This window comes from Phyllobates terribilis, unplaced genomic scaffold (genome assembly GCF_046119375.1).
Source record: "Phyllobates terribilis strain yellow unplaced genomic scaffold, ASM4611937v1 Scaffold_11__3_contigs__length_659146591, whole genome shotgun sequence".
Lineage (NCBI taxonomy): Eukaryota > Metazoa > Chordata > Amphibia > Anura > Dendrobatidae > Phyllobates > Phyllobates terribilis.
Window position 1 is genome coordinate 478,806,962 of NW_027362771.1, and position 121,896 is coordinate 478,928,857.

Below are 121,896 nucleotides of genomic sequence, written 5' to 3' on the forward strand. Positions count from 1 at the left end.
TGTCCTGTGTCTACCTCCGGAGAGCCGAGTAAGTTGCTTTACCACGAGTGTATAAGATATGTTCAGACTTTGCTCACAATTTTTAATTGTGTGCTCAACATAGGAAATTATAATGAAGTGAAAATAACAGTTATGTTTTATTACATTAAAGTTTGTTGTGGAAAATAGTGACTGGGACTCACTCAGCATTGCATTGTCGCAGGGTTTGACTGGCTGCCATTGAGGATGTAACTGGACGTTGGACCACGGCAGAGCAAATCTTTTTCTCAATTCTACAATAGACAGATCTGCTTTAAACCAAGCTCCTGTCAATACCCCCTTATTTCACAGGGACAGCAGGCTTTATATGCATCAGCTCATAAACTCAGCACTATATCATTAATATTATAAATTAAGCTCTTCCTAATTGATAAAGCTATAATGTGGAATATTTGGTCACTCAGCCCATAACTCGTCTCATGTTCATTACTCCTATATACATACCCCTTGTATTTTCCACAATGATTATTCAGACTTAAACCTCTTTGCAGTGATCTCATTCATTTTATTTTCCCTGCATTGTATAATAAAGATTATAAACAATATTCAGGTAAATTGATAAAAATGATTGTTAAACATCACTAAGTCCCTGCTCACATCAGGTTAAGAGCCTACAATTTGTGTATAGGAGAAATATCCTTAGGGCTCCATCCTTTAGACAGAGGTCAGATGAGTGTCCTTTTGGCCTATGTGTACCTTTAATTTGCAATATTCAATATATAGATATAGCAAAAAATAACTTATAAAAGGAGCCTATTAGTGACAAATCCCACTGAATGCCTATACAATGGTGATAAGTCACAGCCTAAAGAGTATCTATCACCAATCTAGGGCTCCCCTTTTTTATTTGATGATCGAGGGGGCAGCCCCAGACCGGTGAATTTACTGAATATCAATTACTTACAAAAGTGCACAAAAGGATCCCACAACCCAGATGTCGAACCCTTTTGGGGAATATTAGAGAGTGTTTTGAAAGTATCTTATATTTAGAAAAATTAATAGTCTGGGACTGCCCACTCTTTTATTAAATACAAAGAGCAGCCCTAGGTTGGTGGTAGACACGATTTAAGTCCATGGTTTACATCAGGAGATCCTCCAGATCTTCCTACCTTCAATATAAACTCTTGAAGTGGTGTGAGCAGAGCCTAATGACTTAAACATGGTTTTATTTAATGACCTTTGGTGGATCTAGGCCACAGTACATGACATGATGGTGGCCATTCTCCTGTTGTAGGCATGTTCTGCCAAGTCTGGCTGCATCTCTCTTGACATTCAGATGGACCTAGCGATGGATGTATACAACTGCAGTCCAGAAGGCTTATAGCAAAAATCAACAATTAACACTTGTACTGAGAACTCAACAGATACGGGGCTGTAATGGCATACACATATGTCAAATAAAAAAATACAGGTGAGTGCCAAAGACCTACAAGTTTAGAAAAGAGTCCTGGAGGTGTTGGTGGGGCACTCACAGAGTGCATACGAAAGGGGCCAAAGTCACAGAAGGGTAAGGTTTAGCACCGTCCATAAGTCCTCAATTTCTCATGCAATAATGTGTGGGGGTACCAAGCTGCAGTGCAAGCCTGTGATCAATGTGACGGATAGAGGTATACATCTTGGTTCATGGTCGTCCAGCAATATTTGCTATAAGTTATAGAAACAAAAAGTGGTGAATTACAGTAATAATCCATATCGGATGGCATTAGGAATGTGAACAAGCCTTGGGCAGTAAATGGGCATAAGGCTGTCTGGAAATTATATAACACAGACATCGGATGTAATAAAATACATCAGACAAGAAATACAGTATGTGTAAGGGTTAATGAGACCAGGGAGGCACTGATCTTCATAGTGGTGGGATGAGGCTCCTGGGTGACAATGCAAACTCTATAGCAATGCAAACTCTATAGCAGAGCGCCCACCTACAATGTGCCATTTATAATACTAGCGCCTCATGTGGCAGAGGGATTATTGGACACCAACAGGAATGGGGGTCCAGTTCAGACCGCTACCTGTATGCACCCTCTATAGCTACGCCTCTGCGGGCTCCATCTAAGATGGCATTTACCATTTTCAGAAAGCACTGTCAGTGCAAAGGCAGTACACATGACGCAAACGTATTGTTTCATTGGTTTTGCACTACAAGTACAAGAAGGCAACTTATTTGGTGGTTTCAGCCTGACCCATAAAGCGACAGCACACGGTGCACAACACAGATTCCTATGTAATAGCCTTTACTTTTATCTCCAGGGGAATTTGGTTTTGTAGGAACAGTTTTCTGCTACAGCCTTTAGGTTCTTCTCCATAGAGGACACACTGCCACAGACTATTTTATAGTAAGTGCCCAGGTATGCAATTCACTGCTACCTATAGCCCTTCTCCATCTTATGAAGTGCCTGCGTACTGCAACAAGACTGCCAGAAAATTAATCAAAGTCAAAACAGGCTTTAGTTGCACAACATGGCGGAATATTCTCATGGTTTGTGATCTGTGATATCATGACTATTGTACCCAAATCAGTAAATCCTTTCTTTTGTAGGTTCATTTAGGCCCAAGATCATAATTCAGTGTACAATCTCCTCTGGGTTAAGTGGTTGTAGAGAGTCTGGGGTATTGCTTAGAGGCAGTTCTTGTTGTGCCTTAGAAGTTAAAGTCACATCTTCTGGACATGGATCGCCACTGTCCACAGTGAAAGGTAAGCCCATAACGGCCTGATTCTCCTGAAAGTCCACACTCCTGGCACACTGGATGCCATTGGCAATGTGCTGGCTTTTTGCCGCCATTGAATTTAAACTTTGTTCTGTACTTATGGCCATTAATGACTGGCTGCTCCAGTCTTGGCTTCCATTTTCAGTCACCATGGACTGAGTTTGAGGGTTAGAGACCAGAGTCAAACAAGTTTCAGCCTGGACTTTGTCTGGATCCAAACTAAGTTCTTCCTCTTCTTCGGAGTCCAGCCCAGCACAATGCCCGCTGCGCTCTGAAGCCGAGAAATCAGAGTGTACAATGACGTCAGCCTCCACTTGATTCTGAGATGGATGCCTGTGATTTCTTCCAATATCAACCTAATGAGAAACAAATTAGGATTCAGTATGGCGTATATCAGCCCAAAACAAAATATTTATGCCAACACATCAAAATGACAATTTTACCTTATGTGGCTCATAGGAAATGTCATGTAAGACCATCCTTAGACCGCCAGAGGTCATATGATTCGCCGATCCATTGGCAGCACAAGTCAGGTCTCCAGTGATGGTATCAGCATAGCTGGTGATGTGATTAGCCCAGTTCTGAGTGACTGATCCATTCCATGAAGGCTGAAGGAAGCAGAATATGGAGATAATGGTGTCAATACCTTATTCTTGAGAGCATTAAAGGAGTTCTCCACTACTCGGACAACCTCTTATCAATCCCTATGTTCCCCCTTGAAGAATGATAACAGCTATACTCACCTCTGGTGTCGGAGCCGTTCCAGCGGTGTCGGCACTGGCTCTCCTGGGGATTGCGTGACACTGTTATGTCGTGCAATCTCTGCTGCCAATAAGCACCCGCTTCACTCTCCCCGTCTTTGTACAAACCTGTTGTCTTGTTTCGCAGCTGCAGTTTTTTTTCATTAAAACAAACCATGCTTCACTCATTCTCTGCAGCGCTGACATCACGTCAATAACAACAGCCAATAACTGAGCTCAGCGGCTCTGCCCGAGTTGATGGCACAAGCTGCTCAGAGCCACTGATTGTCTGCAAAACTGTCCATGTAATGTCAGCGCTGCAGACAACAGTAGATAATGGGAGGAGCGGCCGAAACTCTCCACTGGATCCAGGGAGGATGAGTAAAGCATGATTGACATCAGCATTTAAGGGGTTGAAATGCTGAGATCAAAGGTAGTTCCGAATGCAGAAGGGTGCTGTCTCTATAAGGCCAGATTCACATGTCCGGATATTTCAGGTACTGGAAAAACCAGTACCGGAGATATCCGTGTCCATGTGCACCTGTGTGGCAACCGTGTGCCGCCTGTGTGCCGCATCAGGATCACACGTACCGGCGTTTGGGAATCAGAGTACAGTTAGCGCTGTTCCCAATCGCCGAGTGCTGAAAGCTGCCCTCATCATAGTCCCCTGCCGGCGCTGCAATCAGCACCAGCAGGGGATAATGATGAGAGTAATAGTTTGCTCCCGATGTCTCCACCTGTAAAAATAAGAATAAAATAAAAATATCCATATACTCACCAGTCCTAAGTGTTTCCCACTGTAATCCGTGCGACCGCTCACACCGAGGAGCCGGGGAGAATGTCTCCTTCAGTGAGCGGGCTCCAGACCTCCACTGCGCTCAGTAAGTGTCAAGACACCGCTCGCTGAGCGCAGCTCCAGATCACTCGCTGCAGGAGTCATTCTTCCTGGCTCCTCTGCTGAGCAGTGGCATGGATTACAGTGGGGGACACTTAGGACAGGTGAGTAAACGGATTTTTTATTTTATTCTTATTTTTACATGTGGAGACATCGGGAGCAGACTACTACTCTCATCATTATCCCCTGCTGCTGCTGATCACAGCGCCAGCAGGGGACTATGATGAGGGCAGCGTTCAGCACCCGGAGCTTGGGAACAGCGCTAACTGTACCGCCGAAACTCTGGTACGTGTCACACAGATGGCATCCGTGTGCAGTACGTGTTTACACGGACCCACTGACTTCAAAGGGTCCATGTGATCCATGCTGCCGACCAAAACCAGACATGTCTACGTGTGGATCACATGGACACACGGTCTGTGGAAACACACTGACATGTGAGCAGACCCATTCATTTGAATGGGTCTGCATGTGTCAGTGTCTCCGGTGCGTGTGGAAACTGTCACCGCACGTACTGGAGACACCGACGTGTGAAAGAGGCCTAACATAGCACCTTAGTCCGCTCCATAAACGCAGCGCACACATCCGCCATAAATGTATGATGGATGTTGCTGTTGAAAATCTGGCCGAGAGGACCACTCCATGCGCAGTAGACCCAGATATTTGACTGTGTTTGTTGGTTGAAGGCACCAGACCTCGTCCCAGTATAGGAAAGTGCAGCACATTAGCTTTATAACAAAAAACAGAGATTGGCGATGTATACCTGCCCAGCAAATGCCAAAGAACTGCATGGATGTTTTCAGCCTACTAGTTGGGGAAATCTCCAGGCAAACACAGTTATGAGAAAAACGAAACACATCCTCTTTGAATTCTATGGTTTTATGTATCAGGACATAATAAAAAATATCTGGTCTTCAGAAAGTCTTAACATAGTCTTACTACAACCTTAGACGAACAACAACACAGGAACAATTACAGTGCAATTAATTATTTACTCCCTTACTGCTTCCATAGGAATTAAAAGGTTATGTGGCAGCCTGGTGGTGCTAATTAAATGCCCTTGATTAATTGTTCATCAGAAAGTGTGACCACCTCTTTAAAGGCAGAAGCTCGGGCAGTTTGCTGGTCTGCAGCATTCAGGCATGTGCTAACACAGTGCCAAGAAGGAAAGTCATCAGCATTGATACTACATAAGCAATCAATCTGGAAAGGGTTATAACTTAATTTCCAAGCAATTTGTAGTCCATCACTATACAAAAGAAAGGTTATCCCAAGTGGAAAACATTCAAGACAATGAATGTCTCAGAAAATTTACCCCAAGTTCAGACCATGCAATCCTCAGAGAATTAGAAAAAAACTCAAGAGCTACAGCTCAGACTCTAAAGGCCTGAGTTACCATGTTAAATGTTCAAGTTCATGCAGTACAATTAGGAAAAGACTGAAAGTGAATGGCAATAAAATTACTACTTTTTAATAATTGTTGAATGAATCTCTTCATATCCTGGATCCCTTTTTCCCAGGTTGTGGGTACTATACATGTGGTTCTAGTCATTAATTTTTCACACACTGCTTCTGCATTTTGGTCTAGGTTTTGGTAAATACATAATGACACAGTGTCATTTGTCACGGGCTCATCTGAGGTTGTATTTACCTAATTTTAAGATCTTGTAAAGACCAGAATTATTTTATCAGGTCCTGATATGTAAAACCATACAATTTGAATTAGTTTCTTTTATTTTTATATACATACAGTATATAAAGAGGGATGCACATGTATACATTTCAGGTTCATTGAGGTTATTTGTTTTTCTTGCTTATATAGCATCATTCATTTCCACAGCTTAGTCATGACCATCACTGTCCCCATTGGGGCTCAAAATCTACATTACCTATCAGTATGTCTTTTGGTTTAAGGGAAGAAACCGGAGAACACCAAACGCAAAAGGGGTGAACATACAAACTCCTTTCAGATATAGTCCTGTGTGGGATTTGAACCGAGGACCCTAGTACTGCAAAGAAACAGTACTACCCACTGACCACCTTGCTGCCTTACTTAAGATGACTTTGTGCAAGCTTGTTCATTAGTGGATTGCCTCCTCTAGTTGGAGGCTTTATTCCCATATACTACTGTGCTCCATAATGAAGGTGTTTCAAATCCTTTATATCATGATCAATTTTTTTTTCTTGCACTCTTCTATAGTCGTTTATGAGTATGTACCACATATATATACAGATATATACCTACCTTCACCTTCACTTGATTTTTGTCCTCTGTTGGTGGGTTTAAAACAAGGCTATGGCTTCCTAACCCATCAGTAACTGGAAGGGAAGAAGTATCTTCTTGTGCAGGAGGCATCAATGTCTCCAACTCATGGGAGTCTTGGCAGTGAGTTTGGGAACATGACCCCTGTCTTGCCCTTTGATAGGATGATGGGCCCCGTGTAGATCTGGATCCCAGATCGGATCCCACTTCCCTAAATAATAGAAAGAGTGAAACAGATGACAAATACAATGCTTACATAAGATTAGCAACATAAAAGCAGAGTGAATCTGGTTACCTAGTAAAATCACTGCTACATGCGCTGTAAATACACTGGGCAGATAGTCAATGTGTGTTACATATAGAAGAACTTGTAAGCGCAGCGCACCTTACCTATTAGACCAGCCACCGCTGATAGGATGCAGATGTGGCCGGTAAGCTAGACAACGGGCAGCAAACAATAAAAATAAAAATCCCTTTGTTCTTGAGAATGGAGAGGGTATTTAATAACAAGTAAAAAGCAAAGTTGCTCATTTTAACAAGCACTTTTGAAGTTTTAAAAATTTAAGATAATATGAAAAGTAGTCATATCTGCAACAATGTCAGGATTTTATAGAAAGCTGTTATATCTCCACTTGAGTGGCCATGTGTACAAGAGACTGAATAGCCATTAAGCCAAATGCTCGCTTGTCATAATTCTCAATACTTTTCTAAATCAACTCAATAAGTTTCTTCTTTAAAAATCTTTTTGCAGGATACTTGCAAGTACACACAATTTAACGATAAAGGCAAAAGAAGAAATGCTCACATCTGACAGCGCCATACGTACAACTCAACAAGTCTGAGTGCTGATAGACCCTACTAGACACATGCAGAGTATAAGGAGTAGCATTACTTACCTCTGCTTGCCCTGCTGGAAGCTAGCACACATACAGAGAAGTAGGCACAGGAGGCTCAGGCAGACACCCACAATGATACCAGTAACAGAATTCATATCCAGGACATCTGAGAAAACAAAAACTGTACAATGAGCCGGATGTGGATCGTCAAGCATGGAGATACTTTTCATTGCATATGGAGCATTTCATTTTTAGATGACCTTCTCCAGATTATCTATTCTTATTCATTTACTAGATGGTGGCCCGATTCTAACGCATCGGGTATTCTAGAATATGTATGCGGCCGACCGGGCGCGACTAATCAGCGAAGAAGTGTTTAAATGGGTTGTGCACTACTTTAAATTAACCCCCCAATGTATCCCCCCCAGGGCCCCTAATGAATTTTGTAATTACGTCATGTTGTCAATACTGCTTGTGACAACATCGCTGACCACGCACAGCCAGCACGTAATTCCCCCGGCTGCAGCCGGCTCTTACTTCCGCTTACATCACGACTATTTGCGTCTGCAGCCGGGGTCTCCTGTTCCGCGTACCACGGTGAATGACGGGCTGTGAGCGGGGTTATCCCCCATCGTGTCACACCCAGCATCCACCGCAAGCTCTGTCAATGAATGCGCGTGCGGTGGATACCGGGTGTGACGGGATGGGGGATAACCCCGCCCACAGCTCATCACTCACCGTGGAACGCGAAACAGGAGACCCCTTGTCTGCAGCCGCAAATAGTGGTGACATAAGCGGAAGCAAGAGCCAGCTGGGGGTCACATGCTGCCTGTGCACGGTGACCCGAGTATAAGCCAAGACCCCTAATTTTACAACAAAAAAATGGGAAAATGTATTGACTTGAGTATAAGCCTAGGGTGGGAAATGCAGCAGCTACTGTTAAATTTCCATATCCTGGTATGTATGGCTCCCTCATCCCCTAATTGTGGTTTGTAAGGCTCCGTCATTCCTCTAATCCTGGTTTGTATGGCCCCCGTTATCTTGGCTTGTACGGCCCCCTCATCCTGGCTTGTATGGCCTCCTCATCCTGGCTTGTATTGCCCCCTCATCCTAGTTTTGTATGACCTCCTCATTCCCCCATCCCCACAGCACAGTTAAAAAAATAAACACATACTCACCTTCTTTCCTTACCTCTGCTCATGACCACATGGGCGGAGTCAGCCCTGCTATCTCCCGACGGTGGCGTACTTATTTTAAATCCGGCGCCAATTGGCCGGAGAGCGTGTTTAAATTTGGCGTCAAAATCGATTGGCCGCCGGCCGCGACCAATCAGCGAACCGTGTTAGTCAGGACCGGGGAACGGCGCTGCCTGTGCGGATACTTCCGCTGCGAGCAGCCGGGAGATGACCGGCTAGCGCCGGTCGTCTCCCAGCTGCATCGCCACTGACCTCCATGCCGCTACCGTCGGGAGATCAGCGGCTAGGGCCGCTGATCTCCCGACGGCAAGTGTGAAGGGAGGACCGGGGAGCGGCGCCGCATAGGCCGCCGGTCGGGGTACTTCTGCTGCGAGCAGCCGGGAGATGACCGGCTAGCACCGGTCATCTCCTGGCTGCGTCGCCGCTGATCTCCCGACGGTGGCCTGCGTGTTTCAAATCCGGCGCGAATTCGCGGCCGGGCTGCGCCAGTCGCTGATTGGTCGCGGCCGTCTGGCCGCGGCCGGACCAATCAGCGACGCGGGATTTCCTGGACGGACAGACAGACGGGATAAGCCGATTATATAGTAGATTTTACTCACCTATATAGCGATATTATATTCCACAGAACTTTACAGACATTATCATCACCAGGGCTGTGGAGTCGGTAAACCAAACCTCTGACTCCTCAATTTCCATGACACCGACTCCACGACTCCGACTCCCTCATACATGGCTCATGTTTAAGTGATAAATTTACTGTAGCACAGATTCATCTCAGCTAAAAGTCTAGACCCTTAGATCAGGGATAGGACAGACATTTATAGGACATTTCATAACTTTCCCAAATTCTTATGAAAAAATATTCCCCACAAACTGCATTGGACTACTGTACCCAATTTATTATATATTTTAGGAGTCTGAGTCAGTCCATTTTATACCAACTCCACCAAAATGGGCTCCAACTCCACAGCCCTGATCATCACTGTCCCCATTGGAGCTCACAACCTACATTCCCTTTGGTTTTTACCAAAGGGGCATGGCTAAAAAGACTCACTGGCTCGTGTCTATAGACTGCTCTGCATTACTACCCTCTGAGCCACACCCCGTTGGTATAACAAGCACTAAATAAAAAAGTCCATATCTTTAGAAACGTATGGCGGATTTAAGAAAGGAAAAAAATTAATACTCAGGGGAGCAATGGGGATAAAATAAGAGCAAAAAGTGGTCACTTCTGACCTGGTGACAGGTCCTCTTTAAATACTGTTATGTGACCATCTAATAATTCAGCGTAATTGATAACCTGTCACCAATAGGTCCCATTAATGTCAGGATAAGAAATTCTGTATTGATTTTAAATTTATATGTTATTAGCTTTTGTGGTGAAATAATAGAAGTAATAAAACCTTTCACGTGTAGACTGCGACCGATTCGTAGCCGTTACCTCCAGGCAATGTGATACGGAGAGTAGACACCAAATTACAGTGTAATAAGGAGTTTGTATGCTCTCCCCGTGTTTGTGTGGGTTTCCTCCGGGTCCTCCGGTTTCCTCCCACACTCCAAAGACATACTGATAGGGAATGTAGATTGTAAGCCCCAATGGGGACAGCGATAGTAATGTCTGTAAAGTGCTGTGGAATATGTTGGCGCTATATAAATGAGTAAAATAAATAGTAAAACTCAGAAGTGTCTGAGCCAGTAGTCGATAGCTTAAGTGGATCTTGGGTCCCAGATTTTTAGTGGAGAGGTATGCAGTCATAGATGGGAAGGGTGATACAGAACAAAAGCAGCCTGAGATTTATGACATTTCTGACCGACACTCTCATTGAAGGGAATCTGTCAGTAGGATCAACCCTCCTAAGCCGCCTGTATGGGAATGTAGGTCATAGGAAGCAGAATAACATGATACCTTGATATTTGCGATCTGATGTCTTATTCCAGAGAAATCCATGTTTTTTTAAAATATGTAAATGAGCTGTTAAGATCTATGGGCCGGACATAGATCTCCCTAAGAATCTGCCTCCAGAGCTTATTATAAATGAAAGGCGGCGTTACCAGTGTGAGACATGTAGATCAGGAGAGCAGACTGTCAGTCATTACATGTCTCGCACTGGTTACATGTCTCACCCTTTCATTTAAAATAAGTTCTGGAAGCAGATTCTGACGGAGATCTATGACCATACCCATAGATCTTAACAGCTCATTTACATATTGCAGCCACTATTAAAACATGTGTGATTTGGTGAAGGGTCCTCTTTAAGAGTATGAGATATGTTTTAAAGCAGCCACATGGACATAGGAAACAACGGCTGGGATGTTCATTGACCTCTACAAGGGAGTGTTATAGATATGTTCTGTGACCTGTCCAGAGGTCATTGTGCAGGGAGGAGGGAGGAGGAGGAGGTGACCTGTGACGTCACCTATTGTGATTAGTAGATCATGTGTTATCTACTGTAATCCTGTCTGTAATATAAAGACTGCTAAAACGTCATCATTACAAATAAAAAAGTCTTAGACTAATATTAGACCTAGTAGCTAGTGATTAAAATGCTACATTTTAGGAGTTTTTTCCTAGTAATATGGAAAATTAAAGGGTTTTTTTCTGGTTTGGGGAAATTTCAGTTTGTTTTAAAAAAGAACATGCCTTACTCACCCTCCTGCATCCAGTCCACAGTCTTCGCCGCTGTCTGTTTTTGTCTATAGGGCTGACATCACATCAACAGCGCTACCTACAGCCAAAACCTGAGCTGGGCAGCTCTGCCCGAGCTGCCAGCACAAGCTGCTCAGAGCTGCTGGGCTCCATCACTGGCTACAACGCTGTCAATGTGACATCAGCACTGCAGGCAATAACAAACTAGGAACTGCGGCAAAGGGTTTGTATCGGACCCGGGAAGGGGGAGAAAAGCATAGTTTGTTTTTAAATTCTTAAAAATAGGTTTACTATAAAAACATAATTTAAACGTTATGTTATTTTTCTACTATTTGCCATTATAAAAATGTGGTGTACTGAGGGGTAATTTAAAGTGATCCTTCATAGTGAGACGTACAGGTGAATCTCACTAAATTAGAATATCATCAAAAAGTGAACTTATTTCAGTTCTTCAATACAAAAAGTGAAACTCATATATTATATAAAGTCATTAGAAACAGAGTGATCTATTTCAAGTGTTTATTTCTGTTAATGTTGATGATTATGGCTTACAGCCAATGAAAACACAAAAGTCATTATCTCAGTAAATTAGAATAATTAATAAAAAAGACCTGCAAAGGCTTCCTACGGGTTTAAAAGGGTCCCTTAGTCTGTTTCAGTAGGCTCCACAATCATGGGGAAGACTGCTGACTTGACAGATGTCCAGAATGCAGTCATTGACACTAAGTAAATGGAAAGTAAATTTTGCATTTCATTTGGAAATCAAGGACCCAGCGTCTGGAGGAAGAGTGGAGAGGCCACAATCCAAGCTGCTTGAGGTCTAGTGTGAAGTTTCCACAATCAGTGATGGTTTGGGGAGCCATGTCATCTGCTGGTGTAGGTCCACTGTGTTTTATCAAGACCAAAGTCAGTGCAGCCGTCTACCAGGAAATTGTAGAGCACTTCATGCTTCCCTTTGCCGACAAGCTTTTTGGAGATGGAAATTTCATTCTCCAGCAGGACTTGGCCCCTGTCCACACTGCTAAAAGTACCAATATCTGGTTAAAAAACAACAGTATCACTGTGCTTGATTGGCCAGCAAACTCGCCTGACCTTCACCCCATAGAGAATCTATGGGCTATTTTCAAGAGGAAGATGAGGGACACCAGACCCAACAATGCAGATGAGCTGAAGGCTGCTATCAAAGCAACCTGGGCTTCCATAACACCTCAGCAGTGCCACAGGCTGATCGTCTCCATGCCACGCCGCATTGATGCAGTAATTGATGCAAAAGGAGCCCCGACCAAGTATTGAGGGCATTTACTGAACATACATTTCAGTAGGACAACATTTCGGATTTTAAAATAATTTTTCAAGCTGTTGTTATAAAATATTCTAATTTACTGAGATAATGACTTTTGTGTTTTCATTGGCTGTAAGCCATAATCTTCAACATTAACAGAAATAAACACTTGAAATAGATCACTCTGTGTGTAATGACTCTATATAATATATGAGTTTCACTTTTTGTATTGAAGAACTGAAATAAATTAACTTTTTGATGATATTCTAATTTAGTGAGAAGCACCTGTATGTGGGGCTTTACTTGTCATAGCAAACACACCATAGTGATATTTAGTCGTGTACAGGAAGGTGTAATGTCTTCTAGTTGTGTAATATTTTTAGACAAGTGAATGTATACAGACAGTAGAACGCACAAAACAAGATATTATATACCTGGAGGTCTTGGCTGCAAGGTCTCGACTCCTACTACACTGGAATATGGCCCCCAGCCTGACACTGTCTTGGCTCCCATCTTGAAGTAATATTTGGTCCCACTTTGTAAGCCATCCACTTCTGCACTGAATATGTTTCCTGTGTAAAATAAAACATATTGTCTTAACACCAAAAATGGATTGAGACCCCTACAATACATTCACCCAATACGGCCTACAGAAACGCAAGGGTTTATATATTGTATACATGAAACTAAAATGTCTGTGTCACAAATTGACACTGCTAGATCACAGAAAACACTGAGGGTCTGACTGGTGGGATCACCAGCATTCCCAAAAATGGGGTCTGAAACAGATCTGTAGGGCCCAGTCTTGAATGGAGCAGTCCATGGGGTTGCCAGAGAAAGCGAAGTACAAGTGCTTGTATATATATGGCAGATCCATAGACAATGAATGGAGCGGAGGTCGAGTATATGCACCTCTGCTCCATTCACGACTGGGCTTCAGACCTATTTTGGACACCCAAAGGTCCCAGCGGTAAAACCATGAGCGATCAATAGGTTATTCCCTATCCAATGACTAGGGGATAACTTGCAATTCTGTGAATAACCCTTCAAGGATTGCAGGGTCAGGTCACCAATCGAGAGTAAAATAACTAAATAAATAAATGAAAGAATGAATAAAAATATGTTTTATTCTATAAAAAAAAACATTATGGTTATCACTGTATACATAATGACCCATACTATAACATTATCCAAATATTTATCACACATGTCTAAAACCTAGAACCCAATTCCTTTACATTATGGATATTAAAGGGAATCTGTCACCAGGTTTTTGTTATGTAATGTGAGAGCAGCATAATGTAGGGGCAGAGACCCTGATTCCAGTGATGTATCACTTACTGAGCTGCATGCTGCAGTTTTGATAAAATCACAGTTTTCTCTGCTGCAGATCTACGAGTTCTCTAAATATCAACTTTCAGTGTACACTGTGCATACGCCGCCATCAGTGGTAGGGGCGAGGTTATACAGAGCAGGACTACATGGCACCAGACACCTAGTCCTCTAAGGATAATCTCCTGCTCAAAAAAACACTGATTTTATTGAAATAACAAACAGCCCAGTGGCATATCACTGGAATCAGGATCTCTGTCCCTGCATTATGCTGCTTTCAGATTACAAAGCAAAAACCTGCTGACAGATTCCCTGTTAAGAAGAATGTAAAACATGGAGAGGTCAAGTCCACTAGAAAGTGAAAGTAAAGAAGGGGGTCTATCGAGGAGCGTCATAATGCCGTAATGACGCTAAGTTCCCACGATGAGTTTTCGATGGATATCTCAGATAAAACACATACATGACTCACAGATGTCTAAATGAGGCCTTATACACATATCTAATGGAATGGTTCTCCAACCGCTAGAAAAAATGCCGGCTATACAAAGGCAGTATAGCCATATAGAGGATATTCCTTAGGCCACGGCCCCACTATCAGTATTTGGTCAGTATTTTTTCTCAGGAGTGGGAGCCAAAACCAGGAGTGGGTGATAAATGCAGAATTGGTGACTTGTTTCTATTACACCTTTTCTCTGATTGTTCCTCACCTGGTTTTGTCTCCCACTCCTGAGAAAAAATACTGACCGAATACTGACCAAATACTGATAGTGGGGCCGTGGCCTAATAAACACTATTGTTAAGTCTGCAAAGTCCCTCAAAAAAGGGATCTATGAGAAGAGATCTTCACAAATGACATACGCACTCAAGGTGTCACATCAACGTATCCACGTACTCATTCGTGCGGAGTGGAGCAGGGGTGGTCCTGTGTAAGTTGCAGTTTTGGTCTGACGCTAATATGATGATATGAAGAACAGCATCAACAGCATAGAAATGAAAAGATAAGACAGAGAAAGCAGGCCGTGTTATCATGTGCAGTGAACACTCACCTTCCCTGGTTAAAACAGTCCACATTTCATCAGGGTGGCTTTTATTGGCAGTGTACAGTATAAGATACTGCACGATTATTCCATTTGATTCCACTGGGGGGCGCCAGTGCACCTGAATGGAAAACTGTGACAGGGGCTGCAGGACCAGGTCAGCGGGAGCCGAGGAGGGTCCTTAAGTAAGAATCACAGGGGAAGAGGCAAGAAAGATAGCAATGATATCATAAATGGCATTTCAGTATCAGACACGCAGAATTGTGAGTGGATGTATTAAAATCACAGATTATTTAAAAGGGTTTTCTAGTTTCGGAAAATCCCTCTTCCACAGATGCAGTAAAAAAACAAACTGTACTTTAATCACCCTCCCGGGGTCTAACACTGAATCTCTGCAGCTTCTATTGGTGTCTGTAATTGAATGCAGCGATGGTGTCAAGTCGACAGCGCTGCAGTCAATCACTGAGCCCAGAAGCTCTGGCAGAGTTGACAGCACAAGCCTCTCAGAGCAACAAAGCACACTGATTAATTGCAGCACTGGACCCAGGGAGGGTGAGTAAAGCATAGAGGACAGTAAAACTACTTTCATAATTGCCAGATTGTTTCAAGGAACGAGGATGACGAATATTGTGCATGACCAGGCTATGGGTTTAAAAATAGCGGTATAGAAAATATCGGCTACAATTAAGTCAAGATTAAGGAAATGCTCTTAAAGTCAAAAAGTGTAAGACAGAGCAGCAGCAGTGTGCTAGACATAGGGACTAGGCCTCAATCTACAGCACCCTATATACAGTATTCCTCATCCATGATCATGCTCAGTGCCATCACTACTGACACAATGAGGATCACTACAAGTCTCAGCATGCCAATCCTCACACGACAAAACACGGCGTACATTGTAGCTGGAAACTAGGCCAGCTCATGGCTAGTGGAGATATACATACAGTTATATGAAAAACTTTGGGCACCCCTATTAATCTTAAGCTTAATGTTTTGTAAAAATTGGTGTTTTTGCAACAGCTATTTCAGTTTGATATATGTAATAACTGTTGGACACAGTAATTTTTCTGCCTTGAAATGAGGTTTATTGTACGAACAGAAAATGTGCAATCTGCATTCAAACAAAATTTGACAGGTGCATAAGTATGAGCACCCTTATCATTTTCTTGTTTTAAATACTCCTACCTACTTTTTACTGACTTACTAAAGCACTTTTTTTGGTTTTGTAACCTCATTGAGCTTTGAACTTCATAGCCAGGTGTAGCAATCATGAGAAAAGCTACTTAAAGTGGCCACTTGCAAGTTGTTCTCCTGTTTGAATCTCCTCTGAAGAGTGACATCATGGGCTCCTCAAAACAACTGTCAAATGATCTGAAAACAAAGATTATTCAACATAGTTGTTCAGGGGAAGGATACAAAAAGCTGTCTCAGAGATTTAACTTGTCAGTTTCCATAGTAAGGAAATGGAAGAACACAGGGACAGTTCTTGTTAAGGCCAGAAGTGGCAGGCCAAGAAAAACATCAGAAAGGCAGAGAAGAAGAATGGTGAGATCAGTCAAGGACAATCCTCAGACCACCTCCAGAGAGCTGCAGCATCAACTTGCTGCAGATGGTGTCACTGTGCATCGGTCAACTATACAACGCACTTTGCACAAGGAGAAGCTGTATGGGAGAGTGATGCGAAAGAAGCCGTTTCTGCAAGCACGCCACAGAGTCGGCTGAGGTATGCAAAAGCACATTTGGAGAAGCCAATTTCTTTTTGGAAGAAGGTCCTGTGGACTGATAAAACCAAGATTGAGTTGTTTGGTCATACAAAAAGGCGTTATGCATGGCGCCAAAAAAACACAGCATTCCAAGAAAAACACTTGCTAGCCACAGTAAAATTTGGTGGAGGTTCCATCATGCTTTGGGGCTGTGTGGCCAATGCCGGCACCGGGAATCTTGTTAAAGTTGATGGACGCATGGATTCCACTCAGTATCAGCAGATTCTTGACAATAATGTTCAAGAATCAGTGATAAAGTTGAAGTTACGCAGGGGATGGATCTTTCAGCAAGACAATGATCCAAAACACCGCTCCAAATCTACTCAGGCATTCATGCAGAGGAACAATTACAATGTTCTGGAATGGCCATCCCAGTCCCCAGACCTGAATATCATTGAACATCTGTGGGATCATTTGAAGAGGGCTGTCCATGCTCGGCGACCATCAAACTTAACTGAACTTGAATTGTTTTGTAAAGAGGAATGGTCAAAAATACCTTCATCCAGGATCCAGGAACTCATTAAAAGCTACAGGAAGTGACGAGAGGCTGTTATTTTTGCAAAATGAGGATCTACTAAATATTAATGTCACTTTTCTGGTGAGGTGCCCATACTTATGCACCTGTCAAATTTTGTTTGAATGCAGATTGCACATTTTCTGTTAGTACAATAAACCTCATTTCAAGGCAGAAACATTACTGTGTCCAACAGTTATTAAATATATCAAACTGAAATAATTGTTGCAAAAACACCAATTTTTATAAAACATTAAGCTTAAGATTATTAGGGGTGCCCAAACTTTTTCATATAACTGTACATCTCTGGCACATAAACAGTCCAAAGATGCACCAAATTCATTAAAGGACACACACATGGATGAGCAGGCATAGGTTAATGGAAAGATTTGTAACATTTTCTGGCTTTAAAAGGGTTTTCTCACAAACAAATTACATTTTAATTAATAGATCTTGGAATAAAAATATCTTCCACAATTGGATGTTTAAATAAAATGTTCCTGTGCTGAGATAATCTTATAAATGTGCCCCTGCTGTGTACTGTGTAATGGCTGTGTCTGTGCAGGAACATGGTCTGATCATACCACAGCTCCTGAGCAGGGGAGGAAGCAAAAGAGAGGATACAGACAGGACACCCGGGATCACAGCTGATTCTTTCGGTGAGGTAAAACATGTTTAAAAACAGACAGCAACAGCTTTTTCTCACAGAAAGAATCAGCTGTGATCCCAAGTTGTCCTTTCAGTATCATATGTTGCTTCCCCCTTGGCCAGAAGCTGTGGTATAATCAGACCAAGAACTGGAGCAATTCTGAACGGTCAGACACAGCCATTACACAGTGCACAGCAGGGGAACATTTATAAGATTATCTCAGCACAGGAACATTTTTTAACACATCCAATTGTGGAAAAGGAGATTTTTGTGTACTCACCGTAAAATCTCTTTCTCTTAGCCTCTAATTGGGGGACACAGGACCATGGGTGTTATGCTGCTGTCCACTAGGAGGCGACACTATGCTTAATCTGAAAAAGATTAACTGTGGCTCCTCCTCTGCAGTATACACCCCGGGACGGCGTCAGCCTTCTCCAGTTTTGTGCAAAAGCAGTAGGAGGAACGTAACATGGATAACATACCATGCCTATAAGAAGGCAACTATGTACGAGCTCAAGAAAACAATATGAGAACTCAACATAACAACGGAACAGGGTGGGAGCTGTGTCCTACAATTAGAGGATAAGAGAAAGAGATTTTACGGTGAGTACACAAAAATCTCCTTTACTCTGTCGCCTCATTGGGGGACACAGGACCATGGGACGTCCTAAAGCAGTCCCTGGGTGGGAAGCAACGGACGAATATTGTGTAGACAGGCCCCTATAATTGGGGTACCGCCGCCTGCAGGATAAGTCTACCCAGGCTCGCGTCTGCTGAGGATTGGGTATGAACTCTGTAGTGCTTGGTAAACGTGTGTAGGCAAGTCCAGGTGGCTGCCTTACACACTTGCTGCGCCGAGGCCTGGTGCTGAATGGCCCAGGAGGCCCCTACCGCACGTGTAGAGTGTGCCGTAATACCTGCTGGAAGAGGAGAATTTTTGAGGCGGTAGGCCTCTTGTATGGTGGATATGATCCACCAGGCAAGGGTAGCTTTGGAAGCTGGCAGACCCTTGCGGCCGCCTTCCAGTAGAAGGAAAAGAGAATCAGACTTCCGGAAGGACGCAGTCCTAGACACATAGACACGTTATGCCCTGACAAGGTCAAGCGTATGCAGAGCCTTCTCAACTCTATGAACCGGGACCGGACAGAGGGATGGCAGTGAGATTTCCTCACTGAGGTGGAGGTTGGACACAACCTTCGGAAGGAAGGATGGAACCGTATGGAGAACTACCTTGTCCTGGTAAAAAGCCAGGAAGAGGCGTCTGCAGGAGAGTGCTGTGAGTTCAGGTTATTGCCACTAGGAAAACCACTTTCTGGGATACAAGGCGGAGAGAGACTTCCCTAAGGGGTTCAAAAGGTGTTTCCTGCAATGCTGTCAGCACCAGGTTGAGATCCCACGTTTCTAGTGGTCGTCTGTAGGGGGGAACCAATCGGGAAACCCCCTGAAGAAATGTCCTTACTTGCGGCCTGTTAGCAATGCGCCTCTGAAAAAGCACTGAGAGAGCTGACACCTGGCTCTTAAGGGAGGCCAGGGACAGTCTGGTCTCCAGACCCGATTGGAGAAAACCAAGTACTCTGGGGAGGGAATAAGGGAATGGGGTCTGGCCACGAGATTCGCACCAGGTAAAGAAGGCTTTCCAGGTACGGTAATAAATCTTTGCAGACGTTGGCTTCCGTGCCCTGATCATGGTTCCAATGACATCAGGCGAGAACCCTGACTGGGTTAAAACCCAGGGCTCAATGGCCATGCCGTCTGGTGGTAGAACGGACCTTGTGACAGAAGATCAGGAAGACGCCAGGGGACATCTGCTGTGAGCTGCACGATGTCGGCGTACCACGTACGTCTAGGCCAGTCTGGTGCGATTAAGATGGTTGGAACTCCCTCTTGCTTGATCTTCCTCACAACTCTGGATATCAGGGGCAGAGGTGGAAAAATGTACAGGAGCTTGAACTGGGTCCAGTCCTGGACCAGGGCGTCCGCTCCCAGCACCCGCGGGTCGTGTGTCCTGGCCATGAAGTTGGAGACCTTGGTATTGAAGTGGGATGCCATTAGGTCCATGTCCGGAGTCCCCCAGCGATGGCAGATCTGGCGAAAAACTTCGGGATGGAGAGAGCACTCTCCCGAGTCCATTCCTTGCCGGCTGAGGAAGTCTGCTTCCCAGTTGTCCACACCCGAAATGTGGACCGCCAAGAGAACCGAACCTGTGTCTTCCGCCCAGTGGAAAATGTGTGTCACTTCTCGCATCGCCTGGGCACTGCGGGTCCCCCCTTGGTGATTCACATATGCCACAGCCGTGGCATTGTCCGACTGTACTCTGATGTGAGAGGCTGCCAGTAAGTGATGGAAGGCTCCCAACACCAGAAGAATGGCACGAATTTCCAAGATGTTGATGGGCATGGTCGCTTCTGCTGGGGACCACTTGCCCTGTGCTCTGTGGTGTAGGTGTACCGCACCCCAACCCGTCAGGCTCGCGTCGGTGGTCAGAACTTTCCATTTCCCCTTTGTTAGTGAGGTTGGCTTGAGCCACCAGTGCAGGGACCTCCTGGTTGACGACGTCAACTGGAACTCCCTGTCGAGAGAAAAAGGGTTCCGGTCCTATGACTTGAGGATGTTTAGTTGGAGAGGCCTGAGGTGAAGCTGGGTAAATGGGACCGCTTCTATTGCCGCCACCATCCTGCCAAGGACTCTCATGGCAAACCGGAGAGAACGAGGGGGTTTGCGAAGTAGGGTGCGGACTCCTAAACGGAGAGGCAGTGCCTTGTCCTTGGGAAGGAGTACTAGACCCTTGAGGGTGTTGAATAACATTCCCAGGAAGGTCAGAGACTGACTCGGGGTTGGTGATGACTTTTGTAGGTTGACTAACCAGCCCAGGCGACTCAGAATGTCTATTGTGATTGAGACGCTGAGTTCGCAGTCCTTGAAGGTGGAAGCCTTGATGAGGAGATCGTCCAGATATGGAACGACTATTATGCCTCTGGAGTGCAGGACGTCCATGGTGACTGCCATGACTTTGGTAAACACTCTGGGAGCCGTGGCGAGTCCGAACGGGAGAGCCACGAACTGGTAGTGTTTCTGGTTGATTGCGAACCTGAGAAATCTCTGATGGGCGGGCGCAATTGGTATATGCAGGTATGCGTCTTGAATGTCTTTGGAGGCGAGAAATTCTCCTTTCTCCATGGACGCAATGATGGACTGAAGGGACTCCATGCGAAAATGACGTACTCGTACATATTTGTTGAGCTGTTTTAGGTCCAGTATGGGCCGTACGCTGCCTCCTGTTTTGGGGACTACAAATAAATGTGAGTAGAACCCTTGGAAGTGCTCGGCTGTGGGGACCGGTACTATGACTCCTGCTTGAAGAAGCGAGGAGACGGCGTGGTGGAAGGCAAGAGCCTTGGCTGGCGGTTTTGGGGGAACAGACAGAAAAAATCTGTTTGGCGGGTTGGACGTGAACTCTATTTTGTATCCTGAAGACACTAGTTCCCTGACCCACCTGTCTTCTGTAATAGGCAGCCAGACTTGGTGAAAGAGCGAAAGACGGCCGCCTACAGGTGGGGTGTCTTCCGGAGTCCGTGAGTGATGATGAGGAGGAAATGCGAGATTTTCCCCCTTTAAATTTTGACTGGCCTGCCCTTGAATGCCAGGTCTTGTCCGACTTTTGCGTCGACCGCGAGTTGTCCCTGCGTGGAGCGCGGTTGTTATTTTGTGCTGGTCTCGAGACGGACCAGCCGGAAGAGTTCCGAAAGGATCGGAATCGTGCTTGATTGCGCTTTTGGTAAGTGAGTTTGGGCTTCAGTTGGGGGAGAGAGGTACTCTTACCCCCGGTGGCGTTGGATATCATGGTGTCCAACTGTTCACCGAAAAGCTGAACACTGAGGTATGGGAGGTGTGTGAGGGACTTCTTTGAGGCTGCATCTGCTTTCCATTCCCGCAGCCAGAGGATACGCCAAATCGTGATGGCGTTTGATGCTATCCACGCTGCACCCCTTGCAGAATCCAGAGCTGCATGGAGCATGTAATCTGCTACAACTGCTATTTGGGCTGCTTGGTCTGACAGTTCAGGGGTAGATGCTTGTAGGCCAGTTTCTAAATTTTGGGCCCAGGCCAAGATGGCCTTGGCAGCCCAAACTGAGGCGAACGCGGGAGCCAGGGAGGCCCCTGCGGCCTCGAAAATTGAACGAGCAATGCGTTCCACCTGCCGGTCTGCAGTGTCCCTGAGGGTTGAGCTATCTGGCAATGAAAGGAGTGTCTGTGCTATTAGTCTGGAGACTGGGGGATCCACCTCAGGTGGATTTGTCCACTGTTTGGTGACCTCCTGTGGAAAGGGGTACCGCGCCTCCAGATATTTGCGATTAGTAAACTTTTTCTTAGGTTGTGAGAACTGCTTTTTAAGGATCGCTTTAAACTCTGGGTGGTCAAAGAAGACCTTAGGCGGTTTCAGGACTCCTTCAAAGGAAATCTTATGTCCTTGTGTCTCCAGGGGTGGGTAGGAGATGTCCAGCACCCGATGGATGGATGAGATTAGATCATCAACTAGCACTGTATTGCCAGGGGGGATAGGGATTAGGGACCCTTCGGTTTCCTTGTCTGAGTCGGAATCACAGATGTCTTCCGAATCCTGTATATCACTAAGGCGTCTCCTGCTGGGAGAACCGGAGTGGAGGCCTTCTCTGGTCAGGGATGGCTGTGGGGATCTGCATTGTCTGTCCCTGTCAGGGACGGTCTAGATAAGCTGGGAGTACGGTGTCTCTCATTGGAAGGGGACGACCGTGTGGTATGGGATGACGCAGACTAATGTGACCTGTGGGTCCGCTTGCGTCCTGACCTAGACGTGGATGTGTCCGTGCCATCATGTCCCCGAGTGGAACTCTCCCTTTGCTGAGTAGTGTTCATAGCCGAGGCATGACTCGGCAGAGCCTGAAGCAATGAGGATGTGAGGTTATCTATAGACTGCGTCATAGATTGCGACATCTGAGTGACCCATTCCGGTATGGTATTAGGCACCGAAGTATTGGCAAGGGCTTCATGGGGCTCTGGCACAGCAGTCTGCATGCAGTCCTGGCAATGTGGATACGTGCTGCCACTGGGGAGAGTATTACTGCAGGCTGTACAGAGTGCATAATAGCAGTCCTGCCTGATTCTCTTGGACCTCGAGCCCGGCATAGTATACAGGGATAGCTATGCAGAGGGGGCCAGCAATGCAGAGAAGCTTATAGGATTCACAGCCGAGTGAGAGACTCCAGCTGTGATCTTACCCCACCAGTGTGCCTCTTGAGTGCAGCGCCGCAGATCCACAATCCTGTGCCCCCCGGAGACTGGCAGGCCTGGTCTGTATGTGCCGACCGGTAGCTGCAGGGTTAAGGTTCCTGTAGTAGATAATGGCCGCCGGAGTGTGGAGAAGAAGGTGGGCGGAGAGCTGAAAAGGGCAGCATTATTGCTGAAAAATGTGCCCTTTCATTCTGGTTCTGCCCCTTCTATGACACTGTAGAGTGCCATCTTCGTCATCTGGGGGGCGGGCCGGGGGGCGGAGAATGGGCAGCGGCTTCGGCTAGGCCGGAGCTGCGGTGTAAATTTATAGCCGATGCCCTAAAGGGCTCCAGGCCGGCGCGGAAGTCGGGGGGGTTCCGGATCTGAACCGGACCCCCCCGGATTTAACGGCAGTAATGGCGGTGGGGGTATTAGTGTAAGGGGGGGGCCCTTGAAGGGTCCCCCTGAGGCACCATAGCACTGGTGCCAGCAAAGAGACAGGGCTGGGAAGGCCTGTGTCTATGTATGCCATGTCTTCCTTGAACTCTCCCCCGGCCCCAACAGGAGTCCGCAGCAGGGCTGGATTCCTGGACTCGGTGCAGAGTGTCAGCTACTGGGAGCTGCGGATGCCTTGCACAGGCCCTACCTGAGGCGTCTCAACCTAATACCCCCCAGAGGGGGATTAGGGAGGGTGCTGCTGTCACCATCAGGGGGCTATTATCCTTGCCTCGACCTCAACCCAGAGACTAAAAGGAATTGGGGAAGGATAGGGGTCTCGACTTCGAACCAGCACCCAAGGGGCTGGGGAAGGAGCGACATGGTAAGTAGACATCTTGACTTCAACTGTGCACACCATAAAAGGGGGCAGAGGAAGGAGCCATGCTGGGAGTCTCGCAGGAGATCTGTAATTCCGTCGGAAAAAAATAAAAAAATCGGAGTAAAAATCTTTAGGTGTGCCTCCTAAGCGACACTAAGCAAAAACTGGAGAAGGCTGACGCCATCCAGGGGTGTATACTGCAGATGAGGAGCCACGGTTAATCTTTTTCAGATTAAGCCTAGTGTTGCCTCCTAGTGGACAGCAGCATAACACCCATGGTCCTGTGTCCCCCAATGAGGCGACAGAGTAATTATTATTAAGATCTGTTAATTAGAATATACTTTGTTAGCTTAAAGGGATTTTCAACCCCTTTCTTTAACTTTACATATATAATAAATAGTATACATTCATCTCTGATCACCTGCCACTCCTCCGACCCCTTGGTGGTGTCTCCTGCCTGTCTCCTCTCCTTCTGCTTGTACAATTAACGCATGACAACGGCAGCCAATCACTGGGCCTACTGATTGACCATACTGGAAGACAAGGAGAAGAGACCAACAGTGGACAAGACAAATGGGATGAAAGGTTGTCAGGGTATTGGAAGGTGACTATATACAATTTCTTGTATTGTTACCAATCTTGGGCCATACGTAAAGTTAAAGAAAGGGGTAAATTTGTATTAGAGTTGTTGACCCCTTTTGGTGCGCACACCCATTTTGTAAAATTTTAGAAACATGGTGCAAAAAGTTTTTTTTGCATGGTTTACAGCAATAACTAGTGCAAATCAATTGATAAATGCAGCCCACTGTGTCTTAGTCCCATAAAACCCTTATGTTCATAATGGCTGTTGCCATCCTGTCTCTTACTCACGATCTGGAAGGGTCATCTTCTCCACAATGTTACTATAAGGCCCATCAACTCCGGCTCCACTGGACTGAACCGCAAACTCGTACCTGGTGTATGGTTTCAATCCGTTGATTAGAATCTCCTCTAAAGCACTGTGAACAGACAGTATGCAGGTTACAGTCCTCTAGGGCCTGACATGTACAGGGCACATTACAGGGAGCACGAGCTCCAGGTTACCTGTGATGATAGCTGAACATAGACGCATTCTTAGCCCCCGAAGGTCCGCATCGTACAGTATATTTCACAATTTTGCTACTTATTATGGGTTTCCTCCATCTCATCAACATAGCTGTGGAGCTGTTTGGCGTCACTTGAATATGGCTGGGAGGCAAGGGTGGGATCTTCTGGTCTATGAGATCTTCAGAATAAATGAGAAATTTTGTTTAGGAGCAAGGTGCATACTGATTTCTTATACTCAATGTAATTAACCAAAGAACACTGGAAATAAAATTCCCCAGTTACTAATACCTGGAGCAAGGAGGAGTGCGATGTCTGACTAAGGAAGGTCTATGAACGTCCAACCCTTGTCATCTCTGATGAGGTGCCAGCCAGCCACCACATCCAAGCAGAGAAGTAATGCAAAGTTGAATATGTAAGAAATGTCTTGTAAAATCCCCCGATTCTGACACTTTTTTCTGTTTTCTGCTGCATCACTCCATTGCAAAGATATTCACATTTGCAGACCAATTGGGTGTTTCTTCAGTTTTCTCTGGTTGCGTGAGCTTTCAACCCTCCTAGACTCTGCCATTCGGTAGCGTCAGAGACTCGTAATGTCTGAGACGGATAGATCAGATGCTGAACTGTGATTGACAGCGTCTGGGAGGGATTAAAGCACGCTCTCCCCAAAAAGAACTCTAAAGAAACGCCAAGTTGGACAGTAAAGCAGAGATTTCACATAGTGCGCTCCAAAAGCAACAAATGTGAATATCTCTGCAATGGAATGACGCAGCACAAAACGGAAAAAAGCAACAAAATCAGGGGAACTCAGTGATTTTTACAAGACATTTAACTTTTTTCAGCAGATCCTCTTTAAAACTGTCATGATTTTTTCACTCAAGCCATACTCCTTTCTTACCCTTAAATGAGTACTCAGTGTACATTTTTTATGTATAATAAAATGTTATAAGTCTGCTGATATATTTTCTAAATTAATTCCTCAACACTACTTGCTGTCCCTACTTACTTCCAGTGAATAGACATTTGTCCTGGTCGCGTGATGGACACACAGGTGCACAGCGGGTATCAGTAGAGTTATCAGAGCTGAGTCTTATAACGAGTTGTGCACCCTTGTGTCCATCCCATGTCCAGGACAGACTTGTATCCAATGGAAGAACACAATGAAGGTTCCCACTGAATGACAGCAAGCAGAGATCCTGAAAATGAACTTGTGGTTGGAAGAAACAAGACTTGGGATGCCTTGGACTGTCTGCATTGTGCTTCTAAGACGCGACTGCAGTACAGCTGGAATCCTATCCCATAGACTTTTTCCAATTATATGTACAGTAATGGAATAAAGAGGCAGATATCGGCCTGACAACAGTCCTTACCTGGTGGTGCCGACAAGATCTGTCTGGTTCTTCCCTCCCACATGGCTGTCTGCACCTCCTGCTTCTTATTGTACGTCACCAGTTTGACTTGATATAGCTGTCCAGGTACTGATAGAAAAATGAAGGCAGAAGATACTTATAAAACATAGGAAACATAGAAGTTTGTTGCGTGCAGGACACACCATAAAATTATGGCTGGCTGGGGTGCAACCTCTGGGGCCCTTGCTGTTCCCAAAATTGAAAAGACTGAGATGCCTTTGGCTTTTTTCCTGTACAACGATGCTCATGACCCACAGTGGAAGGGGCTGAGTTTTAGATACTTGCCCAATGGGGACAAGAGCATTGTCGTGTAGGGGTCCATTGTGAGGGAGCCAGCAGTAGGACCCCCACTGGTCGATAAGGAATGCTATACATTAGCGATATACTATAGTGGGAGGACCCATTTGACAAAGCTGAAGCTTGGGGCATAGAGTGTGTGAGAATGTAGGTTTAGCTCTGCCTTTATAATCATAGAGTTAAAAAAGCAGGAAACATGAAGGTAAATTGTAGATTACCAGACAGTAGGAAACATGATGGTAAATTGTAGATTACCAGACAGCAGGAAACATGATGGTAAATTGTAGATTACCAGACAGTAGGAAACATGATGGTAAATTGTAGATTACCAGACAGTAGGAAACATGAAGGTAAATTGTAGATTACCAGACAGTAGGAAACATGATGGTAAATTGTAGATTACCAGACAGCAGGAAACATGATGGTAAATTGTAGATTACCAGACAGTAGGAAACATGATGGTAAATTGTAGATTACCAGACAGCAGGAAACATGATGGTAAATTGTAGATTACCAGACAGTAGGAAACATGATGGTAAATTGTAGATTACCAGACAGTAGGAAACATGATGGTAAATTGTAGATTACCAGACAGTAGGAAACATGATGGTAAATTGTAGATTACAAGACAGTAGGAAACATGATGGTAAATTGTAGATTACAAGACAGTAGGAAACATGATGGTAAATTGTAGATTACCAGACAGTAGGAAACATGATGGTAAATTGTAGATTACCAGACAGCAGGAAACATGATGGTAAATTGTAGATTACCAGACAGCAGGAAACATGATGGTAAATTGTAGATTACAAGACAGTAGGAAACATGATGGTAAATTGTAGATTACAAGACAGTAGGAAACATGATGGTAAATTGTAGATTACCAGACAGCAGGAAACATGATGGTAAATTGTAGATTACCAGACAGTAGGAAACATGATGGTAAATTGTAGATTACCAGACAGTAGGAAACATGATGGTAAATTGTAGATTACAAGACAGTAGGAAACATGATGGTAAATTGTAGATTACAAGACAGTAGGAAACACGATGGTAAATTGTGGATTACCAGACAGTAGGAAACATGATGGTAAATTGTAGATTACCAGACAGCAGGAAACATGATGGTAAATTGTAGATTACCAGACAGCAGGAAACATGATGGTAAATTGTAGATTACCAGACAGTAGGAAACATGATGGTAAATTGTAGATTACCAGACAGTAGGAAACATGAAGGTAAATTGTAGATTACCAGACAGCAGGAAACATGATGGTAAATTGTAGATTACCAGACAGTAGGAAACATGATGGTAAATTGTAGATTACCAGACAGCAGGAAACATGATGGTAAATTGTAGATTACCAGACAGCAGGAAACATGATGGTAAATTGTAGATTACCAGACAGCAGGAAACATGATGGTAAATTGTAGATTACCAGACAGCAGGAAACATGATGGTAAATTGTAGATTACCAGACAGCAGGAAACATGATGGTAAATTGTAGATTACCAGACAGTAGGAAACATGATGGTAAATTGTAGATTACCAGACAGTAGGAAACATGATGGTAAATTGTAGATTACCAGACAGCAGGAAACATGATGGTAAATTGTAGATTACCAGACAGCAGGAAACATGATGGTAAATTGTAGATTACCAGACAGTAGGAAACATGAAGGTAAATTGTAGATTACCAGACAGTAGGAAACATGAAGGTAAATTGTAGATTACAAGACAGCAGGAAACATGATGGTAAATTGTAGATTACAAGACAGTAGGAAACATGATGGTAAATTGTAGATTACAAGACAGTAGGAAACATGATGGTAAATTGTAGATTACCAGACAGTAGGAAACATGATGGTAAATTGTAGATTACCAGACAGTAGGAAACATGATGGTAAATTGTAGATTACAAGACAGTAGGAAACATGAAGGTAAATTGTAGATTACCAGACAGTAGGAAACATGATGGTAAATTCTAAATTACTGAATTTATTATGCTGGATATTAAATGACAGCCAGTCAGCTACATTGAAGCTAATAAGCAGTCATTTAATGGCCTTTTTAGATGGCCGACTACACTTCTAGAAGCACAGAACGATTGTTAGTATGATTTTTCATACGTACTGTAAGCTGTTTACACAAGACTATGTGCTGCCGAGAATAATGATTTTTACACTTCTACACGCACAGGACGATTGCGAATATGATCTTTCTGTGCACATAGAATATCTGTGTTCTCGGCAGCACATAAGCTAATTACACAAGACTATGTGCTGCCGAGAATGATTTTGACACTTCTACACGCACAGAACGATTGCGAATATGATCTTTCTGTGCACATAGAATATCTGTGTTCTCGGCAGCACATAAGCTGTTTACACAAGACTATGTGCTGCCGAGAGAAATGATTTTGACACTTCTACATGCACAGAACGATTGCGAATATGATCTTTCTGTGCACATAGAATATCTGTGTTCTCAGCAGTACATAAGCTGTTTAGACAAGACTATGTGCTGCCGAGAATAATGATTTTTACACTTCTACACGCACAGAAGGATTGCGAATATGATCTTTCTGTGCACATAGAATATCTGTGTTCTCGGCAGCACATAAGCTGTTTACACAAGACTATGAGCTGCTGAGAATAATGATTTTTAAGCAAGCCAAAAATCATCATATCTGACGAATTAGTGTTTTGCTCATTCGTCGGGTTATTGTTGGGCTGTTTACACTGCATGAGTCAGGAATGAGCGTTTCTAGGAATGAGTGGTCCATCTAGAAGCCGCATAATACACTGTCCATTGATCTGTGGCAGGGAACTTACTTAAATGAGTTAAGTCATATTGTTTCCTTTTCTTCTTCAGTTTAATCGGCCCCACGTCCCAGTCATTCTGTCCTTGTCGAGGGCAGGAAATGCTATGATTCAATAAAGGGCACACCATGCGGTAATACAGCCTGTAACCCGTGACTTGGAAATCAGAGTGGGGCAGCTGCCAGCTCACAAGCAGGGAGTCTGTGTGGGCCATGACTAACATCTGTATTGGGGCCTGGTCCACTGTAGAGAAAATGAAGTACGAAATAAATTGTAAGGCCGATGATACCATACAAAGCACAATAAATGGACGCAAACATCTAAGGCACGATAAAATAATCAGTTCTTAATGACATAAAGTTACACACCATATGTCTGATTCACTCTGTCTAAAGTACGGTGCAGCACCCAGTTTGAGGGCACTCCATATCCAGCCATGGTGGCGGCAGAAATCCGGACTTTATATACACTATTGGGCTGCAATGAGGATAACGTGATCTGGGTCTCATTTCCACCAACTTCCAGCATGCTGACCACACCTGAAATGTTAGAAAAGCCATTAAATGTAGAAACCCAGCCACATATGAGACATCATAGACACCACTCACAAAGCCCTGGAGCTTGGACCTCCTCCTATTTCCTAAACTCTAGTGCTCAGAATGGACATCAGTAGAAACCTGGCACATTAAAATAAAAGATCACATTAATAAAAAGCTTTTTATAGGATGTTTTGTCAGAAATTTTACAGTAATTGAAATTTCTGAGCAATGCCAAGAATTGTGGGTGCCTCTATAAACTGCTGAGCCAGAGACTCCGGACACAGGTCATGGTCCAAAGATTCACAGATTCCACCACAAGCATTTATAACAAAGCCTGAGGGTGATTTTTGGCTCTATCAATATCTTCAACCCTGTATTTTCCCATATACTTTCCAAGATTCCCTTAATTAATATATCCTCCTCTTCCTTAATAATTTTGTGAACTCCAAGCTGGGGACAGAATAAAACAGCTTTGAGGGATTTCATCATGTTTGGAATTTTTTAAGTTAGTTTTGCTTGTGGTTGCATGGTCGTCCCGTGTTAAAAATTTATCAAAATGTCATATGACATGAGTTGGCAACTCATTTTTCCAACTTTTTAAAAAGTTACAATTCATTATAAATCTACCTTTGAAATTAGTTTCTTCATTACAGAATTCATTCATATTTCGTTGGTCATCTCAGTCCCTGAAGTATTTAGGCATTCTCCTTTCCGCTGATATTAATTCTATTTTCAAACTTAATTTTTTACCATTGCTCCAGAATATTAAAGTGGATTGTTCAAAATGGTCTAAACTTTACTTGGTTTGGCAAATGTGAAATTCTTAAAATGGATGTCCTCCCTCGCATATTATATCTCTTTCAAACCCTCCCAATTAAATTCCCTAGCTCCTTTTTTAAATTCATCGTGTCCATGCAAATAAATTTCATATGGGCTAACAAACCAGCTAGGCTCCAGAGATCACTCCTTTGTAGACCAAAAAGTCGTGGTGCTTTGGGCCTTCCGGATGTAAAAACTTACTCATATGTCTAGAGTTATAGATTGGTGCAGACATACCTCGGCGAAGCCATGGGTACAAATAGAGCAAAACTTTTCAGAGGCCACTTTAGCTGCTCTCTCCTGGGTACCCTTCATTTTCCAATCTTCGTTGAAATCTCACCCCACAATTAGTGCTACACTCTACTGCTGCTCCAGACCAGAGATACGTAAACTTCTCCTTCCCATACCATCTCCTTTATCGCCTATCGGTTCTCCGGACTTCTTCTCTGGTTTGTAAGATCCTGTTTTCAAACCTTGGATCTCTCAGGGAAAGTTTAGGCCTTTTCAGATTGGAGTAGATAATGATTGACCTTCATTAGAGGCTCTTCAAGCTATCGTTGATCCCTTACCACTGGGCACATGGCGTTCTCTCCAACTCCGTCACTTTGTTTGCTCCCTTCCAAATTACGCACAATATACACGAACCCCTTCTGCGTTTGAAAATCTTTGTATGGGTAAGGGGGTGATTCAACAAGCATTCCTCCGTACACTCAATGCTATCTAACCCAATAGATCAGCCTCCCCCCAGATTTTTAACACAATGGGAAGAGGACTTGGGTATCACTCTCTCCATGGAACAAAAGGAAAAGGTGCTGTCCCTAGTGCATAAATCTTCCATACCTTCTCAGCTTCAGGAAGCAAATTTCAAACTCCTTTCAAGGTGGTACAGGGTCCCGGTTAAGTTAAACAAAATGTTCCCCTATATTGACCTTAAGTGTTGGAGATGTGGATCAGACGAGGGAGATTTCCTTCATATCTTCTGGTCCTGTCCGGTTTTATAACCGTTCTGGACTAAAGTGAAAAGCATTATCAGGTCGATTACAGGCATTTCATCTGAAATGGGTCCTGAACTATTCCCTCTGCAGCTCTGTGAAAACAATATTTCCTTATACAAACGTTTGTTACTAAGATTTTTGGTGATGGCTGTCAGAGCTTGTATTCCGGTAGAAAGCTAATCCCATCTAGCCAGTCCCTCTGGATTTCTAAGGTCAATGATTTAATGTACATTAATGTACATGAAGGACTTCACAGTAGATATGAGGTCTTCTATAAGAGTTGGTTCTATTGGATGGAATTCTGTTTGCCTTAATTGGGGTGCCCCCCACGTTTTTTTTTCTTCTTCCCGTTTACTTTTCTCTTTTGGTCTTTTCCTTTTTGTCTGAGATTCTACTCTTTTCTATCCGGTCTTTTCTCCTCTAAATATAAAAACTGGACGAAACTAAGGTCACAATATGGATTCTTGCTCACGTTACAGATGTTTTTTTGTTATATATTTTGACAGTTCTATGATACGTTTGTATTCTACAGTATTACTCTGTAAAAAATATGCCTACTGTATGGCTTCATCTATATACTTGCTGTGCTTTTGTTTCGTTACTAAATAAAACATTTGTTTTTTTTAAAAAAGTTCATTCATAAATCTTTTTTTTTTTTTTTTTTTGTAAGATGCCCAGATACTACCGACTCTTTTAAAGCGTTGAGAGCGGCATAAAATACCAAAAAGTTGCACATTTGTGACCTAAAATAGGGTGCAACAGGTTTTTTACGACAAAAAAATGGCATAAAACTAGATAGTATTGTATAGACTGAGATTATATTGTGAAGAAGCATTACCTACCATCCCTGTTATATCTTTAAAACTTGAGAAATGGAGTCTGTCAGCACAAAATGACTGTTCAAACCAAGCACATGGACTCGTTGCACCCCAGGTATGGCTCAGCAGTTCAATGCAAATTCTCACTTTTCTTTTTTCATCTATCTCTGTCTTTTTCTTCTTACTTGAATAATAGGAGCTTTACAGGAGCCAGAGAAAGGAAGAGATAGATGGGAAATAAGCAGGTGGGAAGGTGCACAGAACTGTTCGGCATCGAGTGCCTGTGCTTGGTTTGAACAGTCATGTTGTGCTGACAGACTTATTTTAATGCTTTTGATCAATATTTATTGTGTTTTTAACTTGACCAAACATAAAGAGGCAGATTCATCAAGGCTTTTACGCCAGAAAGTAGCGTAAAAGCTTTTGAAAGCAGCAAATTTTTTGACCAATGAGCAAAAAGTGTTGCGACTTTTCACGCCAGTTTGAATCAGCTCCGCCCAAATGGGAGGAGCAGGAAAGGGGGTGTGGCAACGCCCACCCATCAGATTCATCAAATCTGGCCCATTTTGTACGCCAAAAATGCTTCTATTTCTCCTTCTATTTCGACTCCTTCTATTCCAGGAAGACTGGCGTAGCGCGAGTGTGCATTAAACCAGTCTTGTTGAATCGACCCCAAAGAGTTTCCCACACTATCTCTGTGTTAACTAAAGTGGAGAGCTGCTAGGAAGAGCAGCTCTGGTACCGGTGGACTTGATGGAACCATGTATTACCTCGATATCTATGAATCTGTAGGGCCACCATGTGATACTACATTATTTTTTCGAATGTAAAATAACATTCCAAGATTCTGAACAAAATAAAAAAGGGGTTCACATAACTCGGCACTGGAAAGCTCTTCTTTTGACAATATTTTTTGCACATATGTGATCTCTGAGGAGCGTTGAGGAATCGCAACTATTTATGCTTTTATTCTGTGCCTCTTATTCCATGTTTCAGAATCACTCAGGTTCATATAATTTAAGAATAAATTCTGAACACATACAAGTGCTTCTCACTAAATTAGAATATCATCAAAAAGTTTATTTATTTCAGTTCTTCAATACAAAAAGTGAAACTCATATATTATATAGAGTCATTACAAACAGAGTGATCTATTTCAAGTGTTTATTTCTGTTAATGTTGATGATTATGGCTTACAGGCAATGAAAACACAAAAGTCATTATATTAGTAAATTAGAATACTTTATACCAACAGCTTGAAAAATGTTTTTAACATTTGAAATATTGGCCTACTGAAATGTATGTTCAGTAAATGCACTCAATACTTGGTCGGGGCTCCTTTTGCTTCAATTACTGCATCAATGTGGCGTGGCATGGAGGCGATCAGCCTGTGGCACTGCTGAGGTGTTATGGAAGCCCAGGTTGCTTTGATAGCAGCCTTCAGCTCGTCTGCATTGTTGGGTCTGGTGTCTCTCATCTTCCTCTTGACACTACCCCATAGATTCTCTATGGGGTTAAGGTCAGGTGAGTTTGCTGGCCAATCAAGCACAGTGATACTGTTGTTTTTAAACCAGGTATTGGTACTTTTGGCAGTGTGGACAGGGGCCAAGTCCTGCTGGAGAATGAAATTTCCATCTCCAAAAAGCTTGTCGGCAGAGGGAAGCATGAAGTGCTCTAAAATTTCCTGGTAGACGGCCGCGCTGACTTTGGTCTTGATAAAACACAGTGGACCTACACCAGCAGATGACATGGCTCCCCAAACCATCACTGATTGTGGAAACTTCACACTAGACCTCAAGCAGCTTGGATTGTGGCCTCTCCACTCTTCCTCCAGACGCTGGGACCTTGATTTCCAAATGAAATGCAAAATTTACTTTCATCTGAAAACAACACCTTGGCCCACTGAGCAACAGTCCAGGTCTTTTCTCCTTGGCCCAGGTAAGACGCTTCTGGCGTTGTCTATTGGTCATGAGTGGCTTGACACAAGGAATAAGACACTTGTAGCCCATGTCCTGTATACGTCTGTGTGTGGTGGCTCTTGAAGCAATGACTCCAGCAGCAGTCCACTCCTTCTGAATCTCCCCCAAATTTTTGAATGGCCTTTTTTTAACAATCCTTTCAAGGCTACGGTTATCCCTGTTGCTTGTGCACCTTTTTCTACCACACTTTTTCATTCCACTCAACTTTCCACGAATATGCTGGGATACAGCACTCTGTGAACAGCCAGCTTCTTTACCAATGACCTTTTGTGGCTTACCCTCCTTGTGGAGTGTGTCAATGACTGCCTTCTGGACATCTGTCAAGTCAGCAGTCTTCCCCATGATTGTGGAGACTACTGAAACAGACTAAGGGACCTTTTGAAATGCATTGCAGGCCTTTGCAGGTGTTTTTTGTTAACTATTCTAATTTACTGGGATAATGACTTTTGTGTTTTCATTGGCTGTAAGCCATAATCATCGGCATTAACAGAAATAAACACTTGAAATAGATCACTCTGTTTGTAATGACTCTATATAATATATGAGTTTCACTTTTTGTATTGAAGAACTGAAATAAATTAACTTTTTGATGATATTCTAATTTAGTCAGAAGCACTTGTATAAGTTAGGAAACATACCGTCTCTCTGGGTGCAATATTCAATGCGATACTTTGTGATTTGGCCATTGCGCATCTCGAGCAGTAGGGGGAGCCACTTGATATGGAGATCCTCTGGAGCATGGCTACTCAGGGCCAGCATGGGAGCAGCTCCAGGAACTGTAGTGATAAACACAGATTCATGAGATTCAGAAAGAAAAACAATAATGACCCCTATTAAATTAGTAATTTATGGTTTATTTGCACATGCCGTTATACAAAGCGTTTTTACTGGGACGCTTTAATTTCTGGGTTTTACGGTCTTGTGTAAATAAAACTCAATCATTGTAAAATGAAAAATTGTACGACTCCCTAACTTTTGTTTCAGTTTTATTGTCAGTGAATGAGAACCCCCCGAGGCTGAATCCCACCCATATCTAGTCCTGCGCAGAGCTGAGATCTGGATATAATTGTATCCAGACTCGTGTCAATGATCTTCGCACTGAAAAACTGATACATTTTACCAACAATCTATCACAGCAGAAGAGAGATTTGTGCAGTTTTTATTTAGCATTGCGTCTATTTCTCAGCTCAGAGCGTGCCTAGAATTTCAGCTACTAGAAGTGAGATAGAACGTCTCCATTCAGTGACAGCAAACACCGAAATAAAAAACGGTGAGAAAATTAAATACAGATTGCCCGATCCTTTACATTATATCTGTGTCTATAGTGTTTAGTTTTTGGTGGTTTTTTTGCTTGTTTTTCATTTAAGCCAAATTCTTGTTTTAATGTGCGCCTTTTTTAAATCTATTTTATATGAGTTTACTTGTATGTTTGTTTTTTATGTTCGTCATTGTTGGAGGTGTTTGGTGTTTCCAGGTATTTTTTGGCCGATTCACCAACTGTAACTCTTTCTAAAGTAACATAAAAAATAAAATAAATAAAAAATAGCACAAATTTTGCAACATTTTAGCAGAACGTAATTTTTTTTTCGAAAAATTTTCCATTTGGTTTTTGTGCAAAATTCATGAACCATGTGTGCCATTTTTAATAATTTGCGCCAAAAAAAATCAATGAACACCAGAAGACAAAAAAGAAAAGAGACTTAAAAACACTATAAATGATAAGTTGAGCCCAAAGTACATCAGAAGGTTTTATACATTTTCATTATACAGTGATGAATGGGTTCTTCAGGACTAGATGATAGACTAGTGGAAGGGACGAGCTGCAGTACTAGGCCCAGTCACTTATATGTATGCGTCACTGTACGTACGTATGCGAGCCCAAGATGTGAGGCTTGCGGCTCTCTATCAGCTGCTAGGATGGTGGTTATACCTAGATGTAAGTATACTGAATGTAGGAGAGGACAGCACAAGGTCTCAATGTGATTTCTTCATGAAAGCTTTGGCTGTCATTATACCAGTAATGGGGGCTCTAGGTGTCACTACTGTGGTGGGCATTAAATTTCACTACTCAGGGGGCTCTGGATGTGGCTCGTGACCACCATCTCTTAGAGCTGAATGTGAATCTCGGGCTACAGTGACACAAGAGTACATTCTCTAATGTCGGATCGGATCAATTATGTAAATGACACTCGGAACAAACTCTGATCAGTTTCAGCTTAGAGTGATTCGATTCTATCTGATGAGAGAATCGTATCACAGGTGAGAAGATGGAGAACAAGATTTCTCCATCTTCTCCATTGTGTGAGTCCGTAGTTTCCATGCACCAATAGGCTTGCATGGGTGAGTGCGATCAAATTTGTGGAGCCACTCACAGCATACCGAATCGGCATGAGAAAAAAAAACGCTGATCAGCACTGCCCCATAGAATAACATTGGTCGGAGTGCTATCTGATAAAACATCGAGTAGCACTCGTCCGATGTATACGAACCCTTAAAGTCACACACAAATTAGCCTGGAAATGTATTAGTCGCGTGGCAATGTACTCTTCAACCCCCCACGCTCTTCCAGGCTAATTTGCATGGGGCTTCAAAACTCAATTTCTCAGCACTGTCGCATCAGATTACTACAAGACAGGTATCATTTTTATTGTAGTACTAGGACCTTCACAGCCATACCACTAGTCCAGCAGTAAAATTGTCCTGACATGTAAATGTGTTTCGAGGATAAGAAATGGATCATGAGTTACTTTTCTCTTGTCTGTTTTTGTACTCATAAATTGGTCAGGCTTCACCAAACTGAACAATAAAATGTTTAACAAACGTCATACAGCAGTCAGATACAATAGTAAAGGCTTGTTCACATTTGTGCTGGACGCTCCGCCCTGTCTATTCTGATCAATAAATGTCTCCATACCATCATCCAACGTCTGCACTAGCAGAGGTTCTGAAGCACGACTGGCTCCTTGCTGGGAATATGCTACAACGTAGAAGGTGTAGCCGGTCCCGGGTTCCAGGTATCTTACGGTGAAGTCTGTGGTGTTGCTATTAACTGCAAACTGGTATTCTTCATTATTGGAACCTGAAAGGTGTGAAAAGGAGGTTTAATGGTGCTAGACAAGCGCCCGTCTGCATTATGTGTAACATACAGAGGGCTACAATGCAAAACACACGTACCATCCGTCTTGGCGTAATGCAGAGAGAAGCCCACAACCCGTTCCCAGTTGTTCTCTGGTTTATCCCATGCCACAGATATTGTCTTGCTGGTTACAGCCTGGGATTTCAAGGCTTGTGGTGGACCAGGCAAGCCTTCCTGGACTGTAACATGGAGCTTTGCAACAGCGCAGATGCTTCCCATAATATTCTTAGCCACACACTGGTAATAGCCAGTATCCTCCAGAGCGACCTGGGTGATGACCAGGCTGCCTCTTGGCTGTATCCTGACTCTGCCATTGGAGAAAAGCACCTCTCCGTTTTTTAACCAAGAGATGGTGGGTTCTGGATCACCTTCAGCTCTGCACACAAAGCGGGCTGTCCCTGCTCGTGCCCGTGTGATGGTCTCTGGGAGTTGAGTTATAACTGGAGGCACTAAAACCCACAAAAACAAATAAAAGAGAAAAGAATATTTTATGACAAACCTATATATCTTTGTACAGTGTTAGCCAGTAGATAGAAAAATATTAAGATTCGAGAGTCCTCAGTGGTTGATACCTTTTAATGGCTAACTGAAAAGATGGTAACAAATTGCAAGCTTTCGAGACTCATGCATGCGGAGCAGCATGCTGTGTGTGGCTCCGCAAATCAGATGTCACGCACCCAATCAGGCCTATGGGTGTGTGGAAAACATCCAAGTGCAGTGCGATTTCTGCGGACTTAAACAATGGAGAAGATGGAGAAATCGTGTTCTCCATCTTCTCACCTGTAAACTGACACTGATTAAACTTGCATCAGAGTGTGATAGGAGTGTCGTTACCATAATCGATCCGATAGTCTCGGAAGAGAGAATATATGATCGTGTCACCCTGGCCTCTGTTGTAGTACCATCCTTACGTCATCATCATCATCAAACTTATTTAGTTCTTACATTGAGGAGGTACAGGGGTCTCAGAAGCCCATTCTAGTGATCAGAAATTTAAGCTCCGATTCATGAAGCAATTTTTGTCAGTTTTCTGGTGTAAAATTGCTTGAAATGTCGCAACATTTTTACGCAATTAATTATTCACAAATTTTACAACTTTTGGTGCTTTTATACCAGTCCTGGCTAACTTGCCAAGAAAAGTTGTGACGGAGTACAAACAGAAAATTCATCATAACTTACGCCGCAGAAATGTTCTCCAGTCTGAGGCACACTCCTTGTAATGAATTTGGCGCATCTTACTCCAGCGCAATGTTCATCAAGACTGATGTGCGCAACGACAGTCTTGATGAATCAGGGCCTTTATACCTAGTTGGTGGATGGTTGATAAATACACCACTTTGACAACACTATAATTAAGGTTAGATGCTTCGGGCCCGTAAAGTTCTGCCAGGATATAATGGATCGGGATCGCAACACTCAGTTATGCTATTAGTGTCTGTCTTAGGATCCATTTGGTAACCAGTTGATGTTTTCTGATAAGTGTTTAAGATGCATTTTTCCATTACCAAGGACGTGGAGATGGGCTGAAATGGTGACAAAGTGCTGACTTTGTGGATTCTTAGCTCTGCACACGTAAACTCCAGCATGATGGGCCTGAACCTGCTGAATCAGAAGACTGCCCTCTCCGAGAAGGATGATATCAAAGGAGATTGGTTTTCCATCTACACAACAGACAACAAAATAGATTACTTCTCATAAGACGTGCTTCAAAATTCACAATACAAAAGTAATGCTGTAGAGCAATTTTGGGATTCGATGCTTGACTCTAAGACACTGTTCACACCTGTATCATAAACAGTAAGTATACCACATTGCTGGATCTCCAACAGTGACCAACATACACCTATAAAGGTGTCCGTCTAGTTCTACCACGTTCTCCATCGTTTTGACAGGAAGAATAGTGCTGAGTGTTGTGCAATTTTTCCTGTCAAATATGTTCAATGGAGGTACAAAACCTGCATGACAGTAAGTAGATGGAGGCATAGACATCATGTGCGGAAGGCTAGGTCCACACTGCATTTGTGCTCTTAGTCAGGAACTTTTCCAAACAAACAGTACAGACCAAAAGTTTGGACACACCTTCTCATTTAAAGATTTTTCTGTAATTTCATGACTTTGAAAATTGTACATTCACACTGAAGGCATCAAAACTATGAATTAACACATGTGGAATTATATACTTAACAAAAAAGTGTGAAACAACTGAAAATATGTCTTATATTCTAGGTTCTTCAAAGTAGCCACCTTTTGCTTTGATGACAGCTTTGCACACTCTTGGCATTCTCTTGATGAGCTTCAAGAGGTAGTCACCGGAAATGGTTTTCACTTCACAGGTCTGCCCTGTCAGGTTTAATAAGTGGGATTTCTTGCCTTATAAATGGGGTTGGGACCATCAGTTGTGTTGTGCAGAAGTCAGGTGGATACACAGCTGATAATCCTACTGAATAGACTGTTAGAATTTGTATTATGGCAAGAAAAAAGCAGCTAAGTAAAGAAAAACGAGTGGCCATCATTACTTTAAGAAATGAAGGTCAGTCAGTCCGAAAAAATTGGGCAAACTTTGAATGTGTCCCCAAGTGCAGTTGCAAAAACCATCAAGTGCTACAAAGAAACTGGCTCACATGAGGACCGCCCCAGGAAAGGAAGACCAAGAGTCAACTCTGCTTCTGAGGATAAGTTTATCCGAGTCACCAGCCTCAGAAATCGCAGGTTAACAGCAGCTCAGATTAGAGACCAGGTAAATGCCACACAGAGTTCTAGCAGCAGACACATCTCTACAACAACTGTTAAGAGGAGACTTTGTGCAGCAGGCCTCCATGGTAAAATAGCTGCTAGGAAACCACTGCTAAGGACAGGCAACAAGCAGAAGAGACTTGTTTGGGCTAAAGAACACAAGGAATGGACATTAGACCAGTGGAAATCTGTGCTTTGGTCTGATGAGTCCAAATTTGAGATCTTTGGTTCCAACCACCGTGTCTTTGTGCGACGCAGAAAAGGTGAACAGATGGACTCTACATGCCTAGTTCCCACCGTGAAGCATGGAGGTGTGATGGTGTGGGGGTGCTTTGCTGGTGACACTGTTGGGGATTTATTCAAAATTGAAGGCATACTGAACCAGCATGGCTACCACAGCATCTTGCAGCGGCATGCTATTCCATCCGGTTTGCGTTTAGTTGGACCATCATTTATTTTTCAATAGGACAATGACCCTAAACACACCTCCAGGCTGTGTAAGGGCTATTTGACCAAGAAGGAGAGTGATGGGGACACCGCCAGATGACCTGACCTCCACAGTCACCAGACCTGAACCCAATCGAGATGGTTTGGGGTGAGCTAGACCGCAGAGTGAAGGCAAAAGGGCCAACAAGTGCTAAGCATCTCTGGGAACTCCTTCAAGATTGTTGGAAGACCATTTCCGGTGACTACCTCTTGAAGCTCATCAAGAGAATGCCAAGAGTGTGCAAAGCTGTCATCAAAGCAAAAGGTGGCTACTTTGAAGAACCTAGAATATAAGACATATTTTCAGTTGTTTCACACTTTTTTGTTAAGTATATAATTCCACATGTGTTAATTCATAGTTTTGATGCCTTCAATGTGAATGTACAATTTTCATAGTCATGAAAATACAGAAAAATCTTTAAATGAGAAGGTGTGTCCAAACTTTTGGTCTGTACTGTATACTGTAATGTTGCCAAAGGTCCCGATCCACCAGATGGAGGCCAAAAGTATGTTCTTTCAGCCTCCGTCTGGCAGGTATATGTCTGCATACAGTTTGATTTACTGTATAGGAAAGCGCAGCAGACAGAATTTTCCTATACAGAGTGCCACTGCAAAGAAATGTATACATTATAAATAATCAACCCACAAAGCATAGAATCAGGAGCTAGGCACATCTTAGATTATACAAAAAGCTTTTCTGATATTCATAAAGTCATCATTAGCAACTTCAAATCAATATTTCAACAAAAAAAACAAAGGGGGTCTTTAAAGCTAAATATATTTTCTATTTTATTATCCATATTAAAATAGCCATAAAGAAAGGACATTAAAGATGACAAATCAGATCATAAGTAACAGTGCAAGTGCATATTACAAGTAACAAAGACATTAAGTCTCCTAAATAGAAAATCACAATAATAATATATAGACGTAATACACATGTAGGTAATAGACACAATCTTACCCATGATAGGGTGCATTATGCAAAGTGACCACCAATTGCGCCCCCATGCGCATTTCACTCAATCCCTCTTGCTTCCTCAGGGGGTGATGCTCCCTCTCTCATCATTCCCCCTCTACGTCTGACGTCTCAGCGCAGCATGCGAGCTGACATCATTACAACGCACCCGCTGTACCGAGATGTGCAGAAGATCTAAAGACACCATGAAGAGACTGGAGCAGCGGGGGAAAGAGCAGAGGTGAGCATTTTTTTGAAAGTCTGAGGAAGGAGTGGGATTTGACTCTGAAATGTGTTGACGAATAAACCACCTTTAACCAATTTGTTCTATGATTAGTTCCTGAAACAGCAGCGCACTTGACGTTCACTTACTCTGGCTTTCTATTATATACAAATCTGTGGACGTTGCAGGTGAGCAGCTGTCAACTAAATCTCCAACCTTAATACCCAGATGAGACCCTATTGCGCTTTTTAGTATTTTTTTACATCCTTGGCATAGAGGTATTACAGCATGTAAAGAGATAGTTCAGGAATTATTGGTACATGTCAGAATGTTGAAAATTTTCTCAGCTACCACTGGTGCAAGTCGAGAAACTCCGGTCAGTGAAAGAGTTAAAAATGTAGTGTTTCTGTCTAAAGATCAATGCTTACCTTGACGAGACCAGGAGATGACCGGTGTCACATCCCCTTCAGCTATACACTCCATTACTGCACTCTGACCCACTGCCACCGTCAGGTTCTGCGGGGCTCTGACAATTGTAAGCTCATCAGGTAATGGTTTCCAATCTAGACAAGGCAGTAAGCAAAATAAGGGGGTTATCCAAAATTATGCACAAATTCATACCCTCACATGTGCAATCCAACAATGGAGAGTCTATAAAACAGTTTTCTAGCACAAAAAATAGCAAATTTTGCATCAGCAATTTTGCTCTACAATTTTGATTTTTGCCCTTCTGGTCACTTTTCAAAAGTGACAATAAAAGTGCATGGCTTAAGTAGCAGGGGTATAGCCAGAACAAATTTTCACAAATGTATTAATAAATGAAGAAAATTATATCAAAAGCAGGACAAATTTACACCTGCTCATAACATGCATAGACTTCATTGTATGACTTTAGGAGAACCCAAACTGCTTCATAATGAATTTACTCCAATAGACTTTTGTTTAAGACTGTCTCCGGAAGTTATTTCCAAGAGTAGAGCAGTGTATATGTCATGTAATGTGTATATGTGTAATACAAATAATCCTGGACAGCTGTACAAATCTCAGGGCCAGTTTTCTACAATGTATCCGTCTGGAATGCGGCTATTTAGATCACTGGATATAATTATATCAACTTCTCAGCTGGGAGCAGGACTAGTCATCTACTGGTTTAGAAAGTTGGATAACTTTTCATTGAAAGATAAACTATCAGCATGATTTTGTAATGTAAAGTAAAGACATGGCTGTAATACTGATTACATTGATACGTCTGGTGAACAAATCCTCTTTGTGGTTCTTCTTTAATCAGCATTTGAAGTTTCCTGCTAATAAGCTTTCGGTGCACAGGGGCCGGACTGTGCACTGGGTCTTCTCCTCCCTCTCTGTAATTCCTCAGCCTCGCTGCCTGCCTCTGGTCTTTGAATAACCGGTCACAGCTGAGATTTCAATCCGAGGAGGCCAGTCATTGACAGACCGGAGGAGCCAAGGGATCACAGACAGACAGGGAGGAGATGACCACGTGTACAGTCCGGCCCCTGTGCACCGAAATCTAATTAGCAGGAAACTTCCAATCTTGATTAATCAAGAACCACAAAGCGGATTTCTTCACCAAAGGTATCAATGCAATCGGTATTACAGCCATGACTTTACATTACATTACAAAATCATGCTCACAGGTTCTCTTTAAATAGGGATTAAAGAAGTTTTCCCAAAATTGTAAATTATCGCCTATCTTATATTAATCCTTGGGATAGGGGATAACTTGCTGAGAACTGCTGGGAAATCCAGCAATCCTGACAATTGGACTCCGGAAGCAAATCTTGAATGGAGCTGAATGGAGTTTCCAGTAGTCCCATTCTCAGGATCGTTAAGGGTCCCAGTGGTTGAACCCCAATTGATCAGTAAATTACTGTCTATGCTATGGATGGTGAATAACTTGTGAATCTGGTGGAAACCCATTTAAGCTTTACAATCATAAAATTGGAAACCATATATAAAGCCAATTATGTACAAAATTAGAACACAAGTATTTTATTCCCATTTTCACTTCCTCAGAGCATGCTTTTATCCTGAAGTAACCATCTTCTCATGCCTTATGTTGCCTGGGTCTTAAAAACGGGTTGTGTTGCATGTAAAGGCAGACTACTGTATAGCAGAAAAAATAATCAGTGACTACTTCTTTGCTTGTAACTCAACCTGGTCAAATTATGTCATCAAATAAGAATTCAACTGATTGGTAGGCAACCTAAGTAAAAGTAGATACAGTGTAGTACAGTGGGTACGGAAAGTATTCAGACCCCTTTAAATTTTTCACTCTTTGTGTCATTGCAGCCATTTGGTAAATTCTAAAAAATTCTAAAAAAAATTTCTCATTAAAGTGCACTCTGTACCCCATCTTGACTGAAAAAAAACACAGAAATGTAGACATTTTTGCAAATTTATTAAATAGAAAAACTGAAATATCACATGGTCATAAATATTCACCCTTTGCTCAGACACTCATATTTAAGTCACATGCTGTCCATTTCCTTGAGATCCTCCTTGAGATGGTTCTACTCCTTCATTGGAGTCCAGCTGTGTTTAATTAAACTGATAGGGCTTGATTTGGAAAGGCACACACCTGTCTATATAAGACCTTACAGCTCACAGTGCATGTCAGACCAAATGAGAATCACGAGCTCAAAGGAACTGCCCAAGGAGCTCAGAGACAGAATTGTGGCAAGGCACAGATCTGGCCAAGGTTACAAAAGAATTTCTGCATTACTCAAGGTTTCTAAGAGCACAGTGACCTCCATAATCCTTAAATGGAAGAAGTTTGGGACCACTCGAAGTCTTCATAGACCTGGCCGTCCAGCCAAACTGAGCAATCGTGGGAGAAGAGCCTTGGTGACAGAGGTAAAGAAGAACCCCAAGATCACTGTGGCTGAGCTCCAGAGATGCAGTAGGGAGATGGGAGAACGTTCCACAAAGTCAACTATCACTGCAGCCCTCCACCAGTCGGGCCTTTATGGCAGAGTGGCCCGACAGAAGCCTCTCCTCAGTGCAAGACAAATGAAAGCCCGCATAGAGTTTGCTCAAAAACACATGAAGGACTCCCAGACTATGAGAAATAAGATTCTCTGGTCTGATGAGACGAAGATAAAACTTTTTGGTGATAATTCTAAGCGGTATGTGTGGAGAAAACCTGACACTGCTCATCACCTGCCCAATACAATCCCAACAGTGAAACATGGTGGTGGCAGCATCATGCTATGGGGGTGTTTTTCAGCTGCAGGGACAGGACGACTGGTTGCAATTGAAGGAAACATGAATGCAGCCAAGTACAGAGATATCCTGGATGAAAACCTCTTCCAGAGTGCTCTGGACCTCAGACTTGGCCGAAGGTTCACCTTCCAACAAGACAATGACCCTAAGCACACAGCTAAAATAACAAAGGAGTGGCTTCAGAACAACTCTGTGATCATTCTTAACTGGCCCAGCCAGAGCCCTGACCTAAACCCAATTGAGCATCTCTGGAGAGACCTGAAAATGGCTGTCCACCAACGTTCACCATCCAACCTGATGGAACTGAAGAGGATCTGCAAGGAAGAATGGCAGAGGATCCCCAAATCCAGGTGTGAAAAGTTGTTGCATCTTTCCCAAGAAGACTCATGGCTGTACTAGAGCAAAAGGGTGCTTCTACTCAATACTGAGCAAAGGGTCTGAATACTTATGACCATGTGATATTTCAGTTTTTCTTTTTTAATAAATTTGCAAAAATTTCTACATTTCTGTTTTTTTTCAGTCAAGATGGGGTGCAGAGAGTACTTTAATGAGAAAAAAAATGAACTTTTTAGAATTTACCAAATGGCTGCAATGAAACAAAGAGTGAAAAATTTAAAGGGGTCTGAATACTTTCCGTACCCACTGTATATGTGTAATTCTGCATACTGTATATACTGTGTGTGTTCAGTTATTGGAATAAATTTAAGACGTTCAGTAGGACTTTAAGGGGTTGTCCCCTACTGGGACAGCCCCTTCTCAATCCCTATGTTTGCCCCTAGTAAAATAATAACACTTGTACTCAGCTCCAGTGGCGGCGCTGTTCCAGCAGCGTTGGCAATAGCTCTCCTGGGGATCGCATGACATTGTTATGTCACGCAATCACAGCGGCCAATCAGCGGCTGTTTCACTCCCCCCCCCTTCAGTCAAAATACATACATCTGGAGAAAGTGAGAGCTGCTGCTGCTCTCTCACATTCTCTCACATTGTTATGTCACACAATACCCGGGAGAGTCAGTGCCGACATCTCTGGAACAGCGCCGCCACCGGAGGTGAGTATAAGTGTTATTATTTTACTGGGGCAATTATACGAATTTAGACAGGGGTTGTCCAAGCAGTGGACAACTCCTTTAAACACTGGTCGTGTATACTTAGGATAGGCCAGTATGTTTAATCTATACGTGTCTGACCCCCAGAGGGACGTGACGCTTGCTAGAACATGGTTGTCACTTCATTTTCCTAATCATGGTCATCAGTGAACATCCCTTTAAGTCTTTAACAATTATTTCCCAGATATTTCAAAATGCACACAACTCTGAATTTTTCTTACAGTAGTAAAAGAAGCATGAAATTACCTTTTTGTACAGAAAGTTGAGCTTCGTTGCTATATCTAATGGTCAGTGAGTTGGCAGCCACGCAGCGATATAACCCCTCATCTTCCTGCTGGACGCCAATGATCTGCAGTACACCAGAAGGAAGGATGATGATCCTGAAATATAACACAGAACTTCTGAGCAGAGGTCTCCAGAATCAGGGATGCCCTCCATATGTGGAGAACTTCTAGCTTAATTCCAGCTCATACTATTTATGCCAAATTCTTCATAATGGTGCACGTGGTTCATGAATGTTGTGTCAAAATGGTCTTTACTTTCGTCTGTAACCATTTTTTGTGACCATTTTTTTTTTGCAAAACTGCCCCAAAACACTCTGGTGTCCTTAAAATGTCTTTGGGGGGGACTAAAGTACATTTGTAATACATTTTGCGATTTTTCAAAATGTCGCAAAAGACAAATCAAGAGAAAACATTGGAAAACAATCAACTCTGTACACAATGGCATTTGGGGATCATTAAAAAGAAAAATCACACAGCGTTTGAACACATATAAAATGGTGCAAAATAAAAGAAGAATTAGACCCAGATGAAAAATTTGCCAAAAAAGGCGCAAATGCAATAATGAATCAGCCCAAAAGACTGCAACATCAAAACAATTAGGGACAAGCCACGCTTACAGTAATTCGCTTGGCTATCCAGCTGATAATTAACTGTGCCAACGTGCAAGTCATCAAGCCAGTAATACAATGTGTCATCATTCCAAACGAGCATTGTGCCATCCTTCCAGGAAAGCATTATGACAATCGCCGGTAATATACTGTGCCAGTCGTCCAATAGTAATACATGCCATCCAAGCGGTAATACATTATACACCTCTTCAAGTAATGTACACCCCTCCGGTCAAGCATTCTGCACCATCCCCGCTCCTCAGATAGTTTAATTCCATACTATTTTATTAGGGGCTGAAGGTCTGCTACACTCATCCAGTGCCCCATTCCCTCCATATATAACTAAGAGAATTTTGGCAGCCATGCTCAGGCTCTTATCCAACTCCTGAATTACAGCAATCGGAAGAAGGCACCAATAAAAGGGAAGCGCTAATGTAACATATACCAAAGTGCCCTAGAATTAAATAATATGTAGAATAAAAAATATGTAAGGAGTAGGAGGGGGGAGGGGATTTTTATTCAGCATGAACCATCCAGGTAATAAAAAAACATTACTTTATTAAAAAATCATTAAAAATGGTTAAATGCCACACCTGACGCGCTTCTACATTGTAGCGCACTATACAGTGGCATGTAAAAGTTTGGGCACCCCTGGTCAAAATTACTGTTATTGTGAACAGTTAAGCAAGTTGAAAATAAAATGATCTCTAAAAGGCCTGAAGTTAAAGATGACACATTTCCTGTGTATTGTAGGCAAAAAATATATGTATATTTCTATCTTTTACATTTTATAAATTACAAAAAGGAAAATGGGCCGAAGCAAAAGTTTGGGCACCCTGCATGGTTAGTACCTAGTAGCACCCCCTTTTGCAAGTATCACAGCTTGTAAACGCTTTTTGTAGCCAGCCAAGAGTCTTTCAATTTTTGTTTGAGGGATTTTCATCCATTCTTCCTTGGAAAATTCTTCCAGTTCTGTGAGATTACTGGGTCGCCTTGCATACACTGCTATTTTGAGGTTGAGCCACAGATTTTCAGTGCTGTTTAGATCAGAGGACTGTGAGGGCCATTGTAAAACCTTCAGGTTGCGCCTTTTGAGGTAGTCTATTGTGGATTTTGACGTGTGTTTAGGATCATTATCCATTTGTAAAACTTCAGCTTTTTACAGATGGTGCTATGTTTGCATCAAGAACTTGTGGAAATTTCATTGAATCCATTGTTCCCTCTACCCGTGAAATGTTCCCCGTGCCATTGGTTGCAACACAACCCAAAAGAATTATTGATCCACCCCCATGCTTAATGGTTGGATAGATGTTCTTTCCTGAAATTCTGTGCCCTTTTTTCTCCACACATACCTTTGATCATTGTGGCCAAAGAGTTCTATTTTAATCTCATTGGTCCACAAGACTTGTTTCCAAAATGTATCAGGCTTGTTTCGATGTTCTTTTGCAAACTTCTTATGCTCAATTTTATTGTGAGGAAGCAGGAGAGGTTCTCTTCTGATAACTCTTCCATCAAGGCCATATTTGTGCAGGTGTCTCTGAACAGTAGAACAATGTACCACAACTCCAGAGTCTGCTAAATCTTTCTGAAGGTCTTTTGCAGTCAAGCGGAGGTTATGATTTGCCTCTCTAGTAATCCTACGAGCAGCTCTCACTGACATTTTTCCTGGTCTTCAAGAAGTTATCTTGACCTCCACTGTTCCTGTGAGCTGCCATTTCTAAATTACATTTAGAACTGAGGAAAGGGCAACTTGAAAACGCTTTGCTATCTTCTTATAGCCTTCTCCTGCTTTGAGGGCCTCCACCATTTTCATTTTCAGAGTGCTAGGCAGCTGCTTAGAGGAACCTATGGCTTCTGTGGCTTCTGTTCTTTGGCACAAGGTTAGAGGAGGCTGTGTTTTTTGCATCACCTGGCCTTTCCTAACGATGATATTGATAGTGATGAAGTCATAACCCTAAAAGGCTAATTAAGGTCTGGAACCTTGGTCAAAGATATCTGAGCACATAAATCTGCAAGGGTGCCCAAACTTTTGCATTGGCCGATTTACCTTTTTGTAATTTATAAAATGTAAAAAATGACAATATAAATATATTTTTGCCTAAAATACAAAGGAAATGTGTCATATTTCATTTTAGGCCTTTTAGAGATCACTTAATCTAAAACTTGCTTAACTGTTCACAATAACAGTAATTTTGACCAGGGGTGCCCAAACTTTTACATGCCACTGTAAGTGATTGGGATCACATTGAGACCCCGAGGGTACAGCGACCACGACAGACAAGTCGCAAAACGTCCAGGCACATTGGGCTTTTTTCCGACTTTTGTGGTCGTAGTACCCTTGGGCTTGCAATGTGATACCAATCACTTGTATTGAGCTTCTAAGTACAAGCAAAACCCAGAAATCTTTGGCCCCGCAACAGGCGTTGTGACCAAAGTCACCATGTAGCCATAGTCTTTTATTTATGGCGCTGTTCACATGTCTGAGTCTTTTGTGGACCAAGTGTCTACAAATAAAAAACAGAGATGTCCATTTTTTTATCAAATTCATCCATTCAAGTTTATAGGTGCGTGAATAACTCAGCAGACCGAAGGAATCCTGGATACATCCTAGTGCTGTCAACTTTTTACTGTTTCCATCAGATTTTTTTGCATATAAGACGTTAAAAACGGACTAAACCCTGATGAAGAGCTGATCCAGAAGAATGATGAAAATGGGTTAGTTATGGGTTGGAGAAGTAAATGGAGATATGAATGAGATCTTATGCACACAGCAGACAGCTCGATGAATGCACATTACACAACAGAGGACACAGCATCATCCTTCTAGTGATGTAATGTGCAAAACCCTTCCAGTAAGAGATGACCGGGTTCTCCCAGGGGTCTGCACGCTCCTCACCTTGTGCATACTGCAAACCCCTACAGTACGATACATAGAACCACACGATGCACATTTCTATCCTTAGTACTACACCGGCCCCCAGTAATGCACATTGCACGGTCCTTCTAGCATTCCAGGAAAATCTATCCACCTCTAGAAACAGCAAGTACGTCTTATAATAAACACTGAAGAGCCCTGGAAGGTATACCCGATGTGCTGCCTAGAAAAGACTCTTTCCATATTATTCACCGTACTATGGTTATGATGATATAGAGAACACAGACCTTTCAGAACAATGGCATAATCCTTCCAGCCACACACAGCCCAAAACACACCCATTATACAAGCTGTGACGATACAGCTTATAATCTTAATCAACCAGACGTTTAGATTTGTTAATCCAAGAGAAATACACTATTATCTTTGTGTTGACTTGTAAATGTATGTGTACTTCTGTGACTGAGGAAGGTCTTACCAGTATTTGGATAACCCTGAATGTTGTCACCTCTTTGATTCTGAAACAATGATGTTGATTTAAAGAGCCCCCTCCTATTCCAAATAAGTAAAAATATTAGCTCAAATAATGATACCTGAGCCCTGTGAGTAATGCCCTCCCTAACCTCTTACCTGTGAATGTGTACTTGAAGGATGACTGTAACTATTTTAAGGGACATGTGCTTCTGTAGCAGTGAGACTTGAAACAGAAATTGGAAAGAGACTTTAAAAGGAGAAGCAAAAGATCACACAGACTCTCTCAGACAATCAGCTAGCTTGGTAACATGGCTTTACCCAAAGAGACACAGATTTGGATTTTATATTATTCCAGCCTATGGATATATGGCCCTGACTGGAAAGATACGGATCTGCTCCACTGACCATCAGAGAGCCGATGGATACATTTAGGGAGACCAGGTTGGAACGATGAAGTCACCTGGCCCCATGATTATGTAGTTTGTGGTTGCCAGGTGGGACTCTCTGGTCGCCTGGAACCCATGGAGACATTCGGAGAAGCCACATTGGGACCAGCCGGTCATCTGGCCCCATGGAAACTCTTGGAGAAGCCATGGTGGGACCCTCGGGTCTCCTGGCCTTCTACCTCGATGGACTGCGAGCTTCCTAAGCTTGCCGCTACCTTCTCTCTGTAGGGGCCCGCCAGAAGCGGGGGGCCACAGGTTGAGGTAGTTGGCCCTGGAAGTCCCAAAGTCGCAGCTATTCTATCTCAGGCCGGCCAGCGGAAGGGTGAGACTGTGTAATCTGTACCATCTTGGGTATTTGCTGGGACTGTTCTATGTGTTTATTGTCTGCTTTGTGGTTCAATAAAGTATTGCCACATTGTTTTACCCTCACCCTGTGTTGTCTGAGTGGTATTACACCCACGGAAGACTCCGTGTCTTCACACAAGCACAGTCCAGTAATAAGCACTGCACAGTCCTCGGTGCTGCACACGCTGCACAGTCCTCAGTGCTGCACACGCTGCACAGTCCTCAGTGCTACACTGTCCTCGGTGCTGCACAGTCCTCGGTGATGCACACATTGCACAGTTCTCTTTGCTGCACACACTGCACAGCCCTCGGTGCTGCACACACTGCAAAGACCGGTGCTGCACAGTTCTTGATGCTGCACACCTTACACAGTCAACAGTACTGCACACACTAAACAGTTCTCGGTGCTGCAAATGCTGCACAGTTCTCGGTGCTGCAAATGCTGCACAGTCCTCGGTGCGGCACACGCTGCACAGTCCTCGGTGCGGCACACGCAGCACAGTCCTCGGTGCGGCACAGTCCTCGGTGCTGCACACGCTGCACAGTCCTCGGTGCTGCAAAAGCAGCACAGTCCTCGGTGCTGCAAACGCTGCACGGTCCTCGGTGCTGCAAACGCTGCACAGTCATCAGTGCTGCACACGCTGCACAGTCCTCGGTGCTGCGCACGCTGCACAGTTCTCGGTGCTGCAAACGCTGCACAGTCCCCGGTGCTGCAAACGCTGCACAGTCCTCGGTGCTGCAAACGCTGCACAGTCCCCGGTGCTGCACACATTGCATAGTCATCGGTGCTTCACACACTGCAGAATCCTCGGTGCTGCACACACTGCACAGTTCTTGTGCTGCAGTTCTCGGTGCTGAACACCTTGCACAGTCCTCGGTGCTGCATACACTGCATAATCCTCGGTGCTGCACACACTGCACAGTCCTCAGTGCTGCACACGCTGCACAGTCCTCAGTGCTACACTGTTCTCGGTGCTGCACAGTCCTCGGTGCTTCACAGTCCTCGGTGATGCACACATTGCACAGTTCTCTTTGCTGCACACACTGCACAGCCCTCGGTGCTGCACACACTGCAAAGACCGGTGCTGCACAGTTCTTGATGCTGCACACCTTACACAGTCAACAGTACTGCACACACTAAACAGTTCTCGGTGCTGCAAATGCTGCACAGTCCTCGGTGCTGCACACGCTGCACAGTCCTCGGTGCGGCACACGCTGCACAGTCCTCGGTGCGGCACACGCTGCACAGTCCTCGGTGCGGCACACGCTGCACAGTTCTCGGTGCTGCACACGCTGCACAGTCCCCGGTGCTGCAAACGCTGCACAGTCCTCGGTGCTGCAAAAGCTGCACAGTCCTCGGTGCTGCAAACATTGCATAGTCCTCGGTGCTTCACACACTGCACAATCCTTGGTGCTGCAGACACTGCACAGTTCTCGTGCTGCAGTTCTCGGTGCTAAACACCTTGCACAGTCCTCGGTGCTGCACACACTGCACAGTCCTCGGTGCTGCACAAACTGCACAGTTCTTCCATTGATCTACACTGCACGATCCAAAGATATTCAGTGCACAGTGCTTTTACATCATTGATTACGCTACCCCCAAGTTTTATACTGTACTCTCCCTCCAAAGTGATATAGTCCTTCCAGGACTACACTATTCTTTCAGCATTTACCATTTTTGTTTTATACACTGCACTACATTTTCAGAGCTACAATGCACAGTCCTTCCCATATCACATGCTGCACCATCATTACAGTATATTACATACACCACTTTATAGTCATATGCACCCTGTATCCTTACCCACTGTACCATCAGGTAGAACAAGCAGATCTGTCCCTATAATGCAGTCTACAACCCTTCTTCACCTGACATCCTAACAGTTACACTATGTACCACGGTCACTATAATTAATTATGCCATCCATTCAGAGTATCTGGCAGTCCATTGTAACAAGACAATGTGCCACGCTTACTGCAAAATACTGTCTTCTATCAAGTCACAGCTGAAAAATAATGTGAACCATCACTGTAGCCTAAGGAATACTGCAATTGTTTTTTCCATTCATTCATCAATCCATCATCAGCATTAGGAATAACTTTAAAGGGGCTGTCCACTTCTTTTATACTCTTTAGATAGTCAGCATCAGCCCGATGAAGGTTCGACACCCAGCACTGCCACCGATCAGCTGTTATGAGCTGCAGCAGAGACCAGAAGTAAACTGTGTACAAAGCTGGAACAGCTCAGCTCCATACAATGTATAGTTGCGGCTGCCGGGTGCTGGAGATCAGCTCTTATTCTCTTCAATAGCAGCTGATCTTCAGGACTTAGCAGGGGCCACTATATGGAGATGAGCTGAGCCTTTCTGCTCTGAACACGGTTTACATACAGCCGCCATCAGAGTTTATACCAGCTGATCGGCGGAGGTGCAAATGTTATTTTGATCACCTATTCTAGGAGTAGGTCATCAATATAAAAGTAGTGGGCAAGCCTTTTAAACTTCCAAGCCCCAAGGCAAAATTTGGAACATGTTCCTAGATAATGGACCATGTGCCATGTATAATACTGGATAATCCTATCTCCAGCCACCAAGGCCCACTCATGGTTACTCCTTCTGTAACCCACTATATCTATGCCCTACATACAGAAATATACATTGTACCAAATCTCCCGTCATAAACTGTGCCACCTCTCCAAAAATTAAAGAGGTTGTCCACTACTTTATCATTGATGACTATCCTTAGGATAGGTCATCAATGTCTGATTGGTCGGCATCCGACACTCGGCTGATGAGCTGCCCTCGGTGGTGGCGGCCGCCAGTGTTCAATTGTATAGCTGCTCCGTCTTCTGATAGTGGCTGGGTACTGCACATCCACCTCCTATTCACAGAAAACAGCTGATCGGTGGGGGCGCCGGGTATCAGACCCCAACCAATCACACATTGATGACCTATCATGAGGATAGGTCATCAATGGTCAACCTCTTTAATTGTGCTTCCCATAAAAAATGTGATCTGAATACAGTAGTGAAACATCAATGTTCTGGAATGTGACATGTAATTGATATGATAACCACAACAAAACATAGCGCTCATAAGGCTGTCCTTCTAAGCGCTATCTTTTGTTGTGGTTATATTATCATTGGGAAGTGGCCATTGTTTTGTGACATATGAGTATATTAATGTAATTGATATGGTAGATGAGAATACTTTTAGAAGAACATACTACTATTAATCAGTTTTTTCCCCATTGATTTCCATCATTGGCAAGTATTAATACTGATTACTTACCTGTTGCTAGAAGGTATAGGAACCCGGTCTTTTTGCCACGTGATTTGCGGTGTTGGGGACCCGTTGATGCCACACTCAAATCTTGCCAGACTGTTCTCTAACACATCCTGAGGTTCAGGGTGCAGGTGGAAAGGAGGCAGCCCTTCATAGACACAGAATAATACAACTAAATGTATGTATTATGGCATGTGAGGCTTAAAAATATCATCAAATATCTAAAAAAAACTCCTCAGGTAATAAATTGGAGTCCGTCAATTCTATCTGTTTCTGGGAATGACGGTGTGGCCGACAGCTCTGACTTGGGTGACACACAGGTTGGGGGGTAACAGACAGACTTAGGGGCTGTCAAGGAAGAAGGTTGGCATACATTTATAACTTCTGAAGAAGGCAACTCCAGGACTTATATCTTCATGTGATTATTTAGATTTTACTGGGATCACTGGTATATTTTCATTTGTCTACTGATTTATTTAAGAAACCAGACAATGTGAACTGAGGTCTAAGATGGCAGACATACAAGAAACAGAGGCATGTTCACACTAGCAAAAATGAAGCAAGACAAAAATATATCTCATACCCTACCATAATTATATATAAATGTAAAGCAAAGTTGCATAATAAATATAGGGTACTTAGTGAACTATTTTTGATCAAAAAAAGTATACAAGCCGTCCCACCAGCGGCAAGGTGACCCTAAATTGGGACGGTACCTATACTGCCTATATTAAAAACCTTACTGTATATCAAAGTTGAAGTAATGCATATAAAAGGGTAGACAAATAGGACCGGGTCCCAACTCCAGACCACCTAGGCCCGTGGTAAGCTACATATATACCAATCAGCTCAACAAAGGGCATGCCACACCCTTAAATTGCACAGAATGCAAACAAGTCAAAAAACCAGACAATGTGAACTGAGGTCTAAGATGGCAGACATACAAGAAACAGAGGCATGTTCACACTAGCAAAAAAGAAGCAAGACAAAAATATATCTCATACCCTACCATAATTATATATAAATGTAAAGCAAAGTTGCATAATAAATATAGGGTACTTAGTGAACTATTTTTGATCAAAAAAAGTATACAAGCCGTCCCACCAGCGGCAAGGTGACCCTAAATTGGGACGGTACCTATACTGCCTATATTAAAAACCTTACTGTATATCAAAGTTGAAGTAATGCATATAAAAGGGTAGACAAATAGGACCGGGTCCCAACTCCAGACCACCTAGGCCCGTGGTAAGCTACATATATACCAATCAGCTCAACAAAGGGCATGCCACACCCTTAAATTGCACAGAATGCAAACAAGTCAAAAAACCAGACAATGTGAACTGAGGTCTAAGATGGCAGACATACAAGAAACAGAGGCATGTTCACACTAGCAAAAAAGAAGCAAGACAAAAATATATCTCATACCCTACCATAATTATATATAAATGTAAAGCAAAGTTGCATAATAAATATAGGGTACTTAGTGAACTATTTTTGATCAAAAAAAGTATACAAGCCGTCCCACCAGCGGCAAGGTGACCCTAAATTGGGACGGTACCTATACTGCCTATATTAAAAACCTTACTGTATATCAAAGTTGAAGTAATGCATATAAAAGGGTAGACAAATAGGACCGGGTCCCAACTCCAGACCACCTAGGCCCGTGGTAAGCTACATATATACCAATCAGCTCAACAAAGGGCATGCCACACCCTTAAATTGCACAGAATGCAAACAAGTCAAAAAACCAGACAATGTGAACTGAGGTCTAAGATGGCAGACATACAAGAAACAGAGGCATGTTCACACTAGCAAAAAAGAAGCAAGACAAAAATATATCTCATACCCTACCATAATTATATATAAATGTAAAGCAAAGTTGCATAATAAATATAGGGTACTTAGTGAACTATTTTTGATCAAAAAAAGTATACAAGCCGTCCCACCAGCGGAAAGGTAGGGTATGAGATATATTTTTGTCTTGCTTCTTTTTTGCTAGTGTGAACATGCCTCTGTTTCTTGTATGTCTGCCATCTTAGACCTCAGTTCACATTGTCTGGTTTTTTGACTTGTTTGCATTCTGTGCAATTTAAGGGTGTGGCATGCCCTTTGTTGAGCTGATTGGTATATATGTAGCTTACCACGGGCCTAGGTGGTCTGGAGTTGGGACCCGGTCCTATTTGTCTACCCTTTTATATGCATTACTTCAACTTTGATATACAGTAAGGTTTTTAATATAGGCAGTATAGGTACCGTCCCAATTTAGGGTCACCTTGCCGCTGGTGGGACGGCTTGTATACTTTTTTTGATCAAAAATAGTTCACTAAGTACCCTATATTTATTATGCAACTTTGCTTTACATTTATATATAATTATGGTAGGGTATGAGATATATTTTTGTCTTGCTTCTTTTTTGCTGATTTATTTAAGAGTAAAGAATATAAAATCCATAAACATTATCATAATATAATATTTGTATTTATGGAGCGCTAACATTCTCCATCGCACTTTACAATTCAGAGAGTAAATGTACAAACAATATCAGACATTACAAAGTAGTAGACAGTTCATCAATTCAAACAAGAGCAGTGAGGGTCCTGCTCCCAAGAGCTGACAATCTTTAAGGAAATAGTAAAAAGAGCTAGTAGCATTTGGGCCAGCCATTGTTCTAATAAATAAGGGTATTCCTGTAAAGCTGCATGAACTGGTCATCAACCAATATATGTATATGTACCAATATGAAGTGATAGTCTCAGGAAAGATCTAGGAAGGAGAACTGAGGAAAGTTTGATTAGGGAGGTACCAAAGAAATATGTTTTTAGGGCATGGCTGAAACTGTGGATACTGGGAATTAACCTAATTTTCTGGGATAATGCATTCCAGAGAACTGGTGCAGCACAAGAAAAGTCTTGGCGTTGGGAACCGAAGGTTTGGATCATGCGTGATCTTAGTCAGAGAACATTAGCAGAACGGAGAGCATGGGTAGGTTGGTAGATGGAGATGAGGGAAGAGATATAGGACAGTAGAGCACTTTGGAGATCTTTGTGGGTAAGAGAAATAAGGTTATACAGTATTCTACAGTGGACGGACAACCACTGCAATGTATGGCACAGGGTGGAGGCATTTATGTAACGGCTGGACAGAAATATGACCCTGGCTACTGAATTCCAGATAGATTGGAGAGGGGAGAGTTTAGTGAGAGGAAGTTTGTGCCTAGGAAACCGTCCACTCTGAGACTGCGTAATGGTTGGTAACCTTGGCTTTTACAAGCGCTTTGCAATTTTAACCATTTAAGAATTTGAGATAACTCCCTTAAGGTGTCAAGTTGCAAAATTATTGGTACCCACCTGCCCATCTGACTGTGCCTGTCCTGCCCTGCAAAACTCCAAAAGAGTTCCTGATGGTGCAGAAGTAGCTTCCTTCAATGCTTGCTCCTTCTCCTTGCGATATTACAAGTGATCCATCAAGAAGCACAGTGAAGTCTTCTGTGGTCAGTTGCTCACTGTCTTTCCACCAGGTGACATTATTGGACACCTCTGTGTCATCTAGGTCACAATGCAAGATGGCTTCTTGACCAGGCAGAAGAGTTGTATCGATGGGGCCAGGACGGCAGCTAAGGTCTAGCCAGGTGCTGTCTCCTACAATAAAGACCCAAGAGATAGCAATTACGATAATTGTTCAGATACACCATGCCACACTAATGAGAACACTTTAATATATGGGGTTAGCTTATTTGGCCTAACTTATCTAGCAGCAAGTTTACATTCTGGGTGACCATTACGAGGCACAACAATGTATATCCAACAAGTAAGACAAAAGTAACAAATTATGTGATATGATAAGATATAGGAAATGAGAATACACACTTATATATTTTCAGAGGTCCTAACAGATCACAAGCTGCAAATTTGTCTTTAAAAAATTGTAATGTGGACTCTGAAGAACTGGAGAATTGCTGTGATACAATTTTTCATAGTAATCTTAAAGTGTCCAACCCACTCAAGAAATGATACTATATTCACAGTGTATGTTCTAAATACCTAACTGATGGGGGACCTCTGTCTGCAAAACAGGGGTCTCATCATCAATTCCCTGCTCCCTCACTCCGCCATACAGTTCAGAGGAGAAATGACAACTCCTTCTGTAACTATCATACACATGAATGCTCGGCTCAGCTAAACTTGCATGTGTTCCAATATGGGAAATGGGAGTAAGTCACTGCCAGACAACTCTGGCGACAGCCCCCAACATCTGCTACTGGTGGGTAGTCAGACATTCAACACGCATTAGATGGATGGTTGGGCTAGGCTCAAATTACGTTAAAGTGGATCTGTCACCAAATTTCAATATACAAATTGTATACGTTATTAGACGGGATGATGCTGATGTACTTACTTTGATAATCAACCTGATAAATCTGGTGTACTTATTTTGATAATCAATGTCATAATGGCTGTATCATCCTCTCTGAAAGCTTAATCTAAATTGCTACACAACTAGCTCCTCAGTGTCCCTCCTCCCTGCAGAGATCTCACACTGTTTAGTACAAGATGTATCCGTCTGTCTACGCAGGCAGAGACTGAATATACTTGGACTGATGACCATTCTCACTCCTTAGCTGGACTCATAAAATGCTCATTTTAATATAAAGATTATACATCAATTCTGGCATGAATATTCAAAGAAAGTGCACCAGTCCCATATGGTTTAGGAGATCTATTTAGTAATGCATGCTGTTCGTTTTGTGTAATCGGATGACAGATCTTCGCTAATCAAATGAGTATGATCATATTTAAAACCCTGCTCTCCTCATTTTGTAGGCATTGGTAGTGATAGATCTAACATTATCTTTATGGGACTTTCAGAGTAGTTTTTTTCCCTAGAAAATGGACTAGTACTTTATGGTCTTTCAGGATTAAGTGAATAGAATATGGGCATTTCCTAACCCTTAATGTCCGTCAATCTAGGTGATTGTTTGAAATCCTTCCCTCTTGTATATAAAGACTTCAAGAGCCCTTCAACCTATTTTTGGAGAATCCATGGTTACTGTGGACAAAAAATATTCTTCCAACCCCTCACTTCTGTATTGAAAGTAGCCTTATTTCCAATAGTGAACGTCTTATACTTTAGTGACTATTTTTTCTGTTTTGTTTTACTTACACGATTGTAAAATCCCAGAAAACCACTGTTTAAAATTGTAGGGGGAATAAAAAAGTACACACACATCACTATTCCCCCTACAATTTTAAAAAGTGGTTTTCTGGGATTTTAGAATCAACATTAGAGAAGGGAATGATATAAAATAAAGGAATAAATAGTGACCTTCTGAATAGCGCACTGCTCTAGTGCCACCACACCCCATCCATAACTCAGCTGGCTGCAGACAATCACTGGCCGCAGAGGTCACATGCTATACAGGTGAGTTATGGATGGACTCCAAGTACTGCAGGACCAGTGGGGACCACCTAAAAACTCAATTTTCAGTACTATTATAAAGTCCTAACAAGAACATTACAACAAATGGTAAAGCTGTAATGTGTATGGATAACAAACCTAGAAAACAGAGAACAACCTCCTGATTTCGTTGGGGTTGTTTTGCCTTGGTGAATAATATGGATGGAAGATTTTCCAACTTTTTTTGTAATAAACTCTGAAGTAATTCTAACACTTTTGCATGAGGGACCTCACCCACCAACTACCCAGTCCCACCAGTCATCAGGTTGTCTGATTTTTTGCCTTGCATGTTTTTTTTGGAAAATAGAGCATGTCACTTCTTTCAATGTTTTTCAGAGTTTTTTCACCCATAGGAAGTAATGGGTGGTGAAAAAAATACAGAAAAAACGCATCAAAAACGCATCAAAATTTGTATCAGCGTTTTTGCTGGCAAAATAGAATGGGGTTCTTTTTTTTCACAAAACTTTGTGTACATGCATAAACGCTGAAAAAAACGATGAAAAAAAAGCATAAAAAAATCACTAAAATTACAAGTAAAATCCTGAACAAAATGCACTTGAAGATCAGGTTTTGCTGCAGAAAATTGACACAAAAAAAAAACATGATGTGTGAACATAGCCTTAAGTAGCTTTTCTGGTGTAAAAAGCGCCAGCCCTTTTGATGAATTTGATAGATGGAAGTGGCACAGTTGATACAAAATGGCATGAAAACGCCAAAAGTAGCAAGATTTTTGCGCAACTTGCCTTTGCTCAAAAATGTTCTTAATTTTCAAAGCTTTAACAACAGTTCTCTGATGTAAAAGCGTTGATGAATAGTATCCCCATAGGCCCCATAGTATTGTACTCGCCGAGAATAAAAGGATCAACAGCCAGAAATCGGACACGCTGGATCCTTTTCTCCCCTGACATAGTAACATAGTAACATAGTTTTTAAGGTTGAAGAAAGACTAAGTCCATCTAGTCCAACCCATAGCCTAACATGTTGATCCAGAGGAAGGCAAAAAAAAACATGTGACAAACACTAAGCTCCATATCGGGGAAAAAAATTCCTTCCCGACTCCATACGGCAATCAGACTAGTTCCCTGGATCAACGCCCTATCAAGAAATCTAGTATTTATAACCTGTAATATTATACTTTTCATGCCCTTCTTAAATTTTAATAGTGAATCACTCATTACAACATCATGCGGCAGAGAGTTCCATAGTCTCACTGCTCTTACAGTAAGGCTGAGTTCACACGATGCGTTTTTCATGCGTTTCCGCGGCGTTTTTGCAGTTGCGTAAACGCCGCGGAAACGCATGAAAAACGCATGGTAGAAGGGCAGCAATGTTCCCCAATGGAAATCCGCATGTGCTGTGCCCATGATGCGGATTTTTCCGCAGCGTAAACGCTGCGGTCAAAAATCCGCATCATGTCAATTAATTTTGCGGAAACGCTGCTCTTTTGCCGCTATTGACTTGCATTAGACCGCATGGATTACGCATCACTGTATATGTTGATGCGCTTTTCATGCGGTCTAATGTGCGGATGGTACCCGGGTGTGGATGAGAGGACTCTCATCCAGACCCAGGTACCATTAAAAAAAAAAGAATAAAATAAAAAATATATATATTCTCACCTTCTGACGGCCCGCGCTGCGTCCTGCCGGCTTCCCGGGCACTTCACGGTTGAATGAAGGACCTTCGCTGACGTCAGAGTCATGTGACGGGTCACGTGACGCTGACGTCGGAAGGTCCTAAAGTCTTCACTGCCGGCAGCCGGGACCGATGAAGCAGGACACCGGGGGCCATCGGAGGGTAAAGTATAGATTTATTTTTTATTTTTTGACATACACACTATATAAATCCATGCCGGTTGAATGGATTTATATAGTGTAAAGTTGACAAGCACTTTCCAAGTGATGCTAAAATCGCTTGGGAAGCGCTTGTCAACCCGCATGCGGAAATCAAAGTGAAGACCGCTTCATTTCCGCATGTCCCTGGCAGGAAACCGCATGTACAATCCGCATGCGTTTTTTCCTGCCAGAGAGATGCAGAAACGCTCAGGAAAAAATCCTGAGCATTTCTGCATCGTGTGCACATACCCTAAAGAATCCGCGTCTGTGATTATGATTAAACCTTCTTTCCTCCAGACGTAGAAGATGCCCCCTTGTCCCCGTCTCTGGCCTCAGAGTAAAAAGATCAGTAGAAAGGTCTTTGTACTGTCCCCTCATATACTTGTACATAGTAATAAGATCACCCCTAAGCCTTCTTTTTTCCACAGTAAATAACCCCAAGTGTAATAACCTGTCTTGGTATTGCAGACCCCCCAGTACTCTAATAACCTTGGTCGCTCTTCTTTGCACCCGCTCTAGTTCAGCTATGTCTTTCTTATACACCGGAGACCAGAACTGTACACAGTATTCTAAGTGTGGTCGCACTAGTGACTTGTATAGAGGTAAAATTATGTTCTCCTCATGAGCATCTATGCCTCTCTTAATGCATCCCATTATTTTATTTGCCTTTGCAGCAGCTGCCTGACACTGGCCACTAAACGTGAGCTTGTTGTCCACCAATACACCCAGGTCTTTTTCAGTTACAGTTTTGCCCAGTGTTTTACAATTAAGCATATAATTATACATTTTATTTCCTCTGCCCAAGTGCATTACCTTACATTTATCCTCATTAAAGCTCATTTGCCATTTATCAGCCCAAGCTTCTAGTTTACATAGATCCTCCTGTAATATAAAATTGTCCTCCTCTGTATTGATTACCCTGCAGAGTTTAGTGTCATCTGCAAATATTGAAATACTACTCTGTATGCCCCCTACAAGGTCATTAATAAATATGTTAAAAAGAAGGGGGCCCAATACTGACCCCTGTGGTACCCCACTGTTAACTGTGACCCAGACTGAGTGTGTTCCATTAATAACCACCCTTTGTTTCCCATCACTGAGCCAGTTCTTATCCCATTTACATATATTTTCCCCTATCCCCATTGTCCTCATTTCATGTATCAACCTTTTGAGTGGAACCGTATCAAAAGCTTTTGAAAAGTCCATATACACAACATCCATTGCATTTCCTTGGTCCAGTCCGGAACTTACCTCTTCATAAAAGCTGATCAGATTAGTTTGACAGGAACGGTCCCTCGTAAACCCATGTTGATATTGGGTCATGAGGTTATTCTTCTTCAGATACTCTAGTATAGCATCTCTTAGGAAACCCTCCAGGATTTTACCCACAGTAGAGGTTAAGCTTACTGACCTATAATTTCCAAGTTCGATTTTTGTCCCCTTTTTGAATATTGGCACCACATTTGCTATACGCCAGTCCTGTGGTACAGACCCTGTTATTATGGAATCTTTAAAGATTAAAAATAATGGTCTATCTATGACGTTACTTAATTCCTGAAGTACTCGCGGGTGTATCCCATCAGGGCCCGGGGATTTGTCAACTTTAGTGATTTTTAGACACCACCGTACTTCCTGCTGGGTTAAGCAAGTGACATTTAATGGAGAATTTTTGTCATCACTAATCATGTTTTCTGTCATGCGATTTTCTTGTGTAAATACTGTTGAAAAAAAATCGTTTAGCATATTGGATTTTTCCTCATCCACCATTTCACCCAGACTATTTTTAAGGGGGCAAACACTATCATTTTTTAGTTTTTTACTACTTATGTAGTTAAAGAATATTTTGGGATTATTTTTACTTTCTCTGGCGATGAGTCTCTCTGCCTCAATCTTTGCTGCCTTGATTTGATTTTTACAGAATTTATTTAATTTTATGTATTTATTTAATGCCTCATCACTACCTACTTGCTTTAATTCTCTAAATGCTTTCCTTCTGTCACTTATTGCGCCCCTTACAGCTCTATTTAGCCATAGTGGTTTCCTCCTATTTCTAGCATGTTTATTCCCACAGGGTATATATTGTGCACAGGTCCTATTCAGGATGCTAATAAATGTCTCCCATTTGCTTTGTGTAGTTTTATGTCTCAGGATATCGTCCTAGTTTATTGCACTAAGATCATCTCTCAACCGTTGGAAATTTGCCTTCCTGAAGTTTAGTGTCCTTGTAAACCCTATACTACACATCTTATTAAAGGATACATGAAAGCGTATTATTTTGTGATCACTATTACCCAAGTGACCCCCAACTCGTATATTTGATATGCGGTCTGGCCTGTTGGTTAATATTAGGTCTAGAAGTGCCCCCCTTCTTGTTGGGTCCTGAACTAGTTGTGAAAGGTAATTGTCTTTCATAGTTGTCAAAAACCTATTACCTTTGCTGGAACTACAGATTTCTGTTCACCAATGTATTTCAGGGTAGTTGAAGTCCCCCATAATAATGACTTCAGCTTGAGTCGCTGCTTCATCTATTTGCTTTACGAGGATATTCTCCACTGCTTCCATTATTTTTGGAGACTTATAAACCCCTATCAGTAATTTATTACTTTTTCCCCCTCCCCTTATCTCCACCCACAGGGACTCTACATTTTCATTAGATTCACATACCGTACAGACCAAAAGTTTGGACACACCTTCTCATTTAAAGATTTTTCTGTATTGTCATGACTATGAAAATTGTACATTCACACTGAAGGCATCAAAACTATGAATTAACACACGTGGAATTATATACTTAACAAAAAAGTGTGAAACAACTGAAAATATGTCTAGGTTCTTCAAAGTAGCCACCTTTTGCTTTGATGACTGCTTTGCACACTCTTGGCATTCTCTTGATGAGCTTCAAGAGGTAGTCACCAGAAATGGTCTTCACTTCACAGGTGTGCCCTGTCAGGTTTAATAAGTGGGATTTCTTGCCTTATAAATGGGGTTGGGACCATAAGTTGTGTTGTGCAGAAGTCTGGTGGATACACAGCTGATAGTCCTACTGAATAGACTGTTAGAATTTGTATTATGGCAACAAAAAAGCATATAAGTAAAGAAAAACGAGTGGCCATCATTACTTTAAGAAATGAAGGTCAGTCAGTGCGAAAAATTGGGAAAACTTTGAAAGTGTCCCCAAGTGCAGTTGCAAAAACCATCAAGTGCTACAAAGAAACTGGCTCACATGAGGACCGCCCCAGGAAAGGAAGACCAAGAGTCACCTCTGCTTCTGAGGATAAGTTTATCCGAGTCACCAGCCTCAGAAATCGTAGGTTAACAGCAGCTCAGATTAGAGACCAGGTCAATGCTATACAGAGTTCTAGCAGCAGACACATCTCTTCAACAACTGTTAAGAGGAGACTTTGTGCAGTAGGCCTTCATGGTAAAATAGCTGCTAGGAAACCACTGCTAAGTACAGGCAACAAGCAGAAGAGACTTGTTTGGGCTAAAGAACACAAGGAATGGACATTAGACCAGTGGAAATCTGTGCTTTGGTCTGATGAGTCCAAATTTGAGATCTTTGGTTCCAACCACCGTGTAGCATGAAGGAGGAGGTGTGATGGTGTGGGGGTGCTTTGCTGGTGACACTGTTGGGGATTTATTCAAAATTGAAGGCATACTGAACCAGCATGGCTACCACAGCATCTTGCAGCAGCATGCTATTCCATCCGATTTGCGTTTAGTTGGACCATCATTTATTTTTCAACAGGACAATGACCCAAACACACCTCCAGGCTGTGTAAGGGCTATTTGACCAAGAAGGAGAGTGATGGGGTGCTACTCCAGATGACCTGGCCTCCACAGTCACCAGACCTGAACCCAATCGAGATGGTTTGGGGTGAGCTGGACCGCAGAGTTAACGCAAAAGGGCCAACAAGTACTAAGCATCTCTGGGAACTCCTTCAAGATTGTTGGAAGACCATTTCCGGTGACTACCTCTTGAAGCTCATCAAGAGAATGCCAAGAGTGTGCAAAGCAGTCATCAAAGCAAAAGGTGGCTACTTTGAAGAACCTTGAATATAAGACATATTTTCTGTTGTTTCACACTTTTTTGTTAAGTATATAATTCCACATGTGTTAATTCATAGTTTTGATGCCTTCAGTGTGAATGTACAATTTTCATAGTCATGAAAATACAGAAAAATCTTTAAATGAGGTGTGTCCAAACTTTTGGTCTGTACTGTATATTCTCACGCAAGATTGGTTTTAAGGATGATTTTACATGTAAATACACACCCCCCCTCGCTTGTTTGTACGGTCATTTCTGAACAGACTGTAGCCCTGTAAATTAACTGCCCAGTCATGGCTCTCGTCCAGCCATGTCTCAGATATCCTCACCATGTCATAATTATTTTCTAACAAAATGAATTATAATTCCTCCATTTTGTTGGTGAAGCTTCTGACATTAGTGTACATGCATTTTATGTATCTCTCTGTACCTCTATTCCTTCTTACTATATTGACTGTTCTAACCCCACCCACAATTTCTTTATTTGTGCTCAGGTCACTATCTGCACTATCTTCCCCACGTATAAAATGAATACCCTCCCCCGCAATCCCTAGTTTAAACACTCCTCCATCCTTCTAGCTATTTTCTCCCCCAGCACAGCTGCACCCTCCCCATTGAGGTGCAGCCTGTCCCTAGTGTAAAACCTGTAGCCAACTGAGAAGTCGGCCCAGTTCTCCAGGAACCCAAACCCCTCCTTCCTACACCAATTTCTGAGCCACTTATTTATCTCCCTAATCTCCCGTTGCCTCTCTGGTGTGGCAAGTGGTACAGGCAGTATTTCAGAGAATACCACCTTGGAGGTCCTTGCTTTAAACTTGCAGCCTAATTCCATGAAATCATCTTTAAGGACCTTCCACCTACCTCTAACTTTGTCATTTGTGCCAATGTGCACCATGACCGCTGGGTCCTCACCAGCCCCTCCCAGTAATCTGTCAACCCGATTAGTGATGTGCCGGACTCGAGCGCCAGGTAGGCAGCACACTGTTCGACGATCCCTGTCTTTGTGACAGATTGCCCTATCTGTTCCCCTAATAATTGAGTCCCCCACTACCAGCACCTGCCTGGCCTGCCCTGCTCTCCTATTTCCCCTCTTACTGGAGCTGACACTCCTCCGACTTTCAGAGGACATGCCTTGCTGCAGCAGTGCTACCCCTGTACCGACACCCCCCTCATCTGCCAACTTTGCAAACTTATTGGGGTGTGCCAATCAGGACTAGTCTCCCTGGCACTCTTCCCTCTACCCCCCCCCTTCTGTCACCCAGCTAGATGCCTCACTGTCCTGCAGCTCCCTACTACCACCCTCCCCCACATCTACCCCAGTGAGCAGCTGCTCAGTGAGCAGCAGACTCCTTTCTATATTGTCAATGGATCTCAGTGTTGCCAGCTGCTCATTTAGATCCAGTACCTGGGCTTCCAAACACTCACATCTCGCACAGCAGTATGAACCCACGACCGGCTGTTCCAAGGATTGCATACATGTGGCAAGATGTAAACTGGATAACATTGTCAATAATGGAGCACATTTCCTAATGGAGACTGCACTTGACAGAAATGTTAAGTAAAAAGAAATGTAAAAAATTAATAAAATACAGACAGCAATTCAGTCCAAATTCCTCCCTTCCAAACTCCCTGAATCCAAGTCACTGAAAACCAAGTCACACACTTGCTTCCGTTTGCACTTACGCTCCGGTCACACTCAGCTCGTTCACACTCGCTAAGGAAGAAGATTTAAAGAGTTTTTTGTTTTTGTTTCCCTTTAGCAGCAATGCACCCTACAGCGCAATACACTTCAAAAGGGACATTATGTGTTCGGGGAGAGTACGAAGCCCCCATACACATTAGACTATCGGCTGAGCTCGTCGATATCGGCAGGTTTGGCTAATAGGTTATTAGACTAGTAGGTTACTGTTTATGGAGGATTTAGGTAGCAAAAGAGTGCGCCATTGTCAAACAAAAGTTGTGATAAATTTTTAGAATTTCACAGGAAGGACAATGAAGAGAAGACTAAATTTAATTTTGTTTGTCAGATTAAGGCCACGGCCCCACTATCAGTATTTGGTCAGTATTTGGTCAGTATTTTTTCTCAGGAGTGGGAGCCAAAACCAGGAGTGGAACAATCAGAGAAAAGGTATAATAGAAACAAGTCACCAATTCTGCATTTATCACCCACTCCTGGTTTTGGCTCCCACTCCTGAGAAAAAATACTGACCGAATACTGATAGTGGGGCCGTGGCCAAAAAGTCGTATAGGCGGAGGCCCAGGAGACAGCACCTTGAGGACTTACATTTGAAAAAGTTGATTTATTTCCCATTTGTTCTCAGCCCTGCTATACTTTTCAGAGGCCCTCAGAACACAGGTCTATTGATCAAATGAGCTTTGGATCATCAGTAATGACAGGATGCTGAACAGAATAAAAATAGTTTCAGTTGCATTTATAGTCTATGTCCTATAAGTACATACGAAACTCCATCATCATCATCATCATCATCATCATTATCGTAGCTGCCGGATCCAATATTACTGAATTTACCTAGTAATAGCCCAGTGTCAACAACCAACACATGGCAAATGTGTGTGTAACCTCTGTAAGTCCATCCTATAGAATTCCGATATGGGAACATTTCTGATTTTGTTTTTTGTTCATTTATTTTTACTGTTTTAATTTGCTATAATTATTCCATCAGAGCTGGAGAGGGGTCAACTTAACGTTAGTGTTTATCATCTGATTACAATTCCATTAGTTAAAGGGCTTGTCCCACAATGAAAAAACCCTTTACAAATTCTCTATTAGGTCCTACTGACAACATGGAGGGATTCTCGGCAGAAAACCTCCAATCTATGTGAAATAGCCAAAACCAGATCTGTCAAAGTGACATCAATTTATTTAAAGCTACTGCAATGAAATTAAAGTTTTTTTCTAACCCCATCTGAGAGTAGCATAATATAGGGGGAGAGACCCTGATTCCCGTGATCTCTCACTTACTGAGCTGTCTGTTGTCAGGTTCTCTGTCTCTATGTCATGCTGCTCTCAGATTAGATGGAAAAACCTGGTGACAGATTTAATGGCCAAATATGACTCCTCAGAGTGATAATCTGATGGCTAGTCTGTTTTTTTTTTAGTTTGCTTTTCCTTTTGATGAATTTAAATACAGGTTTACAAATAAAGTAAAAAAAAGACAAGAATCACGTTGGATAGCCAGGCAAGAGCAAACAATCAGGTAATAGGTGGCACAAGATATAGACTGATAAGGCAACTGACCCAGGTGTCATATAAGCCAGGATCGAGGAAATTAGATTAAAAAAAAACAAAAACTAAAATAATCACTACATGAGTCAATCACATATGATGCCAGTATTTAAAGGGAACCTGTCATGTGTAAAAATGCTATTTACCAGCAGATATAGGGTTAATTTGCAGGTAAGTAGCATTAAAATTAAAATGCTGTACAGCCGCCTTACTGAAAGCACGGCTACTGGGAGAAAATTATCTCCTCCCTGTAGCCGCTCGCTTTCAGTCAAAGGGGCATACATGGAGCGTATACAGCCATCGCTCACTAAACAGTGAGCAGCGACTGTAGTCACTCCCCAGAAGATTGATTGACAGCTCGCTCTGCAGAGCATCTGTGGAGAGCGATATGTCAATCCAATCTGCTGGGGTTACAATGTAGCGATTACTACCCCACACCACTATTACAGAAAATGAGTGGTTCCTGGGAAGAAATAACTTAATTTCCTCCAGGTAGCCATGCTTTCATTAAAAGGGTTGTCCATTACTTGGACAACCCCTTCTCAATCACTATTCTTCCCCCAATTAAAATAATAACACTTATACTCCTTTTCGGTGAGGGCGCCATTTCAGCACTGGTTCTCCCAGGACTTGTGTGACATAACAATATCCCTGCGACCGATCAGCACTGGCTTCATTCAAACAAAAGGAGAAAGTTAGAGAGCAGCCGTAGCTCAGAATTCCTCCGGGTGTCAATTACGTCAGAAGGTGGGGAGAGTGAAGTAGCCGCTGATTGGCCGCAGGGATTGCTATGTTAGGCGAGCCCCGGGAGAGCTAGTGCAAATAATGCTGGAATGGCGCCAGTGCTGGAGGCAAGTATAGCTGTTATTATTTTACTTGGTGGATATATGATTGAGAAGGGGTTATCTGCGTGGTGGACAATCCCTTTAAAATGGTCATAGTGTTTTTGTACATTACAGGTTCCCTTTAAAAGAATGAGCAGAAGAAGAACTGGAAAGGTAGTGACTAAATGCTGGAAGACACACTATAATGTACAATTGTGTAATTGTAAAACTCACTGCCAATAACTATTGATTACACCTTCAATACAATACTCCAAATGCAGTTGTTGTATTTTTCAATGGGACACAATTAGGCAAGTTTACTAACAATGTGTTACATACAGACATTGCATACATAGATGAGACAATCAGAAAATGCCAGAACTAGAACTATTGCTGGAATTAAAATGGTCACTATTGTCTCAAAAACTTTAAATAAATTAATAGTGCAAGCGAATTTACGAAACTTTGTAAAATATATTATCAGATAATTCTTCTTCCCTCTCCACATATGAGCCATTTCTTGCCTCCACCCAAATCGTCTGCCTCCTGAACTTACCATGAAATCTGGAAAAAGAAAAATCAGCTCAAATACTTCTTGGTCAATGCAAGACGGACTGCTAGTACAGTGAGGAGTCAGGTTACACAGCCTATGATACTTTATAGAGAAGAAAAGGTGAAGGCGGAGAGAGGGGCAGCGGGAGAAAACAAGCACAGTGAACAATTCAGGCATATCTCGCTAAAGTAAGTGACTTAGAATATTCAAGAACTGGATTCACAGCTACACAGTTTAGTACTGCTATGTAATCTCCTCCATGCTGCTACTGCTTCTGAAGATGTCTTAAAGAGAGAGAGAAGTTGGGTCCCTCCATATACTAGCTCAGCGAAATCTGAAAATTAGCCTGCAAAGGGGAAAAATAATGAAAATACAGGCTAAAAAATTAGATATTGGTTAGGAATAGTATTATTCCATATGAAAACACGACAGTTTATTCTGAACAGTTAGTTGAAATGACAGGTATGCTTTAAGCTGAACTAAAACTAGGCTGAGTGAAGAGGTAATTCTAAAATAAAGAAAGAAGTATTGCCGCTGTGGTGGTCTCCACCTGGACTAGATTGGCTGCAGGGTCAGTTGTCATATAGATCACCTGTCATGATATCCTGTTCCAGCCGACCCGTCCAGAGTTCAAGTGGCAGAGGTTTTGAGTAATTATTAATTATTTTTCCCTTTAGCCAATTTAGAAAAAGGTGAGTAATTCTAGTACTCGGGTCTTGGGTTTAAAGGGGTTGTCCAGTCTTAGGCTACAATTCTGCAGTCACTATGTGATTGCAGACTTCTGAATCCTCACAGTACATGCACTTCTCCAGCGACGGGGGAATGACCGAAAGTATGCGGCTTGCATTCATGCAATGCCATGCCAACTAGACGTGAGCGACCTCTTTCAATGCAAGTGTATTGAGTAAGGCCAGACACGTCTAGTCAGAATGTGGCCGAAAGTATGGTAATCGCTAGCACCGAATAATCCTCACAATGCACGCTATGAGGATTCACAAGTCTGCAGTCATATAGACTTGTACCCCAAGGCCAGACAACCCCTTTAAATACAGCCAGAAATAACTTAACATATGTTCTCCAGTGGTTGCATGAGTTTCTTCATGGTACTCTGATTTCAGGCCAGTCACGAGAGCCAATATATAGAAGTCAGTTTGGCGTTTGTTTACTGGCTGGTTTACAAAGGCCGATGAGCAATGATGGGGACAGACCGATCATCCCCATATACAGAACATGTTATTGGCACCTGTTCACATTGGGTGATGTGCTGAGGATATCAATGATTTTTATGCATGCATAAAAATGCAATCACCCAAAAAATGAGTGTATTGCTGGCTAGTCGGGCGATTGCCTGCCTAAATAACTGGAAACAAGTCAACTGCTGTCTCCGATTATTGGCTGGTGTAAAAGGGTCTTTACTGAAAGGTTAACTGTCCACCTAATAAGTATGTAAAGTATGTATAGGTGTCAGATAGATTGTGACCCCACTGGTGACAGGGACTGAAGTGTGTAATGACAGCGCTGAGTAATATGTGACTAATGTATATACAGTGCATATATATATATATATATATATATATATATATATATATACACATATGTTTATGCACATATACAGTACAGACCAAAAGTTTGGACACACCTTCTCATTTAAAGATTTTTCTGTATTTTCATGACTATAAAAATTGTACATTCACACTGAAGGCATCAAAACTATAAATTAACACATGTGGAATTATATAGTTAACAAAAAAGTGTGAAACAACTGAAAATATATCTTATATTCTAGGTTCTTCAAAGTAGCCACCTTTAGCTTTGATGACGGCTTTGCACACTCTTGGCATTCTCTTGATGAGCTTCAAGAGGTAGTCACCGGAAATGGTTTTCACTTCACAGGTGTGCCCTGTCAGGTTTAATAAGTGGGATTTCTTGCCTTATAAATGGGGTTGGGACCATCAGTTGTGTTGTGCAGAAGTCAGGTGGATACACAGCTGATAGTCCTACTGAATAGACTGTTAGAATTTGTATTATGGCAAGAAAAATGCAGCTAAGTAAAGAAAAACGAGTGGCCATCATTACTTTAAGAAATGAAGATCAGTCAGTGCGAAAAATTGGGAAAACTTTGAAAGTGTCCCCAAGTGTAGTTGCAAAAACCATCAAGCGCTACAAAGAAACTGGCTCACATGAGGACCGCCCCAGGAAAGGAAGACCAAGAGTCACCTCTGCCTCTGAGGATAAGTTTATCTGAGTCACCAGCCTCAGAAATCGCAGGTTAACAGCAGCTCAGATTAGAGACCAGGTCAATGCCACACAGAGTTCTAGCGGCAGACACATCTCTACAACAACTATTAAGAGAAGACTTTGCGCAGCAGGCCTTCATGGTAAAATAGCTGCTAGGAAACCACTGCTAAGGACAGGCAACAAGCAGAAGAGACTTGTTTGGGCTAAAGAACACAAGGAATGGACATTAGACCAGTGGAAATCTGTGCTTTGGTCTGATGAGTCCAAATTTGAGATCTTTGGTTCCAACCACCGTGTCTTTGTGCGATGCAGAAAAGGTGAACAGATGGACTCTACATGCCTGGTTCCCACCATGAAGCATGGAGGAGGAGGTGTGGTGATGTGGGGGTGCTTTGCTGGTGACACTGTTGGGGATTTATTCAAAATTGAAGGTATACTGAACCAGCATGGCTACCACAGCATCTTGCAGCGGCATGCTATTCAATCCGGTTTGCGTTTAGTTGGACCATAATTTATTTTTTAACAGGACAATGACCCCAAACACACTTCCAGGCTGTGTAAGGGCTATTTGACCAAGAAGGAGAGTGATGGGGTGCTATGCCAGATGACCTGGTCTCCACAGTCACCAGACCTGAACCCAATCGAGATGGTTTGGGGTGAGCTGGACCGCAGAGTGAAGGCAAAAGGGCCAACAAGTGCTAAGCATCTCTGGGAACTCCTTCAAGATTGTTGGAAGACCATTTCCGGTGACTACCTCTTGAAGCTCATCAAGAGAATGCCAAGAGTGAGCAAAGCAGTCATCAAAGCAAAAGGTGGCTACTTTGAAGAACCTAGAATATAAGACATATTTTCAGTTGTTTCACACTTTTTTGTTAAGTATATAATTCCACATGTGTTAATTCATAGTTTTGATGCCTTCAGTGTGAATGTACAATTTTCATAGTCATGAAAATACAGAAAAATCTTTAAATGAGAAGGTGTGTCCAAACTTTTGGTCTGTACTGTATATATACATATATATAATACCCTATTTCAAATTGAAAAATCTCTTTGTGTATGTCTAGCTCTAGTCTTCACGCAGTCAATAATCCATCAACCACACTGCCAAATTATGTGATTAAACTGCATACCTGCAACTGCGCCTTTGTCAGTAAGTAGGTCGATACCGAATCTGTACAGTATCTGATTTTCTACAAGATGAGCAGCAACAATCTCAGGATTTTCTGTAACACTATAGACATCTTTTTAGCAGCGGATAAGAAAAAATAATAACAATAGTAATTATAATAAGAGCAGAATGAAATATTAATGCTTGTTCCAGACACTTTACCTTATTCATATACAGTTCTCCTATTTTTAAACCCCCTCATGCAGTTGCTAGGAGACAGTGATGTCCGGCACTCCGCGCCTCGCTTTTTCCCATCCGCACCGGAGAGATTCACTGCCTATCGGCTTTCTGATCCTGAGTCATAATTAAGCATCAAGATTTATTCACCTTACTAAGTTACTTAGAGAAAAGCGGACCTCTGAATAATTTTATTTGGTCACTGCAAAAGTGTGGGATACACTCATTTCATTAAGTTTTGGTTTGTTATGTAGGAATTACCCTGTTATAAAGAAATATATATCTATGGCTTACAGGCGCCTGCGCAGGTAGTATTTAGATCTTCTGAAAACTGTATGCTCTATATATACACATAGATATACAAATATATACACACATATACTGTATATATCTATATATAGATATATACAGTACAGACCAAAAGTTTGGACACACCTTCTCATTTAAAGATTTTTCTGTATTTTCATGACTTTGAAAATTGTACATTCACACTGAAGGCATCAAAACTATGAATTAACACATGTGGAATTATATACTTAACAAAAAAGTGTGAAACAACTGAAAATATGTCTTATATTCTAGGTTCTTCAAAGTAGCCACCTTTTGCTTTGATGACTGCTTTGCACACTCTTGGCATTCTCTTGATGAGCTTCAAGAGGTAGTCACCGGAAATGGTTTTCACTTCACAGGTGTGCCCTGTCAGGTTTAATAAGTGGGATTTCTTGCCTTATAAATGGGGTTGGGACCATCAGTTGTGTTGTGCAGAAGTCAGGTGGATGCACAGCTGATAGTCCTACTGAATAGGCTGTTAGAATTTGTATTATGGCAAGAAAAAAGCAGCTAAGTAAAGAAAAACGAGTGGCCATCATTACTTTAAGAAATGAAGGTCAGTCAGTTCGAAAAATTGGGAAAACTTTGAACGTGTCCCCAAGTGCAGTTGCAAAAACCATCAAGTTTTACAAAGAAACTGGCTCACATGAGGACCGCCCCAGGAAAGGAAGACCAAGAGTCACCTCTGCTTCTGAGGATAAGTTTATTTGAGTCACCAGTCTCAGAAATCGCAGGTTAACAGCAGCTCAGATTAGAGACCAGGTCAATGCCACACAAAGTTCTAGCAGCAGACACATCTCTTCAACAACTGTTAAGAGGAGACTTTGTGCAGCAGACCTTCATGGTAAAATAGCTGCTAGGAAACCACTGCTAAGGACAGGCAACAAGCAGAAGAGACTTGTTTGGGCTAAAGAACACAAGGAATGGACATTAGACCAGTGGAAATCTGTGCTTTGGTCTGATGAGTCCAAATTTGAGATCTTTGGTTCCAACCACCGTGTCTTTGTGCGACGCAGAAAAGGTGAACGGATGGACTCTGCATGCCTGGTTCCCACCATGAAGCATGGAGGAGGAGGTGTGATGGTGTGGGGGTGCTTTGCTGGTGACACTGTTGGGGATTTATTCAAAATTGAAGGTATACTGAACCAGCATGGCTACCACAGCATCTTGCAGCGGCATGCTATTCAATCAGGTTTGCGTTTAGTTGGACTACCATTTATTTTTCAACAGGACAATGACCCCAAACACACCTCCAGGCTGTGTAAGGGCTATTTGACCAAGAAGGAGAGTGATGGGGTGCTATGCCAGATGACCTGGTCTCCACAGTCACCAGACCTGAACCCAATCGAGATGGTTTGGGGTGAGCTGGACCGCAGAGTGAAGCCAAAAGGGCCAACAAGTGCTAAGCATCTCTGGGAACTCCTTCAAGATTGTTGGAAGACCATTTCCGGTGACTACCTCTTGAAGCTCATCAAGAGAATGCCAAGAGTGTGCAAAGCAGTCATCAAAGCAAAAGGTGGCTAGTTTGAAGAACCTAGAATATAAGGCATATTTTCAGTTGTTTCACACTTTTTTGTTAAGTATATAATTCCACATGTGATAATTCATAGTTTTGATGCCTTCAGTGTGAATGTACAATTTTCAAAGTCATGAAAATACAGAAAAATCATTAAATGAGAAGGTGTGTCCAAACTTTTGGTCTGTACTATATATACAGTGGGGAAAATAAGTATTTAATACGCTGCCGATTTTGCAAGTTTTCCCACCTACAAAGAATGGAGAGGTCTGTAATTTTTATTTAATTAATTTTTATTTATTATAGTAGGTGAAGTTGCTAAAAAGTTGCTACACCTTTTAGCTGCACCAGCTAATTCTAGAATTCTTGGTTGTCATGTTATTTGGCAGGCGTGCAGTTACACTCAGGAACAAATGAGAAGAGACCAGCATTAGGTGGTAGCTGGGGGGTATTGTTACAACCCTTGCACTGTGTCCCATTGACTTCAAATCTGGCATGTGTTATTGAGTGCAACCTAATAACCCAAAGCGGATGACAACTAATTTTGTAAAAATAGCTAGCACAGTGAGATGACCAACACATGTTCAGCTCCTTTAAGGGACTATTCACACTGTGTTTTGCAGTGCTGTCATGTCTACGTCTGGAGACGTGCCCCTGACAAAGCGATTGATTCAATGGGTTGTCCACCTCTGTTGACAGGTTTTGGCGCTAAAAATAAATTTTTGCAATTTGTTTTCATTAAAATTTTTGTGCCTTTTAGCTTTTACAAGCATATGTTCTCATGCCCATGTGAAAAGAGGGAGGAAGAGGAAGGATCGCAAACGGAGCCCAAGGTTTCACACTTTTGAATCTGTTTACTGCAGTTAACGCAATGACTCTGTAAGGCTATGTCCACACATCATGTTTTTTTCAGCGTTTTTTGATGCAGGTTTTTATGCAAATTTTCATCTGCGTCTAGCAGTACAAGCAAAGTCTATGAGAAACCAGAATTCTCGGTTCACATATCATGGGTTTTTTTTTGTTCAGGATTTTGTGCCTTGCATGTTTTTTTTGGAAAATAGAGCATGCCACTTCTTTCAGCGTTTTTTCACCCATAGGAAGTAATGGGTGGTGGAAAAAAAGCAGCAAAAAAATTTTTCAGCGTTTTTGATGCCAAAATAGAATGGGTTGTTTTTTTTTCACAGAACTTTATGTACAAGCATAAAAAGAAACAGAAGGACAGTGAAAAAAATGCTGAAAAAACACACCAAAAACACATAAAAAAGCACCAAAACTGCAAGTAAAATCCAGATCAGGTTTTGCTGCAGAAAACTGATGCCAAAAAAACCATGATGTGTGAACATAGCCTTAGGGTCATATCGGAATCCCTTTTTCTCTGGGAGTCAGCAGAAAGGCCCAGACTGAGACTGCAAAACACTGTGTGAACTGCGTCTAACACACGCCAGGAGGGGGAAGCAGCATCCAAAGATAAGATTCTCCTGTAGCGCTAGTAAAATGGATGACTGTGTCTATGTAATGAATGGACATGACTGGATCACCAGAACAACTTACCTTTCTGGAACATGAAAGAAAGTACCGGACAGGGGGCTCCCTCTGTATGAAGTTATTATGCCTCAAAGCGAAGCTTCACTCGGGCACTGAAATGTGACAAAACATTACGTATAGTCACCCTATCTGGTGACCTCTATTTTCGTCCCACCCGATTCTCCACTGAGACCAATATTTCGCTCTTATAGCCTATATCGCCATTGCAGTGACATGGGGAGCCCAGTGGTAAATCTGAGCCACATCCCCTGTCATACCTGTGCTATGGAGGCACGGTTCAGACTTTCCACTGTTCCCTATACCTCTGTGGCGGAGATCTTGGAAGAATGGGGACCAGAATACCAGTCTCAGGGAAGACAGTGGTGGCAAATGGTAGGATGACTGTACCTGAAATTATATAGTCACTTTTCGTGCCAGGGTTAATGGTATCTTTAATAGGATATAAGAACAGGGGATGTGTTAATAAAACAACCTGTTTAATTCAAATATATAATCCGCCAACCATGTGGCAGCAACTCAATACATAAGAGAAAACAGACATTTCTGAGAGGTTCAGGTGGTGTCCAGACCAAACTTTACAAAAGGGGAAGAAATGTAACATGAGTGACCATGGAACTGTGACAGACCGGGTGGACTGAGAATCTCGGAATCTGCTGATCTCATGTGATTTTCACGCACAACAGTCTCTGGAGTTTACAAAGAATGGTGCCCAGAGCAAAAAAACCCTCAATAAGCAGCAGATCTGTGTCACATAATCAGAGAGGTTAGAGGACAAAGGTCGGACTTCTTCAAGCGTAAAACCATATGAATCCATAGGTCCATCCTAGCATCGATATTTGAGGCCTGGGATGGGGTGGTGGTATTATAATGTAATCTTGGTCGACATAACATTCTTGAATATCATCTGAGCCTATTGGAGAATTGGTACACATAATCTTAGGATGGTTCCAAAGAAGACAACATCTGCAAGGAGTTTGTATGTTCTCCCTTTGTTTGCGTGGGTTTCCTCCCACACTCTAAAGATACTGATAGGGAATGTAGATTGTGAGCCCCAATGGGGACAGCGATGATGTCTGTAAAGCGCAGTGGAATAAATGGCGCCATATACGTGAGTAAAATAAAGTTATATTCTAGCTCCAGCTGTCACTGCCAGGAGTGGTGCCCGCACTGTCCTGGGCCATTTAACCCCCTAAATAAATAAATAAACTAAGTACCCTATGTTATTTACAAATACTATTATGATTTACTTATTTACTTACTGAACTTTGCACACCCAAAAAAGTAATGTCACAAAAATGAGTACACCCCAATTAAAGTTTTAGGAGCAAAGCTAAAGTTTACCATATCAAAAAGTAGTTTGGCACTCGCCACGTAGTATGATAAAGTAGTTGTTTATTTTCTTTGCATGGTCGAGAAATGTACAAAGAGAATAACAGACAGTAGGTCAGTAGCCTACGGCCATTTCATGCACAGAGCGCTTTCTCAAGGAACCTCAGGAAAGCGCTCTGTGCATGAAACAGCCCTTGTCTACTAACCAGCTGTATATTGTTCTCTTTGTACACCTCTCGCTCATACAAAGAAAATAAACAGCTATTTTATCCTACTACGTGATGAGTGCCAAACTACTTTTTGATATATTACATTTGAACTCTCCCAATTATTGTGCATGATACATGCACATCTTGAAGAAGTAACCACAGATCTTCTATGTATCCATCATGGAATACCACCAGTGAGGCTTCTGATCGGCACCAAATTTATTCTGTAGAAGGACAACTACCCCAACCATATAGCCAATGTTATTAGGAACCACCTTCAGCGTAAAGAAGAACAAGGAGTCCTGGAAAGGATGATATGGCCCCCACAGAGCCCAGATCTTATCATTGAGTCTGGCTGTAACTACATGAACACACAGAAGAATTTAAATTAACAACATCCACAGATCTGTGGTTAGTTCTCCAAGATGTTTGGAACAACCCCCTTGTCGAGTTCCTTCAAAATCTGTGTGCAAGTGTACCTAGAATAATTGATGTTGCTTTGAAGGCAAAGGATGGTCAGTCAGTCACACCAAATACTGATTTGAGTTTGCTTTCTCTTATGTTAATTCACTTTACATTTTCTTAGGCTATGTGCCCACGATGCAGAAATACTCAGGATTTTTTTGAGCGTTTCTGCATCTCCCTGGCAGAAAAAAACGCATGCGGATTGTACATGCGTTTTCTTGCCAGGGACATGCGGAAATGAGGCGTTCTTCACTGGCATTTCCGCATGCGGATTGACAAGCTCTTTCCAGGCGATTTCAGCATCACTTGGAAAGTGCTTGACAACTGGGTCACACTATATAAATCCATGCAAACAGCATGGATTTATATAGTGTGACCCGAGGGAATGTCAAAAAATAAAAAATAAACCTATACTTACCTTCTGATGGCCCCTGCAGTCCTGCTGCGCTCCTGTGCTGACTGCTGGCAGATCACGCTACGCTGTACTGAAAAGACCTGCCATCACATGACTGTGACGTCACCGCAGGTCCTTCAGTCCCGCGCGATCTGCAGGCAAGCACAGGCAAGGAGTCCGGGGGCCGTCGGAAGGTGAATATAATCTTTATTTTTTATTTTATTCTTTTTTTACAGCTTTTAATGGTACCTGGGTGTGGAGGAGAGTCTTCTGTCCTCCACACCCGGGTACCATCCGCACATTAGAACGCGCCCATTACGCAAGTAAAGATGCAGTCTTGCGGAATTGGCGCGTTCTAATGCAAGTCAATGGCGGCGAAAACGCAGCATTTCCGCAAAATAATTGGTAGTGCTGCGTTTTTTCCCGCAATGATAATCCACAGAGGAAATTTCCGCAGCATGTGCACAGCACATGCGGATTATCATTGGGGAACATGGCAGGCCTTCCACCATGCGTTTTTTTAAGCGCTTCCGCAGCGTTTTTGCCGCTGCGGAAATGCTTAAAAAACGCATCATGGGCACACAGCCTTAGTGATAAAAATAAACTATTTTCGAAAGCATTCTTACTCTGCAGCATTTTTTCCATACCTGCCTAAACATTCTGCACATTCCCAACAAATTTCTATATAGCAAATTCTGATGGTGTACTCAATAAATCTTTTTAGACTTTTCACATTAGGATGAAAACTGATATAGTGATTAGAATCACTGATGGATGAAAGGTGTTTTCCCCGTGTAACACAATCTCTGTGAAAGACGATACGAGGTGACATTACAACTACAATACTAATGCTTCTTTTCAGGTTGTGATTGTGAACAGCTCAAAAGATTAGATAGAAAAAAAAGCTCTAAATCTAAACTGAGGATATCAAAATGTGATAAAGGGTTTATTAGATCTGTAGTATATGCCCATTCTCTAAATGAGACCATGAGGACCCACTAGTGTTTAACTGACCTTAGAGGGTCCAGCAGCTAAAAAATAAAACTGTGATCTGTGGTTGATCACTGATGATGTTTTGGGTGGCCAAACATTTCTTCTGGATAGTCACCGTTAGCTTCCTCAAGGATAGTGACAAAGATGTTGTCACATAGTGTTAACATCTGTCCTGAATTGGACAACTCCTTTAAATTTTAGATGAGGCTATTCATTAGAAGGAATTTGTTAAGCAAAAGATCAAAATAAAACAATCGATATTGCAAGACTATAAGGAAATAAAACTCCCCGAAATTCCTACTGTCATCAGAATGTGGCCAAACAGCATACTAAAGATAGTTTGATACTGATCTATAAGCAGACCATTAATAGAATAACACTACATTCAGGAATTGCTAACAATATAGTTCCAAAAGCTTTTTTTTTTTTTACAGTATTAGACTATGTTCACATGTTGCGTTTTACAGCGTTTTTTTTAGTTTTTTTTTTTTTTAAAGAATATTAAAAGCTGTTTTTTACAGTACCAGCAAAAGCTAAGAGGTTTCAGAAATCTCATGCACACGATTGCCTTTTTTTCTGCCTCAATTGGCAAACTGCAGCGTTTTTTAAATCTGCAGCATGTCAGCATTTTTCAGCTTCTTTTCAAGCAATGAAAAAGTGCAAAAACGCTGCAAAAAACGCAACCAATAACTTTATTAAACATGTAATGTAGACAAAAGACACAATCTGCACCAAAAACACAGCAAAAAAAAGCAGGAAAAAAAGCAGCTTTTTGTAAGAAGATTTTTTAACTGCCAAGAGAGAAGATTTCAGCTGCAGAAAAAAAAACGCAGCAAAAAAGCCACAAGTGAATATAGCCTTAATTGTGGTTCCACATCAGAGTTTCACTTTAAGGCTACGTTCACACACTGCGTATTTGCTGCTTTTTTTTACGCGCGGGTATTTTCCTGCAGTTTTTACCTGCGTTTTTTTCCGCAGGTAAAAAAACACCTCCATTGACACGTTTTTTGCTGTGTTTTTTTCTACAGTGTACACTATAAAGACAGAGAAACAAAGTTTGATGGAAAAAAAAAAGAGAAAAAAAAAGGGTCATTGATGTCATTTCCTGTCTTCTCTACTGAGAAGAGATTATACACTGGAGTATACAGCATGGCTAATCTGGCAGCTGCAATGGCCTTGAGTGAATATGACGTGGAGCTTCGCCCTATTTTTGTGTCCAGCCAGGTACAGCATCCAGGAACGGGCTGCCCCCAACCACCAGCTGCCTATTTGTACCTGGCCGGACACAATATAGGGAAGCCCTTTTTTTATTATTTCATGAATTTTATGAAATAATTAAAAAAAAAAGTACGTGGGGCTTCGCCCTATTTTTGTGTCCAGCCAGGTACAACTATGCAGCTGGGGGCTGGAATCTGCAGCGCAGGGAGGCCCAAGCTTTCTGGGCCCCCTCCCCCCCCCCCCCCGCTGCAAATTGCAGTCCGCAGCCGCCCCGGAAAATGGCGCGTTCATATAAGCGCCATCTTCTGGTGCTGTACCCAACTCATCCACGGCCCTGGTGCGGTGGCTCACTGGGTAATAAAGGGGTTAGGGCCAGCTTGGCATTATCAGCTGGCTCTAAGCCCGAAATTCATGGGGTCACGCCAATATTAGACATGATCACCATGAATTTCTAGTAAAGTATTTAAAAAAAATACAACACCCAGAATAAAGTCCTTTAATTGAAATAAACACACAATTCTTTATTGTTCTAAATTAAACCATACTTACCGTCACGCCCATTCCAGCTGAAGCCAATGTCTTCTGCAATAAAAATAAAATAAGAAACCAACCTCATCCTTACCTTTCCATGGTTCCCAGGACAGCTTCAGCTCTGCTACATTCACATGACAGGCTGGATCGCAGCCGAAAGCAGCCATCCAGCTTGCCATGCCGCAGACACTGAGAAGAGCAGGCATGCTTGCGCTCCTCAGTGTCTCGCTGTGACGGCATCCAGATGAGCCGAGATCATGTCCAATGAACTCAGCTCACGTTATGCACGTCACTGACAGAGTGGGAGAATTCTCCTGCGCTCAGCGCCTGAGCAGGAGAATTCTCCCACGCTGGGATGGCATTGAGATGACAGGCTGGATCGCAGCTGAGCGCTGCCATCCAGCTTTTCATCCTTCAACCGGACCGGACGCCTCTCCCATCCATCGGATAGGTGAGTATCCATAGTTTTTTTCTTTTAACTTAAGCAGTGTATGTACTGCAGCCAGAAGCTGTCTGTACATACACTGCTAGGGGGACACTCACACTCACACACACGACACATAGACACAGACAGTACACACACGACACATAGACACATACATTACACATACATATACTTACCGCCTCAACGAGGACACCGACATTGATGGACATTCTGTTGAAGGTGTCCATGCTTGTCACACGTGAGCAGCGGCGGGGAACCAGGAGCAAAGAATCCCAAAATAGTGGGATTTCCAGTTCCTGTTTTCCCTAGGGCTGCCCCCATGTGACGTCACATCCTTCATTTCTCCTGCACCTCCGTAAAAAAGCGCTGGAATTAAGCAGTGTGCGAACACCACTGCGTAATTCCATCGCTTATAATGGGCACAATATGGGAGAAAGCGCAGGCCACGGTGCGTAAAGAATTGACATGTCAATTCTTTACGCAGCTGCGCATTCGCGCTGCGTAAAATTACACAGTGTCTGAACGGCAAAGTGAATTTCCCATTCACTTTGCTGGCAGACACAAGGCACATTGAATATTTTCAAAAAGCGCGCACAAAAAAGCGCGCAAAAATACGCATTGTGTGAACGTAGCCTAAAGGGGTTGTACATCAGAAAAAAAATCTGTTCCATTTTGTATGAAATGTAACACTGTTGTACTTATACATCATGGATGAAGTGCACCCTATGGTCCCACCATCAAACCGTAATGGCATTGATGGCTGTACCATTTTTGGCTGGAACAGGAAAGTGTTTGTCCAGAAAAGGGGGCTGGCTCAGTTATTGAAACGACCCTTTTTGGTAGGTAATTTTTACACACATCACTGGTCAAAACACATAACACTTATTTTAAAGGGAATCTGTCAGCAGGTTTTTGCTATCTCATCTGAGAACAGCCTGATGTTGGCAAAGAGAAGCTGAATCCAACGATGTATCACTTAGATTACTGGGTGCAGCCGTTCTGACACAATCAGAACTTTTAGATTTAGCATGAAGCAGAGCTGAGAACGCTAACCCCGACCATACAGGATTAGTATATACAATGTCCATAGACAGTGAGCTGCCTATCACAGGAGGGGGTGTGTCGGAATAGCATGTATGTGCAGCTGTGTCCCAACAATGATAAGCTCCTGGTGCTAAAACCATCATTACAAGCAAACAAAACCACTGAGCTTGATAAGAGAGGCATCGCTGAAATCTGTGTTTTAACCCCTACAGCATGCTGTCTTCAGATTACATAGAAAAAAACTGCTGGCAGATTCCCTTTAAGACTAAGCTAGAAGTGAAGGTGCCAGGATGGGGAGAAGAGGTCTGCTGACAGTAGGGCATCATACCATATTTCATTAGTAACATGTTTTAGTAAATGCAATATTTTATTTTCTCTGATGGTTAACCCCTTTAAATGCTCCTTCTAGTTTTAACAAACTGGAAAGCACAGTAATAGGGCAATTATGTATTTGGGTGTAGACACAATTCAATAAACATAGTGTGAAATGTTGGATCATTTTTAGTATTTGTCAAATGAAAGCCCTGGCCCCAGAGTTTTGTACAGCTGTGTTTTAAAATAGAGTAAGACATAAATATAATTTCTTCACATAAATGAGAACTATACAGCGCAGTTGTCCAATCATTTAGAATATGGGCACTTGCAAGTTTGTCACTAGTTCATAAAGTCCAGGAAAAAAGACTATTTGAGGGGTATTTTTGTCTGTTACCAGGAGATAGATGTTTCTGCATAGAACCGACAGGATATTTTTAATTTAATTTTTATTTTTTTAATTTAGCAATTTTGTTTATATTTAAAAAGTTGGTTGGAAAGATGGACTTAGCTGTTAAGTTTTAACAGAGAGGTAATTGTGCATTTTTGTGCACCTAGCCTGAAATTTAATTTTAGGATATCTACACAACTTTCACATATGCCCGGAGTAAAACTAGCAATAAGCAATAAAAAGTAATAAAATCTTAAAAATAATTACCATTACCAACTAATTAAAGAGATGAAAATACAGAGCAAAACAAAACCTTCTACTACACTCCACCAGGATCCCTAGAAAGTATTATAATATTAAAGGAGAAGTTTAAGTGGTGCCCCTCCCTCCCATCAAAACAAAAAAGTTATATCTGACATGAACTGGAGCAAGTTGAGAGAAGAGCTACCAGGATGGTGAGCGGTCTGCAAACTATGCCCTACGAAGAACGGTCAAAGGATATGGGAATGTTTAGCTTGCAAAAAAGAAGGAAAAGAGAAGACTTAATAGCTGTCTACAAATATCTGAAGGGCTGTCACAGTGTAGTGGGATCATCCTTATTCTCATTTGCACATGGAAACCCGAGAAACAATGGGATGAAACTGAAAGGGAGAAGATACAGATTAGATATTAGAAAAAACTTTTTAACAGTGAGGGTGATCAATGAGTGGAACAGGCGTCCACTAGAGGTAGTGAGTTCTCCTTCAATAGAAGTCTTCACACAGAGGCTGGACAGACATCTGTCTGAGATGGTTTAGTGAATCCTGCATTGAGCAGGGGGCTGGACACGATGACCCAGGAGGTCCCTTCCAACGCTAACATTCTATGATTCTATATCTGTGGTCCATTACTAGTTTGCAGGCTTTGTTCCCCTTTTGGTGTCCTTTTAGCTTGCAAAAAGTCACAAAGGACCAGAGTTGCCACAACTCAGTCTGGCTCCTTGTGTCCGCCAGTCCAAAGACGCTTAGTAGACAATTCTGCAAAACTCATTGTTTTAACGATGTCCCAAGAACCTCTTTGACTCAAAGTGAAGCTTTCATGGTTTTTATGCTTCCTGATTAATGAGCAGTATAAAATCCAGACTGCCTCTCTAATTACTAAAAGCTATGTTTATTCTGAAATGCTACAGCATTTCAGAGAAAGTGAGGATGGAAAAATGAGGCAAGCACAGGGAGAAATGTCCAACTCACGTCTCTCTCTGACTTCTCCCAGAGAGGTTTGATTGACAGGTCCCTCTCTTTTTGCATATAAGCAGAGAACTGTCAATCAAGCCAACCCAGGCAGAGAGCATATCCACAGAGAAGCCCAGTAGGCTATTCTCATGCGCTGAAAGTTATGTTTTCTCTGAAATGTCGCTGCGTTCCAGAATAAATGAAAGATCGTTGTAAGGAGGGAGCCTAGCTTGAATTTATAGTGCCACGGGCAGCATGAAACAGCTGACACATTCAGTTTAATAGCAATACCCAATGCATTTTAATATTAATTACAGTATATAGTAATAATATTTAGTCATTGTAAACACTGTTATTAGATACCTTTATGTACGGAGTTGCTATTTGATCACAGTATGTTGGCATTATTTCATCACAGAATGGTGGATTGTACTTACACAATGTTTTGACACTGTACAATATATTATTTTTGCAGTATATGGTGGTACTGAATAGCACCATTATTTATGCAACTCAACTCTAAATTCCCTTAAATTTAGAATTGATTTCTTTTGGACTTACTACTACAATATGGTGGAGGGGCTAGTATACAGCAGTCTTTACAACCCTACTGGTAGGTTATGTTGTCTCTTACCTCTCTCCACCACTTCACTTGGAGGCATATAGAATAACAGTGACAATGAGCGCTATAAAGTATAGTCAATGGATGGACGACAAGGATTCAGAATATCTTCTCGAAGGGAGAAGAGTATTTTTGTGAAGAATACCTTCTTGTCCAGCCATCAAGTAGACAAAAGTATGCTCAATCCCAGAAGTAAAAGTAGACAAAGGGGGATTTGTCTTAACACAAGACCACATCTTGAATTAAAAGGAATCTGCCAGTAGGTTTTTGTTATGTAATCTGAGGACAGCATGAGGTAGGGGATGAGACACTGATTTCAGGGATGTGTCACTTATTGGTTTGTGTGCTGTTTACTTACATTGAACGTTTTATCATCAGGAGATTATCACTGCCCAGACTGGCTCTCTTGTGCCAACTGGTTCGACCACACCCCTTCCTTGATACGCAACTCACTGTCAAGAGACAATATATACAGAAAGCTGTGTTGTCGGCGGGGTTAGCTTTCTGAGCTCTTCTACACACTACATCTAAAAACTCTGATTGTGTCACAACTGCTGCACCCAGTAAACTAAGTGATACATCATTGGAATCAGGGTCTCTTTTCCTACATTATGCTGCTCTCAGATGATGTAGCAAAAACCTGATGACAGATTCCCTTTAAGAACATCCAATAAACAATACAAACACCCTATTTTAGCACCATGTTGATATCAGGGATGCCAGCCTTAGAAAGTTGTTTAGGTAAGGTGCCCATGATCAACTGCATGATAACTAGAAACGGAATATTTTACTTTAGTTTTGGAGTGAATTATAAGGATGGATCAGAGAAGAGAGAATGACATGTTGTTATTTGAGTGTACTCACTGAACTTTGCCCAAGCTTTTGGCATGAGTTTGAGTCCATGGAGCATGAGTAAGCAGAAGCCTCACATCCTATAGATAAGCCTCACTTGTTGTTTGCCACAGGCAAAAGGACATTGACTCCGAATATGATGCGCTATATAGAATCTCTGATTGTAGTGGTGGAGGGGGATGTTGTTAGAGGAATCTCCAGTTCAGTTTACTACAACCTGTATCCACAGGTCAAAGTAAAGCCGTTCCAAATTGGTTCAGTCTGGAGTTTTGAAGTAATTTAACGTAACCTCTTCATGACCAAGCGATTTTTTAATTTTTTGGCTTCCATTTTTCTCTTCCCTTCTTCCCAGAGCCATAATTATTTTTTTATTTTTCTGTCGACGTAGCCATTTAAAAGCTGGTTGTTGTTTTTCTTTTGCAGAATGAGCTGCAGTTTTGCATTGCATTAATTTTACCCTACAATGTAACGGAAAATAATTCCAAGTGCGGTGAAATAGAAAAAACTCACAAGCAATTTTATCATTGTTTTTTAGGTTTTGTTTTTACAGTTTTTATTATGCAGTAAAAGTGACCCGGAAACATTAATTAAGGTGATATCAAGCTTGTACAGTATAGAAGTGGTGAAAATCTTTTTGGAAATTTGTAGAAAAAAATTGGTTTGTGTCACATTTTCTGAGACGTAACTTTTTTAAAATTTTTACACTGATGGACTTGAGCTAGGGTTTTTTTTTTATTGTGTAGCGATCTGGTGTTACAATTCAAGCCATTCTGCAGTAAATATGACCTATTACCGTATTTTTCGGACCATAAGATGAACTTTTTTGCTCCAAAATTTTGGAGGAAAGTGGGGGGTGCATCTTATAGTTCGAATGTACTATGTTGCTGTGGATGGTGGGGAGCGGCAGAGGAGCGTGGCACAGGAGGCAGGAGCAGCCTGCAGCAGCCAACACTGTGCGCCCGCTGCTAAAGAAAATGAATATTCACTGCTCACCACGCCCATGGGTGTGTGGAGCATTGAATATTCAATCTCCTTAATAGCGGGCGCACAGTGTCAGCAGCAGCTGCAAGCTCCTGCAGCTGCTCGGCAGTCACGTGTGCCCATGGGAGTGGAGAAGAGTGAATATTCATGCTCTTTAATAGCGTGTGCGCCCGCTATTACGTAGAATGAATAGTCACTACTCCCCACACCCATAGTCCCAGCGTGGGGAGCAGTGACTATTCCGGCAGCTCATCTCACCGTGTGAGGGCACATGGCAGTGACGTCATGCGCTGCTGGCAGCAGAACAGGACGCAGCGCTGGAGCAGAGGGGAGGTGAGTAGAATCCTTTATTTTTTTGTGTGCAGCGTGATGGGGATGCCATGTATACCAGGAAGGGGGTGCCATGCATACCAGGATGAGGGGTGCCATGCATACCAGGATGAGGGGTGCCATGCATACCAGGATGAGGGGTGCCATGCATACCAGGATGAGGGGCGCCATGCATACCAGGATGAGGGGCACCATGCATACCAGGATGAGGGGTGCCATGCATACCAGGATGAGGGGTGCTATGCATACCAGTATGAGGGATGAGGGGTGCCATGATACCAGGATGAGGGATAAAGGGTGCCATGCATACCAGGATGAGGGGTGCCATGCATACCAGGATGAGGGATGAGGGGTACCATGCATACCAGAATTAGGGATGAAGGGTGCCATGCATACCAGGATGAGGGGTGCCATGCATACCAGGATGAGGGGTGCCATGTATACCAGGATGAGGGGTGCCATGCATACCAGGATGAGGGATGAAGGATGCCATGCATACCAGGATGAGGGGTGCCATGCATACCAGGGTGACAGATGATGGAGATGGGTGATCGATATCGCTGCCCAGGAACCAATGCCACAAAGCAGTAATCTTGAAAATCCATATTTATTTGCTACGCGTTTCGAGGCTGTTCAAGCCTCTTCATCAGGCAAAAATATATAATGCATACCAGGGTGAGGGATGAGGGGTGCCATGCATACAAGGATGGGGATTGGGGCCACGTATAACAAGAAGGGGGGGGCATATATATACCAGGATGGGGGATATTAGTACAGAATTGGGGGTCATTACCCCTATAACAGTGTCAGCAGCAGACCCCCTCCCCCATAACAGTGCATCATGACCACATTTTGTGCTTCAATTTTTTTCTATTTTCCTCCTCTAAAACCTAGGTGCGTCTTATGGTCCGGTGCATCTTATAGTTTGAAAAATATGGTAATTGCTTTTTGATGCAATTTTTTAGAGAGTTGCAGTGACAAAAAACACAATTTTGATGTTTTGATTTCTTTCTTCTCTTTACACAGTTTACAACATGGGTTGATTATTTTTAGATTTTGATAGAACAGACTTTTACAGATAAGGTGATTCTAAATATGTTTCTTTTTCATTTTTTATTATTAAAGGGGGAAAAGTGGGGTGGTATTATTTTTTATCAATATATTTCATCAATATACTGCAATACTACTATATTCTAGTGTACAGTTAAAATTATCTTTTAACTATGGTTTTCATAGGAAGATTAAAATGCTAGCCATCAGCAGGCCCCTGGCTGCCATAACAGTTCTTCAGCAGCCCGTTATTGTGTCACGGAGGGACGACAGGAGCCGGTGCATGCACGTATAGCTATTCCGCTGTTTAAAGGGAACTTGTCATGTAAAATAACACTATTAACCTGCAGATATGGGGTTAATCTGCCGGCTAATAGCGTTCTGACACCGTGTAGCACCGCAGTGAGAGCCCCGCTGCCAGGAGGAAATGAACTTTATCCCTCCTGGCAGGCTCGGTCTTTCAGTCATAGGGGTGGTGCTTGCGCAGTTTCAGTCACCGCTCTGTGTATAGAGAGCAGCAGCTGTAACCGTACCCCAGGCACTGATGCTAGAGCTGGTTGTTAATCAGTGTCCCGGGAGTGGTTATAACCGCACAGAGTGGTGTCTAAAACAAAAGTGGTGACTAAAAACAAGACTGCCAGGGAGAATAAAGTTAATTTCCTTCCGGCAGAGGGGCTCTCAGAATGCTATTACCCTGCAGATTGACCCCATATCTGCAGGTTAATAGCGTTATTTTACTTGACAGGTTCCCTTTAACGCTCGGTGATTGACAGTGGAATTTAAATAGTTAAACAGTAGTGATCGGAGCAGCTGGCATCTTCCAGGTATGGTGCGGACTCAGCTCCTGAGCCCGCTACATAGCGTGACACCTGATGTGTGACATACTATAACTTCACACATCGAGAAGGGGATAAACAATATGAATTCTGGGCATGATGTTTATCAGTCAAACCAGTGGGATCGCCTGACTGTCTAATGTTTGGGCGCCTCCCATGTATGGCGACAAATAAGGCTGAAATGCAACCTCCAGATCCTTTTGTTCTCTGGAGATAAGCTGATGCTAGAGGAGTCTGGCTCACTTTCCTTTTCCTACTGAGAACTTTGCACATTTCGCAGAGCATACATGCGTATAGGGAGTCGGAAAAGATAGCTGCCGGCTGAACCAGCAAAGGGCCGGGGGCCATCTAATGTATATTGCCTGCTTCAGGCTGAAGACACTGATGTATGACTGAATGGCACCATCAATGTAATAAGTAGTATTCCCACCTGGTGATTCATTTTCTTTTGTATGGAATGTTTCTAGATCCAGAATAATAGCTAATCACCCACCTCTTCCAGTACATAGCAGCTAGATAAGATATTATTAGTTACACTTCTCTCTATTAATAGGTCCACTTGAAGACACACATTATTCTGTAATAGTGATACCTTCAGTAATAGGCGTTACAGTGCAGTGCTTTCAATCCATGACTCAGATACGACATTTGCAATCTTAACTCTTCCCTTTCCACAGTATAAAGCTTTGACTGGACCTTACCCTTTCACATACATCCTTCTGTATGAACAAGTATTAAACGCCATTTCAAAATAATATCAGTCGGTGCAGGGGCGGATTAAGAATACCCATGGGCTCTCTGCTGTTCAGACTGAGTGCCATGTGACGGAGAGTTTGGGGAAAGGGGGGTCATCACATAACAGGTGACGTCATGAGTCATGTGATGGAGGGTCACATCATGAACACACACATGCACATGTGGGAAACAAAAAAAGAACAAAGAAATATCTACAAACAAAATTGCTCAGCTATAGAATTTGACTCCTCAAAAAAAATTAAAAAACAACACATTTCAGACTAATACAAATCACAGAGACCTCAGCCACTGTATACAATAAAGGAGGACATTGTGTAATAATGGACAGTAATGACGGACAGTTGTTTACATAATAAGGGAGGAGACTATAATAAGGGATGACACTATACATAATAAAGGAGGACACTATGTAGTAATCTACACCACTACACAAAATAAGGGAGGGAAGTATGTCATAATGGATGATGCTGTACATAATAAGGGAGCACACTGTAATAATTGACAACAATATACATAATAAGAGAGGACACTATGTAGTAATAAGGGACAGTGCTATACATATGGGAGAAAACTATGTAATAATGTATGGAGATATACATAATAACAGGACACTATGTAATAATGGATAGCGCTATACATAATGATAGAACACTATGAGATAATGGATGGCACTATACATAGTAAGAGAGGGCACTAGACACTAGAAATCAGATCTCTACTGCAAAGATGGCACAGCTAAATAAGTAGAAAAATTAGAAATTAATCTTATATTGAAAAAAAAAAACTCAACATTGGCTCTCCTCCAGCCAAATTGTTTACTTAGAAGAATGATCTTACAATAGCCATTGGGCCCTGCTATTTTAGAAACAAATGGCTCTCAATGTCCATCCGGCACGGTTCACAGTCCACAACCTCCTTTCTAGTGGGAATACAAGCGTCGGCATCTGCAGCGTGTCCTAGATGTGCAGATGCACCCAGAGCATCCCTGGTTCATTGCACAGCACTACAGTCAAGATTTTAATATATGCATTCTAGCCATAAGTCCCCCAAGAGTCTTGGCCAGCAGGCTGTACCTCTGATTGCCCTAATTATAAGAAGGTAGGAGCTACTACAATGACCAGCAGTTCATGAACATGTGTTTCATGCAAATATTGGTGCCTCTCAGTCTGACTGGCCAAAAAGCACTTGCTTGCCTCCTTCCTCTACCAAAATGCCTTGACCACAACAATGAGGTGCCTACAGACCAATCAAACTTAAGGCACCTTAATTTATCTACGCTTGGCCACAATGTGGCTTAGGTGACACAAACAGTTCTAGACTTTTTCTGAGTACCCAACGAGAGATACGTGTGGTGTATTATAGAGTTATGGCTGTGGTAAGTGGAGTTTTAAGTAGGATACCATGGTGTTAGTGCCACAAAGACACAACTATTTGCAGAACACAACTGTGGGGGATAGCTGGAAGTTGGCCAACTGTGTAGGTACTGTGGAGCCCAGATGGGGTTACATTCTGCTGTATTACGTAAAAACTCATGTCTTTTACATCACTTGCTCTAAAAACTAAAGACCCAAGATGGGTTATATGCATATAAAGATATAGAAAGTGCGGCAGAATGTCCTTGTTTTCATGAGTGGGGCTACTAAATGACGCCGACCCTTACACCTACGTAGTACGAATGATGTCTTTTTCCATTTTATATTACTAGCTATATGCGCTTTGTATACCCAATCTGTATACCCACTCTGTATAACCACTCTGTATAGCCACTCTGTATACCCACTCTGTATAACCACTCTGTATAGCCACTCTGTATAGCCACTCTGTATAGCCACTCTGTATAGCCACTCTGTATAGCCACTCTGTATAGCCACTCTGTATAACCACTCTGTATACCCATTCTGTATAACCATTCTGTATACCCACTCTGTATACCCACTCTGTATAACCACTCTGTATACCCATTCTGTATACCCACTCTGTATAACCACTCTGTATAACCACTCTGTATAGCCACTCTGTATAGCCACTCTGTATAGCCACTCTGTATACCCACTCTGTATAGCCACTCTGTATAGCCACTCTGTATAGCCACTCTGTATAGCCACTCTGTATAGCCACTCTGTATACCCACTCTGTATACCCATTCTGTATAACCATTCTGTATACCCACTCTGTATACCCACTCTGTATAACCACTCTGTATACCCATTCTGTATACCCACTCTGTATACCCACTCTGTATAACCACTCTGTATACCCACTCTGTATAGCCACTCTGTATAGCCACTCTGTATACCCACTCTGTATAACCACTCTGTATACCCACTCTGTATAGCCACTCTGTATAACCACTCTGTATAACCACTCTGTATACCCACTCTGTATACCCACTCTGTATACCCTTGCTTTACCTCCACATATCATTGCCTAGCACATTTCGCATTCTAGCCGTCTATCCGAGCAGCGAGGGGTTTCCATAATCTACAGACATAATTAGGTACCAGCCGGTAACGGAACGAAAGAGCGAGATTTCGTCTACACTTGACATATAGGTAAACAATCCAGACTGCTGTGCACTACAGGCTAGGCGGTGAATTACAGTATAGATCTCTCATATAATTAGGCCCGCGCCTGGTATATAAAGTAAAGGGCTCTCCACCATATAATACAGATTTTGGCTTCCCTGTAATTAGACACATTCCTCACTGCAATGTGGGAACCATCACGTATGCCTCTACACTACAGAGATACATCTGGGTGTAGCTGCTGGGAAATCACATCTAGTTACTATTTTAAATGTTTCTAAAATCATAAAATCCTCAATAACTATAAGTTCTTGTTTTGTTCTCTCGCAGCTCACATAGGAGTCCTTTTTCAGCTTTCCTGAGTACTGAATATTAAACCTGCCTACATGAGAAGGGAGTTTAAAACCATAGTGAATTTTACCCAGCAACATTTATATACAGGCGAATAATATTTTAACATCTCATAGACTTGAATCTATATGTGTTTATGGCTCCAAATTGTGGTATGGAAGAGACCTACCGGTAATTCTTTCAGTTGGCACCAACTAAGTCTGGGATTCTCAATCTGTGGTCAATGTAACCCATGGCTCCTGCATCATGTGTCTAGTGGTAACTCGCACTGTCGCAGTGTATGATCAGAGCTTGAGGGGGTTCATTTATTTTAGTAGCATATAATCACAACACTGCAAGGTTACGCCAGCTTGGAATCCAGGGGGCTTTCAGGCTTCTTCAGTCTTTTTTCCCTCAAGCTCCAAATCAACTTACCTTAATTTCCAAAACAGGTATAATTTTCTACTAATCCAATCAATTATTATAGGAATTAGCTCAGTACGGGCTAAATTACATCGGCATGTGTTATTACATTTTATGGCATAATTTTGTACCAGAATCGTACAAGTGCAAATTTGTTAGATAATTAAAAAAAAAAGTTGGATTATCACTTTCCCATCTTGTCATTTGTACATAATTCCAAAGCTATTTTCATGCCACTTTTGTGTGTAGGGAAAAACTCCTGCAGCAAATGATGAATGGTTTCCACCATTTTGGCATCAAGTGTATCCATATAGCCAAACAGTTGGGCTAAAGTCTAAAAATTACAACCTCACTCTATTTGTTTGTATAGTATTATCTGAGCATGCACTAATATTAGCAAAGATCATTTTGAATGGAGAGGGAGAAGGTGAGCTGTAACATCCCTTATTGTGAATGGTGGATCCAGTGTTGTCTACTGTATATAAAGGTGTTATTTGTCATTGTAATCCTGTCTGTGATGATAATGAGAGTTTAATATTAGGCCTAGTGGCCAGTGAGAAGCTTGAAACATTTCAGATTTTTTTTTCATATATATATATATATAAATAGTGATAAGGAAAACTACAGAAAAAAAAAACATTTAAAAATGAAAAAAAAAAATAATAATACTATGTTCAGCAAAAAAAACCCTTGATTTAATCAATAGGACATTTTGGGAGAAAACATCCCCTTTAGAGTGAACCTGACACCTGATACATGTAGCCCAATGCAGGGGACACATGTTTCGGGCAGTGGCTATACGATCTCAGCCAGGTACTGTATGTTTGATCCTATAAGCGCACATAGGCAAAGACCTGTCAGTCCAGAGCAGCGGGCGGAAAGAAGTCGCCGGGGAACCACCTACTCGACTAGTCTGCTGCGCAGCTCGGTCCCCAGCGTCTATTAAAAGTGTGTTCTTCTCTGAAACGCCGCAGAGTTTCAGAGTCAAACATACCTGGCTGAGATCATACAGCCGGTGCCTGATTCTTGCTGTCCCTCGATTGGGCATCATGTATCAGCTGTCAGCAGTGCCAAACTGGGGTGCCAAGGGCCTACCAGTAACATTGAGTCTGGTGGCCCACTTTTCAGCTACATGCAAATATCACATTACCCTCACAAATTTCCCTATATTTCTATGTAATAATAAGCAAGTTAGTTTGTAAATGAATGTTGCTTTTTCTGAACATAGTGAAACATGTATTATACCAACTACTTCTCATATAGGTGGCGTGGAGAGCCCATCCCTGCATGGGGGCCCACCGGAGGATCCTCCTGTTCTGTGGGCCAGTCCGAGCCTGGCTGTCAGGTTCACTTTAAACATAATTCTATAACACAGTTTTTCCATCAATGGATTATTGTAATATGTCTGGTGTAAGCTATACTTCACCGACTTCAAAAGAGCAAAGTCATTTTAAGAAATTCAAGCTCTGAAGCTAGCAGAATAGTAACTGCAGCTCTCGACTTTATGTAAGTCAGGACCAATATGAGACAAATTATCTTATGTAAATTGTAATATAGCAAAAAATCTAAAAAAAAGTAAACTGTATAATATTAAAATATTACCCTGGAAAAATAACATTCATAGAAATCGTAGAGCATTGAAAGGGGAAAAGCTGTGAGTAGGGTCACTTCTAGAGAACCACTGTCAGGAGAGAAGAAGGAAAAGTGCAAAATGTATATGAAGAAGAAGAAGAACGCTCATTGTGGTTTAGAGACCTATTATATATAATGGCCCAAGCAACCTCTGCAGTGGATGTGTCAGCTGAATGCTGAGCATTTCCATGTATGTTCATTTACAAGACGTCCTGTTAAATATTATTTTATCAGACCTTGGAACAAGGGCCGGCAGCTGATCTTTGGTCATTTTTTTCCCAAGTGGGGACCTATTTTGGAGGTATGATTGAAACTTTTAAATATAATGTTTTTTTTCTGTCTCACACAGTTAAATTCTAGAGGAGTAATCTCAGAATTATCTTCTATCTGTAAGGGTATGTGTACACAACACCTTTTAAACTCAGGTGAACCCACCGAGTTTTTTCAAGTAGAAGACACTTAAGGAAACTCTAGCATTTTATTCTCCCGAAGCATCTTTTGTGTCATTTTTTTAAATCTTTTTCAGACAGTTTTTATACCAGTTGTGAATTTCTCCAAAAATCTGAGAGAGCTTAAATGATGGCCTATCATTCCCCCCAAGAACGGTTCTCATCTGGGGTCATTGTGTTCAGAACACATCAGAGACAGTGTAGAAATTGTCGCTGGCGTCTCTTCTGCCAGCACCAGTAGATCCGTGCAGAATTTTTAATTAACATTAAAAAAAGTAAGGCTGAGTTCACACGATGCGTATTTCATGCGTTTCCGCGGCGTTTTTGCAGTTGCGTAAACGCCGCGGAAACGCATGAAAAACGCATGGTAGAAGGGAAGCAATGTTCCCCAATGGAAATCCGCATGTGCTGTGCCCATGATGCGGATTTTTCCGCAGCGTTAACGCTGCGGTCAAAAATCCGCAGCATGTCAATTAATTTTGCGGAAACGCGGCGATTTCGCCGCCATTGACTTGCATTAGAACGCGCCAATTCCGCAAGACAGCATTTGTACTTGCGTTATTGGCGCGTTCTAATATGCGGATGGTACCCGGGTGTGGAGGAGAGGAGAGTCTCATCCACACCCAGGTACCATTAAAAAAGCTGTAAAAAAAGAATAAAATAAAAAATAAATGTATTCTTACCTTCTGTCGGCCCGCGCAGCGCTCCCGCTTGGTTCCCGGCACTTGCAGTGAGTTGTAGGACCTGCGGTGACGTCAGAGTCATGTGACGGGTCACGTGACGCTGACGTCGGCAGGTCTTTCAATTCAAAGTTGCCGGCAGCCGGGAACTTTGTAAAGCAGGACAGCGAGGGCCATCGGAGGTAAGTATATACACTCTCTCGGGTCACACTATATAAATCCATGCTGTTTGCATGGATTTATATAGTGTGACCTAGTTGTCAAGCACTTTCCAGGTGATGCTAAAATCGCCTGGAAAGCGCTTGTCAATCTGCATGCGGAAACGCATGTCAATCTGCATGTGGATCCGCATGTATTCTGCAGGAAAAACGCATGCACAATCTGCATGCGTTTTTTCTGCCAGGGAGATGCAGAAATGATGCAGAATTTTTCTGCTTCATTTCTGCATCGTGTGCACATACCCTAAATGTAACATTGTGGCACTGAATCCAATAGATTGATGAAAAAAATGACTTAACAAAAAAAGTTGGTGTGACATCAAAACGTGTAGACATTTTACTACACATATCTTTTTCATTAATCGAGAGGATTTACGCAGCAACTGTTACCCTGTTTTGACTCATATTTTTTGGAGGGTTTTCCCATGTTTTTTTTTAATGTCTTTTTAATTGTCATTTTCCAGTTGTTTTTTTCTTTCACTCCATTATATAATGAAGAAACACTAGCAATTGTTTAAGCAAAAACAATGGCAAAAACGCTCCAAATACGTCATGGCGTCTTTTGAGCTTTCCCATTGACTTGAACGTCATTTAAACGCAAAAAGCCAGAAGAATGGACATGTTACTTCTTTTAACCATTTGATATTTTTAGAAACCTGAAGACGTTAAAAGACATTCAAAACACTGCAAATATGTACAGCAAGTCGTTTGATATCATTTTCAGTCAGTTACCGCTGAGGAATCCACCTGAAAAAGATGTTGTGCACACACAATCTTTGACTTATGCTATGTTCATACTTGAGTTTTTTGGTGGGGATCCTCACAGAATCATAGAATGTTAGAGGTGGAGGGGACCTCCAGTGTCATCGTGTCCAGCCCCCTGCTCAATGCAGGATTCACTAAACCATCTCAGACAGATGTCTGTCCAGCCTCTGTTTGAAGCCTTCCATTGAAGGGGAACTCACCACCTCTCATGGCCGCCTGTTCCACTCATTGATCGCCCTCACTGTCAACAAGTTTTTTCTAATATCTAATCTGTGTCTTCTCCCTTTCAGTTTTATCCCATTGCTTCTCGTGTTTCCATGTGCAAATGAGAATAAGGATGATCCCTCCACACTGTGACAGCCCTTCAGATATTTGTAGACAGCTATTAAGTCTCCTCTCAGTCTTCTTTTTTGCAAGCTAAACATTCCCAGATACTTAAACAGTTCCTCGCAGGACATAGTTTACAGTCCGCTCACCAGCCTGGTAGCTCTTCTCTGAACTTGCTCCAGTTTGTCTATGTCTTTTTTAAAATGTGGTGGCCAGAACTGGACACAGTATTCCAGATGAGGTCTGACCAAGGAGGAGTAGAGGTGGATAATTACTTAACGTGATCTAGACTCTATACTTCTCTTAATACATCCCAAAAACTTTTCCAAAACGTAATCAAGGCTATGTGCACTGGACGTCCTTATTCCTATGGTGGAGTCGCCAAGGTTTTCCTAGTCGAGCTTGAGGTCTTTTTCCTGAAGAGCCTTCTCTGGCAGCTTTGCCGTTGTTTTCTGTGGAAACAGAGCCTCCGATGTCTTTTTTCTATGATTTACACTATAACAAGTGAGTGAAGCCCGAACATGCTACTTCTTCTAACTGCTTCATGGTTTATGAATCCTCAAGCAGTTAAAAGAAGTGACAAAAGACTGAACATGTACACAACAATGTCATTTTTACCCTCCTGTGCCTTAGCTCATTTTTTGCGTGGTCGTGTGCATACACCCCAAAACCGCTTCAGAAAACCCTTCAGAAAAAGAAAAAACATCTTCAAAAACTCCCAAAACAGGAGAGTTCCTAAAGTGGTTTCTGCATAAAAAAACTTGTGGTTTTTGAAATGCTCAAAAAATGCTGTGTGAACAAAACCTTAAGGTATGTGGATATGGTGATTTTTAAAAGGTCAAACATTATGAGTTTTCTACTGGAAACTTCAGGAAGCTCCATCTGCTCCATTCTAAGGGGAATAAAACTGCCCCATTCTGCCGAGTGCTGTGGATCCAGCAGTCGGACCCTAACTGTTATCATCTATCCTTTGAATAGGTGATAACTTGTTTTTGCCGGGCAACCCCTTTAAGCAGTTTTGAAGATTTTTTTTTTAAGTGTTTTGGAAGACTTTTTTTTCCGCCAGACATCTGATTGGACAGCGCCTAGTTTTGAGTATTTTACAGCAGGAGACGCTTCTGTTCTCCCATCAGGGAGCTTTAAAAAACTTAAAAGGAAGAAACCGCGCAAAAGACTGAACATATGAACAGCAAAGGAGTTTTTCCAATAGAAATGAATAGAACGAGACTTTAAAGAGCTTTTTTGAACTGATATTTCAAGCCTTTTTTTTGTTTTTTTAATGGAGCTGTTCCAAAAAACTCCCCAAGAAACTCAGAGTAGACATGTACTTAAAGAGGTTGTCCACTACTTTTTCGCTGATAACCTATCCTCAAGATAGGACATCAATGTCTGACCAGTCAGCGTCCGACACCCGACACCCCCGCCGATCAGCTGGTCCAGGCGGCGGCAGCTGCCATCTGGAACTGCTCAATTGCGGAGCAGCTCCGTCTTCTGATAGGGGCCGCGGCAGGGTACTACACATCTCCCTCCAATTGATTTGAATAGGACTGGGAAAAACTTTATTTTTTCACCGTACATTTTTCTTCATCTTTTTTCAAGAGCCATCATTTGTTTTATTTTTCCATCATTTTAAGAAACGAGTTATAATTTTGAATTACACTATTAATTTTACTATGCATAGTAGTGAAAGATGCAAGAAGAAAAAAATAAAGGGGATGAAATAGCGAAAAAAAGATGCAATTGTTTTTTGGGTTTTGCTTTTACTCCATTGTATAGTAAAAATGACCTGGCAAAATGATTCTTCAGGTCAATATGAATAAACTCTCTAATTATTTTTCATTTACATTGTGAAAAAAAATAAATCAGAAATTTGTAAAAACATAAATATAAAATGAAATTTCTGTCATCATTTTCTGAAACCCGTAATGTTTTAATTTTTTCATCCATGAAGCTCTGTGAGGGCTTGTTTTTGGTTTTTTGGGGTTTTTTTGCGTGGTGAGGTAACAATTTAATTGATACCATTTTTGGGTACATACAATGTTTTGATAGCTTTTTATTGTATTTTTTAGGCAGCTGTGGCGGCTAAAAAAACGCAATTCAGGAATTTCAATTTTTTTTTCTTTTCTTTACTGCATTTAGCGTAAAGGTTAATACATTTTTATATTTTGATAGAGCGGACCTTAACTGACGCAGTGATACCAAACATGTTTTATTTTTTTCCATTTCTTAATTTTTAATAGGGAAGTGGGGGAGGGAATGATATAAATTTTGATATATTTTTGCATCTGCACTCCTTTGATCAATTGTACTGTATCACAGTATTGCAATATATAGTGCAAATCTCTGTCTCCTATGAAGCTCAACCTATGGCTGAGCTTCACAAGAGTATCAAGTTTGCAGCTATCATAACCCATCGGCACCCCACAAACCAGTTGCAGGGGCATGTGCATCAGTAAGTGTTCCATTTAAATGGTGCTGTCAGAAATTGACAGTAGCATCTAAATGGTTAACAGCAGCGATCGGAGCTCAGCTCCAGCTGCTCCTGTTAAAAGATGCTGGCTGTCTACTGCGCATGGAGAGAGTTGTGCTCCTGAGCCCTCTCTACCCTTGCGGACCCCATTATGAATGTACTGGTGTATCCTAATGTGCTAAGAGGTTAATAACGTACTCCCATAAAAAAAACTACGGAATTATGTATAGCAATAAATGTTGCAGTACGTTTCAGACACTTTTCTGAATATGTCACTCAATGTTGAACGCATCTTGAATGGGTTTTATCAGGGTCAAATTGACTGGAATTCTAAAATCTGATAATCTAGTATTTATTAAAAATAAGTCTCAAACTACATTTAACCACTGCGCGAACGTATCTACTCCATTTGTAAAAGCCGGAATGACGACATTTCCTACCATCCACACTACTAATACACAAGCCCCCAAGCTATAATGGAAGCTGTCATCTTCTACAGCACAGTACAGGAATATTACATGTACACATACATATTTATACACACATTTATATTCCAATTGATGAGGCGCAGCAGAACACTTCTCTAGTATTTACACTGACGAACTCGGAATATAAAATGATATGAATATACGATCTTACAACTCTCTAAAAGGCTCTACTTAAAGGGATTTTCCTATAAAACACATTTATGAAATATTAATTAGATCCTGAATACATACACAAAAAACTCACAGAATTCGTAAACTCAACTATGTATGTATTTTGCATACAGTGCAATCAACAGTGACCACATGCAGGCCAACATTTATCAAAAGGGGTGTCATTTGTGCCAAATCTTTAGTGCACTCACTTAAACTCCGCCATTTTATATTTCTCAAATGTCTCACCTTAAAGGGGTATTTAGATCCCCAAGATCCTATATACTATCCCAATATGTAGTAGGTGTAATAATAATAATAGCAAATACCGCCAATTAGAAATGTAGAATAGTTCTTCTGATTCGCTATGTTGCTTACCCCATGTGCAGGGCATTGCTGTAGCTTAGGTATCTATGATTATCCTGGACCCGTAGAAGCGTTGTACTAACGCAAAACGGCCGTCGTCCTCTGTTCTTCCTCTCCACGCACCCCCTGCTTACCTGCACGCCTTGTCTACGTCCCGAAGTTTGGAATAAAGGAGTTGAATTTTCAAATAGATCGGTGAGTGCCGCTCTTCTTTTTCTTCATACATGAACTTCAATCTACTGGCAGCAAAGCAGCTCAATATATCTGTTACATCACACCGCTCGTATGATAAGGGAATGATTGACTGAAGATAATAGACTGTTGTTTGGTGTCGAACAACTATTTCAATATCCATGATTATGGCCAAGTATAAAGTGACAGTTAGTTGTTAGCGGTCGTATCCATGGATACTTAAGTTACTGCAATGCCCTGCACATGGGGTAAGCAACATAGCTAATCAGAAGAACTATTCTACATTTCTAATTGGAGGTATTTGCTAATATTATTATTACACCTACTACATATTGGGATAGGATATAGGATCTTGGGGATCTCAATACCCCTTTTTGCATCGGTCCATTTTCTTTTTTGTAATTTTTAAAAAGTAAAAAACGAAAATATATACTATATATTTATTTTTTTTGCATAAAATACAAAGGAAATGTGTCATCTTTAACTTTAGGTCTTTTAGAGATCATTTCGTCTTCAACTTGCATAACTGTTCACAATAACAGTTATTCTGACCAGGGGTGCCCAAACTTTTACATGCCATTGTACATGGATTGTTTATTTTGTTTCTTTAAGGTGAGAGTTACGTGGTTGTGTTAACTTGGATGGGGATCGCAACGCAATGTTCAGAATGGCCATCAGCTCTCCTGGCTGCATGCTCCTGTCAGAAGAGCCGAAGGCCAGTCCGAGCATTGCGATCCTTGTCCGAGTTATGCGACTATGTGACTCTCCCCTAAAAGTGTAACTACACTTTTAATTTTATTATATGTTATAGCTCCTGTCCAGTAAATCCTGAAATCCCCATAGATTGCTCATAACAAGGGTGCATTCAGACATTAGTTTTTCTCTACGAGTACTATCCAGGTTTTACACAGATAGCACTCATACCCATTATTATAGTCACATACAAGAATTGACAGCTGCGGCTGCTTTATCACTTCCTCTGGATGTATGTGATTTGTCCCAAACAAAGTACAGTGAAAATAGCACTGATTGGCTGCAGGGATCGCGTGACATAACAATGTTATGTGATCCCTTGGAGAGCCAGTGCTGACACCGCTGGAATGGTGCCGGAACCAGAGGCGAGTATAATTATTATTATTATATTACAAGGGGGCAACATAGGGATTGAGAAGGGGTTGTTCAAATAGTGGATGCCTCCTTTAACATTACTTTCTTCAAGCTCAAGAAAAAGCTAAGTGGTTCTGCATTTTGTTTTAAGCAATCAATGGGTGTCTTAGGTCCAGGACCCAACTGATTAAGACTGATTTCCCACACTGCAGATTTTGTTGCAGAAATTTCTGTAATAGAAATTCCCTTCATCTGAGGGGGCTTGTTTCAGATTAATGTGATGTTACAGAATTTTCCACAACAAAATCTGCAGCAAATACACATGAGAACATACTCTGATACAGCGGTGTGGCTGCGCCACTGGTCTGAACTGCGCGCTCTCCGATGCTGTGAACACAAGCAGCTTGGAAGAAATGCAGGGACGCTAAAGCTGGCCAGATCCGGTGAGCTTCAGAGCACTGTGAGCAAGCTCTAAAGCAAACTTCAGGGTAGTTGGTAACCTAGGCAATGAGATGTAAACTATAGAATCAAAAATCCCAGGACCTTTGCAACCTTATTGCTGCAAAAAATACTAAAGGCATTGGTTACAGAAGAATTTCTAAACTACTGAAAGCTCCAGTGAGTTGGGGCCATAATCCAGAAGTGGAAAGATCATCATTTCACCATAAACCGGCCACGGCCAGGTACTCCCCACAAGATTTCAGACATTGGAGTGTAAATGATTATCAGAACAGTTGACCAAGAACCAAAGACCACCTGTGGAGAGCTACAGAAAGACCTGGAAACAGCAGGTACAATTGTTTCAAAGAAAACTAAGTAATGCACTCAACCTCCATGGCCTGTATGCACACAAGACTCCACTGCTTAACAAAAAGCTTGATCGAGTGCGTTTAAAGTTTGTTCAACAACACTTAGACAAACCTGTGAAATAGTCTGGTCAGATAACACCAAAATTGGCCACTTTGGATGCCATAATACACACCATGTTTGGAGGCCAAAAGTTCTACTTATCATCCCAAAAACACCATACCAACAGTCAAGTTTGGAGGTGGGAACATCATGGTGTCGGGCTGATTTTCAGCATACGGCAATGGCAAACTTCATATGGTTGAAGTAAGGATGAATGGACAAATGTACCGAGGCATTCTTGACAAAATCTGCTGCCATCTATCAGGATGATGAAGATGGTTTCCAGCAAGACAATGATCCCAACAGCCAAGGAAACTCTCAATTGATTTCAAAGTAAGATAATAAAGCTGTTAGAATGGTCCAGCCAATCATCTGACCTAAATCCAATAGAAAATGTATGGAAGTAACTATAGCTCAGAGTTAATGGAAGGAGCCCATAGGACCTTCAGGATTTGAAGAATGGTTTGAGTGGAAGAATGAACAGACACATATGTACATAACCTATATATGAAACACACACATATATAGATAATATATATACACATTACGCGCACATATACACAACAGTCGCATATATATATAATGTAAACTTCTGTACATGTCATACATACTTTCATACATTTCATCCTCTTTGTTAAATTCTCAGTTAAAAATGGGAACATGAAGAGGATGAAAATAGAGCAGATTTTAAGGGGTATTCCAGTAAAGAGCATGTCTTCTCACTGAGTGCACCAGTCCATATGCGTCAGCATTATAACTGCTTGTAAGTTGAAATATTTTCTAATCAACTCAAATCTAATGTATACGGAGCCCCTAAGTTATCATTGATATATTATAAAGATCTACTAGGAAGTGTTTGGCTCACTCTCCATAACAATTTATAGTACAAAGTCAGATACTTCTACTGTGTACAGTTCTGGTCTCCGGTGTATAAGAAAGACATAGCTGAACTAGAGCGGGTGCAGAGAAGAGCGACCAAGGTTATTAGAGGACTGGGGGGTCTGCAATACCAAGACAGGTTATTACACTTGGGGTTATTTACTGTGGAAAAACAAAGGCTTAGGGGTGATCTTATTACTATGTACAAGTACAGTATATTGTATAAGGGGACAGTACAAAGAACTTTCTACTGATCTTTTTACTCTGAGGCCTGAGAAGGGGACAAGGGGGCATCTACGTCTGGGGGAAAGAAGGTTTAAACATAATCACAGACGGGGATTCTTTACTGTAAGAGCAGTGAGACTATGGAACTCTCTGCTGCATGATGTTGTAATGAGTGATTCACTACTAATATTTAAGAAGGACATGGATGCCTTACTTGAAAAGTATAATATTACAGGTTATATATAGTAGATTCCTTGATAGGGCGTTGATCCAGGGAACTAGTCTGATTGTCGTATGGAGTCAGGAAGGAATTTTTTTCCCCAATGTGGAGCTTAGTGTTTGCCACATGTTTTTTTTTTGCCTTCCTCTGGATCAACATGTTAGGCTATGGGTTGAACTAGATGGACTTAGTCTTCCTTCAACCTTAAAAACTATGTTACTATGTTACTTCTGTAAGGGTTTGCAACTCACAAATATATTTGTTCAAAAGGCGATCAATAGATAGTTTTGGCAACACCCCATTCTACACTGTTAGGCTAAGTGCCCACGATGCAGAAATGCTGCATATTTTTTCCGCTTCTCCCTGGCAGGAAAAACGCATGCAGATTTTACATGCATTTTTCCTGCCAGGTAGAAGCGTTTGTCAAGCTTTTTTGCATGCGGGTTATCAAGCGCTTTTCCAAGCGATTTTAGCATCACTTGGAAAAGTGCTTGACAACTTGGTCACACTATATAAATCCATGCAACCAGCATGGATTTATATAGTGTGACCAAGTTAATAGTTAAAAAAAAAAGAATAAGAATGGTAAAAAATAAAGATTATACTCACCTTCCGATGGCCCCCAGTCTTTTCTCCACTGCGTCCAGTCTCTTGTATGGGTCGCGGTGGTGTGAAAGGACCTTTCATGAAGTAATTTAGCCATGTGACAGGTCACGCGACTGCCGACGTCAGCGGTCGCGTGACCTGTCTCATGACTAAATGACGTCATGGAAGGTCCTTTTAGATCATTGCGAGCCGTACAAGAGACCGGACGAATCGCTGAGGAGACCGGGGGCCATCGGAAGGTGAGTATAATCTTTATTTTTTATTTTAAATTCTTTTTTTAACAGGTACTATGGTACCTGGGTCCGGCGGAGAGTCTCCTCTTCTCCAAACCCGGGTACCATCCGCACATTGAATCGCTTAATATCCGCATGTTCACATGTAGTCCTGCGGATATTAAGCGATTCAATGCAAGTCAATGGCGGCAATTACGCTACGTGTCCACAAAATTAATGGACATGCTGCATATTTTTCCACAATGATAATCCGCAGCGGAAATTTCCTCAGCATGTGCACAGCACATGCGGATTATCATTGGGTATCATGGGGCACGTATTACCAAGCGATTTTTAAGTGTTTTCGCTGCGGAAATTCCGCGGCAAAAACGCTTGAAAAACGCATAATGGGCATGCAGCCTTAAAGGGTATCTGTCAGGTCATTTTTGCCTACCCTACTAATAGTATCCTGAAATAGGGTTTGGGCAGCCCTTTCAGAATATGTAACTTTTATAGTTGTACGTTGCCCCATTTTGTTGCTGTAAGCCCCTGAAAATTCATTGTAGTACGATGGCAAGTCAAATGTATGTTAATGCCAAATGAATGTTCACTCTTTCCCCTGCCCATAATCCCGCCCACGCCTCTGCATCGGCATCATGGACTGGGTTCAGTCAGACTGCTGTCTTACTCGACCAAGGATCGCGTCGCAATCCTCGGACTGGCCTTCTGCTCTCCTGATCTGTATCTGACAGCTGCATAGAAATACATGTATACATAAACATTTATTTGGCATTTACATACTCTTGGCTAGAAGCCGTGCAAGTAAATGCAAAATGAAAATTCAACCCTTCCCTTCCCCCGCTCATAATCCCGCCTACCTCTCCTGGCCAGCATCACTGATTCAGGGCAGCATGAAGTGCACCTGATGTAATGTGCGATGGAGGATGGAGTGATGCGTGTGAAACATGATGGAGGACACTGTGTGGAAGACATAGGACTTGTCATCTACATGAAGCAGGGAAGGAGGACGACGATCGTAAGACGAAAGGAGACACCAGATCAAGACCAGAGACGCCCATCAGACCGGACCCCGATGTCTGTGAGTAACATATATACAGCATACTAGAATGCTGTATATGAGGGCTTACAGGTGCTAGCTCTACTTTATATGGGGAAAACCGGGTGACAGGTTCCCTTTAAGGGGCTGATAAGATCCAATGCTGATTAAAAACAGCCAAAGGGCTTATTCACATGAGCGTATACATCATAAGAGAGCTATCCAATTTTTTTATGAGACCGCACTCGGACCAATGTTATTCAATGGGGCAGTGCTGGTGCAGGATTTTTTTCACAGACAGAATCTGTCAGTGAAAAAAAAATCACAGCATGTTGCGATTTCCCTTTGAAATCAGATGCAACTCACCCATTCAAGTCTATAGGTGTTTGGAAAATATCGGACTGCACTTGGATGACACCTTCTCATCATAGTGTGCCCCGAGAGAATCGCATCACACTATGCTAACATTCTGATTAGAGTGTGATCAAACTGTCATTTGCATGATCGGCCTGATTCTCTCAGATGAGAGAATATACGACCGTCTGACCGTAGATTAGACTGAAGAGAGGAGTGCTCAGCCAGATATGAAGGCAGTCCCTACTTCCAAATGTAGACAGACAGACAGATAGATAGATAGAGTGGGGAAAATAAGGAATGATACACTGCCGATTTTGCAAGTTTTCCCACCTACAAAGAATAGAGAGGTCTGTAATTTTTATCGTAGGTACACTTCACCTGTGAGAGACAGAATCTAAAAGTAAAAAACAGAAAATCCCATTGTATGATTTTTAAATAATTAAATTGCATTATAATGCATGAAATAAGTATTTAATCACCAACCACCCAACAAGAATTCTGAACACCATCCCAACTGTGAAGCATGGAGGGGGAAACATCATATTTTGGGGGTGCTTTTCTGCAAAGAGGACAGGACGAATGCACCATATTGAAGGGCGGATGGAAGGGGTCATGTATCGCGAGATTTTGGACAACAACCTTGTTCCCTCAGTAAGAGCATTGAAGATGGGTCCTGGCTGGGTCTTCCAGCATGACAATGACCCAGAACATACAGCCAGGGCAACTAAGGACTGGCTCCGTAAGAAGTATTTCAAGGTACTGGAGTGGCCTAGCCAGTCTCCAGACCTGAACCCAGATATCTTTGGAGGGAGCTGAAACTCAATGTTGCCCAGCAACAGCCCCGAATCCTGAAAGATCTGGAGAAGATCTGTATGGAGGAGTGGGCCAAAATCCCTGCTGCAGTGAGTACAAACTTGGTCAAGAACTACAGGAAACATTTGACCTCTGTAATTGCAAACAAAGGTTTCTGTACCAAACATTAAGTTCTGTTTTTCTATTGTATCAAATACTTATTTCATGCAATAAAATGCTAATTAACCCCTTTACCCCCGAGGGTGGTTTGCACGTTAATGACCGGGGGGGGGAGAGACGACTAGGTCGCCTAAATAATGATAGGGACGTCCATAGTATACAAAAATCAAAATAAACTTTATTATTTTAAAATATTGACAGGTTAGTGTGAGATAAAAACATCATCAGTAATTGCCATATGGAAAAAGGGCACACAGGAAGCCTAAATAAGGGTATGCGCACACGATGCAGAAATGCTCAGGATTTTTTCCTGAGCATTTCTGCATCTCCCTGGCAGGAAAAAACGCATGCGGATTGTACATGCAGTTTCCTGCCAGGGACATGCGGAAGTGAAGCGGTCTTCACTTTCATTTCCGCATGCGGGTTGACAAGCGCTTTCCAAGCGTTTTTTAGCATCACTTGGAAAGTGCTTGACAACTTGGTCACACTATATAAATCCATGCAACCGGCATGGATTTATAGTGTGTGAATGTCAAAAAATAAAAAATAAATATATACTTTACCCTCTGATGGCCCCCGGTGTCTTGCTTCGCTCGGTCCCAGCTACCGGCAGTGAAGACTGAAGGACCTGCCGAAGTCAGCGTCACGTGACCCGTCACATGACTCTGACGTCAGCGAAGGTCCTTCTTCATTCAACCGCGAAGTGCGGGGAACCAAGCAGGAGCGCTGCGCCTGCCGTCAGAAGGTGAGTATGTATATATTTTTTATTTTATTCTTTTTTTTTTAATGGTACCTGGGTCTGGATGAGAGTCCTCTCATCCAGACCCGGGTACCATCCGCACATTAGACCGCATGGAATGCTCATCAACATATACAGTGATGCGGATTCCATGCGGTCTAATGCAAGTCAATGGCGCCAAAAAAGCAGCGTTTCCGCAAAATTAATTGACATGCTGCGGATTTTTGAGCGCAGCATGGGCACAGCACATGCGGATTTCAATTGGGGAACATTGCTGCCCTACTACCATGCGTTTTTCATGCGTTTCCGCGGCGTTTACGCAACTGCAAAAACGCCGCGGAGCCGCGGAAACGCATGAAAAACGCATCGTGTGAACTCAGCCTAAACATGTATGTGACTACCAAAAACTCTATCTAGAAGATGACAGTATCTATTTTCCGCACATACACATTACATGAATGAAGTCACAAACATGGGTATACTATAGTAGGTAATCAATGTACATGTGTACATGCACAATAATGTCTAATACCAAACTAAGCCATATGAAATGCAAGTGTATTACCTATATAAAGATGTGTACCCGGAGGAATCCTAGCCTGTGAGCTCAACCCCGACGTGCGTTTTGACGTGGGCCTTGGTCAAGGGGCCGATTATGACCGGGCCAATTTTTACAATTCTGACCACTGTCACTTTATGAGGTAATTACTCTGAAAAGCTTCAATGGATCTCCCTGATTCTGAGACTGTTTTTTCATGTACTTCATGATTGTGGTAAAATTTCTTCGATATCACTTGCGTTTATTTGTGAAAAAAACGGAAATTTGGCGAAAAATTTGAACATTTTGAAAATTTTAATTTTTATGCCCTTAAATCAGAGAGATATGTCACACAAAATAGTTAATAAATAACATTTCCCACATGTTTACTTTACATCAGCACAATTTTGGAACCAAATTTTTTTTTTATTAGGGAGCTATAAGGGTTAAAAGTTAACCAGCGATTTCTCATTTTTCCAACAAAATGTACAAAACCGTTTTTTTAGGGACCACATCACATTTGAAGTCACTTTGTGTCATGAAACATCACCCACTTTTGGTTCAGACTTTGCAGCCCTCTGGCGCCCCCTTATCCTGCTGGTCAAACACGGTATTGACCGAGGATAAGCACGGGTGCAGCTGCTCTATTTTATGTCGACTATTGTGGCACGTGATGTGACAGGACGTATATATACCACCAGTTCCTTGCAGGAACGTATATATACCTCCAACCAGCCACCCTCAAACCACAATATCACATAAATACTGATATACTGCCACCACCGATCGCTTAACAGGTGGATCGGGTACCCGTTAGGTAACGTGAATTAGCGGGTGAGAAACGTGTTTGCTCGACATAGGACAAGAAGAACGAAGCTGGTAAATAATAATGATTTACTCCCGAAAGTGGGCAGTGTTTACAAAAGATATACCAGATATTATAAAAGAGACAATTTACATATGTGCATAAAACAGTTATTAAAATAAAAGGGATAAGTAATAGCAAAACCTGCTTCACAAGGTGATGGTCTCAGATTCTGTGGGGGGGACGGCTCCCCGGAAATTAGATGTGATTCTTCCACGCAGCATGTAGGGCATACGTCTAACGTCCCTGAGAAGAATGACTTGGAAAATGGCCGTTCTGTTTTTTAGCAAAGGGCCAAAACCCATGGTGTTTACCTCACATGGGGGCTCGGTTTTGTGAACCCACCCAGCTGCAGAAGACCTAAAACTCCTTCAGATTTCATATCTTGGTGTGGGGGGGTCCCACATCCAAGAAGGAGACATCATGTTTGCCGTCACCACTATTCATGAAGATGGATATCAAATATGAAATCTCTATGATGCTCAGAAGCTCAGAATCCATTTTCCATTTCCCGGTCGTTTCTCAGTTATGCAAGATATACTATTATAATGGGAAAAAGGTGAGCATTCCAAAAATGTGGTCCCTGTGTTTGTGACCGTCATGTGCATTATTAAAATCGACATTAAACGTTTGTAAAGCTAAACAATAGAATTGGAGGGAAAAATCCAGGGTATACCAGTATACTTGCTCTGGGCTGAGGTTTTATGGCGTCATAAAAATTCCTGGGTTGGGGGAAGCTACAGTGAGTCCTATGTCTTACAAATGGACAGGGGGGTGGAAATTTAGGACATCACTCATTTTTAAAACTCGGACAAAAATACATTTTGCCTGACACTTTGAGGGGTCTTTATGACAGAAAATACCCAAAAGTGACACCATTCTAAAAACTGCACCCCTCAAGGTGCTCAAAACCACATTCAAGAACTTTATTAATCCTTCAGGTGCTTCACAGGAATTTTTGGAATGTGGAAGAAAAAAAATAACATTTAACTTTTTTCACAAAAATGTTACTTTAGACCCAATTTTTTTTCATTTTTGCAGGGGTAACAGGAAAAAATGGACCCCAAAATTTGTTGTGCAATTTCCTCTAAGCACGCAGATACCCCATACGTGGGGAAAAACCACTGTTTGGGCACACGGCAGGGTTCGGAAGGGAAGGAGCGCCATTTGACTTTTTGAATGTAAAATTTGCTTGAATAATTAGCGGACGCCATGTTGCATTTGGGGAGCCCCTGATGTGCCTAAACAGTGGAACCCCCCACAAGTGACACCATTTTGGAAACTAGACCCCTCAGGGAACTTATCTAGATGTGTGGTGAGCACCTTGAACCCCCAGGTGCTTCACAGAAGTTTAGAACATTGAGCTGTAAAAATAAAATTTTCACATTTTTCCCACAAAAATGTTTTTCAGCCCCCAATTTTGCATTTTCATAAGGGTAACAGGAGAAATTGCACCATGCAACTTGTTGTGCAATTTCTCCTGAGTAAGCCGATACCCCATATGTGGGGGAAAACCACTGTTTGGGCACACGGCAGGATTGGGAAGGGAAGGAGCGCCATTTGACTTTTTGAATGTAAAATTTGCTTGAATAATAATAAGCGGATGTGCCCCTGATGTGCCTAAACAGTGGAAAACCCCCACAAGTGACACCATTTTGGAAACTAGACCCCTCAGGGAACTTATGTAGATGTGTGGTGAGCACCCTGAACCCCCAAGTGCTTTACAGAAGTTTATAACATGGAGCCGTGAAAATAAAAAAATCTAACTTTTTCCACAAAAATTATGTTTTAGCTCCAATTTTTTAATTTTCACAAGGTTAAGATGAGAAAATGGACTCCAAAAACTGTTGTGCAATTTCTCCTGAGTACGCCAATACTCCATATGTGGGGAAAATACAGTGTTTGGGCGCACGGCAGAGTTCAGAAGGGAAGGAGCACTGTGTGACTTTTTGAACGCAAAATTGGCTGGAATTGAGAGCGCACGCCATGTCGCATTTGGAGAGCCCCTGATGTGCCTAAATAGTGGAACCCCCCCCCCACAAGTGACCCCATTTTGGAAACTAGACCCCTCAAGGATTTTATCAAGGGGTATAGTGAACATTTTGAACCCAGAGGTACGACACAGTATTTGATAACATTAGGTCATCATATTGAATAAGTTGTCATTAGTCTTGAGCGCAAGTGCTCGCTATTTGAGTTTGCATCGGGTACTCAGGTATGCACCAAGTATCGCGGGTGCTCAAGTGACATGCTCGAGTCCCTTACCCGCATGTTTCACGGTTATTAGACACCCAAAAAAAAAACATGCGGGGATTGCTCGTGCATGGCAAGCAATCCTCGCGAGTTTTTTTGGGCCACAAAGCATATGGGGCGGAGACTTGAGCATGTCACTCGGGCACCCGCGATACTCGAGTGCATACCCGAGCACCCGATGCAAACTCAAGTAGCGAGCACTTGCGCTCAACACTAGTCGCCATATCGTCATCTTTTATTTTTTTTACTTTTGAAAAAAATCCCAACCCTAACCCTAGCCCAACCCTAACCCCAACCCTAACCCTAGCCCAACCCTAACCCTATCCTAACCCTAGCCCTAGCCCAACCCTAACCCTAGCCCAACCCTAACCCTAGCCCAACCCTAACCCTAGCCCACCCCTAACCCTAACCCTAGCCCAACCCCAACCCTAATCCTAGCCCAACCCTAACCCCAACCCTAACCCTAGTTTATTTTTTACGCCGTTCCTCGTGCAGTATAAGTGATTAGACGACTTTATTCTTCGGGTCGGTGCGATTACAGAGATACCAGAATCATATCGGGTTTTTATGATTGACAGCTGTCACACACTAAAAGACGCATTTTTTTGTAAAATCTAGTTTTTGCATCGCCATATTTTGAGAGCTATAATTTTTCCATATTTTGGCCGACAGAGTCATGTGACGGCTCGTTTTTTGCGGGATGAGTTGGCGTTTTTATTGGTACCATTTTCAGGCACTTGACATTTTTTGATCGCTTTCTATTCCGATTTTTTGGAGGCAGAATAAACAAAAAACAGCAATTCCGGAATTGTCTTTATGGGGTTTTTTTTATGCTGTTACGCGTGTGGTAAAATTGATAAGGTAGCTTTATTCTTCAGGTCAGTACGTTTACAGCGGTACTACATTTATATCGTTTTTTTTTATGTTTTGGCGCTTTTACACAATAAAAGCTATTTTATAGAGAAAAAAAATTTTTTGCATCGCTTTATTCTGAGAGCTATAACTTTTTTATTTTTCGGCTGATGGAGCTGTATGGCGGCTTGTTTTTTGCGGGACAAGATGACATTTTCAGCGGTACCATTTTTATTTATATTCGTCTTTTTGATCGCGTGTTATTCCATTTTTTGTTTGGCGGTATGATGACAAAGAATTGTTTCTTGCTTGTTTTTATTTATTTATTTTTTTACCGTGTTCATAAAAGGGGTTAACTAGTAGGACAGTTTTATAGGTCAGGTCGTTCCGGACGCGGCGATACCAAATATGTGTACTTTTATTGTTTCGTTTTTTTTTCATAATAATATTTATTGATGGGTACATTATATTTTTATTTTTGGTCGATTATTTTTTTCATTTTTTTTTATATATATATTTTTTTAAAATTATTTTCATTTTTTAACACTTTTTGGACTTTTATTCTTTGTCCCACTATGGGACTTTCACTTTTTTTTATTCTGATCGCCTGTATAGCATAGGGATGGAGCACCATCCCTGTGCTATACAGGATGTCAGTGCTGCAGCTGCAGAAGATACTTTGGTCATGCACTGCGCATGACCAAAATATCTTCCTGCTGTCTGGTGACCCGAATGTTGTCATGACGACATCGGGTCATCATGGCAACATCCGGGAAGCTGCGGCAGACAGCGCTGGAGGCCGGGAGAGGAGGTGAGTACTGCGATCACCTCCCCTTGCCTCCGCAATGCTGCGATCGACTTTGATCACAGCATTGAGGGGGTTAATGTGCCGGGAGCGGTGCGGGACCGCTCCCAGCACATAGCACCGGGTGTCAGCTGTGACTATCAGTTGACACCCGACGGCGATCGCCCTGCACCGCATGTGTGCAGGCGCGATTGCCATATGACCTAATAGTACTTCATTGGTCCAATCGGTCCAGGTCACCATGACATACTATTAGGTCACAAGTCAGAAAGGGGTTAATTATGTAAAAATCATACAATGTGATTTTCTGGATTTTATTTCTAGATTCTGTCTCTCACAGGTGACGTGTACCTACGATAAAAATTACAGACTTCTGCATTCTTTGTAGGTGGGAAAACTTGCAAAGTCGGCAGTGTATGCAATACTTATTTTCCCCACTGTAGATAGATAGATAGGTAGAAGCTGAAACAGTACCGTAGTAGCAGAGGGTGCAAATCCAGGGATTTCAATCAGTTCCACCAGTAGATATCTTATGAAAACAGCAGTACTCCAAAATTCTAAATAATAGAAAAGTTGTGCCTTTATTGAGCCACTATATGAGTGTGCGGGTAGACTTATAGCCGCCTCCATTGTTCCAGTATCTTGTGATCCCCCAGTCATTTTATCAGGAGCATGTGCCAGTGTCTTCCCGATACCCCCTGCCATTGTATCATCACTGTGTGGATATCTATAAGCATGCCACCGTGCCAGTGTGTTGGCATTACCCATTACTTCACAGTGCCAGATATATATATATATTATATATTAATGTGCCCATACCTCATCAGACCTAGAATATGTGAGCAAGTCACTGTGCCGCTGTCTAGTCCTAACCCGCTGCCATATCAGGGTACTGTAATAATCTCAGACTATAATCTGTGAGAAGTAGCATTGTGACAAAAGATCAGTGTCATCCATACATTATTATATCCGGACATGGACGGACCTGTAATATAGGAACATGTTATACAGCCGGGGTCATGTTCCTGCCTGGGCTATTCCATCAGTGCAGTTCATACAGTACAGACATGTATTACCAGGTCCTTCATATTACAGGGGACGGTGTCGTACCATAACCCTCTGCCATTATATCAGGATCACATGTTGTCACCCGCAATGTCACTTATACACGACTACATCACTACATGGACTGACCTGTAAAAAATCAATCAATATCCATCCATCTCACAGACATAGATGTTATATGAAACTGGCTCTGACATCTCTCTATCCCATAGCCATAGAGCCAGTGTCATGTAGCATTTATCTAGCTATCCATACATCTATCCCATATCTACCTATCTATCCATATATTTATCTATCCATTCCATATCTATCGATCTATCTATCCATATATCTATCCATCCCATATCTATCTATCTATCCATCCATATATCTATCTATCTATCTATGTATCCATATATCTATCTATCTATCTATCCATATATCTATCCATCCATATATCTATCTATCTATCTATCTATCCATCCAGCCATCCCATAGAGCCAGTGTCATGCACCTCTGTCATTCTTTCGGGGCAGTTCACACAGGACTGTTTCCATCCCACACCTGCACTATGCTATGCCCAGGGAATGACAAGCCATTGGAAGCCCCTTGGGTACAGCAGGGTCTCCACATCTCACGCCTGTGCCCCATGTGATTTACTGCCACTGGCACATTTCTAGTATGCAGCAGCCATTTGTCCTGACAAGCTGATAGTGCACCTTTTTCCATAAGGGTTTGGGTGGAGGCACATTCACCCTCCAGACTGGTTTTGGGGGCAGATTCAGACCCCCTCCCCTCTTTTCCACGAGCAGCCCCGGATCCCAGCACTCACCTCCAGCAGCCACCACCACCAGCAGCAGCAGCAGCAGCAGGATGCATCCAGCCCAGTGCGATCCCCCGAGCAGAGACAGCGCCATGTAGTGCTCAGGATCCCCCTACTGCTCCTCCTGCCAGGCTGCCTGCTCCCCTCTCTCACCAGCCCGGGGATGCAGAGAGGGGCTCCCTCTCCCTCCAGTCAGACGCCATCTTGTACAAGTTTTTCTCTTTTTTTAACCCCCTTTCTGTTTATTTAGGCAGCTGGTATCTGAGTGTCCTTCTGCTGCCATCTATTGGTTACTGAGCCAGTCTGAGGACATCTCCACTGTCTCACTCTAACAAAGGGGTCACATGTTTGGGAGAAGCTGCTCCCCACCCCGTCACTAATCACACAGAGCTGGGGGCAGAGAGGGGGATATTATTTATGGAAGGGCTGCAGACGAGGCAGCGAGGGGTTAATCCAGGTTATCACACAACGCCACCGCCACATCCATTATTCATCCATCCTATGGCTTCTGTCCTAGGTGGAACCATTTTTTGCTAAAATCGATTGTCGTTTTTCGACATCTGATCGGTCCCCGAAACGATTGATGACAAGAATGTTTCAATTTCAATTGATTGCGGCTGATGAGATCTGATTATTATTCGTCATCCAATACGGCCAGTGTTACTTCTGCGGGATTCGCATAAGTGACAGTATCAGAAATAGCATGGCAATATACATAAAAAGTGGGAACAGGTCCTAAAAAATAGAAAAGGCAGTAAAAAAGGGGTTTGGGGATAATAGCGATTATGCAAAAAAAATACAGTACGACGCATTATAGCATTCCTCTGTATAGTGGAATTCACACCCGGCAGATTTGTTTCAGAAAGTTCTTTGAGTGTCCCATGGGACTTGGAGAAATCTATGTGTTTACCACCAAAATATCCCATTAAAGTCAATAGAAATTAATTTCAGTGGCAAAAATGTATGGTACGTGTGACTATACCCAGTGTCGGTTTGGGGTGGCAAGGGCCCACCAGTAACATTGAATATAGAGGCCCACTGTTCAGCTGCATGCAAAAATATCCTGACCCTAGTACTAAGATTTACGTATGTTTCTATATAATCTATATAAACTGAAAAGTTTGTATAATGAATGCTTAGTTGATGGCTTTCTCTGTACATATTAACAATGAACATTAGTTCTCTTTCACAGGGACCCACCAGGGGATTCACCTGCTTCCCTGGGGGCCAGTCCGAGCCTGGCTATGCCCTAATATGCCTGCAGCGCTGGCCACGGTTTCACGGAACTGACATTTCCATAGAATTATCAGAGGAATACGCCATCAATGTCTGATCAGTAGGGTCTGACCAGAGCGGACATGGACGGTATGTTGGCCTCTTATTGATTTACAGCTTATTTATAAACTGCAAAGCCAGCACCATCACCTGGTGATCCTGGGAGAGTGCTGGGGCTCATAGGGTCTGGGGGGCTCACTCTTCTCAGGTTTCAATTTACAACATCCGCTGTATGTGTCACGGGTGTGTCCGAAGTGACAGGCAGTCACCCTGCAGTTGCTTGCAGGAGATCTCTTCGTTTGGCATTACAGACAACTTCTTAGAGGCTGTCTCTCTAGGACCCAGCGGCTACCTTCCTCTGGCTAATTAACTACCTGACCTGGGTTTATAAATATCTGCTGTGTGCCAGAGGGAGGTGCCCGCGATATTCACTTTATCCTTTGTGAAGGCTTGAGCAAGAGCAGTTTTTCTTCCTCTTTGGTCAAGAGGATGTGTGCGCATTTGTCTGGAGTTGACTAAAATTAAGTGATTTTTCCCTTGTTTGTTCCCCCTTGTTGTCTTTAGTGTTCAGTGGGGATCGACTAGCGCTCATCCCAGCCAGGGCCAAATGCCAGGGAAAGACAGAGCGAGGTATGCGTGCGGCGACTGGTGAAGAACCAATATAGGGATGTTAGGGGAGACAGGGTGATATTCTATCAGCCTAGGAGGTTCCCTTTCCCGCTTCCTTTTGTTCTGCACTAAGTCTTTCCCACACCTTGCGTGACCATATGTAAGGCAGGTGTGCACATTGGATGAATAGATCACCAGAGTCTAACTAATTTAAAGGGGTTGTCCAATCTAAAACGACAAGTCTGCAATCACTCTATGTGACTGCAGACTTGTGAATCCTCACAGTGCACGCACTGCGCGCTGTGAGGATTCTCCGGTGTCAGCGCCGGGAAAGGCAGGCACGTGACCCCTGTCCCGGCGCTGACACCGGAGAATCCTCACAGCGCGCAGTGCGTGCACTGTGAGGATTCACAAGTCTGCAGTCACAAAGAGAGACTGCAGACTTATTGTTTTAGACCGGACAACCCCTTTAACCAATTATTCTTTAGTTTCCATAATGCAAAAATCCAGCAGATTTTTCACTGCGTATTCACTTGCGGAAAATCTTCTGCGATTTACAGTGTCAGAAAAGTGCGTGAAATTTTATGAAATCTATCTTATAGACATACTGCGAAATATATCTGCTGCATAAACTGATAGGAGCTGCGGGTAAATTTATGCTGCGGCTGTAGGTGCAAGTTTCACCCTTTTCCATGCAAGGACTTCTGTTGTCATGGGAGATAAATTATTGTATAGTATTGCAGTGTATTATACAAGAAAACACAGGTTTAAGTCCCCAGGGAAAACCAATAAAAGAATGTATAAAAATATATAAATATATATTTTGTTTTAATAAAATTGCTGCGTGCTTGATTGTCCAAACTAATATCATTGTATTTACTCCACAAAAAAAATTGTGGCTCCTGGGAGCTGCCAGCTTTAAATCATGGAGGTGTACACAGAACGGCTGTAAGCATGCCCCGGCACTATGAAATACTGCTAGCTCTCCACAAAAAAAGTATGCTGCAGACAATCAATCAAAGTCCCAGTTTGTGCTTAGACACAGTGGCGTACCGCCAATGGCTGCAGGCCACGCGACTGCTATGGGGCCCGTGAGCTGGGGGGGCCCCATAGCAGTCGCCCCCCTCCTGCACTCCCCGCTCAACTGCTTGATTGCCGCCACCGCCCACCGGCACCGTCTTCAGGCATGGCCGTGCGCAATGCGCTGTGCGGCTGTGTATTGTAGTAATGACACGGCAGGGGCGACACTGCGCCTTTAATTGTGCTTGTGTCGCCCCTGCCGTCATTACTATCAGACACAGCCGCACAGCGCACTGCGCGCAGCCATGCCGGAAAACAGTGCCGGGGGGCAGCGGCAGCAATCAAGCAGCGGAGTGGGGGGTGCAGGAGGGGTGCCCCGATGAAGAAGGGGTCCTGATGAAGGGAGGCCCTGATGAGGCCAGGCCAAGAGGGGGGCACTGATGAAGGGAGGCCCCGAGGGGGGTCCTGACGAAGGGAGGCCCCGAAGGGGGCCCTTATGAAGTGCCATCAATTAAGCAGCGCCGGTGGAGCAGGAGGGGGGCCCTGATGAAGTGCCGGCAATCAAACACCGCCAGAGGTCCTCCCTGCGGAGATGCTGGGGAAGTGGTGTGGGTCCCAACGGCGAGTGGGCCCCTCTGATGGTCCAGCGCCTGTGATGGCCATCAGACAAGCCGGCGACCCTGCACAGCTGGACCGGACACAGGCCAAGGGCCAGGTGAGTGAGGCTTGTCGCCAGATTCCCCAATCCCCATATTAAATATATTTCTAATGTGTCTTGTGTGTATGTCAGTGTGTATGACTGTGTATATATATATTTATGTCTGTTTTATGTGTTTTTAAGAATGTGTTCAAATATGTACGTATGTCTGTATGTGTACTTATCTGTGTATCTGTTTGTGTATGTGCATATCCGTGTCCCTTGTGCATGTCTGCTTACCATGTGCGTGCATGTCTGCTTACCGTGTGCGTGCATGTCTGCTTACCGTGTGCGTGCATGGCTGCTTACCGTGTGCGTGCATGCCTGCTTACCGTGTGCGTGCATGTCTGCGTACCGTGTGCGTGCATGTCTGCGTACCGTGTGCGTGCATGTCTGCTTACCATGTGGGTGCATGTCTGCTTACCGTGTGCGTGCATGTCTGCGTACCAAATGAGTGCATGTCTGCGTACCATATGCGTGCATGTCTGCGTACCGTGTGCGTGCATGTCTGCGTACTGTGTATGTGCGCATGTCTGCATACTGTGTGTGCATGTCTGCGTACTGTGTGTGTGTGTGTCACCCCAGGTCTGGATGCCACAAATATTAAAGGCTGTGTCTGAGAGCAGGAGGGAGGTTCCCTGGTTAGGGACAATTAGCATACAGCACCTCCTGTCCCAGGCCAGTAGGGGGAGCTGGCTGCCCCTATAAAAGCTGGAACTGGGGGCAGGGTTAGGGAGAACTGGACGACCTAGCTCAGGACTGAGACTAGTCCCAGAGAAGGAGGGACAGTTCAGCTGTAGCTGAGGAGTCCGTGAGGCAGAGGAGAAACTGCAAGCCAGGGACAGAGGCGACGAGAGCCGGTCCTGGCAGAGAACCAATCTACCAGACATTGGGGTCCGAGGCTGTCAGGGTTATAAGCCCAGCAGCGCAGAACCAATCCGCGATGGATTTCATGTCCTTTGGCCTAAGAAGCCCGGAGGCTCC

At 42.5% G+C, this 121,896-nt stretch overlaps 1 protein-coding gene across 1 annotated transcript; it reads right to left on the reverse strand.

Moving 5' to 3' along the window:
- Positions 1 to 523: 523 nt before the first annotated feature.
- LOC141166589 (immunoglobulin superfamily DCC subclass member 4-like) lies at positions 524 to 117,663 on the reverse strand. Its single transcript, XM_073653420.1, has 20 exons — positions 117,321 to 117,663; positions 58,277 to 58,567; positions 54,936 to 55,077; positions 46,860 to 46,993; positions 42,693 to 42,827; positions 39,370 to 39,525; positions 37,903 to 38,313; positions 37,643 to 37,807; positions 35,367 to 35,504; positions 29,947 to 30,117; positions 29,591 to 29,821; positions 26,420 to 26,527; positions 25,050 to 25,230; positions 24,837 to 24,964; positions 14,986 to 15,156; positions 13,042 to 13,179; positions 7,543 to 7,648; positions 6,629 to 6,857; positions 3,192 to 3,356; positions 524 to 3,104 (listed from the first exon to the last, which is right to left on the reverse strand). The coding sequence occupies exons 1-20, from the start codon at positions 117,403 to 117,405 to the stop codon at positions 2,604 to 2,606; spliced, it is 3,786 nt and encodes a 1,261-aa protein (XP_073509521.1). The 5' UTR covers positions 117,406 to 117,663; the 3' UTR covers positions 524 to 2,603.
- Positions 117,664 to 121,896: the final 4,233 nt, after the last annotated feature.

Excerpts from the sequence above, each read along its gene's own strand:
- LOC141166589 (XM_073653420.1), bottom strand. The coding sequence starts at position 117,405 with ATGGCGCTGTCTCTGCTCGGGGGATCGCACTGGGCTGGATGCATCCTG. Across the intron at positions 46,994-54,935 it reads CCTATACCTTCTAGCAACAG|GATCATCATCCTTCCTTCTG; the intron begins GTAAGTAATCAG and ends GTTATATTTCAG. Across the intron at positions 3,105-3,191 it reads TTTCCTATGAGCCACATAAG|GTTGATATTGGAAGAAATCA; the intron begins GTAAAATTGTCA and ends GTTTCTCATTAG.